Source organism: Erpetoichthys calabaricus, chromosome 3 (assembly GCF_900747795.2).
Source record: "Erpetoichthys calabaricus chromosome 3, fErpCal1.3, whole genome shotgun sequence".
In the NCBI taxonomy this organism is placed as follows: domain Eukaryota; kingdom Metazoa; phylum Chordata; class Cladistia; order Polypteriformes; family Polypteridae; genus Erpetoichthys; species Erpetoichthys calabaricus.
The window spans coordinates 185,704,113-185,833,614 of NC_041396.2; the positions used below are offsets into that span (position 1 = coordinate 185,704,113).

A 129,502-nucleotide genomic window follows, 5' to 3' on the forward strand; every position below is an offset into this window, starting at 1 on the left:
AATCATCACCCATAAAGCGGATAGTAGACGTGACGTACTATATGTGTACCAGATTTCAAGTCAATAGGTGAAACGGTTTGCGAGCTACAGGTGATTTAAAATCCTGGACAGACACACAAATTGCCACGGTAGCAAATTACAGAAGAAGATTTTACTGTTTAATAATTTATATTTATATGAAATGTGCTTCTTATATATTACTTCATATTCTCATATGATAATGATGTTAATGTTTATATTGATTTCTATGTTATTGAAACTGCATGTATGTGTGTATATGTATGTATATATATATATATATATATATATATATATATATATATATATATATATATATACTAGCAAAATACCCGCGCTTCGCAGCAGAGTAGTGTGTTAAAGAGGTTATGAAAAAAAAGGAAACATTTTAAAAATAACGTAACATGATTGTCAATGTAATTGTGTTGTCATTGTTATAAGTGTTGCTGTCTTTTTATATATATATATATATATATATATATATATATATATATATATATATATATATATATATATTATATATATATAATATACACACACACATAAACATTTATATACATATACATATCTACATATACACATATCTACATATATATACACACATACATAAACACACACATAAGACTTATTGACTGAAACGGGCTTTCACGAAAAAAGTTAGGGCTTTGCTACAGGATACACCCTCCACAAGTTAAGCAAGTAAAAATAAAATATATATTTCTGTTTTATTTAAACCTTTTAAGTTCATATGCATAGCCCCATTTGGCTGTTTAATTTTTTTTTTCTTTCTTCAGTAATATTTAATCTCCTTAAAGAAAAAGAACATATCCATTTTACTTTTTTTGTATCTCTTTAGTAATATTTTACTGTAAAAGGATAACCAGTATTTAAACCTTTTATGTTACTTTATACATTTATTTTACACAATGTTGAAAAATTAATAAGAAAGCTACATATTTTGGCAGCTGCTGCTTTCATTTTCAATGAAATGAAAAAAGCTCTCCAAGAGAAAACGTCAATGAAGAAGAAACAGTTTGCACTATCTAAAAATCAGAAACCCTCATTTATAAAAGTTTGCTGCAGATGACTTAACTGAAAATAAATGAATAGTTCCTATGTGTATAATACATATTTATCTATTTTACTTATGCCTTTATTCCACCAACTTACAACATCTGAGGTACAATTTGTTACATTACTTTTGTTTTTTGCAGCACAGGCAGGTGAAGTGACTTCCTCAGGGTCACACAGTGGTGTCAGTACCACGATTTGAACTGACAAGCTCCGGGTTTGCTGAAATATTACTGAAGAAAGAAAAAAAAACGAAAACGGGCAAATGGGGCTATGCATACAAATGTCCATCCGTCCATTATCCAACCTGCCATATCCTAAATACAGGAGCCAATAAGTAGATATGTATATATACAGTATATATATATATATATATATATATATATATATATATATATATATATATATATATATGTGTGTATGTATGTATGTATATATGTATGTCTATATATATATATATATATATGTAGTTATGTAAATTTGTATATGTATATATATGTTTATGTGGATGTGTATATACGTATGTATATGTAGATATGTGTATATGTAGATATGTATATATATCTTTATGTGTGTGTGTGTCTGTATATTATATATATAAAAGACAGCAACACTCATAACAATGACAACACAATTACATTGACAATCATGTTACGTTATTTTTAAAATGTTTCCTTTTTTTTTTTCATAACCTCTTTAACACACTACTTCTCCGCTGTGAAGCGCAGGTATTTTGCTATATATATATATATATATATATCTATATATATATATATCTGTATGTGTATATATATATGTGTGTGTGTATATATATATATACTAGCAAAATACCCGCGCTTCGCAGCGGAGAAGTAGTGTGTTAAAGAGGTTATGAAAAAAAAAGGAAACATTTTAAAAATAACGTAACATGATTGTCAATGAAAGCCCGTTTCACTCAGTAAGTCTTATGTGTGTGTTTATGTATGTGTGTATGTATATGTAGATGTGTATATGTAGATATGTATATATATGTATATGTATATAAATGTTTATGTGTGTGTGTATATTATATATATAATATATATATATATATATATATATATATATATATATATATATATAAAAGACAGCAACAGTTATAACAATGACAACACAATTACATTGACAATCATGTTACGTTATTTTTAAAATGTTTCCTTTTTTTTTCATAACCTCTTTAACACACTACTTCTCCGCTGCGAAGCGCGGGTATTTTGCTAGTATATATATATATACATATACACACATACATGCAGTTTTAATAACACAGAAATCAATATAAACATTAACATCATTATCATATGAGAATATGAAGTAATATATAAGAAGCACATTTCAAATAAATATAAATTATTAAACAGTAAAATCTTCTTCTGTAATTTGCTAACGTGGCAATTTGTGTGTCTGTCCAGGATTTTAAATGACCTGTAGCTCGCAAACCGTTTCACCTATACACTTGAAATGTGGTACACATATAGTACGTCACGTCTACTATCCGCTTTATGGGTGATGATTGTTTTAGTCTTTTTATCTTTATTTTATTTTATTGTAGAATCAACTCCTATCTGCGCACAGCAGGGCAGCCGTGGGCGGATGCGTATGGTGTATTCACTCCATGTTATCGTGCATTGCGCTGTCAGTGGTATTTTGATAAAAGAATTTGAACAACATATAAGAAGCGTATAAATTATTAAACAGTAAAACATTAACATTTAAGAAGTAAAGTTACATTAAGTACTAATGCAGTGCCTTCGGGTATACCTCATTTTTTGTTTGCCCATTACATGCTTAAATGTATACATTTTTTGGTGCACCTACCCGAGAACATGCGACATATAACCGAGTGTGGGAGAAGCATGGATTTTAAACACGCGTTGAGTTGATCTGCTGGTCTCCCTCGTGGAATAACTGGTAATGTTTGACTAAAATCTACAGCGAGTAAAACGACATTACCTCCTTTTTTTTTTTTTACGATCTCTGAGATCTTGCTTTTTTCGGTTCAAGGCTTCATAAGCTCTTTTATGTTGTATGGTGTACTTATCCCAAACCATCATCTTTGAATGTTGCAAGACTTTCGCCTTGTATGTAGATCGGGGGTAATTACATTCATTGCATTCCTAGTCTGAATCACAATGTGATTGTATGGGTGGTTACCTGGCACTGTAGGGTTGCCACCCGTCCTTTAAAATACGGAATCGTGCCGCGTTTGAGAATGAAATTGCGCGTCCCGTTTTGAATCAATACTGGACGGGATTTATCCCGTATTTTTTGTATCATTTTTTTTTAAAGCAGCGTCTCATGCAAATCATCCCACACGCATTTTATGAAGATGCCTCCTTTCCTACTTTTGATTGGGTAATACTTGATGTCATCGTTAGTTTGATTGGTGTTTTTAACTGTCCAGTGAGGAGGGCGTGTCTTTTAAGTACAGTGTGCAAAGTGTTGGCACTGAGATGTGGCGTCAGCGCCATACTTGAAGCCCCTAACGTTGTGGTCAGCAAGTCGGCTAACATCCGCCATGTGCCGTCTTTCAGTTGCGAGAAGCAGATCATAGAATGGTTGAAACTGTTGCCCCTAACGTTGCGCCACGGCGTGTGGTTCGTTTATACCTCGTGTGTTCTCATTAAACTTTTATCTCGCGAATATGTTATTGCAATCCGCATCGGGAGCGTTTCTATAAACTTAATTTAAACTTACGTTTTACACCGTGCTTTCTTTCCCTTATGAACATGGTTGTATGCTTAACTCGCTCCGTTCTCAATTGTTTAATTAATTTTTTGCTCTTAGCTGTTCGCGGCTGTTCCTCCATTTCCCCCTACTTCGTTCTTTTATCTCGCGAATATGTTATTGCAATCCTTAACGGGAGCGTTTCAATAAACTGATTGAAAATAGTTTTGCATTTACCTTTTTAGTAAAAGGCGAGCTTTTAAGCCTGAGAAATGAGCCCGTAAATGCACACGTTTAATTGCACATGTGTTAATATGTATGGTTACACAGTATTAAAAGACAGTGAACAATGTCAGTTACCTTTGTTCCCGCGTTTGATAAAAGGTGAGCTTTTAAGCCTGAGAAATCACCCCGTAAATGCACACGTTTAATTGCACATGTGTTAATATGTATGCTTACACAGTATTAAAAGACAGTCAAAAATTAACGTCATTTACCTTCGTTCCCGCGTGTGACTCGTGCTGTAAATCTCTTCCTTGTTTTTAGTTCACGTGATTACGTAGGAGGCGTGATGACGCGATACGTGACTCCGCCTCCTCCATTACAGTGTATGGACAAAAAATATGTTCCAATTATGACCATTACGCTTTGAATTTCGAAATGAAACCTGCCTAACTTTTGTAAGTAAGCTGTAAGGAATGAGCCTGCCAAATTTCAGCCTTCCACCTACACGGGAAGTTGAAGAATTAGTGATGAGTGAGTCAGTCAGTCAGTCAGTGAGTAAGTCAGTGAGGGCTTTGCCTTTTATTAGTATAGATATATATATATATATATATATATATATATATATATATATATATATATATATATATATATATGTACGTGTGTGTGTGTGTGTGTGTGTGTGTATGTATGTGTATATATATATGTTGATATGTGGATGTGTATATGTATATATATATGTAGATATGTATATATATGTATATGTATATATATGTTTATATGTGTGTGTGTGTATATTATATATATAAAAGACAGCAACACTCATAACAATGACAACACAATTACATTGACAATCATGTTACGTTATTTTTAAAATGTTTCCTTTTCTTTTTCATAACCTCTTTAACACAGTACTTCTCCGCTGCGAAGCGCGGGTATTTTGCTATTTATCTATATATATATAAACGAGAGTTGGGATCCAAGAGACTGTGTTTGTGTGTTTGTGGAGGGATGGAGAGTTAAGGCGGGTGTTGGAGTCACGTGATCATCTCCCCTCCCATTCACCTCATTTCATTCACTTCATTTCGCTCCAAGCTGAGCTCCGCAGCTGGCGCGGTCTTGCTGTTCTTGATTTGCTTTTCACATGGCCAAGTATACGTTCCATGCTCAAGAGTAAGCTCAGCGCACAACTTGGTCATATTACAACCGGAGGGGCGAACTGACAACATGGTATACAAAGAGATCCTTAACAAATAATTATTGGTATAATTTCCCTCAGTTTATTATTTAAAATTTTAAAGCAGTACTTCGCCGCTGCGAAGCGCGGGTATTTTGCTATTATATATATATATATATATATATATATATATATATATATATATATGTGAATGTATGTATGTATATATGTATGTCTATATATATATATATATATATGTAGATATGTAAATTTGTATATGTGTATATATATATATATATATATATATATATATATATATATATATATATATGTATATGTGGATGTGTATATGTATATATATGTATATGTACATATGTGTATATGTAGATATGTATATATATGTATATATGTTTATGTATATATATGGTTACATAACCTCTTTAACACACTACTTCTCCGCTGCAAAGCGCGGGTATTTTGCTATATGTATATATATATGTGTCTGTATGTGTATATATATATATATTTATATATATATATATATATGTGTGTATGTATGTATGTGTGTATATGTATGTGTATATATATATGTTGATATATGTATATATATATGTGGATGTCTATATGTATATATATATATATATATATATATATATGTAGATATGTGTATATGTAGATATGTATATAAGTACAAATGTTTATGTATATATATGTTTACATAACCTCTTTAACACACTACTTCTCCGCTGCGAAGCGCGGGTATTTTGCTAGTATACTAATAAAAGGCAAAGCCCTCACTGACTCACTCACTCACTGACTGACTGACTCACTCATCACTAATTCTCCAACTTCCCGTGTAGGTGGAAGGCTGAAATTTGGCAGGCTCATTCCTTACAGCTTACTTACAAAAGTTAGGCAGGTTTCATTTCAAAATTCTACACGTAATGGTCATAACTGGAACCTCTTTTTTGTCCATATACTGTAATAGACGGCAGCTCGATGGCCGTGGGAGGTGGAGTTGCGTATCGCGTCATCACGCCTCCCACATAATCACGTGAACTGACTATGAATGCAGTACGTAGAAAACAAGGAAGAGCCCCAAAGAGCGCTGAAGAAAACATTCATTACACAATTGAGAAGGCAGCGAAACAATAAGAAGCGAGTGAGTGACGCATACAAGCATATTCATAACTGCACCTACTGCGGAAACAAAGCACGGTGTAAACCGTAAGTTTAAATTAAGTTTATAGAAACGCTCCCGCTGCCGTTTGCAATACCATATTCGCGACATACAAGTTTAATGAGAAGACACAAGGTATAAACGAGACTTTGGATCACTTTGTAACAGAGTTAAAATTGCTGTAGCGAGAAACTTTTAAGTGCCGGGTCTTAGCTAACATTAAATAAAGCCGTGGACATCGCAACATCACACAAGAGAGCGGCTCACGTGAACTGACTGAACACAGCACGAGTGATCACTTCGATGAATCAAACCTGTTCAAAAAACACATTACACAAGTGATAATGTAGGAAAAGAATATGAAGCGACTGACGCATACAGACATATTCATGAGTGCAGGTACTTCGGAAACAAAGTACCGTGTAAACCTAAAGTTTAAATTAAGTTCATAGACCTACAAAAGGTTGCCATTGATTTGAGGCAAGATTGCTTTTCTCCTGTACAACTATACGTTGCATTCTCAACAGTAAGCTTGCACAGCTTGGTCATATTACAACCGGAGTGCTGAACTGACAACGTGGTATACAAGGAGAACTATAACAATCGTAATAAACGAATAATAAAACAGCAGTGAACCCGTAGATTAAATAAAAAGGCTGCTTCCTTGGCAAAGCAAGGAAAAAGGATGGCCTTATATGGCGTTCGTTTATAAAACAGCGGAGAAGCTGTGTAAAGGCTGCTTCACAAAAAAACAGCAGAGCGCCTTATATGAGCAGGCAGTCAGCTAAAGAAGGGAATCAATAAATAACTATAATCGTAATAAACAAACAAAAAAATAGCGGAGAATCCGCGGATTACATAAAGGAAATGGGTACCTGAACAGAAAAGTGAGTCTCAAATAGCTACACAATAACTATAACAATCGTAATAAACGAACAATAAAACAATACAGAACCGCTAAGCAAGGAGAAAGGACAGCCTTATATGGCGTTCGTTTATAAAACAGCGGAGAGGCTGTGTAAAGGCAGCTTCACAAAAAAACAGATCCTTAACAAATTGTTATTGGTATATTTTCCCTCAATTTAAAAAGGTTTTCTTCTTAATAAAAATTTAAAAGCAGTACTTCGCCGCTGCGAAGCGCGGGGATTTGGGTATATATATATATATATGTGAATGTATGTATGAATATATGTATGTCTATATATATATATATATATATATATATATATATATATGTAGATATGTATATATATGTAGATATGTGTATATATATATATATATGTGTGTATGTATGTATGTATGTGTGTGTATATATATATATATATATATATATATGTATATGTATGTATGTGTATATGTATATATGTATATGTGTGTGTATATATGTGTGTATATGTATGTGTATATATACATACAGTATGTATATATATGTGGATGTGTATATGTATATATATATATATATATATGTATATATGTATATATATGTATATGTAGATATGTGTACACTACTTCTCCGCTGCGAAGCGCGGGTGTTTTGCTAGTATACAAATAAAAGGCAAAGCCCTCACTCACTGACTCACTCATCACTAATTCTCCAACTTCCCGTGTAGATAGAAGGCTGAAATTTGGTAGGCTCATTCCTTACAGCTTACTTACAAAAGTTAAGCAGGTTTCGTTTTCAAATTCTACGCGTAACGGTCATAACTGAATATTACTTACGTACATATATACGTCCATAGCCTGCGGCTCGGTCGCCGTGTGAGGCGGGGTTGCGTCCTGCGTTCCCCGGCCTCCCACGTAGTTGGCTGCCTGCCTATATTGCGTCCCCCATCCCCATGCCTCCCATGTAGTTGGCTGCCTGCCTATTTTACACGTTTGGAGAACCGCCAATGCTTCTTAAACATCTTAGATTCACAGGTGACGATTTGAGTAGTGGACACTTTAATGTTTATGAATGTTTCAACTCTCAAAAGCTGGATGCGAAGTTATCGATGAAACCGGTTGTATGCTTACAACGCTTGACAGATGCCAAATGTCACTTCAACACAACAAGTCCTGCAAATACTAACATAATTGAAACAAACCATGAAACTCAAACCGATTATGACAGCAGCAATCCAAGCTGTGAGAAAACAGTAAAAAGGAGGCGTTTCAGACATCGTGGTACATTTTCTGATGCAGCTAGACGGAAACAACTTCATGACGCTGCCGCCAAATACTTGCAGAAAAATCCACAAGTTAATAGAGATGCTATCACTATATACCCACAGGCAAATCCACAAGTTAATAGAGACGCTGCCACTAAATATTCGCACACAAATCCACAAGTTAATAGAGCTTCTGTTTCTAGGTCCGATCCCAATAATAAAAAGTGGCTCATAAGAAAACAACAGGTTTGGCTCAAAAAAGCTGATTGTGGATTTGTGTACAGCCACCAAAACTTTGTAACGACACGAGACTTCAGGTCACGTGTCTGCAAAAGAACCTAATTGAGGCAACTATTTTTACTGGCAGTGGCTCAGGGGAGAGAGTTTTTATTCCTCGCATCCCCGTTATACCCTCTGATCTCCAAATTCAATTCAAACGCCTCTAATTTCCAGTAAGTCTCTGCTTCACAATGACAATTAATAAGTCTCAGGGACAAACCCTACAAAAGGTTGGCATTGATTTGAGGCAAGATTGCTTTTCACATGGCCAACTGTACGTTGCATGCTCAAGAGTAAGCTTAGTGCACAGTTTGGTCATATTACAACCAGAGGGCCAAACTGACAACGTGGTATACAAAGAGATCCTTAACAAATAATTATTTGTATATTTTCCCTCGGTTTAAAAATGTTTACTTTTCTTCTTAATAACAATTTTAAGGCAGTACTTCGCCGCTGCGAAGCGCGGGTATTTTGCTAGTATATATATATATATATATATATATAATAATTCATTCATTACATTTATATAGCGCTTTTCTCAGTACTCAAAGCGCTATCCACACAGGGAGGAACCAGGAAGCGAACCCACAATCTTCCACAATCTCCTTACTGCAAAGCAGCAGCACTACCACTGCGCCACCTGTGAGGACAGGCATAGTGCCAATTTTAAAATACATTTGAATTTCTCTTGTATGCTTTTTTATTATTTTAAATTACATCAAACAGCCTATCCTCGTCAGTGATGGCACACCATGGTCTAAGACCTTTTGTTAATGGAAGTCAGTTATCTACAAGGGTTTGTGTAACACTCTTATGGCAGACCTATATGCTAGGAATATAACACCCTGATAGGTTGTATTGCAAGGTAACCGTTTATATTATTGTGGGTTTCTGGGGGACTTACCAAATCCGATGCTAGGTTGATCTACTCTTGCACCTTAAGATTAACACACATACAGATACACAAATACACACATAGGGATCCTATAGATAAAGTATCAGGTGAAAGTCTAACTGTCGGTCATCCCACAATATTCAATTTAGAATTCCCTTCGCATTCATACATAAATATCCTTAAACAGACAATGGAACCTGAATACATCTTGCAATATTCTATAGGAGTCACTACTTAAGAACTAACTGTCACCAGTATTGACAAACATGCGGGTGTCATTGAGAGACAATTAAAAGTGCAACTCTTTCAGTTATACACCTCTTACCAACCAAACAATGTTGGACTGCAGTTGTCTATCTTTTGAGGAGTGAACTCTAGCCTTGATAACCCTGTGAGCAAGAAAAGCAGCGAACTCCCCACACAAGTGTCTTATTTTTCAATTTATTATTTCAATCACTCTAGATACAAGAACAAAGTATAGAAAATGTAAAAGCAAAGTGGTATTTATTAATGAATACTAATAACAAATAGAACATGATACTGTATAATATATTATACTAGGGGGCTCTGCCCCCTGCTCACTTCGCTCGCCCTCCCCCGTGTTCGGTTTACCAGATATACAATACAATACCATTTATTTTTGTATAGCCCAAAATCACACAAGAAGTGCCGCAATGGGCTTTAACAGGCCCTGCCTCTTGACAGCCCCCCAGCCATGACCCGCTAAGAAGACCAGAAAAAACTCCCAAAAACAACCCTTGCAGGGAAAAAATGGAAGAAGCCTTGGGAAAGGCAGTTCAAAGAGAGACCCCTTTCCAGGTAGGTTGGGCGTGCAGTGGGTGTCAAAAAGAAGGGGGTCAATACAATACAATACACAGAACAGAACAAATCCTCAATACAGTATTAGAAGTACGGAGTAGAATTTCACATTAGATGATATCACATAATATGATTTGGATGTGTTTTAAGTCCTGGAGACCTCATTCATCAAGCTGCCTCCCCCATTTTGCCATTCCACATCTGAAATAGCACTAATCCGATGAAAGGACCACTCATTCCCACGTCCCCAGTCATCAGGGATGACTTTACCTTAGGCAGGCAATCTACAATTTAAAGAGATTGTTATTTTCTTGGGAATTGTTACATATGCATTATTTTCACTTTTACTTTAAAAACTTTTGTAAAAACAATACTTGTCCTTTATTTTCGGCCGCGTGCGTGGTTACATCTCTTTCTTGCCAGACATATAATGCTGCTCATGTTGTGAAGGGAGGGGGCGTCTGAATTCACGCTAAGGATATGTCTTTGGATCATTTGCTGTCTTTCTGCTGCTTGCGAGCTGCCTCTTCTGCCTGTCGCATGTCGTTGTTTTAAGAGCTCGGAACACATGATGCTTGCCTGCCAAAAAGCAATCCAACAACTGCTTGGTTAGAGGTCTGTGGACTCCTTTTAAATGATGACTCACTGCCTGGTCTCACGTGACGTTGTAAAAACAATACTTGTCCTTTATTTCCGGCCCTGGGCGTGGTTAAATTCTTTCTTGCAGGACATATAATGCTGCTTGCGTTGTCGGCTTGGCTGCTGTCGCGCTGCCCTTCAATCTTTTTAAAGCTTGTACAGCCGCTATCATTTTTGCTATGGCCCTGGGACAATCTCTTGGCACCAAGTCTCATGTTTACGGTCCCCGCGAGACACACCGTGGCAAGTTTCATGGGTCTTTTAAATGTCTTCCGAGAAGATCACGTATCGTAGCCTTGCTTTTGCTTCCCAGAAGATTTTCTTTTTATAAATAGAGAGACATATTGTTAGGTTGTCACTGAAATGCATCTCAAATTAACGGAATGACCGGGAATTGAGCCATTAATCAAGAAAGAGATCGTAACCAGAAGACTAATAGAGAGGGTGCCAAAACCAAAACGCAAACCAAAAACTAATCAATATGATAAGGTAAAGTCGGTAACCAAAAAGTCTTTTGAAGAGATTAATGAAAGAAAACATATAAAGTTTGTAGCCACACTACTTAAATTAACTACAAATCCCAGCAGCCCCTAAGGTATTTAGTTATTGTTTAGCTGCAGATATTGTTGGGGGAAATAAGGCATGGTGCAGACTTTAAAGGTGCACCAGAAGAAGTGGGCAAAAAAAAGCTCAGTTGTCTGTCTTTTGTGTCTCGACACTTCCACCCAGTAACAGATTACAACAGTTGCCCGAGGTTACAGTTTTTGGATTTGTGTTCTGTTTCTGATGTCTTATTTAAAATTAGAATTGATTTGACTTCTGGCTTGTCACTGATAGTAGCCACTTGAAATCAGATAAATGGATTTTAAATTTACCAACAAACTGCAATGCATGCAATCCTAAGTGCCGGTTTGTTTTGAATGCATTTCAAATGGGCTGTGAACTTGGATGGAGTTGCAAAGATGACCTGAAGGCTGCCTTATGTTTGCAACACCTGGAAACGTAAGAAGCACTGTGAAAAGGAAAGAAGCATGGTGTATTAAATACTCCAGTAATCGGCTACTTGCACTGCTAATGCGAGCGCCTAACAGCTCAGTTTCACTTTAACGCAGCAGCAATTGTCCATAGATGGAGAGGGCGACATGCAGGCAAAAGAGTAAAAGTAAAGCATAAAGGTTATAGAACTGGTCTACCATCTGTTGTAATGGGAAATATTCGATTGCTGTCAAACAAGATGGATGAACTGTCTACACTTATAGCGGGCCATAGAGCATACAAGTACAGTGGCATTTTGTGCTTTACAGAAAGTTAGCTAAACCTGATCTACCTGACACTGTTTTAATGCTGAACGTACTTCATGTTATTCTAGCAGACAGAGATCCAGTGCAGTGTTATTTGCCCAGGAAGATAAATTATATCATCCTTATTAATGTTTATATTCCTCCATCTGCAAAGGGGTCTCAACAACAGAAATGATTCATTCTGTTATCAACACTTCAATGATGATTCACTCCACTCCAACAGTTATAATATGTGGTGACTTCAACCGTGTGTTTTTCTAAGGAACTATGGCAAATTTCTGTCAGTGTATGTTTTGCTGCACTCAAGGAAATAAGGGGTTCACAAACCTCACACCATTTTCTGCCTTGTGCATTCTAATGACTTTGTTTCTCATATCAGCAGAATGCTCCTTTGTATTCATTTTTGCAGTGATTGCCCAAAAAAGACTATGTCCCTTACAAAATGTGCTTTTTATATCCAGAGAGATGTTAAGGACTCACAAGTAGTGCCTAATTATGTTTAAGTATAGTCAAATGACTGTGTCATTTGTGCTTAATTGGTCATTTGTAAAAGCCTGGAGCTTCCAAGGCCCATAGGTTTAAATACAGTCATATGAAAAAGTTTGGGAACCCCTATGGGATTATTTGAAGCAGGCTGTCCATGTTCAGCAGCCATCAAATTGAACTGAACTGGAGAGATTTTGTATGGAAGAATGGTCAAAAATACCTCCATCCAGAATCCAAACACTCATCAAAGGCTATAGGAAGTGTCTAGAGGCTGTTATATTAGCAAAAGGAGGTTCAACTAACTATTGATGTCATATTTCTGTTGGGGTCTAATTTTGTTATGCTGCATATTGCATATTTTCTGTTAATCCGATAAACTTAATGTCACTGCTGAAATACTACTGTTTCCATAAGGCATGTCATATATTAAAAGGAAGTTGCTACTTTGAAAGCTCAGCCAATGATAAACAAAAATCCAAAGAATTAAGAGGGGTTCCCGAACTTTTTCATATGACTGTACTTATGCAAACACTAACTTTTGAGTTCTTCTTCTTCAGTTAAATATCTGCAGAAAATGGTTTGACTTTGGAAATGTATTGTTACAACATAACAGTTCACATGAAAATTGCTGAATGTATAAATGTTTACAAATCTTTTCTCAAGCAGAAAATTAGGATGGTTTTCAAGGGGATTGAATACTTTTCTACACCACTGTGTAATACCAGGTCATGCTGCTTGCAGACATTCTCAGATGATTCTGCACTTATGGGGTGTATTAATAAAGTGGGTGAGTCAGAGTAGGAGTTAGATGGAAAAGTTTGTTTCTTGGTGAAAAGAGAATTGTCTGCACCTTAACATCAGCAAACCAAGGAGCTGGTTATTGACTTCCGCCACACCAAAGAGTCTCAACGGCCGGTCACTGTTCAGGAAGTGGATGTAGTGGTGGTCCACTCCTACAAGTACTTGGGGGTCCACATCAATGACAGGTTGGAATGGTCTCAGTAAACACAGAAGAACTATATAGGAAAGGGCAGAGCAGGCTCTTTTTCCTTAGGAGACTGTTTTCCTATAATATGGGAATTGACATCCTTCACATCTTCTGTAACTCTGTGATGGACAGTGTGATTTTCTATTCTGTGGTGTGCTGGGCTGGTAACATCACTTCAAGAGAGGCCCACTGAATCAACAAGCTAATTAAAAGGGCAGGCTCAGTTATGGGACACACTCTGGACCCCCTGGAGGTTGTATCAAAGGAGGGAATTAAAAAAAAAAGCGAGTCCCATTATGAACAATGCTGCACATCCTCTCTCTAACACACAAACACTTACTTTCAGTCAATGAATTATTCAGCAGAAGTGTGCTACGGGGGCTCCTTTATACCAACAATATCTATCTATCTATCTATCTATCTATCTATCTATCTATCTATCTATCTATCTATCTATCTATCTATCTATCTATCTATCTATCTAAAGAGCCTCTGTGAAAAACCAAGCTCCCCCTGGGGACAAATAAAGTTCTGCTTATCTGTCCATGTATCTGTGTATGTTCATGTGGTCTGATTAGAATTGGTAGACCTCTTTGTCTGGTGAGCACTCCCAATGTCTGTAATTCTTTACCATCATCCCATCATGGTAGGACAAACCTTTACATAATACACTGAAAGCTGTTCACTTAGGACTTTCGTTCCTTCCTCACCTTTTCCTGCATCTACATCTGGACTGTGTTTGGACTTGTATTGTGATATTTCTCATTAATTTTTTTGTACTTACTGATTTGTTCTGTGTTAATTAATTCATTATTGTCGTTGGTGCTATTGGGAAGGGCTTTTACGTATGCATTTGTTCTTTAATAATTGTCTTGCTTAATATAGTCTTTATTATTTACTCATTTTGAAACGCTTTTTGCATGTCTGTTTGTGAGTGTGATGTGAGTTGGGTCAAAGCTGGGTATCTTCCTGGAGTTCCTGTAATAAAATAAACAAATTGCAGTTATTGGAAAGTGGGAATCTTAGTGTCACATAATCACTGCAAGTTATAATTGGAATCCATAGACTTGGAGATGTACAGTTGCTTCATGTCTTCAATCTTTAAACTGTAGTGATGATGATGTAGTTAGTGAAACCTCTGCCACTGCTGTCTGTGGGAACCACAAATGCAAAACTGCTCCCACAATGGCGATGGCAACACATATAAACAAGAAAACTTGAGGTAGGGAAGGAATCATTACAACATAATTATGTAATCAAATTTTATACTACACACGTTATTGATTAATTTGTTCTAGAGTTTTGTTTCAACAACGTAACACTGTCATTGAGCAATGCTCTTCTTACCTACATCTTGTGTATATCCATAAACTGCAAGAAATTCACTTTGCGCTCAGCACTGTTCTTGCTTCCTTACCTTGGGCAGGTCGACGCTGGGGTTTGGGTAACAGGAGTTTTCAGGAAAGTTATCAGTTTACCACGATTGCTGCCACATTTCTGAACCCAACTTCCTTTTAGTCTAATGCACACACAGTGTAGCGTTAACAGTATTGGATATCTGCTTTATTGGGACCATTGATTTATTTCCTCCAAGGTGAGAAGAAAACAAAAGTACCCTCACATGGCAGAGGTATTCCATGTTACCAGACACAAGTGTGAAGTGTAACAGAGGAGAAGTCACATTGTAAAGAGGCAGTGGCCTACCTGATGATAGTTAAAACTATGTCTTTTGAAGTTTGAACACATTGTGAGGGGTCATGAAGCTAAAACTTCACCAGCTTTATGGTAGATCTGTCTCTGAAATCTGATGTCTCTATTTTAAAAATAGAATTCCAGTACAAAAAGAAAGGTGATGAGGAAAAGAATAAGAGGAAAGAATAGGAGAACTTCACATCTTAAGGACTCCTGTAATCTAGAGGTAAATGAAGAAATAATAGAGAGCCACCGCCTCCGTGATTGGGAGAGTCCGAGCCCCAAGTCATCAGAACAAGTATGACCATGTTATAAAAAAAGACTAGGATAGAAACGAGGTGAAGAGACCACCAATTCAAAGAGTCTCATTGTTAAAGATTGGAGTGTAGGAGGGCCATCCCAGAATAAGAGAACAAGTGTTGCTGAACTTAATGCAGCATCCAAAGGGCATACAGAATAAGATGTCTAAAGTTGGGGACATGTGACTTCCATTTCAGGGAGTTGAGGGGAAGAGGGGTATATTAAATTAAGCCACAATGGCACGTAAGTGGGACAGTCAGATGAAGGTTGTGCACCAAATAATGAAATTGCAAATCAGATATGTACCCAATGCACCTGATCTGTCACTGGCTGTGCCAGAGTACTCAATAAAGAGTCTTTTTGCATTTAAGAAGACCACATTTACAATAGGTGTAATCGTAGTTAGATTAATGGATTCACATACAATTTATCATCTAAAACGTAGCTTAGAGAAATTTATGAGAGAAGCCATCAGAGCCTGGACACCTGCTTGTACTCTAAAGCCTCCTTAGCTTTAGTCATTGAGACAAGTAGGTCTAACAAGAAGGTTTCTTCCACAATAATCCTCAGGAAGTCCAGGTCTTCATGTAGGGGATTAAAACAAGGTGAAATGGTTGGAAAATTCAAGAAATAATTATGAGTACCATTAAAAAAATTGTTCATACCAAGAAATCTATTGAGATTGAGCCCGATTTTCCTTTTGATGTGTAAAATAGAAGCAAAAAAGTCCTGCCTAAAGATGTTTGGGAATGATTTGTTGTCACAGTTGTGCGACGATGAACGATAAAGTCACATGTGGCAGCTTTAACAGCCAGAAAAAAAGTGCCCTTTGAAGTAGTGAGGAATTCAACATTCAATATGCAATAAGAAATTAGAGCAACAGTAAATAAAGCTGTAAAGTGCTCCAGATGAGGCCTCACCAGTGCATTATAAACGCTGAGCATAACCTCCTTGTACTTGTACTCCACACATCGTGCTATATATCCTAACATTCTGTTAGCTTTCTTAATGGCTTCTGAACACTGTCGGGAAGTTGATAGCTTAGAGTCCACTATGACTCCTAAATCCTTCTCATAAGGTGTACTCTCAATTTTCAGACCTCCCATTGTGTATTCAAACCTAACATTTTTACTTCCTATGTGTAATACTTTACATTTACTGACATTAAATTTCATCTGCCACAAATCTGCCCAAGCCAGTATGCTATTCAATTCCTTCTGTAATGATATAACAGATTCCAAATGATCTGCCAATCCACCTATCTTGGTATCATGTGCAATCTTAACCAGCTTGTTACTTATATTCCTATCCAAATCATTAATATATATTAAAAATAGCAGCGGCCCTAGCACTGACCCCTGTGGAACACCACTCTTAACATTGGCTAATTCTGATGAGGTTCATCACACCATGACACTCTGCTTCCTGCCAATTCTGCACACATCTACAAACATTACCTTGAACTCCCCATTTCTTTTAGTTTGATGCTCAACTTCTCATGTGGCACCTTGTCAAATGCTTTCTGAAAGTCCAGATAAATATCGTACACTCTGCCTTGATCACATCATTTCATTGCTTCCTCATAGAATTCCAGCTTGCTGGTAAAATACGACCTCCATGCCGACTGCTTAAACTGATCCATATTTTACATGTTGTAGTTTGCAAAGTTTGTCTTTGTGTTTTATTATGTTTTGACTGGTTACACTGCTCTGATCGCCTGCACTCCTTGAAGGCCACTAAACAAAATGAATTTGAACTGAGTTGAAAAAAGTCCACCCACTGGATGAAAGGTTGCAACTACACTTAGACAACATCTGAAACAAGTGCACTTTCTACAATTAGACAAAACATCGACTTGCCAAAAACAAATGCAAATACAAACAATTGAAACAAGAAGATTAATTTGAAGTGTTAACTCTCTCATTAAAACTGTACACCCGTCCCTGCAACAGACTAGATGTCCCGTTGTGACCCACCTGTCCCGACTGGAGTCCTCCTCTGATGCCACTCTCAAATGCTCGATATCTTTATAAATGACACCCGGGTGAGTTTTTCCAATTCTCTGTAACGATGTACGCTGACTCCCCCCTCCTTAAGGTCGCTGCCCCCAGTAACTCTTCCAGATGAAGGGCTCTTGAAAGGAAGCTTTCAGAAATGTCACCTTATCTAAGACTGGCACAGCAGCCATCTCATTTTTAATTAGTTGGGATGAATACTGTTTAAACATTCAAAAATGTACATATGAATGTAAAAATATGTTTAAAGTAGTTATTTTAAACCTGTTAAGCTGCTCTAAATGTTAATGTCACTGTCAATGTTAATAATAAATCACATGCCTTGTGCGCTGTGCCAGTGCTAGGTTATTTTGCGCCATAGGCCAAGCTTATTAGTACGCCAGCCGACTATTTGGTAGCCAACCCGTGCGGCCGGCTTTTCCCCCCATTATGATCTGCGCCCGAGGGGATTGCCGAATTCGCCTTAATGGTGGTGCCGGCCCTGCTTGTGATCAAACACTGATGCAGACTCATCTACAACTTTACTACAGTGAAGAAACATTCAGACATTTCTAGGCCTTCTTCCACTTCCCTGCTGTAGTCATTTTTTTTTCTTCTCTTTACGTTGAAGTTATGTCTGGAGGAGCGTCGTTGTGGTTCTTTAGATGCTGTGCTAACTGAAATGGCCATAAGAGCCACTTGACTTGCTAACCTTAGGCTTTCACTTTGCTCTTTCTTGGGCTGTTTAGCACAAACGCCGCCATGTGCTCGGCCTTTGATTAAATGTGCTTACTTCTTAGATTTTTTTCTTTGGTTTATGGATTAATGCTTTATCTTTTTTTTTTTTTAAATTAAGAGGTGAACAATTGAATTTCTTAACTTATTGTCCTGCTTTGTTTGTGCACCACTGGCTCCAATAAAGTCAAAATCCCTTCAGTCTTTTGTCATGCCATAAATATTACAAATCCTTCTGAAGGGAAAAAGCTTTACAATTAATGGTGACCAAAACAAAGACTGAGAAATGAAAACTACAAATAGAATTCAAATTAAAAGCACCAGCTCTCCTCATCAGCTAACGGCAGCACCCAATGTGGACACGTGTGACATCACAGGCCCTAAATCGATGTCACAAAACTCCTGTTTTGTCTTTTACTTTGATTAAGGCAGCCAAAGAAGAAGATCTTCCTATGTAGGGCTGATTTGGGATAAATTCAAGTTTTTATTTTAGCCATAAAGACTTTTTTAAAATGCCTTTTTTGTGTTTGTTCTTGTCCTTCCAGCCATCTTCATGCAAATGGCAGCTCCACTGTCCCTGTCCAGCTGGTGGTGTCACAGTCAATGGCAGCTGTTCATCTCCTCTTCTAAGACCGTTTCTGTGCCCATCTGCTCTGCTTCTGTGAAGCCAGCTGTCTCACGTCGAGTGGCAGGCATCTTTAATCAATGCAGCGGGTCCCTTTAAAGTCTAATCTCGCTGTTTTGTTGGCTCTTCAAGAATACGGCAACTGTCCCTGTCCTGCTAGTCAACACCACACAGAAACTGTTGTGCTTTTCCTGCTCTGTCACTGACTTCAGGCCTAATGGTCAGTTTGATTCACTTTCTTCATGTGTGCAGTGGACAGACAGGACGCTGCTCTACAAGTTTTTTCTGCGCTGCCTGCCACTGACCGCCTCTCAAGTCTGCCGTCTAGCTGAAGGTGCCAGTTGTTGTCTACCCTTATTCTTGTCAATCCCAGATTGTAATCCATCTGAAGGCAAACAAAGAGCGACCTGAAGAATTCACTCCAAATATGAGGTAACGTAACATAATTAGCTGTCACCTCAACCTCTTACTAATTGTTCAAATACTACAGAATGATGTACTGCTTCAACTGAGACAGAGAACAAGGCCAGTTCTAAAGGCAGTGGATAGCATACAAGCCTATCAACCAGCAAGCCTGAGATCAACTCCCATACGTGACCTTCAACATTTTCTTTAAAAAAAAAAAATCTCCTTCAGTATATTTGTCCTTACGTCATGCCACTCCGTGTAGTGTTCCATGATGCACACTTAGCTGCAGAAGTCTCTCTTGAATAAGACTCATTTTGCGGTTAAGGCTCAATCAGATCCACAAAGTGTTTCTTGTTAACTCAACACGGCCTTAGGGAATCTACAATTATGCACACACTCAATATTTACATTGAGCAGTCTGCAGAACCGATCATTAATAACATCTATCATAGCTCGAAATGCACAGAGGAGAGTGCAATATGTTCGGAATGACCATTCGCGACTTTAAATGTGAAGCTGACGATTTCCATGTTGTATTACAGCACAGCTTGGAAATGTTTACAGCTTTCTTTAATTGTCGTAAAGTAGGAGAACACGTTTAATAGATAGTGGCAGTTGATCAAGAAATAATAATAGTAACACAAAAATGAAATCGACTCACTATTCGGAAAGTGAGAGAAGCTCCAATGGCAGAACCACATCTTCCATTTTAAGTTTGCCAGGTGCTACCATCAGGTGCAGGACAAGAAATATGGCGGGTCTGCAGCACACACTGTCAACAAGAAGAGTGCAATGTGCACAGTGTGCCTCCCGTCTTCGTCCATACCGCTTGCACCTTACTCCATACACTGCAGTCTGCTGATGCCCTGACAGGCGCTGCTGTTTAAGTGTAATCTCTCAGAGGGGTTAGGGATCTGTGCCGGCGATCGGAAGCTTGCAGGTTCGAATCCAGGCCCCCAAAGCAAGGCCCTTAACCTGCAATTGCTCCATCCTGGGTATGACGTTAATCTGCAGCCACTTCCTCCAACTAGCAGGGAGAACCCGGTGGTTGGTGCCAGGACTGGCACTCCAGCCACTGTTGCATGGCTGCACTCGGATTTCAGCACAGGCTCCCAACCTCAATCAAGAGCAAGCAGCACGCAAAACGATGTTGTGCTTAGTATTGTATAACACCTCCGATATTTTATCATTTTTAAGTACCTTGTATTATAATATTCAATGCACTTTGAACATAGGAAACACACTGTATACTGTACATTCAATGAATTAAGTTCAGACGTCTGTGGCCATCTCAGTGCGGACTTTATTTAATAAAACATGGAGGCATCTTGATGTGCCACAAGGGTTAGAACTCCCTGAAGATGAGGCCATTGTTTTTTTCTTTGTAAAGAAAATAGGTCTGTGTGATTTTATTTTATAGCAACAGCAGCATGTGATTGTCACTGTATGCAGTTTTAGCGTGGATTGTCTTGTTATACTCTTTAATCAGTGTGGTGGGCGACCGGGTCCCATGCCCGGCTGGGACACCCCTTCTACTTATGTTCCATGGGAGCAGCCATGGGCTCCTCAGTACCTCCCCCGGGATGCTTGGTAACAGCCTCCCTGGGTGATGATGGCCCCTCAGTTTCCCACAGGGTTCCATGGAAGATGGAGATCTCCACAACCCTGTGGGGATCTGGGGTGGCCGTCAGGGTGTGCTGCATGGATCCCGGAGCCCGCCTGGACACCTCTACAGCCCCACCCAGAAGTGCAATCAGGAACAGGTGATCAAGCACCTGGAGCACTTCCAGGTGGGCTATAAAAAGGGCCAGCATCCACCACTCAGGAGCCAGAATCGGGAGGAAGAGGACGAAGTTGCCTGGGAGGAGTGGTGATGCCAGAGGAAGGGTTGTGGTTTGTGTTGGGGAAGACGTGCCCTCCAGCTGAAGAAAGAATAAAGTCTGTGTGTTTTTACACGTGCCTCTGAGTGAGTCTGTGCTGGTTCGGGTGCTATACGGCAGTTTCATAGTGACATGAATGTGATGTTTTATTGCAGGGCCGGATTTACACATTTCTACGCCCTAGGCCGAAGTACATAATTCTGTGCCCCCCTCAAAAAGTTGATTTATAATTTTCAATTTAATATGTAATAGTTTATTTTTGAAACATATAAGCACTTAATACAATCTTTATAAGCTTTGAACCACATTATATTTTTAATTCAAAACTACACTACTACACTACTTATGAAATTGCATAACATTAACACCTACAAAAAAACTTTCCATCGAATTTCTTCAAGTCTTAAATACCTACTAGAATTTTTTCCTTTGCACTTTTGTCCATGAAAAGGCTTCAATTGTTTCATAGAAGTCGACAGATCTTGTTAAATCTGCTTCAATGCAAAGAAGTGCAAGGGCATTCAGCTTATTTTGCTGCATCGTTGATCTTAAATGATCCTTGATTCTTTTCAGAGAAGGAGAAGCCAAAAAATTTGTCACTGGCGCGCAGACAAACGTTCTTAATAAAATATCAACGTTTGGATAAACCGACGATTACTTCTTTGGTTAGTTCAAATTATTCACCCATGATGGCGTATTCGATACGAAAAACAGCGAATAAAATTGACATAAAATGCAAACAATTTACATCAATTCTCATCTGACATTATAGAATTTTATTGAAATCTTTTGCATTTTGTGTCAAACTTACATTACACCACATTAAATGATGCTGCATAAACAAGCCATAAGTTGTGTATGTTTCATGTTTTGTAATAAAAATCTCAGCCCCCCTTATAATTTGGTGAACACCCCTGTCAGCTTTTTCTGCTTGCGGCCCTGAGTAAGCTAAACAGTATATAAAAGTAGTAACGATATATTTTACGTACCTACTATCAGTAGATATGTAGAAGTCATGCGATATGAGCGTAATGAATCACTTGGAATCACTATTGTAACGCCAAATCTGGAATTTTCCTTTAACACGTGGTTTACACTGAGTGTGTGAGAAAAAAATAGCAAATGCTCTTTGTCTGTGACTAAGCAAGACAGCGCAAGCTGTAGAGATGGGCAACGTAAATGTACCACACAATTTATTTAATGTATATGGATGTAAATTTTAAAAACAACGTTTTATATGACCTTTCAAAATAATACTGAAAAATTTGTAAATATTGGTTGTTATTTCTTCTGTATACATGCCCCCTGACTGCTGCGCCCTAGGTTTGCCTTATGGAAAAACCGACCCTGTTTTATTGGCAAATTATTATACTGAAAAAACTACAACCAGATAAAATATACTTCATATCACATCTCATTAAGCAGATTCTGCCTGTAATCATCAGCCTTGTCTTAAAGTATGTGAAATATATGAGCTACGTGGGCAGCACTTGTAAAAGAAACTGATGCAGCAGAATTAAATATAAAGTGTATCTGTCAGTGATTATATGGTGGTACTCGATGTTAGCACTTCCCAGGACTATTCAGGTTTATTGATTAATTATCATAAATTAAATAATGAACATCATTCTGTATTATTGTACGGAGGCTTTTGACATATTCCTTTTTTTTAACTGTCACCTATATTTGGTAAATAAATAGTTCCCTATGGTTATCTATTTAAACCACCAGCTAAACGTATATCTTTTGATGATGGTGATATTCTATTCTAAGACATTACCGTAACATACACATGATGTTTAAATTAATAAAATAAATTGTAAACTTAGCATAATGACAACATTCAGTGAAAGTGAGAATATAATGATTATCTTTAAATAGGGATCTTTACCCATAATTCCTATTTACCATATGCTTGTGTATGCAAATAATGCTATTTACCCATTCAAAAAAACACCCAGCTGCTTTAGAGTGCGCGTCCAGAGTGAATCTCACAAATGGTGAGAATGTTGGCTAAGTTTTAACCTGAGTTTTAATGTATGTCCATTTGGGATACGATCACAGTTTGGGTTAAATCAGTTTTTAGCAATGCCCTCAAGAGCTACAGTCCTGTTGCTGTTTTGATCGCTTAATTTAATTTCACCATGTCTGTCTCTTCTATGCTACAGATTGAGGATTATTATTATTATTATTATTATTATTATTGACATCATCATCACCATTGTTGTTGTTCATGTTATTGTTGGACTGTGTAGGTCGTCAGACTTTAAGACAGAACATCGCTAGTATGCGAAAAGAATATAAAACAATATGATCAGACATTCGCTTTGAGTCCGAGTGTTCGTAGATCTGCATTCTTTAAAAAGATGTCGCGTCACCCAGGGCCGTTTGTGCAGAGTGCAGACAGTGCGGGTGTTGCCGAGGCACACAACATAACCATTTCATCCGTTTTTTTCTAAACAAAATTATAAAGATAGAAATCATTACATGGGGATGCGGTATTGTGCCCTGACCACTAGAGGCCTAAACCGCCTATGCCCCGAAACGGCTCTGTCTTAGGTCACCACTTGGTAAAATTTAAAGGCTTATTAAAATTACTATTGAGCAGCTCTGTACGTGTAGTTTTCAAAAATTAAATCAACTTATTTTGACACTTATTTTTTTCAAAAAATGTATACACATGGTTTTAACAAATGGTTTTGATATTATTTAAAGGTTTTGCTTTTTGCTGGACTTGGTCGCCACTTTGTACAAGGTCTACACTTGGTGGATGTGTAAGCACAGCAGAGTCTGCATATAGATAGGTACATGTGATCACACACACACTTAGCATTTTATTATAATAGATTATTGTCTATTTCTAAACAACATGCAGCACATCACTTCTCTGTGCGTGGGAGTGTATTATAAAGCATTGAGAAGGGCAAAGGTGTGGTCTGGTGTCAAGCATCTCTGTTGTTAAACATTGTGTACTCATACAAACGGCGTGACAGTACTGTCCTTTTCAATCATCCTGCTTTTGGGCAATTTTTACTGAGATTTTATAATTCCAAGTGATATCCGGTTTCGCTTGTTATCAGATATCTTTGCTGCACAGAGAGATGACCAAAGCCATCAGAAGCTGCATTGGGTTATGCATAAACTTGGATTGTTTCTCCCTATTATAAAAAAATTCTTGGAAAGGAGACGAGACATGATTGTCTCAGAGACACTTTCATGTCTCGTGAGACGAGTCTTCATGCCAAGTGATGTAACCATGCCTGGGGCCAGAAGCCACGCGAGACAAGAGCTTATGTGAAGAGATTTGGAAAAGTCCTGCGTGGTTATGTCAGACACATTTCTTGTAGAGAGAAAAAAACAATATTCACTCGCAGGCAGTTATACGTTGTGTAATTCCAAACAAGGAATCAAAATTCAATGCGATATTGATGAAAAGGTAAAAGCAAAAAGAGATCGAAGTTATGGACATACAGTAGGTGATATGACAGAAGTGCGCCGCGTGAGATGCAGATTGCAGCAGCAGCAGCAGCAAGTCAGCAGCTGATCAAGCAAAGAGGAGGTAAAAAAAACAAAAATACTGTATTTGTTTCCCATTGTATCACCGTATAAGAGGGAGTTTCAAAGGAATCATCATTAAACATAATGTATAACATCCAAAATGTAATAAACTGATACAAAGTAAGAATTCGTTTCCAATTAAGTGTATGTGCTGCGGCGTCCCGTAGTGGGTAAAGTGCAACTGACTCTAGTCACATCATCTAAACTGAAATTAAATCGCTGGCTCCATCCCTCAATTTGTACAGATTTTCTTTCACCATTGTGAGCTCTTGTGTGCGTGTATGTGTGTGTGTGTGTGTATGTGTGTGTGTGTGTAGAGCTCACTGGTGAGCCTAGCTTGGCCCAGTTTGCTCCATGATGGACTGGTGTCGGTTTAGCGTTTGCTCCCACCATGCACTTAAGTAAAATGTTTGAAAGCCGCAGCTCCCACCCAGCCATTAAAATATCAGGTAATCCAGAAATGCACATGGCATTGGCTTCACTGGATGAAATAAGAAATGAAAGCCTTCATTGTTGACACTGGTCTATTCAGGGCTTTCATTTATTTCTCCTTTAATTTCCCTTTTTCCTCCTGGTTGTGAAGCTAAATGAATATCTTAAAACATCTGCAAGACAGATTTGCGTAAATAAAAATTAGAAAGACAGATTTCCAAAAAATTTTAACATGTAATCGACCATGAAATGAACCGTAAAGCTAGTTCATTTAAAGGCCTGTACTTGAGTGTGCCCAAGGGCAGGCAAGACTGGCTAACTTTAACCTGTTCAAACTTAGCTGATTCATATTTGTTATATATTATTATGACCTAAAAAAAGAAAAAAATAAGCACATAATGTTCCAGTACACCATAGGAGGCAGGTAAGAAGCATACCCCCTCCACACAAAACAAAGATGGCTGCTGAACTATGAACTTTGCACAATTAAACTACTTCATCTTAAAGAAAAATGAAAGGAAGCTGATCTGCGGTGCAGCCTTATGAGTGTAAAATGCCCGTCTACTGCAGGTCCCCAGACTGGCCCTTTCAGCATTTGATTTCAGTTCAGAAGTCAAAGTAACCTGAGGACAATTTTTGTTTTGTGCCTCCAAAAGGGTAAATGGTGCTACGCTTGGTGTTTCAAAGTCCTTTTTTTTCATGATGCCACACTTTAATGATGCAAACGTTGAGTCAGTCACGTCTTCACACACGACAGTCTTGCAGCTCATCGTCCCTGAGTTCAGAGCAGTTGTTCTACCAGTTGTTCCTAGGTAGTCACATCTACATCGTCCCCAAATGCTACTGCTGGTGACTGAGGTCTGCACTCTTAAAACACTCCTTGGTAACATCAAACTGTGTGTGTTGGCATACGAATTGTGTGGCCATCCAGAATCCCCAAATTTATGATTGGCAAACAAGAAAGATTACTTGACCGTTGAGTAACAAACCACAATGAAACCCTACAGTCTTGTTACGCTGCCAGCCACTGAATTAATGGCAAAATCATTGTGTGTGTGGCTTTCCTGAAATTGCTTTTGAAAACCCAACAGCGTGAATGGCTTCTTTAAAAAGGGAAAAGCAGCCAGAATTTCCTTTTGTGCATTCCGGCATACAAAAATGTACATAATGGGATCCAGGAGGCAATTTAGGCTAAGAAGCCCCCTTGCTACTTGCAAGTAAATGTCCAGTTTGGTCTCAAAGTCACACGAGTCCTCTTGAAGAACTACATACACATATCTGACGTAGCTTATTACGTGATAAGGGCCAAAGAAGAGGACGAACAAGGCCAAGACCAGTGACAGCAAGCGGTTGATCCGTTTCTTGTCGTTTAGTGGAACTGAGGTGGCAAAGTGCAGGCTTCTTCTGATGCCTATGTAGAGGAACAGCTGAAGAAGAAATGGCAGTGGGAAACCCATTGTCATGGTGGTCAGTCTAAAGATGGCATGTTCCTTGGTTATAGGGTAGTGTTCAAAACACAAGTCAGATTCGTTTCCCCGGGTGGTATTCACTGCCAAAAAGAGAAGGACAAATGCCACCCAAATGCTTGCACACAGCGCACAGGCATACCTCAGACGGTGGTGGCTGTGAAACCATATAGGATGGACAGTCGCCAAGTACCTTTCCAAAGCGATGCAACAAAGGAAGCCAACACTAACAAACAAGCTGACATAGAAAATGAAGCCGACGATCAGGCACGCTGTCTCTCCAAAGTGCCACTTGCGCTCTTTCCAGTAGTAGTCAATCCAGAAGGGCATTGTGCACATCTGGAAGAGGTCTGACAGGAGAAGGTTCATAACGTAAATTGGGAGGAGATTCTCCGCTTTCACCAGGCGGTACAGGCCATACAAGGCTAGGGAGTTGGAGGGCAAACCAAAACAGAGCAAACTGCTGTACAAAGATGGGAGGAGGATGCGGTTATAGCTGAAGTTTATGTAGCAAGTAGTGTTGTTCATCATGTTGACGTATTCACAGTTGGTGCTTTCACAGACTGCAAAAGAAACAGATTACGTTAACAAAATGCTCTGACAAAGCTGAATTTGAAACCAAGTTAAGCCAAAGCTTGATACCAAAATGTGTCTCTTGTAGTCCATTAACACAAAGATAGTTAGAAATCTTCTATAAAATATTAAATGGTTCATATGATAGTCAGATAGAGATATAATGAATGTCCTACTGTACAGTGTCCATTTTAGGACATCCTCCTCCCTCCGAAAAAACTCCATCCTTCCTACTACCTTCGACAAAATATTCCTCCTCCCTGCGAGGAATCCCCAGTCACCCCTCCTCCCTCCTCCCTCCTCTCTCCTCCCTCCTCTCTCCTCCCTCCTCCCTCCTCCATCCGCTCTCAGTTCTCCGCTGTCCGTTTTCCGCCATCCACCCTCCTATCTCCGTCATCCGCCTTCAGCTCTCCATCAAACCCCACACTCCCCCCGCCCCCTCATCGACATTTTCGTTAATGAAGTGACGTAATACTTCAGCTCCACCTTCTTCACAAGTTCATTAACCATGCCACCCACATACAAACTTAAAAGGTTTAAATAAAACAGAAATATATACCTTTATTTTTAACTTCCTTAACTTGTGGAGGGTGTATCCTGTAGCAAAGCCCCTTTCAGTCAATAAGCCTTAAAAACAGGTGTAAAGATATTGACAACAAGCAACGGAAACCCACCAAGACATGGAATCGTTTAAATCAAGGCGCTGTGCTACCTTATTCCAGATCGGTCCTAAGGCGTTCGTATTTTTCAAAGCAGTTCTGGTTTCCATCTGCATCTGTAGCTGAGTTGAAAAACACCATCCCATACTATTAGTTAACGATTAACACATTTCTATATGTATTGTAAGCATACAATACAACTGATAATATGTTGCGCTTATTTATCTGGTGTACCGACATTTTTGCGTGGTTTGTGCCCTTCAGAATGAAAAAAGTTTGCATTTACCTTTTTAATAAAAGGCGAGCTTTTAAGCCTGAAAAATCACACCGTAAATGCACACGTTTAATTGCACATGTGTTAATATGTATGCTTAAACAATATTAAAAGACACTCAACAATTAACGTCATTTACTTTCGTTCCCACGTTTGAGTCGTGCTGTAAATTCTTACTGTGAAATATAATTGACAAATAATTTGGTTAATGAACTTGTGAAGAAGGTGGAGCTGAAGTATTACGTCACTTCATTAACGAAAATGTCGATGAGGGGGCGGGGGAGTGTGGGGTTTGATGGAGAGCTGAAGGCGGATGACGGAGATAGGAGGGTGGATGGCGGAAAACGGACAGCGGAGAACTGAGAGCGGATGGAGGAGGGAGGAGGGAGGAGAGAGGAGGGAGGAGGGAGGAGGGGTGACTGGGGATTCCTCGCAGGGAGGAGGAATATTTTATCGAAGGTAGTAGGAAGGATGGAGTTTTTTCGGAGGGAGGAGGATGTCCTAAAATGGACACTGTACTACTGGGCTTAGCAGGTGGCGGGGAACAATAACGTCTGTGTTTAAGGAAAAAAGTTACAGTAGTGGTTATCTAAAGCACAGGCCGTTAGATTGTCCAGCAAAACATTCAGGGCTGAAATCAAAGCCGAACACAAAACAATCCACGACACAGCAGAAATCATTTTCTATATATTATTTTTTCTTTTTATTGTTTGCCAATATCTTTCCATTCTTGGGCTAAAGTTTGAACAGCCATCTTCTATTGTACTGTATATATCATGGTGTATTTCATAGCTGGTCAGACTCAAACCTTTTTGATCACCACTGTAATTCTCCATGGCTTTACTTTTAGATTTGACAATGCATACAGACTGCCCTTGGGAAGACGTGATTCTGGATAATAAGTCAATCACACAATCACAAAGACAACTCTGATAATTCTGAGTAATCTGAATACTGCGTGGGAATATTGGACACTGATCAACTGCAACAGTAAGTATGGACAATCTGCACTTTCCTCATTCAAGTCTACAAGTAATTCATTCCCCATAAATTAATTTACTGTTCTCTCAGTTGAAGGATAAATTGAATTTTTCGCTAAAATGAAAATATGTTTCTGATGTATTATTACATTTATTACCATGTGCAATGATAGAATGAATCCTCTGATTATTCCAGAACCGATAGGTCCCCCATCTTTTTTTTGTATTTTAATTATATGATCAGTTAGTGAGGTGGTTAGATGATAAAATGATCACCTCCTCCTGGATCAATCAAGGCATTAGTCCTAAATCTTTTTTATAGGCACCCTAAAAAAATCCATCTATAGGGTAGCTCGTTAGTTTCTTTGGGACACCACCACCACAATAAAAACAAAAACCTTTTTGAGTATTTCACCAACAGTTAAGATTCACAACAGGTTTCCCAAACATTATTGGTGTTTATAGATCTTAGACTATGCTGATATTAAGGGTTTTGGTACCAATGTCTTTCCCGTTCTACATTTCCTTAATCTCTCAACAATTAAATTCTTGTACAGCTCAAAATCACACAAGGAATGCCTCACTGGGCTTTAACAGGCCCTGTTTTTTGACATCCTCACAGCTTCAATTCTCTAACAAAATGAAAAAAACCTCCCAAACTCAGAAAGCAAAAATACAAGAATTGATAATACCATGCGCTAATACAGAACTAGCATATATAAATTCTCAGAAATCTCATCAAATGAATTGTTAGTAATGCGGCTACTAGTTCATCCTCCACATTTTCTATAACAACATTCTTAAACACTCACGCCAGTCTGAGTCAGTGAAGATTGCCTTAAAATGTATTATTTATTCACCTATGGACATGTTACTTTGCTTTAATCTTAGGGTTGCCAGACATCCCTTATATATGGGACATGTCCCATATTTGATAATTTTATCCCCTGTCCCATACTGACCTTTCAGGGACACCCAAATGTCCCGTATTTAGTTCATTTTCAAATTTCATAATAAAAATATATTTTTACTACCTTCTTACGGTACTTAGTTGTAACTTTGTAAGTAATTATACTTTCTTTTCTCAGATTCTCTTGATGAAAATAACCCAAATGTAACGAGGAAACTAGTGTTTGCTGCCTGTTTGCAACTTGTTCAGTTGCTATGATTGGCTGAGGACAGCGACACTGTTACCGCTTTGTTCTCCAGCCGCACTGCTGTGCAGTTCTGTATCAGCATTAGAACATACAGTGTCAACAAAGTGTGTTGCTACTACTTGCCACGGCCCACTTTTTTTCTACCTGCCTGTATTAAATAATAATACTATTTCTCTGTTGTCTGTATTAAATAAATATTTTCAAATGATTTCACTTTTACATAATTATTTTTAGCTTGTATTAAATAATTTTCAAATGATTTTACTTTTGTTTTCCTCATAACCCATTAAAATCCTTGATTTATGTTTTTAACGTATGTCTCTATTTTTATATAATATATTTGTCTGGGTGTGTAGGGGGCATGTATAAATTTATATATATATAGTAATACAGAGAGCGATTTTAAGAGTGTCCCGTATTTCTAATTTTCTAATCTGGCAACCCTATTTAAGCTGAAAAGATGTTGTGTTGCTATGACTTTGCACTCAGAGACATCAAACACAGGAACATTCTCTTACAGTACCTAAATCACCACCGCATTAAATTCCTACTTTCCATAACAGCAGTGGCCCATTCTAAAGGTATACCTACAAGAAGGGACAGATCATATAATTCTTAATTCAATTCAAAGTAACATGGAGCTGGAGCTCATCCCATCATGGCACCAGTGCTTTACAGAGTTATAAGTAAAATAATAAAGGCTATTTCAGAATTACCTAAATATAAGGGACATGGCTGTAAATCAAAAATAAGAATGCACTGATAAGAAACCCCCTGAAACTATTAGGATCTCTTGCATAGCATTCTGAGTAAGCAACGTGTGCTCCGGAGGCAGCAGCACTAATATTCTGCAGTAGTGTTCCTAACTCAACCACTCATTATTGCACTTTGAAGCGCAACCTTTCTCCGATGTAGAACCCTCGTCTTCATCGGAGTAAAGTAAAAGCAACTGAGAGAATAAAACTGAATAAAAAAAATCAAAGCTAACCTTTACAAGTATCATAAATTTACACAGGCTGTTACAGACTCAATTCAAATGTATATTTTTATTCAAAAATAGTAAGAATAAGAGCAGCTCACTTCTCAAAACAGAGTCGTCCAGGATTGAACTCATGACCTTTTGATTACTAGTCAGTAGTTCTTACCATTATGCCACCAAAGCAGTTGTGTTAAAGACATGTCAATGTCGCACCCTAACGTGGGTTCTTTTTCTGCAATTATATTCTTGAATAGAAGCGTACTTATTCTGTTATATTTGTACTTTTTTTGTGAAAGTGTTTACTTGATATTTGGACTTCAGGCTTCACACATTATACACTTCATGCCTACATTTTGTCAATTATTACTAAAACATGAAAAAGTTTCTGTTTTAACAATATGTTAACATAGATTGTTGTAGACACGGAACACACGTGAAATGTATGTGTTCCAAATAACAATATAGTATTTATAAAAGGTGTCATTTTGCTTGACTTCTCACTCTATACAACTCTAAGCAACTGACACGCAGGTAAACAGACTTGAGCTGAGAAAACTGTGCGTTGGGGTGATAACAGGCTGCTTGCTGCTTATCAACACACTTACAAGACAAAAGATGCTGACGGAGAGGTGCGAAGGGATTTAAGGTGGGATGGATTTACGAGTTTTTTCGTAGGCTTTGTTAATTCTAGTGTTAATAAACCTTGATTTGATCTCAGGACTTGTGTCTGCAAGGTTGTGTCCGGTATTTGGGGCACTGCAACGTATGAACTGAGTGATGCTATCAAATCAACATAAACTGAAATCTTTAACAAAATTTTCCAGCACCTTGATAATTCTATGCCTTGAGATTAGTTATTGGTCCTACACTGAACTTGTTTTGTACACCAAATAAAATGGACATCGACTTGACTGACGCTATTTTAATTCTGTACGTTACGTCACCATTAGCTTGAGTGTTTTTCCATTTTCATTCCAGTATAACGTTTCTTTGTATAACCCCTTACTGTGTTGCATAAGCTTAGACTCAAGTAAATATAACAAAAAAATTGCCTTTGTAAATCAAAGTAACAAAGACAGCACCCGATTGTACCCATTACTGAAAAAAAGAACTCTGGACTTGTACTAAAGGGACATGAGCAAAGAAAAAAAAAAATCTTATTTCTCATGTGAAAGTTTTGCATGCTCAGAAGAAAACATCCTGTGCTCACGGTGTGCTTGTGAGATATGTGTTTGATTTATGGCCACATCCTGTCAAATGCAGAAGCTGTGAGTTGTGATATGGATTCCTATTACATAAACGATGGAGAAGCATGGTTTTATAGATCTCTTGAGGTCAAAAAATATTCCAGAGGAAAACAGTAAGCATCTTGATGACTTCATGGGAAAAAAACAGCTTAAAATATGGGGCAATGACTTCCATGTCAGCATTTCAATAGACAGTTATAGGTGCAGAAGCAGAACAGATCTACTGGAAATATATGGAGCCCCTAAATGGCTTCTGTCACACATGTATGCAAAAAGGTCTTGTGAGTACATGAAACTTTCTCATGCACATGAGAAATAAGATTTTTTGTTTTGCTCATGTCCTTTTAGAGCATAGTTGTTGAACTCTGGTCCTGGAGGGCCCCAGTGGCAGCAAGTTTTCATTCTAACCATCTTCTTCATTAGTGACCAGGTTTTGCTGCTAATTAACTTCTTTTGCCTTAGTTTTAATTAACGTGACTCAGGCCCCTTAGCAGCCTAACAATAATGATACACAAAACGAGCCGTCATATGACCAGCTCACCTGTCCCCATCACACATTATCAGTCTCGGTAAGGTTGATCTGTTCCGGTCACCAACACATTTTGACAGTGTTCTTAGAAAAAACAGAAAATCAACAGTTTTGGAAATGTCTGCTGTTACAAAATGAGAGCAGCAACAAGCCATTGAATTAAATAACGGGTTTAATTAACAGCAAGAATCAGCTTCTCATTAAGAAAGTGATTGGAGTGAAATTGGTTGGTGTTTGAAATCCCAGTTTAGCTGGTCATCTGTCAGCTTGTTTCGTGTCTCATTTCCATTTGGCTGCCATTTAATGAAGAAAAGAATCAATTTAAAGGTCTGAATCCTTAAAACAGGGCTATTAAAATGAAGGGAAAAGAAGTTAATTAGCAGTGAAAACCTGTCACTAATTAGGAAAAGGGGTAGAATTTAAACCTGCAACCACCAAGCTCACCAGGCCTGAAGTTCGATACCCCTGCTTTAGAGGCTCCATAATTTCTGGATCAGAATTTGCTATATCCACATGGTAGTGCTGACGTACTTCCGGTGTAATCTTAACCAGCTCAGTCACTTCCATTGTCCATACTGCAGTTGTCAAAGAAAAAGAAGTTAAATTTTCAGTGTACAGATAGCTCTACAGCTGGACATTGTTGTGTACCTTTAAGTCAAGCTTCCAGTAAGTACAACAAGGCACTTAGTTTTCATTCGTTTTGCTCTGATGCAGAAACCCAATCTAAATGGATCATCATTATCCAGAGAGAGAGGTTTACTGTTAGTCCCTATACCCGCATTTTAAACATTGTTTGAGTGGAACAATTTCTCTGTTCCACTTCCAAGACCAGGGGTTTAGGAGAGGAGAAAGCGACCAATGGATGTTGGCACACTGGGTGAGGAGGAGGATGATAAAATCCTCAAGGACCTTGACTGTGCTTCGGCTCCAGATCCAGCAGTTGTCGACCTAACGCTTGATGAAAACATGTCTCTCAGAGAGGAGATCCTCCAACTGAAGAAACAATTTGAGACCCTTACAATGAAGCAGCAGTTTGTCATTCACCGTTTTGCTGGCTCAGACAGAGACATTCACTTTTTTACAAGGTAAGATGTCCAGCAGACTCATGTTATTATGTATTGTAGCATCAGCACTGAGCACTATAAAGGATGGGTTCTCTGCTCTTTACATGGCTCTTTGAGGTATCCCTAAAAGGACTGCTTGCTTTTTGCCACACTAGTTGGAAAAAGCACATGTGACTGTGCAGAGTTGCCATGCTTATAGGTGCTCCTGCTATTGTTGATGTAATGCCAGCTCATCCCTGGCTGATATAACTTGTCCAGAGCTGTTGCAATATTAAATGTACATACATATTAACCTGTCCATGAATTAATGTTTAATGGCTAATTACTGAAATTCTGTTTTTTTCAAAGAAGCCTAAAGTAATCACATATTTGTCCCATGTATGTTAATAGTAGTCACAAGTTTTTAATACATACGGATCTTACCTTTGTAATTGTAGATTCAGCTTGAAATATACAGGTTGAAGCCCTTCTCCTTTGTAGCTCTTGACGTTTGGCACAATGTTTGAATAATGCAAGTTACATTGTTTACTGTAAGTCTGGTCACGTCATGAAGCAATCGTGTGAAAACCCCATAGCTAGTGCACTTAGATATCAGCACCGGAAGTGCAAGTGTCAATCCGGAAGAGAGTGTGCATGTGGCCTATTAGTAAAAACTCTTTTATGTTTCTTTAAGATATTATCCTCTTTCTAAAGCTGGCTATAAAGTAGAAGCCTTTCTGTTGTCCTTCACCAGACTTAAACTAACACTAAGTTATCTGAAGATAAAAAAAAGCAATAAGGTCACAAATCCAGCCCTTCAGAGAATATTATAATATTGCTAGACAGCAGAAATCTGCCTTTGAGACTGGGGCACACTGGGCTGCTTCCAAAGAATGGTGGCACAGAAAGCATTTGAATTGAACTGATTTTCTAAGGGTCATCATTTGGGGAATTCTAGTTTCTCTTCTTGACTGGGAATGGTTAAAGTATCTCAGGCTTATGGTGGAATTTGATGAAAACACAACATTACATTTACATTACTTTTTTTTTTTATTTGACAAACATGCTTAGCATGTTGTATGAAAAGGAAGTGGTAAGTGACTGCAGGAATCAAGTAGCCCTGACCCAACTGAGCTCGAATGGCACTCCCAAAATCTGAAACACAAACTCAGTCTCTTGGAGACACACACTCACAGACACTCACAGTTCTAAGATGCTTTACTTTCTTGTAGTGTACTTGAGTCAATAGGCAGAAAATAATGAGTTATGTGAGAAACAGCTACTTTATAAATCGCTAAACATTTCAAATTGGGGATAACCGCAACAATCTGAGTAGAAAAGCCGGTGTTATAAGAAAAGTAAATGTGTCCACAGACATTACAGTTATCATCACTTCACAGTATTATACAAACCATTAGCAGCTGTGAAAGGTGCTATATAGGCGCCCGACCCGACATGGGCACGCGTAAAAATAAAACACAAATTTATTTTTCTTCACCTGTGGGCACACATCTTCCCCGTGTCCCATAGGCAGTACACAGTCCCAAGCACAGCGCACACAAAAACACCAATAAACTAAAGTCTTCTCCTCCACTCCTCCTAGGCAGCTTCGTCATCTCCCCCCTGACTCCGGCTACTGAGTGGTGGTCTCTGGCTCCTTTTATTAGGCACCCGGAAGTGCTCAAGGTGCTTGATTGCTGACATCCGGCTGCACTTCTGGGTGTGGTGAAACTAGTGCCCAAATGGGCCCAGCAGCTCCTACTGCAGCACCCCCTGGCGGTGCCTGTGGAACCCAACAGGGCTGCACCAAACTCCAATTCCCATGAAGCCCTGTGGAAGTCCAAGGAACCGCTGCAACCCAGGGAGGCTGCCAACTAGCGTCTAGGGGGAGGTATTGGGTCTCCCATGTTTGTTCCCTCAGAACATATGCCACAGGGGCGTCCCGGTCAGGCATGGGCCCCAGCCATCTGCCACACAGCACACAAATATTTATTATACATTTTTTGTGGAATAAATCACAACAATGATCAAACTAAACAAAATTATTTCCATATATAAGAGCAAACAGTAGCCTACACTTTAACAACAACAACAACACTTATTTATATGGCTCGTTTTCATATAAATGAGGTAGTTCAAAGTGCTTTACAAGATGAAGAAAGAAAGAAAAACATAAAAATTTGGCAATGCTAATTAACAAAGAATAAAGTAAAGTCCAATGGCCAAGGAGGACAAAAAAAACAAAATCTGCAGGGGTTCCAAGGCCACGAGACCACACAGCCCCACACCAGACAAAATGGCATTAGGGCTAATGAGGGGAATGAGCCACTGTAGCCACCCTTTTTTTGTGTTCCTCGCTGCCTAGTGGTTTGTAAAATGAATGGACAGAAGGATAAATACACATATGACTTTTTTGGACACCTGACCATCACACCTATATGAGCTTCTTTGACATCCCATTCCAAAACTATGTCTATTTATATAGAGTTGAGCCCCAGACCCTTGCACCTAACCACACGAATCTGGAGTATGTTTGTGGGAATTTGAAAGTTGGCGTTCCAGTTCATCCCAAAGGTGTTCAGTATGACTGCAGTCTGGGCTCCATGCAGGCCACACTCAAGTACCTCCACACCAAACTCATCAAACCATGTCTTTATGGACCTGGCTTTGTGCATTGAGGCACAGTCAAGTTGGAATAGAAAGTTGGAGGCACGCAATTTGTACCAACATGTGGCAATAACAGTACCCTTCACTGGAGCGTAGCCGAAACCCTGAAAAACAGCCACAGACCATTATGTCTCCATGACCAAACGTTAAAGCAGGCACTATGCAGTTCAGAAGGTAGCGTTCACCTGGCCCTCGCCAAGCCCAAACTGCCAGATTGTGAAATATGACCAAACACACCAGAGAACATGTTTCCAATTTTCCAAAGGCCAATGGTGGTGTGATTTTAGACTGGTGTGAAGCTGCTTGGCCATGGAAACCATTTCATGGAGCTCCTAACACACAGTTCTTGTGCTGATGTTGTTTCCAGAGAGCACTTTGGAACTCCCCTGTGAGTGACGTGACAGACAATTGGTGATTTTTATGCACTATGCACTATAGTCTTTAGTGACCCCCACACTACGAGTTTGTGTAGTCTGCCACTTTGTGGCAAAGCTCTTGTTGTTCTTAGATGCTCCCACTTACAGTTGACAGGGGCAGATCTAGCAGAGAAGAAACTTCGCATACTGACTTGTGGCAAAGGTGGCATCTTATGACGGTGCCTCATTTATTGTCACTGAACTCTCACTATGACCCAATGTACTGTCAATGGAGACTGCGTCTTGATATGTCTGAATTTATGTACCTGTGAATAATAAGTGCAACTGAAACACCTCGACTCGGTGATTCGGAAGGACGTCCACATATTTTTGACTACAGAGTGTAAATTAGCAATCTGAAAGGGAACTCAATCGACACATTTTTGAACAGATATTACACAGAGAAGACCCTTGAATATCTCATCGTCTTTGCTGGACACATGTCTTCAGGATGTAGCACAGGAGCTACGTATGCCGTGAATGTTAGGATGCCATATGTCAAAAGTGTGCACATCAGTTTCACTTTCTCCGCCTGTGCTGCTCTGTGTTATCACTTTGGTTCATTCCAATGTGATTAAAGTGTCACCATTTCTGGGGTAAGTGGGTACAATTTAGTGATCTCATTGTTATTCTTTCAACTCATCTGGCCAACATCCTATTAAAACCCTTCCTCGGGCCATATTTTGGGTCACAATTCACAAGATAAGAGTTCCTTGAATACAGAGAATAAAAAAAGAAAACCTTTGACTAAAAGTTTTGCTCAGCAAGATTTGCTTAAGAACCAGTAAAGAAAAGGGGGAAACTGGGAAGAAAAGACCCACCTACCTACCATTATGCTCAAGAACTAAAAACTCACTTTTACAGACACTCTGAGATGAAATGAAGTCATTGCCTGCGTCCTCCATATTGGTCCTGGTCGGAGTCTTCTTTGCTGTTCCTGCAGTAAATTGATCTTTGGTTAGCAGATCGGCTGCCCTTTTGTAGACCCCTGCACAGAGTCAGTGCTGTCATGATAGCCTCTAGCTCTGTGGCTCCCACATTACACCGACGGATGCATAGAAATGCCGTGGAATGAGTTGAATGGAATACTGTTGAATGCAGTGGAGTCCTCTCAATGAGGATGCATTTCTTCTGGGGACCTTCTGGGATGGAGTTTTCAGGTGACTTATGAAAATGTTGTACATGTCTGTACGTGCGTATTCATCAGTTATAAAACCATAAACGTCACAGTTTGTACTTGTAAATACTGGCGACAGCAAATGAGATAATAAAAACCTTGAATAAATTTCATGCCTGACAGCTATTATGCTCATACTGATATTTCATACCTGGATTGCTCAGTCACTTTGTTTTTTCAGGGCTGTGATAGTGAGAACTTTTATGGCTCCAAGCTTCGGAAAGGCGTCTGTTCCTAAAATTTCTCTTGCAGTCTTCTGCTGAGGACATCTTTTACAAAAACGATCAAACAATCCTATCCAGAAGGCTGGGATAGTCAGCACCGTAATCATATAAAGTCTGGTAGATCACCACAGTATGAACTAAACAGCTAACTTACATTTCATGGCATACAAAACAGGGCAGCATAGTGGGAATGTTCAATACAGGGCCCAGTCATTATCTTTGTGGAGCTGATATGTTCTCCCCATGTCTATGTGGGCTTTTCTCTGGATACTTCAGTTTTTCTCCTACATCTCTTGGGAACTCAATCACCACTGACTGGTGAGTCAAACTGGTCTTGTGTGAGTGTGACGGACTCTGCCTTACACCCAGTGGTGTCAGGATAGGCTCCAGTTTCCTGAGACCCTGAATGAAATGAGCAGGTCCGAGAATGTATGGATATCATACTTTTTAAGGAGACACTATCTGTTTAACCCTAACATATTTGCAATTGTATATTATCATCTCATCACTTGATGTTTGTTAATGTGGTTCAGGGCCACAGGAGGCCACCATCTGTCTTACAAGCAGTGGGCACAAGGCAAAAAAACATCTTCAAACAGGATTCCAATCCATTGCCACACATCCACTTACCCTCAGATTGGTAGTAACAAGATATCATGAGCCCTGCATGCCCCCTAAGTGTGGGCAAAAGCTCATGGACCTGAAAAAAGACGAACTCAACTAGACTCAAATAGACTCACTAACTCGCCCAGATTACTCAGTAAGGAGCAAACACTGTCAGGGAATATAACATGATATTCTCAAACCTGCTTAACCAAATTCTAGGTCATGGGGCGCATCCATTGGTGGGCCCCACTCCAACACAAAGGAGATCAATTTAGAGCTGCTATTCAACATTAACACGCATATCTTTGGGAGGAGAGGCGAAAAACAAGCATTTAGACACGAGGACAATACGCAAACTCCACACTCTGTGCTGTCCTCCCAGGGACAGAGACGTCTTAACACATGGGCATGCTGGGCAGTTGCCCGGGGGCCCTACGCTAATCTATGTATGTTGTGACTTGCTGAGTGGTTGTGTAGATAGGGGCCCCAGTGCATTGACTTGCTGGGGGGCTATAATGCTGTTAAGACGGCCCTCCCAGGGAATGTGCTTTTTGAAAGTGGAGCCAAATGTCCAAGAGGTAGACACTGAAATGATGAAAATAAAGCACTATTGAAAAGATATGAACTTCAATATTAAAACAGTTGGAGGAAGACCATGGAGATTCACAATGTTGTACTGGGTCACTGATACTCATTTTTGTTTTCTTCAGGAGACCAGGATACATAACTTTCCAGGCACGGGCAGCAGTGATGTCTTCTTTGTCCTCAGACTCAATATCATTCTGAGACCACCTCAGCAATCAGGTAATAACTTATTAACGAATCGCGTGCTGCTCTGAATAAATATGTTAAGTACTCTCTTAATGATTTATGAGCCGAAAGGAAGATAATCTTGTGTTTCATGTAATCACAGTTCCCTTTCTTCACATATGAGGAAAATTTCCTTCTTCCTTTCTCCCCCCAACTTTTAATTTCATCATAAATTTATCATGCCTGTGTTTCGTTTTGGTGAACTTGCTTGTTAAGATTCCCAAACCTTAATTACTTCTTGTTTTCTTACCCAGCTGCCAATTAACAATGAGCTGCAAGTGATAAAGAAACCAGCAACTCACCGTGCAACTTGGACCCTTTTACTCCTGTGTGAGTTCATCTCATTATCTGTTTTAATAAAATATTTGGAAAGAAATGGAAGAGAAAAGGGACAGAGAATTACTAATCTGCTGTGAGCCATAAATCATTTGAACGAGATCCTCGGAAAGGAAACATCCATAGCTGTGGGGTAGTGAAAGTACTAACAAGCCATAAAATTAGATAACAAGTTCTACTGCCAGCGCTGGCTTTGACTTGTAATTAAGCCTTTGGGAAAGGAACGAAAACCTGCAGCCAGGGTGGCCCTCCAGACTGAGCTTGGGGGTCCCCTGACATGTAGCTTATAGCTTTTGATCATTTTATTTCTATTGTAAGCTACATACAGTTAGGTCCATAAATATTTGGACAGATACAACTTTTTTCTAATTTTGGTTCCGTACATTACCACAATGAATTTTAAATGAAACAACTCAGATGCAGTTGAAGTGCAGACTTTCAGCTTCAATTCAGTGGGGTGAGCAAAACGATTGCATAAAAATGTGAGGCAACTAAATCATTTTTTAACACAATCCCTTCATTTCAGGGGCTCAAAAGTAATTGGACAAATTAAACAACTGGAAATAAAATGTTCATTTCTAATACTTGGTTGAAAACCCTCTGCTGGCAATGATAGCCTGAAGTCTTGATCTCATGGACATCACCAGATGCTGGGTTTCCTCCTTTTTAATGCTCTGCCAGGCCTTTACTACAACAGCTTTCAGTTGCTGTTTGTTTGTGGGCCTTTCTGTCTGAAGTTTAGTCTTCAACAAGTGAAATGCATGCTCAATTGGGTTAAGATCAGGTGACTGACTTGACCATTCAAGAATTTTCCACTTCTTTGCTTTAATAAACTCCTGGGTTGCTTTGGCTGTATGTTTTGGGTCATTGTCCATCTGTATCATGAATCAATTTGACTGCATTTAGCTGGATTTGAGCAGACAGTATGTCTCTGAACACCTCAGAATTCATTCGGCTGCTTCTGTCCTGTGTCACATCATCAATAAACACTAGTGTCCCAATGCCACTGGCAGCCATGCACGCCCAAGCCATCACACTGCCTCCACCGTGTTTTACAGATGATGTGGTATGCTTTGGATAATGAGCTGTTCCACGCCTTCTCCATACTTTTTTCTTGCCATCATTCAGGTAAAGCTTGATCTTGGTTTTATCTGTCCAAAGAATGTTTTTCCAGAACTGTGCTGGATTTTTTAGATGTTCTTTAGCAAAGTCTAATCTAGCCTTTCTATTCTTGAGGCTTATGAGTGGCTTGCATCTGCGATCATCCACCACTGTTGTCTTCTGTGGACGTCCAAGTCTTTTTGCGTTGCTGAGTTCACCAGTGCTTGCTTTCTTTCTCAGGATGTACCAAACTGTAGATTTTGCCACTCGTAATATTGTAGCAATTTCTCGGATGGGTTTTTTCTGTTTTCGCAGCTTAAGGATGGCTTCTTTCACCTGCATGGAGAGCTCCTTTGACCGCATGTTGTCTGTTCACAGCAAAATCTTCCACATGCAAGCACCACACCTCAAATCAACTCCAGGCCTTTTATCTGCTTAATTGATAATGACATAACGGCGGACTTGCCCACACCTGCCCATGAAATAGCCTTTGAGTCAATTGTCCAATTACTTTTGAGCCCCTGAAATGAAGGGATTGTGTTAAAAAAATGCTTTAGTTGCCTCACATTTTTATGCAATCGTTTTGTTCACCCCACTGAATTGAAGCTGAAAGTCTGCACTTCAACTGCATCTGAGTTGTTTCATTTAAAATTCATTGTGGTAATGTACAGAACCAAAATTAGAAAAAAGTTGTCTCTGTCCAAATATTTATGGACCTAACTGTATACCATGAATACACAAGCCAGGAGTGGAGTAACAGATGTCGCAGTCCCACTCAGTTATTTAGGATTTTTTTTCAGTCTGCTCATATCCTTATTATAGAACCATGCTTTTATTGTTGAGGGGATAGTGAAAGGAGAAAGTCCACGGAAGAAAAAGCTCATACACAATCCACAGAAGTGGCTTGTCACAAAGAGAACTTGTTACTGTAAAAAAACATTTCAAATAATTATGAAATGATTACATTTTTCTTGCACTGCTTTATGAAGTAATATATCAAGATTACAGACACTAACCTGAAGTACATCATGTTTAAGAACTTGAACTGTGAGACTCTCTTGGTTATGATGGAGAAGTCCTTGCAACCACGAGCCCCCTTGTTTCCAAAACAAGTAAGGACTGACTCTGCTTAATGTACGCCTTCAGTTGTTCAAACCAGTATAGACTACAAAAAGTCCCAGGAGTATTAACCAGATTGGGCCGTGTTTAAGTCACAGGCTATCGAAAGGGGTTTCATTGAACAGGGTGTTCTATTTGACTGATACCAATTTTGAAATTACACTTTGTATTATTTTTTTTCTTTTTCACTATAGATTTACTTTTCATGTTACAAATTGTTAAATTACAATGTTTTTAAGTTGTGAGGAGGTTTTATTTTTTCCTGTGCCCTGATTCGTAAACCACAAAAAGAAAACTTTCATCTCAATCCAAGATCACTTCACCAGTTACCTCCTGTCACTGCTTATCCACCGGACATTCACCAGTCCCATGTGGCTTCCCAGGTTGCACCCACACTCTCAACCCTATTCATTTATAAATGGCAGGAACTTGACCACTCCCAACCCCACCCCTATCCCTGTTCAAAGTCCCTGGTGACATCCTAGTCCTCAGAAATGGTCAAACCTTAAATCGAGTGCAACACCCACTTCAGCTTCAAAGACCCTTTTAACAAAGTCAGGCTGCACATCTCTTCAAGTATGTGTTCTTACATTGTAAACAAGTATTATGAGATTAAAAAACAAACAAACAAGTGCACCACAACATTGGGGACTAATCAATACGAATCAATTACATAATTTCTAATATGTAAAATTTCTAGATGTTTTAAAAATGACATTACATATTAGTCTCTCTCACATGCTGTGTGACACTTTGTGTTATTTTTCTATTGCTTTCTCAGGGCAATGTTTTCGGCACCAGAAGTAATCCTGGGTGTAGCGTGAACAGATTCTCCACCATTGCATTAAAGCCTTCCTGGAGTGGAGGTGGATAAGGAAGAACTGTTTGCATCTGAAAAGCCTTTGTGAAGGTATTTTGTTTACAATAGACTAGGTGGCTTTTCCCCCTGCTCCCTTTGCTCGCTAACCCCCAGGCCGGCGCTAGGCGCAAGCCGCTTTGCAGTTCTGCCGCTCACGTATGAGGATGCTGATGTACAATTTAAACAGATTGTTATTTTCATGGGAATTGTTACATATGCATAATAGAACTAACTATTTTACATTACAGCAAGTAGTTAACTATATTCAAAAATAGTAAAATGTAATCATTTGAAAGTAAATTATGTCTCGTGTTGCGTTCAAGTTTTTCGTTGCTTTATATGATTTCGTTCTGTTTGGCTTTGAAATCAACATGCAAATATTCTTTAAACGTACACTTTTACTGTAAAACTTCAGTAAAAATAATTTTTTGAATTAAATTTTCGTCAAAATTGATATTTGATTCTATTTTTGGACTTACATCGTGACAACACAACGTATAACTGCCCGTGAGAGAATTTCGTTTTTTTCTCTCTATTAAAGTTTTTCGAATGTTTGTCTCTGTGATTTGTTAGTTGTCTTTGTAAAATCTACTCTAACGGGAAACAGTTAACGTTTTAATACGAATGACATATCAAGATCTCCTTTGTTGTCTAATGTTATCCGGAGAAGATGTACTACATTACCTTTCTTGGATACATCCTCCTTTTAACAGTAATTCACGCGGAGGAAGACAGGACAGTGTTAACGGTTGTAGATATTCTTCAGGATATTGTAAGCTGATGTTTTCATCTTCCGCACGATCACCAGCAACTGTTCCAGCAAAGTCTATTGATACGCATTTAACCAATTTGCTGTGTAACCGATCAACAATTTTCGCATTAATTAGTTTGACTTCATTGTTTCTCGGTGCTAGGATTGCCCGCGTACTCATTTCTTCTGTTGATATCCCTTCGGGATGAAATTCATCAGTAAGATTTGGACAAAATATGTCTTCTTTAATTAGGAACTTAAAATGAGGAAAACGTAAAAAATTGTAAGAGCTGAGAGAGCAGGAACTGTGTCTGACAAAAGCATTGACATGAATTAGATGTGAGTGGACAGTGTGCATGGTTGAATATGGTTGAGAGGACGGTGTGACTTGAAACAATCTTATGTCAAAAGTCTCATCTCGCGGGACTTGAAAAAATCTCTTCAAAAAGGTCTCTCTCGTCGCAAGATTTTTTTATATAATAGAGAGATAAGTATAGTTGAGCCAAGGACTGTGCTTGGTCTACTTGTATCTGGGGTGTGCGACTCTGAAATGCTCCTTAGAGGTCAAAAATAGGCAACAGTGAACATCTCTCCACATTTAAAAGGTTTAGTCCAACTTAGACTGTCTGCCATTAACAGCACATTTCAATAATGACCAATAACGATGAAAGACGGTTTTTACAAACATTGCAAGTTACATTCAAACGTGGATAAATGGAAAATAATAAAATTAAATACAGTGTATCTTTTGGACTGGACATATATGGATGAAGAAGGAATTCCCTGAAAGTTTACTACTAATGCTTAGAGCCGTCTCCTGGTCAGCTGTCACACTCTAGACGAAGATCCCAATTTGACACCCTACTTTGAAGTTAATCTCTACCTCTTATCACCAAAATAAGAATTATGTTTCTAGACTTCTCTAGCGCCTTCAACACCATCCAACCTCTGCTCCTTAGGGACAAGCTGACAGAGATGGGAGTAGATTCATACCTAGTGGCATGGATCGTGGACTATCTTACAAACAGACCTCAGTATGTGCGTCTCGGGAATTGCAGATCTGACATTGTGGTCAGCAACACAGGAGTGCCGCAGGGGACTGTACTTTCTCCAGTCCTGTTCAGCCTATATACATCGGACTTCCAATATAACTCGGAGTCCTGCCATGTGCAAAAGTTCACTGATGACACTGCTATCATGGGCTGCATCAGGAGTGGGCAGGAGGAGGAGTATAGAAACCTCATCAAGGACTTTGTTAAATGGTGCGACTTAAACCACCTACAACTGAACACCAGCAAAACTAAGGAACTGGTGGTGGATTTTAGGAGACCCAGGCCCCACATGGACCCCATGATCATCAGAGGTGACTGTGTACAGACGGTACAGACCTATAAATACCTGGGAGTGCAGCTGGACGATAAATTGGACTGGACTGCCAATACTGATTCTCTGTGCAAGAAAGGACAGAGCCGACTATACTTCCTTAGAAGACTGGCATCCTTCAACATCTGCAGTAAGATGATGCAGATGTTCTATCAGATGGTTGTTGTGAGCGCCCTCTTCTACACAGTGGTGTGCTGGGGAGGCAGCATTAAGAAGAAGGACGCCTCACGCCTGGACAAACTGGTGAGGAAGGCAGGCTCTATTGTTGGCATAGAGCTGGACGGTTTGACATCCGTAGCAGAGCAACGGGCACTCAGCAGGCTCCTATCAATTATGGAGAATCCACTACATCTCCAGACAGAGGAGCAGCTTCAGCAACAGACTGCTGTCACTGTCCTGCTCCACTGACAGACTGAGAAGATCGTTTCTCCCCCAAACTATGCGCCTCTTCAATTCCACCAGGGGGGGTAAACGTTGAACATTATTCAAGTTATTGTCTGTTTTTTTTTTTTTTTTTTACCTGCATTTTTATTACTCTTTAATTTATATTTTTTTGCTGCTGGAGTATGTGAATTTCCCCTTGGGATTAATAAAGTATCTATCTATCTATCTATCTATCTATCTATCTATCTATCTATCTATCTATCTATCTATCTATCTATCTATCTATCTATCTATCTATCTATCTATCTATCTATCTATCTATCTATCTATCTATCTATCTATCTATCTATCTACATGGAGAATACTGCAGTATTCTCTCCACATTTAAAAGGTTTAACCTAATTTATACCGTTCGACATTAACAGCACATTAGAGGAACAATTAGAGGAACTGTACAAACCGTGTAATAGTATAGCTCTCTCAGACTTAGTGGTGAGTCGGGGCATTTGATTATCTTGATGTAATGTGGATTTGGACAAGCAGGTCTTTCTGTAGGCTCCAAACATTCCAATATTATTTAACAAAGAGCTGGATTTATATATTCTTAGGTATTTGAAACCATCCTGGTTAGAGGCAGCCTGGACTTAAGCTGGTTATGACAGAGAGAAGGCAGCATCAAATGATAAAATGATGCCAGGAGGGAGCCGAGTTCACTCTGACAAAAGCCTTTCTGAGAAGGAGCACTTGGCTTCACTGATGATGGATTCTGATTCTTGTTGTGTTATTATGGTGTGCTGGTGCATTTCACTGTACTGAGCATGTTCACTTACAGTATAATGTAAAGTTGATGTTAATAGCTACCTAATGGGGTTCAGTAGTCATCCTCAAATAAAGGTGAAAATAACAGTGTCCTGGGATTTTTTCTAGCTTGGCACACGCGATATGCACAATGTAATACACTCCCAGTAGTGAATCTCAGCCATTTATATGGAATTCCCTGCAACAACTCCCAGATAAGTTTTGTAGCCAGTTCTTAGATGTCATTACATGGAGATCATACTACTTGAGCAAAGTGCATTTTGTTTTCTTTTTTAAACTTTGATGTCAGCCAGTGTACCCAGGGGCTTCCATTTTTAGTCCCGTCAGGAATATCTAACTAGAACACTGCATGATTTGTGAAAGTGTTTATATAGAACAAGCCCCATTTTTTAAGTTAACTGAAGGTTAACATTGTGAGAGGTTCAAACTCAGTCAAGTGTAAGAAAGGAATTAATGAGCCAATGTCCCAGACACATGCTGTTAGTTTAAACAGGCTTGCTATGAAGGCCATGAGTGCACCCTCGGCGCTCCAGCCCTGTGCCCATTTCCACCAAGGTAAGCCCTGACTCTCTGGCCATGTAATCTTTAATTTCAGTTTTAATAATTACATGTTATATGTAAACTATTTCCACTGACTTCACTGTCTATGTATGGTGTGCCTGTTAAGAGTGCCCTGTGATGGGCTGGCACCTCATTCAGTGCTGAATCCTGCTTTGCACAGGGTGTTGTGGAGGAACTGGAAAGAAAAAAATCAGACCAGATATGGAGTCCAATTACAGTCAAGAACTGGCCTATTATTAAGATGCTGGCTGCAAAAGCATCATCTATGGACAGAGGTGAATATGACGTTATTTAGAAAAAAAATAAAATGGCAAATTGTTAAAGAAAGGGAAAAAAACTATTAAAGCGGCCGCAACATGAAATTTGCCAGAATTAACTTCTGTAGGCCTATTTAAACGTTTAGTTTGGGGAGCCTGATGACTTCTAAATTGCCCTCCATTGCCTGGTCATTCTGGCAACCTAATCATCCCGTCTCGCCTCTTCACCACCTAACAGCTAATGTGTGGTAAGCGTAACTGCACAAGATGGCTGCCGTCACATCATCCAGATGGATGCTGCACATTAGTGGTGGTTGAAGTGGCTTCTCACTCACTATGTAAAAGTGCTTTGAGTAGTGAGAAAGGTGCTATGTAAATGTAATGAGTTATTATTATTATTATGATTAAGTGTTAATTGACAGTCACCACCATAACACACTGTGCCAAAGCAGAATAGCTGTATAATTTCAGGAGGTGCCCATGACAGCCCACTTCCCAAACCTATGGAGGATTTCCTCTTCTTCTTGACAGCCAGGCACTTGGACCCCATCACTCCCCTCTGCCATACTTGCATTCTGCTAAAACTTCAGCTCCCTCCATCTTCTATTGATTCTTCACAGTAAGTCCATCCCTGACTGTGTGTTTCACTTCATAGTGGGTGGCTCAGATACAAGGTGATTGCATTGCATGTATCTGACCCACAGTGGGGTGGTGAGTTCCCCATCAGATGAAATACACTGGAACATTTCTACATGAAAATGGGAGTAAGATTGGGCTTTAAAAGGACAGAAAGTGGAGTGTCCTGTGTATCACTTAGTACTGCCTGGTTCATAAACCCATAAAAGCACCTTGTCAGCTGTGCAACCAAAAAGAACAAAACCTCTGATGAAACCAGTTAAAAAAACAACAGAATTTTAATTCAGCCATTTTTTTTTTGTTTAAACCTTCTTTATCAAATTCAGGAGCTGAACCCTAAACTAGCAACAGAACAATCCAAGTCTGGCTAGGGTGCCAGTCCATCTCAAGGTGCTCACACAGGGCTAACTTGGAATCACCAAATCAACTTAACGACACGTCACTGAAGCAAACTGGAGACGGCAAGAAAGCTGGCGATCTGAATCTGAGTTCAAGCAATGAGAGGCTGGAATTACTAGGTGCTATGCTGCCATGGTATGGCATGACACCCCATGGACATAATCATAAAAGTATAAAGATGTTGAATAAATATTATTACCTGAAAACGCAGTGCTTTATAAAGCTGCCCTGCTGCTCTGCCATGGAAGAGGTGCGTTTCCACTTCTCTGATTCTTAATGTTTCATTTTGAGATTAGAGTCTACTGGGATTACGCTGTCAGATGTGACTCAATCACCCTTACACACATTTTAGTTGGGGAAATACATATTTATATATGTATTTCTAACTTTCTCTTTCACTCTTTAAGTATAGCGTTATAACATAAAATGTTGTATAAAAATACAGTCAGATATCAATATACATATACTGTATATATATATATACACACACACACAATAATTGAACCCACCTCAGTCAGGAGACACGTGCCGTGATCTTGTTCATCCAAGAGCTTGTTCTCTGCTGCTCTCAACAAATGATAACTCTTACTTTTTCTGCAGAAAATATTGCATATCTACCAGGCAGCATGTAAATATTATGAGCTGTAAAAAGAGATACGAGCATCATAAATAACAGAGCCAAAGGACCACTCCCTCGGTCAGGTCCGCATTTCTCTCCTGAACATAATATTCTTTACTGTGGCCAATGTTTGCATATACTGGCTATGGTAAGCAGAGCTGCTGCAGGGAGCGGATGTACAAACCTACTGCAAGAGAGTATCTCAAACTGTGAATTATGACCTGTAATTTCATTCACGATAACATGGTATCACTTTCTCCATTGTTCTTTGGCAGAATAATGAGTCTAGAAGCGTTGTGTTTCAAAGTGAGTTTTTAGAATTTAAGTATGATGATAAATATTTTGATGCCCAGGAGGCAGAAAAGTCCCCTAAGAAATAATACTGTTCCTTTAAAAAAGAAAAAGAAAAAACAAAATTAATGAAATATTAATATCTATAGGGACATAGGAAAATAGGTTGTGATAACCATACCACTTTAGATATTACTTTAAATTTAAATGATTTGTTTTACTGGGGTAATAATACTGTTCCAATTGATAGCACTTAATACACGTGCAATTTGAATATCACCTTTGTCCTGGCATTAGTGTCGTCCACCCACCATTTTGCTCAGCTCACTGATAACACTACAGTGCCACATTGAGTCTGTCCTTGAAGTATCATCTGAGAGGACTGCATTATCTCTGGATGGGGTGCCCACTCAACCACACAATCACTCACTCATATTAGGCAATACAATCTATCACACATGTTTTGAGGATACAGAAGGAAAGACACCGACACGGAAGAACGAGTAAACTCCACACACACACTGTCACCACACCCAGAGTGGAACTCGTTTTCCTGGATCTGTGGGACAGCAGCACTAAGCCCATTGCCACTTCATTAATAATAGGATTGTAATTTATGGCTTTCCTAGTCAGCTGATGCATGTTGCAGTCTTTGTAAAATGAACGTCATGGAGCTTGCATGAAAGTCAAATATCTGACTCGAGGATGATGATGTCCTCCCGATTACATTCTTGACTTGTGTCCCTCCAGCTCCCTGAAAACTTGAAACAGATTAATGCATTTAGGAAATGGATGGAAGGAGAACTAGATGGCAGTATTTAAAGAAATGGAGTGGTCACTCACAGGGTCACAAGTTCATGTCTTTGGTGGTGGCACTGCCACTGTGTCCTACCCAGCAGAATACTTCTAAGATCATAAATGAAAAGGTATTAAGCTACTGAAAAAACAATTTATTTCACTTTCAACAGTTGCCTCAACAAACTGAAAGATAAATGTTGTTTATTTTTAAATCTCAGCCACAGAGTGTGTTTTTACAAAGCTTTTTATTACATTATGGTTATGAGAATGGAAAGCTGGAGAAGGTAGTACAATCTCTCTTTTCTACCTCATTACACATTAACGTTTTTTTTAAAACGTACAACTCTAAACAATTCACTAAATTTCTGTTTTTCCCATTACAAAGCTCAGTCCATTCTATCTTATCCCTGTGCCTCCCAAAGACGTGCCACATTCACAACCCATAGAACTACAGCTTTGCACATCGGTCAGGTTGGCATTTCCCTGGTTAAATGGACGCTGGCCTAGAGCTCTCTATGCTCCACACTGAGCCTTTTAAAGGAGCAACATGTTCCAGCTCTTCTAAGTCAGAGACTATGTGCTGCCCCATAAAACTTGGCTGATAAAATGCTGGTGTACAGTTAGTCCTATTTGGCTTTACCCTTAACTGGGCAGCCTGGTCCCTGCTAGTGACCATGGGTTGCTTCTGTTGGCCAGAAGTCTCTTGACAGCCCTCCATGACTGTCACTCTAACGCCCACTTGTATTCTGGTGCCTAAGCCCACTTAACATTCAACACACCCTGCATGGCAGAAATGACCACCCTGTACGTGACTTTTCATTTCCCACACTGACATCTGCAGGCCCACACCTTTGTCAGTGTGACATGTCCTTACTTTAAGGTGTGGTGTGGTGTGATGACTTCCCACTGTCCATTGTCAACTTGGCTAACAGAGGCAAAACCATCACTTCTTCCTAGCCAGGCAACCCTTCATACAAATGGTACTTTACGTTATATAAATGTTTATACAAATATAAATATAAACATTGCATCTTATGTTTAAAATATAATGAGCATAATGGTGCAAAAATGGCTACTGTCACAAAATGCAGGTGGATGCCACACACTGCTGGTAGTTGAAGTGGTTCACCATTGCCTACGTAAAGCAAAACGAGTAGATTTTAAAAGGAGCTATATAAATGTTATTAATTAAAGAATCATACAGCAGAGTAGTTTAAATCTTGACTGTTTCATTTTGTCGAATCCTTTGACACTTTCTTTTTCATTTCCTATGATTTTCCTCCCACTCCATCAGTTCTTCCATAACAGCCCAGATTTAGAAACCAAGTCAAGGCAGCTAAGCGCATCCAACCAATAACCAGAACCTACTGAATTAATCACCTAAAACTGAAAAAGTGATTTAAAAAAAACTCCAGACTGATATTCCCACAGTGCTAAAGGGCCAGTTGGCGAGAATTACCAAGAGGTAAAATGACTACTTTTTTCCCCGGAGTGTTATAGTTTCGATGTTGGGTTTCTCCAGTTAATGCTCTCTTTCACTAGCTGAGTTGCTTCTAACGCTGTCCCCCAGTGTATGCTGATGCCACCCCCTCCGTGGCCGTAATTGTGAATGATAGGCACTTGTCTATTCCCATGTACAAAAAATTCTCTCTCCAGCCTTAAACTATTTCTGGTGGGCCGCAGACCGACCAGTTTTGAACAGACCTGAGATTTTTTAAGGGATGGCTCCAATTCACAACAACGTTCAAATATACCACTACTGTCTGCTTCGTCAACAGACATTTCCCAGTTATGTTTCTGTCTTGTTCCTCCAAGGGTGACACTGTGGATTCCAGGAAAGATGTAAGTGTGGCCATTTCCATCTCTGATGAAGTGCTTCAGCCATGGAGCGTGGACTCGAAGGATTTGGCCTCTCACTGGGTAGAGGCTCTGATCATCTGCTAGATCCCTTGACCCCAGGCCAGAACAATTGACAATTATGTCATAGCTGGAAGTAAGCTGCTCAAACCCAGTGATCTTTTCAGTATGCAGCTGTCCTCCTGCATTTTTCAACCTGGAAACAGCATAAAATAAATAAACAAAATAAAATACACGGGTATGAAAACATGAGAGCTACAACAATTCTATTAAAAGATAGAAAGATTCACTTCTACATTCTTCTCATAAATATTACTGTGATACCTGGACATGCCTGCATTTTATATACATTTAATTTCAGGAGTGATAAACTCAGGACTTATGACTATTATCCATCCATCCATTATCCAACCCATCCATCCATCCATCCATTTTCCAACCCGCTGAATCCGAACACAGGGTCACGGGGGTCTGCTGGAGCCAATCCCAGCCAACACAGGGCGCAAAGGCAGGAAACAAACCCTGGGCAGGACGCCAACCCACCGCAGTTTATGACTATTATTTTATGCTAAATTGAAAAATGATACAATAACAGGCTTAAACTGTGATAGAAAACAGAATTTGAACACAGGGCAACTACTGTCATGCAAATATTTCTTTTGTTTAAATTTGCAAAGGAAGGAAAAACAGAGTTATCACATGAAGATTAGCAAATTAGCAGTTTGCATGTCGGCCACATGTCAACGTGGCTTCTCCTCCAGATACTCCAACATCACTCCTACATCCCCAAAGACATGAACGTAATGGCGTGTGTGAGCAGACCCAGCGATGGACTGGTGTCCTACCTTGGGCACAGTGATTGCACAACCCTGAGTAAAATGAAGCAGGTTTCAGAATGTTATGTATTCATGTTCTTTTAAGGCATAGTTTATAAAAATCATAAAGAATCTTAATCCTTTTTTAATCATTTAATGGTGGGATTCAAGCAACAGAAAACAGTGGTTTCTTAATTGAAATGGAAAAATGGTGGAATTCCAAAAAGTGCAGTGCATTTCATAGTTTGATCATTTGTCTGCAATAGGTGGTTCAAAAGGCATTTCTGAAACTTGCATGACATTTAATATTATCTTGGTAGGGCAGCTGATGGAAGTTTATTTTGTGTTCTTAAGGAGGTGCTCCCTGAGAGAGGTGCTATATCAAATGAGGAATGAATGATTGATGTGCTGCATTATCATCGATTCAAAAAGTGTGTGACTGGAGCCCTCTAGTGTTTCACCTACAAAGAAGCCAATCTGGCAATATGAGTGTTAACACGCTTGCGAAAAGCCAACCTACAAAGGCAGTCATCAGTCTTGTGTCTGAATGTAGCCAGCTGTGCCCACGGGAGAATAAAAAAAGAGGTTTGAATGCTCTGAGTTACATTATGGTATGTCAACACAACAGCCATGACATAAGAATGGCTCTTTGAAGGTTTATGAATTAGTAATACCAGATGAAGAATCATCATCTATAGCTCAACCTGGCAAAAACCAGACTTCTTGTGATACCGGCCAGCCAGTCTGTTCAACTCCCCATCTCTGTACGGTTTGACTCACTGTCGCTAACACCTGCCAAGTCCGTATACAACCTTGGGGTGGTGAATAATGAGCAGCTATCTTTTTCTGACCAAATTCCTACTGTTTCGCATTCATGCAGGTTCTCACATTGTACAACATCCGCAAGATCTGACCTTATCTGACAAGAGTATGCAGCACAAGTTCTGGTCCACGCTCTGGTCTTGTCACGTCTGGACTACTGCAACTCACTTCTGGCAGGAATACCTGCATGTTCTATCAAGCCACAGCAGATGGTCCAGAATGCAGCCGCCCATCTTGTATTTAACCAGCTGAGATGGGCACAAGTCACTCCTCCCATCAAGTCCCTGTAGTAGTACACATTAAGTTCAAATCCCTTATGCTTGCCTACAGAGTAGTCAGTGGGTCAGCACCTGCGTAAATGGAGACACTGGTGAGGTGCTATGCTCCTTCTCGCCCACTCAGGTCTGCCAGTGAACAGCGTCTGGTGATGCCACCTCTGCGTGGTATAAAATTCTCAATCCAGACTCTTTTCCTGTGTAGTTCCCAGTTGGTGGAACAGGCTACCCGCCTCCATCCATACTGCTGACTCCCTTAATGTATTTAAGAAGCAACTAAAGACCCATCTGCTCTGTGAATATCTGATTGAAAAAAAAAATTGCTCTGTGATCTTTCATGTTGTTAATTGATTTGTTATTACATTGATTTAATTGCTTTATCGATTATAATCCATGATTTTAAATTTCACTTGTGACAATCCACTTTTGTTGCCTGTCCTACTACACTTGCTGCACAAAAAGGCCCTAACTTAATGTTACTCGATTATGTTTACCTCTGTTGTAAGTCGCTTTGGATAAAAGCGTCTGCCAAGGAAATAAATGTAAATGTAAGTATAATACATATATAATATATTAGCTAAGTAACATAAGTCTTGAATCCATCCATCCGTTATCCAACCCGCTATATCCTAACTAAAGGGTCACAGGAGCCAATCCCAGGGCACAAGGCAGGAAACAAAGCCCGTGCAGGGCGCCAGCCCACCACAGGGCACACACACCCACACACACTAGGGACAATTTAGAATCGCCAATACACCTAACCTGCATGTCTTTGGACTGTGGGAGGAAACTGGAGCACCCGGGAAGGACCACGCAGGGAAGACCCGGGAAGCGAACCCAGGTCTCCTAAATGCGAGGCAGCAGCACTACCCACTACACCACCGTGCCGCCATGTCTTGAATTATCTTTAGATAATTAAAAGAAGAATTATATTCCCATCCAAGGTATTCTTTTGTATTTTATTCCCCTTTCCTGTAGTAAAACATGGTAAAATATGGCCATGGCTTTTGTAAAATGGCACCTGACATTGTTTGCTATGTGAATGATTAGACACAGAGCATGTGAAATGGCATGTTACACGAGCAGGGCACAAAGCCTCAAGGCCTACCTACTCATATTCAGGAGATGAAGTTTCGGTTTTCAAGGAAAGCTCTAATAACACCTCTGACAAGATTTCGACATCGTTTTCAGCATGTTTTTGTTCTTATTTAGCAGAACACATGTAGACACAGCTATTATTCATGTCTTAACAGCACCACGTCTCTTTTTTAACTAACTGATGGCTTTTCCAATCACCCCCCCTTCTACAGTTATTATTTATCTTTGTATATACAGTACATGTATCAAGAGCTGGTTTTTCTCATATACATTTTTTGAGTGCATGTCTCTACTTTCTGTTTCAGGATTATATGAAGTTCCTTGCCTAAATGCCATTCATTTCTGATGCAGAAATAAACAAAATGAAAGAAAAAAGTACTTTTTTTTTAAGAAAAGCTTCAGTAAATTGACCACTTAGTGTCTAGAAAGTTCCAAATAAGTAGTTATGAAATGAAATGAGTGAAGCTAAAGGCAGTTTATCCTTTCCAATTATTCTCCTGTTTCTTTAATATTGTAAGGCCCTGTTCTATGGGCATGTAATACAACTTACATCTCTACTGATATTTCTTCTCACTAACCCAAATAACCTGAATTCAATAATAATTCACTTTCAAGTAAGGTAATCCATGATGTTAGCTTTAGACGTTTCTGTGCTATTTGGCAGCTTGTGCTCAACTACAGCAGTATATACACTTGAATCGTGCACATTAAAGCACTCTTGCTCGTGAATCTCTTTGTTCTGAAATTTCTGAAGCTTGATATCTGTAATAAGCATTACTAAGGGAAGATTATCTTCAGTAATCAGTAAAATACTTAATGTTCCAAAACAGCAGGAGAGTGGGGAAAAACAATGCATTGATTTGGATAATTCCAAGTTAGGAATAAAGCAAGTGGGTTATTTGCAATGAAATCAAGTATATCTACAAAAAGGCAATGTACATAGAATAAACACTAATCCATAAGATGTCTCATTTCAATAATAAACTAATCAAACTATTTTCTGCACAGAAAACATATTTGACAAATAAAGGATATTCAGTTGACTTCAGTTGACAGTTTCAGACATATGCAATGTTGAATTGCACAGGTTGCATATGCAGTACTGAGTTCTTCTAGACTGTATTTTCATGCAAAGTACAAAGAACATTTGCCAAGAGCGGAATTTTGTTCCTCTGCCAAAGCACAGGTGCAGCCTTCCTTCCGTTGAACACTGATTTTTATGTTCTAATAAAATATTAATGTTACAACAACCACTAATGTGCCTACGGCTGGTAAAGCACACATAGTCCTGACCACAAGTCAATCACAAAGTACTCTACGTTCTGGTGCTGTCATGGATATTTAGTTCCTGAATTAACTTAGTTGATAGCAATCTATGCACTGTATATCAGGGAGATCTGAATACAAAAGGCACTCTTCTTCTTCTTCTTCTTTCGGCTGCTCCCGTTACGGGTTGCCACAGCGGATCATCTTCTTCCATATCTTTCTGTCCTCTGCATGTTGCTCTGTTATACCCACCACCTGCATGTCCTCTCTCACCACATCCATAAACCTTCTCTTAGGTCTTCCTCTTTACCTCGTACTTGACAGCTCTATCCTTAACATCCTTCTCCCATCCTTTTTGAATACAAAAGGTAATACACTCCCAAAAATAAACATCATGTTGCAACCAACACACTTTATCTTACAGCTTTGAGGAACACTATACACTTTTATGTTGATTACCCTATATAACAACTATTTATTAAATTTGACAGATTAAGATAACATCACAACTATTTGCATATGTTGTAATAACAATGTAGTGTTGATAAATGTTACTTTAAATCTTTCTTGTAATTTGTCCAGTGTGACTTTGGGACTGAAAAAGAAACATAAGAAGCAAATGAATGTGTTTGTTAGTTGATTTCAGATTTCACATATATTACATCATTGATAACTAGACATATATAAATTACTTTTGAATCATAATTAAGACAGAGAAATGAGACTTAGGTGCAAAAAATAATTGGATGAGAGAATTCTTCTTCCTCTTTTGGCTGCTCCCGTTAGGGGTCGCCACAGCGGATCATCTTCTTCCATATCTTTCTGTCCTCTGCATCTTGGTCTGTTACACCCATCACCTGCATGTCCTCTCTCACCACATCCATAAACCTTCTCTTTGGCCTTCCTCTTTTCCTCTTTTCCTGGCAGCTCTATCCTTAGCGTCCTTCTCCCAATATACCCAGCATCTCTCCTCTGCACATGTCCAAACCAACGCAATCTCGCCTCTCTGACTTTGTCTTCCAATACATCCAACTTGAGCTGACCCTCTAATGTACTAATTTCTAATCCTATTCATCCTCGTCACACCCAATGCAAATCTTAGCATCTTTAACTCTGCCACCTCCAGCTCTGTCTCCTGCTTTCTGGTCAGTGCCACCATCTCCAATCCATATAACATAGCTGGTCTCACTACCATCTTGTAGATCTTCCCTTTCACTCTTGCTAATACCCGTCTGTCACAGATTACTCCTGACACTCTTCTCCACCCATTCCACCCTGCCTGCTCTCTCTTTTTCACCTCTCTTCCACAATCCCCATTACTCTGTACTGTTGATCCCAAGTATTTAAACTCATCCACCTTCACCAGCTCTACTCCCTGCATCCTCACCATTCCACTGACCTCCCTCTCATTTACAGACATGTATTCTGTCTTGTTCCTTCATTCCTCTCCTCTCTAGAGCATATCTCCACCTCTCCAGGGTCTCCTCAACCTGCTCCCTACTATCGCTATCACAATGTCATCAGCAAACATCATAGTCCACGGGGACTCCTGTCTAATCTCGTCTGTCAACCTGTCCATCACCATTGCAAATAAGAAAGGGCTCAGAGCCGATCCCTGATGTAATCCCACCTCCATGCTGAATGCATCCGTCACTCCTACTGCAGACCTCACCACTGTCACACTTCCCTTGTACATATCTATTTCAGAAATTACTACTTCACTAGTCTAGGAAGGCAGTGTGTTCTGGAAAGCTGTTAAAAAAACTAAAGTGTTTAGTTTATGTAACCCTTAATACTCAAGCATCATTCAGCAAGGACACTGCCATGCACTGAAATGCAAGCCTCGGTTATGTAAAAAAGCACATTACAACTGTTTGGGGTCATGAAAAGAACATTTCAAGAAAAACAAATCTATACACACTAACTAAAAGAAAAATGGCTGCACTCCGTTCTCTTATTTGTCCGAAAAAGTCTTTTTTAACGTAGAGTTTGAAGTACTAACGAGAAAGTGGTAATCATTCCATAATTGTGGTTGTTACTGCGTTGTTGTGAATTGGACTGCTGTTTCTTTTTTATTTTTACATACTGCATGGTACTGTGCCTTGGGATGAAGTATGTAAAACAAACACTAACTGACATCATTTTGACAGAAAGCACATCCATTTCAGTTGTGATATTACAGTTGTACTAATGTAATATAGTTATTACGATGAATAAAGGACACCGTTTCTTATTCCTGTTGCCCAAACAACTGCATGATTCTTTTACAGAATTCAAAGGAAAAGAGGCCTTTTATTAATAAGAACTGTTTGCAAAACTTTGTTCTGTTCAGCAGAATGGAATTAAACTGCATGTTTACTTAGTGGAGGCAATCCAAATTTTAAAAGGTATTAGATTTATGGCCAAATAAAGGAGCAGTTCATTTTTTCTATCAACTAAGAACAAATAGCATATAAAATAAGCATAACTAGCATTTATGCCAGAGAAAAAAAAAACAAATGCTTATAAGCAAAGTAAACAACTGATAACTTGCAGATCTGATGTTAACATTTAACAAGAAGTGAAGAAGATAAACTTGATTTACAGCATGAACCATGAAATTCAGTCCTATATGGCTAAATGCTTGCCTCGGCTTGCTTGATTAGATTTTACAATTTGCCTTGTTTGCACTTATCCTAAGGACTAAACAAAAGTATATTACAGGAGATTAATTGTTTTTTTATGAAGAGTTAGTGTGCCTGCGCACTGTTCATGAACTGCATCCCAAACGGGCAACAGGCACTGTTAAAGTTCTTAAAGGGATGCCACTTCTTGATAAACAAGCACAATCTAAGAATATTTGTGATTTAAACATGCATGCTACTCAAGTTGTTACAATTTATGGTTTTGAATTCATGGTCTTTTAACAAAAATGGTCGACGGTATCAATTCTGGGGGCTAAAATGCTTACAAATCTTTGGTTAAGAAAGAACTTCAAAGAATATGCAAGGATACCCAGGATCTAAGATTAGAACAGTGCTGACAAGGGCAGGCCACTCAGGCTCATCAATCTCGAAACTTCTAACTCTTCTAAAGTAACATCATATTGAGTTTTAATGATCCCCAAAGTCCTAATATGGTATTTAGTTAACTTATTCCATCTGGCTATGATTCCCAGTATGATGAAAAACATGCAAATACTGTATTTGTTCCTATTGAAAAAACACTTTTCAAAGTAACAGCTGGAGTCTATCATACAAACTCCCTTCATAATTTTACTTCTATCATATCCCCTTATAATCTTTGCTTATTTTAATATACAGTATATATAAAATCCAACGTCTGTCTGTATGTCTGTCTGCTTTTCACAAGAAAACTACTTAACGGATTTAGATTGGGTTTTTTTCTATAATTTGCTTGAACGTTACATTTAATTTTGCGACTTCTCTCATTGCACTAAGAATCATAGTTCGCTTGCAGTACCGATTTATTTGTGCGAATTCAAGAGACATGCAGCGGACCGTGGGGAGGGGGGCAGTGCCTTGGGGCGTACCATACCTCCACTTAGCTAGTGAACAAGAGAACAACTTAATGGATATAGATCGGGGTTTTTTCTATAATTTGCTTGAACATTCTGGTTGATTTTGCGACTTCTCTCATCGTGCTAAGAATCATAGTTTGCTTGGAGGAGCGATATATTAGTGCTAATCCGAGACAGAGGCTGCAGGCCAAGGGGAGAGGGGAGAAGGAAGTGTGACGACAGCAATAGGGAGCCAGGCAGGGCTCTCCTCACTGTCCTGTTTCACTATTACGTAGGCAGAGCCGCGGGGGACAGCTAGTACTGTATAAACTGAAAAGGATCAACTCATTCAATCGTTCCTTACAGCTTATGCCTCACATTCTTTAAATTTTCCTAGTTACACTTCTCTGGGTCTCCTCTAGTGCTGCTGTGTCTTTTCATAATATGGAGATCAAAGCTTTACACACTGCAGTAGGTTGGCACTCTGCCTGGGATTGGTTCCTGCCTTGTGCCCTGTGTTGGCTGGGATTGGCTCCAGCAGACCCCCGTGACTCTGTGTTCGGATTCAGCGGGTTGGAAAATGGATGGATGGATGGAAGCTTTACACAGTACTTCAGATGAGGTATCACCAGTGCGTTATACTGTATATACAAGATATATATCTTAAGCGTATCCTCTTTTGACTTGCACCCCACACCATTGTGCTATACAACCTAACATTCAGTTTGCCTGCTTAACTGATTCTGTGCACTGTCTGGATGTGAGCAGTGATGAGTCCATTATGGCTCCAAGGTCTTCCTCATAAGATTACTTTCAAGTTTCTGATCCTCCTCTGAGTGTTCAGATCAAACATTTTCTATTCCTATATTTATTTATTTAAATTTATTTACTTTAACCTTCATCTGCCAAGAGTCTACCCAAGTCTCAGTTCAATCCTTGTCCATGTGTAATGATTTGCTTGGCTCTAAGTCTTACCCAATATTCACAAAGAGTACTAAAACAGCTACACAAAGCAAATCTTAAACGCAGAGCATTATATTTTATCTACAGTATATTGCATATGGCTTTCTTATACTGTAGCTCAAGTTGATTGCCCAATTTGTGTTGTGCAGTAAACATTTGTCTAATTCCAGTAGGTATCAAAATGGCTATAATGAATGAATTCTGCACTAATAACCTATAGAAGAGTTCTGTCAAAATGGATATCACTTACCTCTTCTCAAGCCACAGCAGATATTTAGAACATTCACACTTAATCGTTGTGAATGACTGACCAAACTTGTACTTTGGGAACCTTTGAAGTTCAGCATCTGTCATCATGTGAAACCCAAGAACAACTGTTGACCAGTAAGGATCCTTGGTGGAAGGAGTTTCTTGAAAAACTTGCCACCTTACAGAAAGAAACAACTTGTTATTATTTTGTTTTGTAAGAAACAAGTGTAATACGAGAAGGTAATGCAAACAGATAGAAGTAAGCATCAATAGGTTTAATAAGGGAATGAATGGCTTTTTAATCCTGTACAGTATTTAGTGCATTTATACTGTTAACATGACACAAAATTATTTTCATTAAACATATTTCCATTTGTTTTTGGAACATATGCGGTTTTATCCTTACATAGGCAGGTACCCACTCAGAAGAGGGCAATGTATACTCAACAAATGACCTAACAACACGTCACTGGACAGTGGGTGGACATTCTTTAGAGGAAAAATGTCACTGGGTGATCTTTTCCAAGAGGGCTTTTTATTTCTTCATCTATCAGTTTCCTGAAGCATTGCTTTGTATATAACAAGGATAACATCATCATCTCTATCAATACTGTCCAATTATACCAAAAACATGCCAGGGGAATAGTCAAGGAACAGGAGGCTGGGAGAGAGACAGTCTGAAGCCAAACACAAGGAAGCACTTCACTTTCATCTGAGAAGCTGTCTCATGTCTTGAATGGGGATGGGATGGGATGTGGGGGCTCTTTTTATTGTCCTGGGTGATGACAGAGCTTCTATGTAACCAGAAGGCCACTACTTTGTGACTGTTGGAGGGCAGTATAGCTGTGACACCACAGAGTGAATTCCTGGGCTGACATTTCTGACAGTTCTATAATGTTCTCCAAAATGTGAACTGTATTGTGCATGGCTTTATGTAATGCTATTTCATAAATATTCTTAATCACTGTCAGTGACTAAGACGTTTGCTAATGTGTAGCACGAATTTACAAGTGAGACATGATGATTGTTTGTTCAACTCAGTACCAGCTGAAGGGCTCTCTCCTCACTGCCCTGTTTCACTACTACGTGGGTGGTGCAACGGGGGATGGCTAGTATAATTAACTAAATGTATAACTAAATATATAACTTAACTAAATGTAGGACATAATTTCATACCAAAAACTTAAGGGTTGCTCCTCATTCAGCAGTTAGGAGATCCAAGGTTAAAGATGAATGTCAGTGAAACTTTATTTAGTAAGAGATAGATAAGAAAGCAAATAGAATCACTTGGAAAAGCAAAATGGACAATACACCTTATGACTGTACTGTGACATACAGCTCTGACAGCATCATCAAGTTTGCTGATGACATGGTGGTAGGTGGTCTCATCAGCAATGATGATGAGACAAAGTACAAAATGGAAATAGAGTCACTGGTAGACTGGTGCATGTGCAACAACCTATTTTTCAATGTTGGTAAAACTAAAGATATTCAGTTGATTTCAGTTAAGATTGACAGTTTCAGACATATGCAATGTTGAATTGCACAGGTAAGTCTACTGGATTGCATATGCAGTACTGAGTTCTGCTAGACTGTATTTTCATGCAAAGTATTAAAGGATTACAAAGAACATTTGCCGAGAGCGGAATTTTGTTCCTCTGCCAATCCACAAGTGCAGACTTGCTTCCATTGAGCACTGATTTGAATGTACTATCCATCCATCCATCCATCCATCCATCCATCCATCCATCCATCCATCCATTTTCCAACCCGCTGAATCCGAACACAGGGTCACGGGGGTCTGCTGGAGCCAATCCCAGCCAACACAGGGCACAAGGCAGGAACCAATCCCAGGCAGGGTGCCAACCCACCGCAGTGAATGTACTAATAAAAACTAATGTTACAACAACCACTAATGTGCTTTTGGCTGGTGAGCACACACAGGCCTGACCATATATCAATCACAAAGTACTCCACGTTCTGGTGCTGTCATGGATATTTAGTTCCTGAATTAACTTAGTTGATAGTAATCTATGCACTGTATATCAGGAGATCTGAATACAAAAGGCAATTTTCTTCTTCTTCAACTTCTTTCAGCTGCTCCCATTAGGGGGCTGCCACAGCGGATCATCTTCTTCCATATCTTTCTGTCCTCTGCATGTTGCTCTGTTATACCCACCACCTGCATGTCCTCTCTCACCACATCCATAAACCTTCTCTTAGGTCTTCCTCTTTACCTCATACTTGACAGCTCTATCCTTAACATCCTTCTCCCATCCTTTTTGAATACAAAAGGTAATACACTCCCAAAAATAAACATCATGTTGCAACCAACACACTTTATCTTACAGCTTTGAGGAACACTATACACTTTTATGTTGATTTCCCAAACCAAAAAGATATGAGACATCCAGTTAACTACTGCAGAAGGAACATAATTATAAAGCCTGCAGACCTCTACAGATGTGTCTAGTAGTTGCATCAAAATTAATTAAACAAAAAAGAAAATAATATGAGTAAGAGCCAAAAACCTTAAGAGTAACTGGATATCACTTGAAGGAATTATCTTTATTTGATATTGCAAATCAATTCAAGATTCTCAGGATTACTGTTAGCAATGTGGTTAGCATCACAACGACATAGCACTTGGCAGTTGTTAAAATACTGATTGACCAGAGCTGTTGCATTGTGGGAGGGCTGGTTGTTTCACCTCAACCACAGCACCCAGAATAAACTTAGTGTAACAGTTGGAATAGCTCCCTACAGTCTGCAAGTAATATGAAGACATGTCAAGACATAGTTGGAGCAGCACTGTATGAATTGTCATGAAAGACACAAAAAACAATAACAAAACTGGTTTAATGGAGCTTTGCCCTCTGTGGTTATGATTCACCCTCCCTGTTTTTTCCGTGTGATGTATGCACCTGACAATGCTTGTAACCCAGGGCTTTGTTCAAAAAGACTGATTCATACTGTACATATTAAATAGTTTTTTCTTTATTTCATCCCCTTCTTTAAGCTTTATTTATATTATTTAAGTTTGCAGTTATGCTAGTTTGTTTTCATGGGTGCACTCTCAGTACAGCTAATAATAGTTACAAACTAATTTAACTTAAAATAATCCACTTATACAAGATATTTCTTAGATATATAACTAGACATAACAAACTAATATATTCTATTGTGTTTTGCTTATCTGTTTATAAATGTGTCTGTCTTTTTAATGTGGCTTCACATTGGCAAAGTACACTTCTTGCATCCTCCTCCATCTTTGGATAAGGTCTTCAGTCAAACCCACACTCAGTGCACATCCTAGCCTTGAAGTTCTAGTTCTGGTGTTCTCTACAAGGAACTGTTGTGTTACTGTCAGCATTTATGTGCATTTTCTGTTTTATTGCTTTTATCAATTTTAAATGATTATTTTCTAAGTTGTTAATTCTGTTTGTGTCCTGCGGTGGGTTGGCACCCTGCCCGGGATTGGTTCCTGCCTTGTGCCCTGTGTTGGCTGGGATTGGCTCCAGCAGACCCCCGTGACCCTGTGTTAAGATTCAGCGGGTTGGATAATGGATGGATGGATGGATTCTGTTTGTTTTATTTATGACCCTTTAAATGGGCAGCCGTTTCATGAACCTTGTGGGTGAAGCTCCAGGAGCAAAACGTCACTGCTGGCATTATAAGCAGTTCAGCTGCAGATGACTGAAGTGTGAACAACTTGAATGTAAGTATTTTTTTGTGTGGATTTACTGTTTGTTCTGATAGTTTCTACTCTGTATTTGAATTTTTTGATATCAGATTGTTTAATGGGACTTAGTCACTTTGGATTGCCTTTTTTGCAACTATTTTTTGCCCTTTTGATTTTTTTTTTATATTTTCTATCTTTGAATAAATATGGTTCATTTATAAAAATACTTTGTTTGAGTTGTTTCTACAAGTCAGTGTTACACAGCTCTCTACCTTGTAAGATATTTTAATATATTTTTGGGACATTTCTTCTCTTGTGTGTTTTTCATGCCAGCTCCATTTTATTGTTAGGCTTGTGTAGGCCAAAGCCAGCTGGTAGTACTTGGGGGCTTTCTGATTTATGGTGAGCTTCTTTTTGGCAGGTCAGCAAAGGTCCTGGCCTGCTTTCTGGCAATTTTGGAGATCTCACATAAACGTCTGCTGTGTTTCTGACTGTGTGAGACAACAGGAATATACCTTATTTGTATTTTGTTTAATTAGTTTTTTGTTATAATGTTTTCATATGACTACAACAATGGTATGCTCTATCAGGCAGAGCTAATACAGTATTATGTAACCATTAGTCCACAAGAAAAGACTGAGGCAATATTCATAACAGAAACATCCTTAGCCAAAGTTTTCAGTTCCTGTTTATTTTGAGCAAATAGCAAGAACTCCAACCAACTATTAAAATAATTACATACTGTATATTGTTTACGTTTCAATGTGAAATGCTACCCATTTTCATCTCTAGCAGATTTAAACTTTATATTAAAGCCACATGGTTTGCAAGAACGGTGTTCAAATGAAACAAACTATCAATTCTTGGATTTACAAAAAGCCACATTGTCAGTTTTCTTCATCCTTGATATTATTCAGTCAAGCATATTACAAAGGAAGTGCTGCTTTAAAGGAATACTCCACCCAAAAATGACGTCTTTCATATGATACTCACCCATGTAGTTTGTAGTGAAAAATGTTTGACCCCTTTACTTTATGCAGAATATTAGAAAAAGGTTTATGATATACAGTAATGGGATGTAATGGCTACCCATTCTGTCCAATGGCAAACAATGAGAAAACATCTATTCAAGAACAAAACATTCTCACATTATTTGTGTTGCATAATCCACATGTCCATTATCCAGTTGAAGACAGGAATCTTGACCAATGAATGAGGGTTAGAATCAGGACTTTAATTCAAAAGCACAGAATTATATTTACATTCTACTCTACCTTTACGGAATATTTTTTTTAAAAAGTCATGCGTTTTGCATGTTTTGGGCATTTCACATAGACATGTAGATTATGTGTCATGAGTAACATGAGAATTATTTTCATTTTTTTCATGGACATTTTTCACATTGTTTGCTGTTGGACAGAGTGAGTCGCAGTTACTTTACATTACATAATAAGCTATTTTCTGTCATTCGGCATGAAAATATTCATTCATTCATTTTCCACCACTTATCTGAAGCCTGGTCACAGGGGTAAAAACAATGAGGCCCATACATCCTTTACCTCAGCCACACTTGCCAACTCAAACTGTAGGATCCAAAAGCATTCCCAGGCCGTCTGGGAGATACAATTCTACCTGTGAGCCATTGGTCTGTCCTGCATCTTCTCCCAGCTGGCCGTGCCTGTAAAACCTCCACAGGCAGGCATCCAGGAGGCATTCATATCAGATGCCCAAACCACCTAAACTGGCTGCTCTTGATGCGGAGGCTCAGCAGCTCTACTCTGTGCCTCTCCCATATGTCTGTGCTTCTCATCCTGTCTGTAAGGGAGAGAGAGCCCAGCCACCTTGTGGAGAAAGCTTATTTCAGCCACTTGCACCCACTATCTCATTCTTTCAATCATCATCCAAAGCTCATGACCATAGTTGAGGGTAGGGACACAGAACAACTGGTAAATCCAGAGATTCAACTTTTGACTCAGTTCCTTCTTCACCACTACAGATAAGTATAGCAACCACATAACTGCGCAAGTCACCCCAATCCATCTGTCAATCTTAACATCCCTTTTCCCCTCACTCATGATCATGACCCTGAGGTACTTTAATTCCTACACTTGAGGCAGTAACTCACCTTCCACTCAGGAGAGGAGAGTTTGCCTTTTTCCTACCAAGGAAAATGGTCTCAGATTTGGATTTGTTGACTTTCATCTCTGCCTCTTCACATTAGTTGCAAACCGTCTCAATGTGTGTTGCAGTTCCCACCCGATGAAGCCAACAAGACCACATCATCTGCAAAAAGCAGTGACACAATTCTAAGGCCACCAAACTGGACTCCCTCCCCAGCTGTGTGATGATATTCTGTCCATGAAAATCACAAACAAGACAGGAGACAAAGTTCAGCTCTGGTGGTGTCCCACACCCACTGAAAATGGTGCTGATGTTTTTTTGAGTATGGCACAGCTCTCACTGTGATTATATAGGGACCGAATAGTCCTTATTAGGGGCCCCAGAACCCCATACTCTCCCAGAATCCCCCACAGAAACCCTTGAGGAACACGGTCATATGCCATCACTAAGTCCACAAAACACATGAAGAACAAATGGGGATATTCCCATGCCCCATCCAAAATCCTCATGTGGGTAAGGTGCTCGTCCACCGTTACACATCCTGGATGGATTCCACATTGCTCCTCCTGGATCTAAGGTTCCATGACTGGGCGGAGTCTCCTTTCTAGTACACTGGCATAAACTTTTCCAGGGAGGCTGAGGAGTGTAATCTCCTGATAGTTGGAGCACATCCTCCTGTTCCTCTTTTTAAAAATTGAGCCCACCACCCTGGTCTGCCACTCCACAGGCACAGCTCCCGATGACCGTGCAACACTCAAAAGACGTGCCATCCATGACAGCCCAACAATGTCCCAAGCCTTCAGGATTTCTGGGCAGATCTCATCCACTCCAGGGGCCTTGCCACTGTGGAGTTTCTTAACTAACTCGGTGATCTCCATCAGGGAAATAGCCAATGATTCCCCATCACCTACTGGCTCTGCTTCCTCCACAGAGGACGTGTCCATTGGGTTCAGAAGCTCCTCAAAGTGTTCCTTGCACTGCCAGACAACATCCTCAGTCTGGGTCAGCACTTCTCCACCCTTTCATGAAAACATGAGATATAATAAATATAGAATTTTTTGGTGAAGTGGTCTTTTAAAAATGTGTATTTTCCATGAAAGATTATTAAAAAGAAAACACTGAAACAGGCAACTGCAAGCCATAAAGTGTACTGCCAAATGGATTGTCTCTGTAACACGCACTGTGCATTTTATTTGCTGTGCATTCTACGTGATATATTGACTGTTCAGCAAATTGTTCTCAAACGTTGCTTTCTGGAAAATACAAAGTACAATACTGTTGTTTTTCTCTTCTTTCAAACTTGAAAAAATGGAAAAATGTTCTTGCTATTCTCTAGGCAATATGTATGCAATCTTCTGCATTCAACCAAAACTGTAACATTGTGTTTCAGATAAAACAAATGTGCCAGTCAGAGTGCAAGCTGGTAAATAATATGCATGTATTACATGTTTATCATGGCAAAGAGCAACATATGAACAGAAAAACATTTTAACTGTTGACTAGGTATATTATTATTTCAATGTTGGAGATGTCTAGTACAGTATATAACAGTGTGCAGTGCCTACCTAAAAATGTAATGGGGAAAACAATATATGATTAATATACTGAGGATAAGTATCAGGATTTATTTTCCTGCATATTACTGTGGCTTGTATAGACCTGAAGTTACTGTATACAGAAATGCTGACATTCCATCAGTAGGAATGTAAAAGCAATGCGTTTTATGGGCTAAATACAACAACAATACATTCCAACAGATGTCACGGCACAAATGTTGTTATTGCTGTGGAGGTTCCCATTTCAAATGTTCTGTCAATATTTATGTCAAGTGCTTGAATTCATTTTGATGTTCACAGTGTTACTAAAAAATGAAGTTAATATTAAAAAACAACAGTAATGTACTCCTCCATGCTTAAACTAGAACTATCCCACTACTTCTATCTGACTGGTGCACTTGAAGATTCATTTATACTGAATCCAGAATACTCAAAGAAAGTGGAGAAGTGAAAACATACGGTTATATCACTCATTACATGAGGAAGCAGTGTTTGCAAGCTCCTCGGGATGGTGTACTGGCTTTCATCCTAACTGGCCAAAATTACTCTTGTTGTGAGGTGCAAAAGGAACAAAAAGGGTGAAGTCCTTAAAATAAAAAATCTAAGTGAATACAAAGGATGTACCCCTCTCCATGGCTAACTGATACACAATGTTTATTAAATAAAACTGTTATTCAGCAACATGTTTCGTTGGCATATTAACTTATCAAGAAAGCACAATGTTAATAACATATACTTTACTGTAAGTGCCTCTGCCAAAATACATTTATGTAGTCACACAGATTTTAAATGCATATTTAAACAACATTTAAAACGTGAAACACTAATCCTGTTATGTAACAGTCCAACAATAAGCATAACGGGTCAGCTAATAAGGACACAACCAACCCTAAACTTACAGTAATAATGTACCGCAGCGCATTTCATGTGCCATAACTGAGTATTTGTGGTCTATCACTGATGAGTTATTTAAAATCAATTCCTACAGAAACATTAAATATGATTCATTGAGTCACGTTTTTCTCTTAGTAGTTATAATTAATTGATACATTTTTGAAACTGTAACTTCAGTCAAATAAAAAGGAGAAAATAAATTGCAGCATACTACAGAACTAAATCTCACTTCTCAGTATTTTAAAACCTAAAAAAAAACATGTTATCATATAATGACTTGTGTATCGAATTCTATTGTATCGTGGACTCAATGGCTATTGCCAGCCCACTACCTAATGATAAGTCTCAGTGCACATGTTAAATTAAAAGCTACAACTTTATGCTAAAATTCTTCTGTTTTCTTGTATTTCTGTGAATAATTTCAAAACATGGTAACTATTGCCTACTGGGAATATTTTTCTCTTAAATTACTGTAAAGATGTTTATTCTATTATAATGTATCCCAATGAATAGTGTTTTTCGCAGATCATCAATATTTTCAAGGAAAACATTCAAGCAATGCTATAAATATCAAGTTCAAGTTTACTGACAATGAGACTTTAAATTGCATGTCACCTCACACACTGGTGACAGTAATATAGTTTATACAAAAAGACAAGGTATGTAATTCTCGATAGTATATTCTGGGGTGTTTAGAATAGTGGCAAGTACTTTTTGACTTGCTGTGTAAATCGATTCACAATTAAAGAATAATAGTATGATTAAATGTCAGAATGCAGATTCCAAACAGAAAAGCAAAAACTATATTTTGTCTTACCCTGAAAGTAAAAAGACTCCTGCTTCAGCAGCATCAGTAGAATTACAGATTGATAAAAGATGATCAAATGTATCTTTAAACCAGCATCTTTGTTTATGTAATGGTGTCTCTGTTTATGAGAAAAAAGGAAATGACATTTGTCTTACTTTCTCACCTTGGATCTGAATGTAGACTGATTGCTGTTATTTATTAATATACAGTGGTGTGAAAAACTATTTGCCCCCTTCCTGATTTCTTATTCTTTTGCATGTTTGTCACACAAAATGTTTCTGATCATCAAACACATTTAACCATTAGTCAAATATAACACAAGTAAACACAAAATGCAGTTTTTAAATGATGGTTTTTATTATTTAGGGAGAAAAAAAATCCAAACCTACATGGCCCTGTGTGAATAAGTAATTGCCCCCTTGTTAAAAAATAACCTAACTGTGGTTTATCACACCTGAGTTCAATTTCCGTAGCCACCCCCAGGCCTGATTACTGCCACACCTGTTTCAATCAAGAAATCACTTAAATAGGAGCTGCCTGACACAGAGAAGTAGACCAAAAGCACCTCAAAAGCTAGACATCATGCCAAGATCCAAAGAAATTCAGGAACAAATTAGAACAGAAGTAATTGAGATCTATCAGTCTGGTAAAGGTTATAAAGCCATTTCTAAAGCTTTGGGACTCCAGCGAACCACAGTGAGAGCCATTATCCACAAATGGCAAAAACATGGAACAGTGGTGAACCTTCCCAGGAGTGGCCGGCCGACCAAAATTACCCAAGAGAGCAGAGACGACTCATCCGAGAGGTCACAAAAGACCCCAGGACAACGTCTAAAGAACTGCAGGCCTCACTTGCCTCAATTAAGGTCAGTGTTCACGACTCCACCATAAGAAAGAGACTGGGCAAAAATGGCCTGCATGGCAGATTTCCAAGACGCAAACCACTGTTAAGCAAAAAGAACATTAGGGCTCGTCTCAATTTTGCTAAGAAACATCTCAATGATTGCCAAGACTTTTGGGAAAATACCTTGTGGACGGATGAGACAAAAGTTGAACTTTTTGGAAGGCAAATGTCCCGTTACATCTGGCGTAAAAGGAACACAGCATTTCAGAAAAAGAACATCATACCAACAGTAAAATATAGTGGTGGTAGTGTGATGGTCTGGGGTTGTTTTGCTGCTTCAGGACCTGGAAGGCTTGCTGTGATAGATGGAACCATGAATTCTACTGTCTACCAAAAAATCCTGAAGGAGAATGTCCGGCCATCTGTTCGTCAACTCAAGCTGAAGCGATCTTGGGTGCTGCAATAGGACAATGACCCAAAACACACCAGCAAATCCACCTCTGAATGGCTGAAGAAAAACAAAATGAAGACTTTGGAGTGGCCTAGTCAAAGTCCTGACCTGAATCCAATTGAGATGCTATGGCATGAGCTTAAAAAGGCGGTTCATGCTAGAAAACCCTCAAATAAAGCTGAATTACAACAATTTTGCAAAGATGAGTGGGCCAAAATTCCTCCAGAGCGCTGTAACAGGCTCATTGCAAGTTATCGCAAACGCTTGATTGCAGTTATTGCTGCTAAGGGTGGCCCAACCAGTTATTAGGTTCAGGGGGCAATTACTTTTTCACACAGGGCCATTTAGGTTTGGATTTTTTTTTCTCCCTAAATAATAAAAACCACCATTTACAAACTGCATTTTGTGTTTACTTGTGTTATATTTGACTGATGGTTAAATGTGTTTGATGATCAGAAACATTTTGTGTGACAAACATGCAAAAGAATAAGAAATCAGGAAGGGGGCAAATAGTTTTTCACACCACTGTACATCTACGGTTCACAAATTAAAAGAACTGATTCTAATATCTAGAACAGCAAAGAGAAAAGTTTAAAAGAAAATCCTTGTTGTTTTTTTGGGTGAACAGTAGTTTCTTACACTTATGATTTGTTTTGTTAATTTGCTGATACTTTAGAAAAGCCTTACATTACATAGCACAATAGCACACTTTAACCAAGGACTGCATGACGACTTCTCTTTATTTGCCAAGCTTAATGCTTTTTTTAGTTTTCAAATTTTCCATCTTAAAAAAATTTAATTCTTGAATGACTAGGTTGTGTGTGGGCTAATTGGCTGCTGTACTTCAGGACCGTCAATGCATTGAAGACAAGGCCTCTGCCATTTGGGAAACCATTGCATACAATAGTTTGATGTCTAGATAGATAGATAGATAGATAGATAGATAGATAGATAGATAGATAGATAGATAGATACTTTATTAATCCCGATGGGAAATTCACATTCTTCAGCAGCAGCATACTGATACAATAAATAATATTAAATTAAAGAATGATAATAATACAGGTGAAAAAAAAAAAAAAAAAAAAAAAAAAAAACAGACAATAACTATGTATAATGTTAAATATTAACGTTTACCCCCCCTGGTGGAATTAAAGAGTCGCATAGTTTGGGGGAGGAAAGATCTCCTCAATCTGTCTGTGGAGCAGGACAGTGACAGCAGTCTGTCGCTGAAGCTGCTCTTCTGTCTGGAGATGACATTATTTAGTGGATGCAGTGGATTCTCCATAATTGATAGGAGCCTGCTGAGCGCCCTTCGCTCTGCCACAGATGTTAAACTGTCCAGCTCCATGCCAACAATAGAGCCTGCCTTCCTCACCAGTTTGTCCAGGCGTGAGGCGTCTTTCCTCTTAATGCTGCCTCCCCAGCACACCACTGCGTAGAAGAGGGCGCTCGCCACAACTGTTTGATAGAACATCTGCAGCATCTTATTGCAGATGTTGAAGGAAGCCAGCCTTCTAAGGAAGTATAACCGGCTTTGTCCTTTCTTGCACAGCGCATCAGTATTGGCAGTCCAGTCTAATTTATCATCCAGCTGCACTCCCAGATATTTATAGGTCTGTACCCTCTGTCTATATTTTTTCTTTTGTTTTTGTGTTCTTCCTCCTGATGACAATAAAGCCAAACTCAGTAGTACCTTAAAAAATGTGAACCAGATTCTACTTTTTCATCCGACAAGCATAAATGCTGCAAATAAATGTGGAAAATATCATGGTAACTATCTAGCCAAACCACTACATTTTGCTAAAATGTCAGGGACCTTCCATTAAACACTTTTTGCAAAAAAAATATATATATAAATAAATAAATAAAAAAGCTTTCTACATATTATTTAAGGGTTAAAGTGTATCTTGTCCTCACTCATCTACACATCGTTCCGTCTTTTGGCCTATGGCTATGTCACTTCTTCAGAGGTAACTTGCTAAAATGTTGAACAATTCTTTGAATCCCTTTCAAAGATTTTTTTCTTTACCTGACCCAGTCGTGGATGATTTATGAGTAAATATCTTATAATTCACTTATTATAGGCTTAATATGACAATATTAATCATATCTTTAAAAAAATTATCAAGGAGTAGCATTAAAATGTTTTCCAAGTGAAAAGAAAAAGAAGCCTTGAAATCCATTCTGAATTTATTCATTATAGTGTTTTTATTTTAGGTGTATGTAAAAATCAATGTGCATAATAAAATCGTAACTAGCAGTAATATAAGATTAAGACAATAATGTAAACACAACCTGAAAGTTCTTCTATGAATGACATTAAACAGCATTAAAATATATAGCGACCTGAAAAGTAATAAGATGATAACTCACTGTCATACACTGAACACGACTCATTTGAACAGACAGCATAGTATTTGCTTTTAACAACAACAACAACAACATTTATTTATATAGCACATTTTCATACAAAAAGTAGCTCAAAGTGCTTTACATAATGAAGAATAGAAAAATAAAAGACAAAATAAGAAATTAAAATAAGACAACTAAATACCTCATCGATGTAATAAACCGTTACGATTTTGTATGCTTCAATTGTTTTATTTATCCACAAGTGTTGAATTAAGTGACACTTCTTTCAGGTCTATAAAATTGGAATACTTAAAGGCAGTGGGAGTAGCTGACGTATCCGTCACCCTTAGGTGATCTTTTTACAATTGAGCACAGTTTTAATTTGAGCTTTATCTTAGGATAAATAAACTTGTATGGCTTCTTTATGTGAATTTGCTTTTGATAGCCTGCTGGATATGGACCTGCGTTATCTGTAGTTGTTTGCGACACACATCTAATGTTACTGGTACTTGGTGCTGCTAGTCTGTCTTTGCTGCACTGTGGTCATAATAAACCACGTGGCTGGATTTTAGCCGGTTATTTGCTATTGCTCTGCTGCGACAGTTTTCACAAGTGTTGCCAGTTGGGCGGTTTTCACACCAATTTGGGCTTCTTTTAAATACCATTGCGGGAAAATTTAGGCAGTGGCGGGTTGTGGTTTTTGGGCTAGTTTTAATAGACATGGGCAAGTCTTTGGGCGATATTTCAACCTCATCAATCACATCATATCAAATGGTTATTGTATGACGTTGTCGGAAATAAACGTACAGGCATGTAGTCTTTCATAGATATGTTTGATTGATTATATGCTAGTTATTGATTACATCAAACACTGATAAAAATTTCGGAGCGTCTTGTTTAATCATATCGTCATCTTGGGTAAGTAGTCAAAATAGATAGATAGATAGATAGATAGATAGATAGATAGATAGATAGATAGATAGATAGATAGATAGATAGATAGATAGATAGATACTTTATTAATCCCAGGGGGAAATTCACAATATACGAAAATACAAAATACGAACGACAGTATTGTGCAGAGTGGGAAAAAGAAGCAGAATTTAAGAGGTGGATCCAGAGAATTCCAGCATACACTACAAAAGCTTTCTGCAAGTATTGCTGATGTGAAATTCACACTCATCAGGGTGATTTGAAGTTGCATCGTGCAACTGAAAAGCACTGTCGCAAAACAGCTCCTCATTCTAATGCAAAAAGTCTTTTTGACGTCAGATGTCAGCCTGCGAAGCTGGTCATTGTTGACAGCTCAGTCAAGGCTCCTGAACTGTGGTTAGTTGTACACATCTACGCTTCATCTACAGAAGACAACGACAATATTTTTCTCCTAGTTAAAAATATTCTAAAATATTCCTTTTCTACTATGCCGTTAAAGTATTTCTTGTTAGCAGCTAACGTTGTCATACAGCAAGACACAAAAAGGTGTCTTAAACCTTGAATACCATGAACAATTCATTTTATTGTCTTTCTGTTTGTTCTGCATACACTACGTTTATTTGTTTATGTTTTCCTTTTAGCGGGATTCTTATTTTTTGGCATTTGCATTAGCTTCAACACTGTTCCTGCATGTTGCTATCCTGCACTGGATGTCATGTTGTGTCACTGGCTGTGACTGATATTATAGTTAAGGAAACGAATTTATGCAGTTTGCAGGTAAAATATAGAATGTTTTCGCAAGGATCTTCAAATACAAAACACTGCAGTGGTGGAAAAATGATGAGTTTTGATTATATTCCTGTTATATTGTTCAATATGTTAAGTTTTATTGGGCTAGTTTTGGTACTTTTGGGCTACTTTTTGGCCTAAGTTTGGCAAGAAAAATGCAGACACTCTGGCAACCCTAGTTTTCACACCACGCTTTTTTTGATCTGCTGGCGTAGTTGGAGTTGGCAGAAGGGGCAGTCATTTTTTAAAAACTTTAGTACTATAGTTTTTAGTCTTTTTTGACAATTTTGTTTGATAAGGCAAACTAATGTGAGTTATCTGTGTCAAAATTACACCATTTTATTGTTTAAAAACTGTTGCAAATACATTTGTTCCAAAGCTATATTTTACAAATGCCATTCTTGACCAGTTCGCCAACTTACTCTGACCGAAAGAGACGAACTCTTAAATCTCATTATTAATATTTAATTATTCTCTCAGTCTCATGATGAAGTGAACAAAAGATAGCTGTGCTGCTTTTAAAAAAAGAAAAAGGTGAGGGGAGAAGTATCAAAAAAGAATCAAGGGGAATTACTGAAACACCTCAATCATAAAGAAACTATACTGTTACTGCACGTGAAGAAGTCAGTCAGTCAGTCATTATCCAACCGACTATATCCTAACAGAGGGTCACGGGGGTCTGCTGGAGCCAATCCCAGCCAGCACAGGGCGCAAGGCAGGAACAAACCCCGGACAGGGTGCCAGCCCACCGCAGGGCACACACACACCCACACACCAAGCACACACTAGGGATCACCAATGCATCTAACCTGCATGTCTTTGGACTGTGGGAGGAAACCGGAGCACCCAGAGGAAACCCACGCAGACGTGGGGAGAACATGCAAACTCCACACATGGAGGACCTGGGAAGCGCTTCCCAGGTCTCCTAACTGCGAGGCAGCAGCTGTATCACTGCACCGCCGTGCCACCCCACGTGAAGAAGTTTCCAAATTAAAGCCATCTTCAACCTCAATTCTTCATCTTCAAGCTTTGAAATGCATGATGAACAAAAAATTGTGGGTATTCATTTAAAAGATATTGGTCTTTAGCCAAGCATAATTAACGATGACACACAGATCTTACTGGTACATTCGGGTGCGTCTGTGGGTCATCATTTAGTTCCTAATATCGTAATACTTCTGCGAAATTTCCTCACAGTTGCTATTAGTGTTGCTAGCAGTGAGAAACGTTTCTCCAAACTGAAACTTAGAATAAATTATTTAAGATCTTTAATGAGTACTTTGCGTTTCAGAAACCTTGCCATACTTTCCAAAGAGTAGCAACTGACAAACGAAATTGACTTCGACAATGTCACCCACAATTTTGCACACATGAAAGCAAGTAGTATTGTAGATTTATTGTTTGAATAGTTGTAGGTTGTAGATTATAGATTGTAATTAAATTGTAATTGTAATTATTATATAATGTAGCTAAAATTTTTGTCGTTTTCATTTTTTACATGATATGTATGTTTTATTTTGTAAGTTAGTGGAGGGGGTATAAGGGGGTGGAAAACTCAAAGACCATCCCAGGTAACAAAATCTCAAAATAATTCCAAATTACGGACAATCTTCTTCATTTTGTTACTAAAACATATAAAACATTAGGTGGTTTAAGTTTAGTATTACTTTCAATTATTTTGGAGGCTGCTGCAAATGTTAGAAAGAAATGCAGAGTTTTCAAAGATGATGTTAGGGCTAAGACTCCTAAAAAAAGTCTTTTTTTTTTTTCATGGTCACTTGTGAGTGCCTCCAGTCCAACAGTGTACTCATGCTTTGAGAATGTGTCTGTGCTCGATTATGGCATTCATTTGCTTCTTAGATCAGTCTGTAATGGGGAAAGCTTGATCTATGAGAGAACATTAAGTGCTAAATGAAATACTGTAATCGCCCATTTGTGCAGTGAGTGTATCGCTGCAGCCGTAATCACGATTAATATATAAATATTTATAATCTTTAATGTGATTCAATTTGTTTTAAATTAACCTGTTAGTTGTAAATCCCTAACCAGTCATTATCTTTGCAGGGTTTACTTGTGTGTAATTTTCTCTGGTTAGTCTCACCACCATGAGCTTGATCAGATTAGAATAAAGGGTGACTCTTCTTGGATTCCTCCGAAGCTGGGGTTCATGTTTGATTCCTTTGTTAATGTAATATTTGTTGTTCATTTATTCTCTTTGTATCTGTGTACTCTGTTCTATGTACCATGTGTTTTGTGGGTAGTTATCAAAGAGGCGGGGCCACCTGCCCGTCACTGTCAGATGACTGCCTTCAGCCCTATGTAGGCCTGGCAACTCAAAGTCCCCTGTGGTTCATATTGAATGTGTCATGGTGTGGTGAGTTTTCTATTGTGATGTGCTCTTTGATTATTTGTGATTTTCTGGATTTTTGAACCCGTGCTCTGTTTTTGTGACTTCATCTCTTGGATTTTGGATTGGGACTTTCGTGTTTATGGGAATGTCTATTTTGAAGGCATTGCCTTCTGTGCTTTTTGCCTTGTCTTGCTTGCATCATATTTTTCTGTTAGAGTATTTTTGTATTAATAATTCTTTTTATATATAAAGATTCAATGTGGCCCTTTTCAATAATAGCTGCAGATTGACAGTGATTCCCCATCTAGAGGGCATTTGGAGTGTTTTGGGGATTTACATGCTTTGGGACTCTCAAGTTCATAACAGCTCTAAACTGGCCCAACATGAGAGCCTGTGCCGTGAAAGGCACTGGTGCCCCATGAGAAATATTCATTTCTGAAGATGTACAATAAAAACTCAAACATTAATATCATGATCTGTTTTAAAAAATGTGGTATTGCATGTGCTTTAACAGTTTAAATATGTACAATGCAAAGTGTGCTTATTCAACAGCTGGGTCATTTAATACCCACAAATAAGTTAACCAAAATGTAATACATTACCAATGATGGATACCGATATCTGAAATCTAATGCTGGTGTGTTATCCAGATGAAAAATCAGAAAATGCTCACTATTTAATGAAACATTTTTCATTGGAAGAACACAAAACTGTCAAGTATGGGAATTATTTACTTTCTGCAAAAGATTCTGAAATTTTGAGAGGATACCTCATAAACATCACAGCTATGTCAATTTTTGTTCTGAAAAATCTGGGGATATTTTTATGACAGCATTAAAAAAGCTGTGTGATGGTATGATCTGTGAAGGTTTTATGGGTTGCAGACAGGAGTGAATTCCAAGTTCCAATGCTTTCTTAAAATAAAAAAAGCACAAAGCATGTAACAGAAACTGTGATTAACAAAATAAGACTATTTCCATGTATTGTATACCAGAAAACATGACTTCATACTTTTTGTGATGTGTGATGAGAGTACACCATCTCCTCTGCTTCCCTTTCCAGTTCCATGTCTACAGTTCCTATTGGTTTAAAACAGCTACCTGACCTGCTGATTAACAATCTCATCCAAGTTCTATAGAACAGGTAGGGTGGACTGACTCCACCAGCTGACAAAGCAACATCTGGTCACAATGTGGGAGGTCCTTCCAATCATAATAATTAACAGCAGATAAACATTGAAAATATAAAAATGTGGCTATTTGAGCATTCCCCTAAACCTTCTAATTACATTGTAGTGCTGTACAGAATAAACGCCAGGAAAATAGAATACTTCCAAGCATGAAGTCACAAAGGGTGGCACGGTGGCGCAGTGGTAGCGCTGCTGCCTCGCAGTTAGGAGACCTGGGTTTGCTTCCCGGGTCCTCCCTGCGTGGAGTTTGCATGTTCTCCACGTGTCTGCGTGGGTTTCCTCCGGGCACTCCGGTTTCCTCCCATAGTCCAAAGACATGCAGGTTAGGTGGATTGGCGATTCTAAATTGGCCCTAGTGTGTGCTTGGTGTGTGGGTGTGTTTGTGTGTGTCCTGCGGTGGGTTGGCACCCTGCCTGGAATTGGTTCCTGCCTTGTGCCCTGTGTTGGCTGGGATTGGCTCCAGTGACCCCCCCGTGACCCTGTGTTCGGATTCAGCGGGTTGGAAAATGGATGGATGGATGAAGTCACAACATCCTTCAGCTGGGCTCAGGTGTGTATGAGTCAACATCAATATCAGGCAGATGTCTACTGGAGAGTGAACTGGTACATTTTTGATGGCTCCAAAAATGTAATTTATTTATTTATCAATGTATTTGTTTTATGTCCATCTCTAAGTATGACTTGGCTGGAGGTTATTTAAGATTTCTTTCACCATCACGAGTATCGTCAATTACTTTGAAGGTTAATAGACACAGGCTACTTTAGAATTTAAACCACTTCAAAATTCATAATATACCATAGAAAATTACAGCATATATTTTGCTGACACATTTTCAGTTTATGACTTTTACTATTGATCATGACTTTCCTTATCACTAAATAGTAGCTACAGAATGGATGGGCTTTTATTAGTTTAATTAGTTTTCTGTAATCGAGTACTTTTAATGGTACATAAAATATACAGATGCTAATGACTGTACAAACCTGTTAGAGTCAGTATGCTGCTGGTCTTTGCTAATTGGAGCTAAAGACACTAAAATAACAGAAATGCTAAATGACATGAAGTACAAAAATCCACAATATTTAAATACTCAGTTTACTTTTAATGCAACTTTAAGCAAAGTACAGTCATTAAAAAACATTTTAAAAACTTTGTATTTACAAAATAAATGTAAACCAGTTAACGATTGGGATTTCCGTATCTGTGGATTTCACTGCCTCGTGATGCTCCATTTAAACAATTGCTAGTCAAAGACAGAACAGTCCTCATCATCTTATATCATATTATTGTATTTCTTTCTTTTCCACATTATGTTGAAGCCTCATTGTAATGGATTTCACCTAACAAAACAAATAACCAGCTAACTACTGCACACCCCTTCTTGATCACATGGTATAATATTCGAACATTTTACCCCAAACTTGGTGGATGGAAAGTGGTAATGATGGGATGGAAAGATGGCCTCTTTCTACATACTAGGAAATGTCTTGACCTTTAAATAGATGCAAACATTCTAACCCGGAAATGGATGTGGAAGTAAAATCCCGGCTGCAACATCACTGGTGGTGTCAGGAGTGAAGTGCTCAGCCAGCACAGTCACAGCACAACTAGGAATGGATTCTGCAATGCAGACTGCAGTAGACAGTCCAATGACACCAGCACCCACCACAGCCACTCTGCAGAGCCTGCCACCTGTAAAAAAAATGACACATTCTGATTAATATTTATTTTCTTATTTTAATGAGAAAAAGGCACCTGGAAAATCCAGCCTAGCTGCACTTTATTTCCCATCTGATATATCTCAGAACAGAGCAGCACTGTTAAAGAGTCCTGTCACCACCACCACCACCACCACCTCAATCCAGTGGTCAGAAATTGCAGGTCTGTACAACGGATGAGCATTGGTATTCATTTTACCTTGTTAATTAGGATTTTCTGTAATATTAAACATCAATATTTCACCATTTATACCTTAGCTACCTTACAAATTAAAAGACGGTATAGTTAAGAAAGCAAAAGCTTTACAAAGAATGCATAAGCATCTAAAACAGGGTGGCCAACACTAATCCTGGAGAGCCACACTGGCCACAGGTTTTCATTCTAACTATTTTCCTAATTAGTTACTAGTTTTTGATACTAATTAACTTCAATTAATTTATTTGCTATTTAAGATGCAGACCCTTAAAATGAGGACTTAGCAACGTCGGTCCTGGAGGGCTGCAGTGGCTTCAGGTTTTTGTTCCAGCCCAGTTGCTTCGTTAGAAATCATTCATTGCTGATGAAGCACTTATTGCTCAAGTGACATTTTTCTGCTTCATTTTAATTGTCTGGCTTGTTAAAATTTTGACCCCTTAAGTGCTTATTTTAGCCTTAAAGAGCTGTATTCATTGTTTTAACTGATCCTTATTAGCAATAAGATGCAAATGACAAAGGAACCAGTACTTCTACATCTAGCTTGTCTTGATTTCCATCTGTGTGTGTTCGTCATTCACTATTTGGTTTAATTAAGTACTCAGAAGGAAACTGAAGAGAAAGTGAAGTGAACTGAAAATGACTCCTCTGTTTTAGGCTTCAAATCGCTTGCATGATACATGTCATCATTAGAAAGGCAAGGAAAAACTAAGACTTAAGACTAAACTGACATGGTAGAGTTAAATCATTAACAACCTATGAAATTAAATAAGATCTGTTATTGGTGAGGATTGGCTTCTAATTAAGCAACTGGGTTGGGACAAAAACCTGCAGCTACTGCGGCTCTCCAGGATCAGAGTTGGACACCCCGATCTAAAATATGGGAGAACAAGATATTTGCAAGGAAGGCTAGACATTTATGGAAATATGAGAATATATATATATATATATTGAGACTTCACTCCAGTTCAGAAGTTCCAAATGTAAGCCTTTGATGTTTGACTTGTAAAGGTTGAGCAGCACTGCTGCACTCTGCAGTGTTAAAGATCTTTGGAGCAGACTGCCAGATACAGTAACTCGGAGCACTGCCACAGTGAATGCACTGTTATTTTGGAAGTGTGGACAGTTTCAAATAATTGAGACTATAAATACACAATTGTTTTAGGATGACCCGTTCAAAAGAATTCCACCTTAAGAGAAGGGATCTCCTGTAATGAGGACGGAAGTTTGGACTTTGAACAATTGTTTGGTATATTGGCTTTTATACTGTAAAACGCCATTTTACTGACATTGTTGTAGTGATAAAGCATGAACTATAAAAATGCTGTTACGTATTTAGAATCAAATAAATTTAGTACACATTTTATGTAAATCTGAACTTGCAAATGTTAAATTACAACAATTCCAAATAGGCTGATTTAAGGTCCATCTTATTTTTGGCAAATTCTTTTAAACACTGGAAGGTTATGTGTGCTTCTAGAATGTCTGCTTGCAAGACACAGAGGCTCCACAATTTATTCCATGTTTTATACTTATGTACGGTAGGTGGCTCAAGCTTAAACATAGGGAGCTAGGGGTTTAAGACGTGCAGCTTCCTTTCTCCTTTTTAGTATTACATTCTCTTTTTTCTGGTTTGCCCACTCATTCTGGGTATGCACTCTTTCTTGCTTGCTTGCTCGCTCCATGCTGGGCAGATACAAAGTGGCCAAAAAAGGAATCAATTCCGACTGCTTCTGTTTGCTTTTAGCTCTTTCTTTTCAATGTGTAAAAATCAGAAAAAAGTAAAAAGGAATTTGTATGGTAGAGAAGGTAAACTTTATTCAGCTAGATATGACCTATTAACAGAACACAGAGCAAAACAGTTCTGAGTTTACATGCGTGGCACATACTTCCCTTAAAGCCAATGCCAAGAAGTAACTGACCATCTTACAAATTTTGATCACTTCTTTGCTGTGGGATTCTACATTCTCTGAAATGGAGGTATCAAAACAATGCAATAATCATGTCAATGTCACTGTGGAATATAAGAGGAAAAAAACTATTAAAGCACAAGTCCTTCGGTTTTAAACATAATTGGCGAAGGTGGATGAGTTTAAATACTTGGGATCAACAGTACAGAATAATGGGGATTGTGGGAGAGAGGTGAAAAAGAGAGTTCAGGCAGGGTGGAGAAGAGTGTCAGGAGTAATTTGTGACAGACGGATATCAGCAAGAGTGAAAGGGAAGGTCTACAGGGTGGTAGTGAGACCAGCTATGTTATATGGGTTGGAAACGGTGGCACTGACCAGAAAGCAGGAGACAGAGCAGGAGGTAGCAGAGTTAAAGATGCTAAGATTTGTAAAGGATGTGACGAGGACGGATAAAATTGGAAATGAGTACATTAGAGGGTCAGCTCAAGTTGGACGGTTGGGAGACAAAGTCAGAGAGGCGAGATTGCATTGGTTTGGACATGTGCAGAGGAGAGATGCTGAGTATATTGGGAGAAGGATGCTAAGGATAGAGCTGCCAGGCAAGAGAAAAAGAGGAAGGCCTAAGAGAAGGTTTATGGATGTGGTGAGAGAGGACATGCAGGTGATGGGTGTAACAGAGCAAGATGCAGAGGACAGAAAGATATGGAAGAAGATGATCCGATGTGGCAACACCTAATGGGAGCAGCCGAAAGAAGAAGACGTTTTAAACACTCACATGCTTTTCTTTTATGAAGTTTAACAATATACCACTCTGTTCACCACCAACCTACTGATGTGTGTGGAAGCAGAATAAGCAACCTAGCTGCAAGTAACTTCATCAATGCAGCACAAACTCATTATTATAAATGGTGAATATATCCACTTTGAAGCAGCGAAGGTTCAAATTTAAGACAACGTGTTTACCACATTTCTGAGGCATACTTATAACAACAAAAGTAAACAGGAAATAATGCAGTTTATCACAGATTCTTGGTACTTTTTCTTGCAGTAAGGATACATTACTTTCTCACTTGTTTGCTTTAAGCAGACATCATGGGTGGAGGTTTGACTCCTTTCCCTCATATTCAGAAGCTTCAAGCTGCATATCAAGCTGGTTTGCCCCTGGAATTCTGTTTGTTTATGGGTTATGTTCTATCATGGCTTGTAACCACAGATAAAGGTGTGTCTAAATTGTATGATTATTTTTTCCTTAACAGTGCCTACTTTTCACCTATTATATTCTGTGTTGTTATTGAACATAGCCTCTGGAATGACAGTCATGCCAAATGGAAACAAGATGGTGAAGAGTGCAGTGCAGTGATATTTACATAACGAAAACGAGAACTAGAACTACAAATATTGTTTTTCGTTTTACAAGAACGAGAACTGAAATTAAAGCAAACAGAGAAACTAAAACTAAATAAAAAATATTGATATATGAAAGAACTAAAACGAGAACGATAATTGAGTAAAAACGAAATAAACAGCAATAGCATTTTCGTTCAGTCCAGTTCAGTCATGCAGAGGGGTTGTTTTGGGTTTACTATAGTCACATGGCACAACTTCAGTAAAGGACCGTTGTTTGTTTATTGCGCACATTTGGCTCGTCGGATTGAAGCAGTAAGCACGTGTGGTTGACTATGGCGAGTTTTCCACAGATATTTGCGGCTAGAAAGCGAGGAAGTAACGTGTGGAAATACTTTAATTACAGCGCAGATGATAATAAAAGCAAATGTAGCGTGCAAGAAGAAGAAAAGAGTCTCTGAGTTTCAGTGCAGGGCCAGCTGGATTAGTGCTTAGTCCAGCACTTCTCTAGTACCAGGACTGCACTTCATACAGGGACATGCGGTCTCAACTTTCATCATGAAAAGTAAAAAAACTAATAATGATAACATAAAATAAACTTGTCCACTGGTCTGTGCTATAGATTTGTTTTCTCTATGAGTCTAACAATTTTCATCATTTTTATAGTCAAAATCGCTGAATTTGCGCATTTCCAGACCAAATACAGGGGAGAAACATGAGGTGCTGCAGCAACGATCCTCACCTCACCTCGTACTGTGCTGTCTCTCACACACTGGGTTGATGTATGTAATTGGCGCGTGTCTTTTGCTGTCGCTCTGTATGCTGTCAATATAATGTTTGCAGACACGTTTATTATACACCCTGACTTTCCACAGTCTGGGTAATATCTTTAATGAATGTGTGTGACATATTTAGTGTTGATGATCGGTCAGGTGCTCGTTGCTGCTGTTGTTCTACGCAGAGGCTCTCGGCGCCAATAAGTTAGCGATATCAGAAAGTCAAGTGCACTGCAGCGGTCTGTTTATTTTTATTTTTTATTTTGACTGACTGCCAAAATGGAAGATTAAGACTTTTAAAACTAATGGAAAATAAGGAGGACTTTTAGAAGAAAGTGACAGAGATTTTTGTGGAGAAGGATAGGCGCATGTACTTCATTTACAAATAAAGGTAAGACCATAAACGGTTTTCAATTTCATAAAAAATGGGATCAGACTAAGAAAAAAAAAAATCCAATATGTAAAAACTAAATTTTGACCTTAAATAAAATATTCTTTTGTTTTTCTTGTTATCCTTTTGTTGAACAGCCTGTATTAAACTTGATTAAAGTATCAGAATTAAAAACTTTTAAAAACAACTAAATATTTCAATTAAGGCCAAAATTGAAATCCGTTTTTTTGTACACCACTCTATACTTTCATTTGAATTGTATGAGTTTGAATTGTGAAATTGCAACGGCAAATTTAGAACACATGGAGGGTGAGGAGCAAATGCGTTCTCTCTCTCCGCTATAAATGTAACGTTCTTTCTTAGCCAAATATGTACCTTACCTATGTGTATGTAAAGACTGCTGATGAGATATGAAATATATCCAGTAGTCAATGTCCATGCTTCCAAATGAATAGTGAATAATCTACTCTTTGGGGTTCATATATTTGTAACTGACTCTGAAGGAGTCAGTGCCTCACCAGCTCCTCACCGCAAGTCACCAGCTTCAGCACTGGCAGCAGAAATCGTCAACATACAGTCTGCTGGTGCCAGTGGCCGAGGACCTTGTCTGTGTATCTGCATTACAGGCGCTTGTCCAGCGAATATTTTCACTGTGTGGCTATCTGCGCAATGGATGTCATTGCAACATGAAAAAATCTCTGGAAATGCACTTGTTTAAAGTTTAACAGAAGCGTGATTGCATAGACTGGTTTCTTGGGTTTAAACATTTGATCTTGCTGACTCATTAGGCCACTTAAACTGTTTAATCATTGAAAGTCAAACTGTGTTTAAAGACATTATGAACTGTGAGTGTATTTTGTTGACTGAAACACAACTTGCATTGAAATATGTGTAGGCCAGCATTTGTAGTCTTGCAACAGAAAAAAAAAAACTAAAATTGTACTAATATTATGTAAAAAAGCCAGAACTAAATATAATAAAAACTAAAACTACAATTAATATCAGAACTGAAATATCACTGGAGTGCACATGAGTTTCATTATAGTTTGTACACATGACAATAAATCTGAACTGAACTGTTAACACTGCACTACATTTTTTATAAAAGCCTTAGATTTTTGAAAGAGCCAAGCCATCTGCATGAAGGTGTCATCTCATGGTAAGCTCACAGGGCCAGCAGTTAAGAGTCAGCATTACTTCCCATGACGTGCATTGTGCTTGTATAACATATTATTGACTTTGTAGTGTATACCAAGATGTTCCTCCTTCTGTGATTGTAAGGAAACAACTTTGACTGCAAAATACCAAACTTCTCCTTTAAGACTGGATGCTTCAAGCATCTGTTGTAAAAATGTAAGTGGCAGGCATGTTCCCAAATTTCACTTGTCCTATAATATGCAAAACAGAAAATCAACTTCAGAAGGGCTTTTCGACCCAGTTATGACAAAAATACTCAGCAGTTACCAATAAAATACAGCTGCTGACCAGAGGTATCAAAAATGATGTGGTGGCTTAAAGCCTGCTGAACTTGAACATTGCGATTTTTTTTGCCTTGATACAGCGATGGAAAAGGGTACAGTGAGCACTGCTTCCTTGTTGGCATCTCCCAACATGACACTCCACATTATACCTCACAGTTCATGAGCAACATTGGGCAGGCGAGTGTGCAAGCCCATGACAGAGCTCCTGCAAATCGTATAAAACAGTAAGGAGGTTGTTTTGTGAATGTAAAATTGAAGCCACTTACGCACACTGTGCCTACATTGAAATTGTCAGTTAACCTAGCCTGCACGTCTCTGAGGATATGAGATGAAAACTGGAGTACCTGGAGGAAACTATCCCCTGCTGACATGGGAAACACAATGCAAACTCCATGTGGACTTCAATCCAACATGGGATTCAAACTTAGGACACTGCATTCATGAGGCAGGGTGGTAACCACTATGCTACTGGGCTATACCTTCAAAATACACAAAATTAAGTAATAAATGAACTGGGTAATGACTAGGCTCACTTCTACCAAAACCGAAGGAAAACACTACACCACTCACAACATTTTCGTAAATTAAAATAAATAAAGTTTGGTCATTTTTAGGTAAAATGTGTCTGTGTTTCTGTGGCTTTAATGTCAGGTACATTTAGGTTGTTAGACAATTCTTAAACCTATAGTTAATATGTAGAGGTGAACTACAAATGTTCCTATGTTTTTAGAATGCAACCAGGTAAGATCCCTCACAGTTAGGTAAATATTTTACAGAGTGATCAGCTTTAATTTTTGTATGGCACCCAAAACAAATACCAAACAAACAGCAATGCCAGTTTTGACAAGCGTCAATAACAACAACCAAAATGCTATTGAAAGGAGTGTTTGGGTTTTAAATGCCTCTTGAATAAACAAACATAAAAGGTTATGCTTTTACAAGGAAATTTGTGGCTACATGGTTTAAAACGATTTTGCACTACTAGGGGCTACTTCACATTCACAATATAGAACAAAGCCCATCCATATGAATAATAAATAACGTCACCATATTATTTATTAAAAATCTTATTTCAGCTAAGCAAACTTGAAAGCTCATCTTTCTCACTGCTTAGGCTAGAAAATGTTACGCTATATTGCGTGAATAAATGTTTGAACGTGCTCCTCTACTAGACTTGATCTCTTTCTACTAAACCTCGTGGTCTCTAGAGATAAGAAAAGGGAAGAAGTATATTAAACTTAGACTCAGTCATCTCTGGTCCATTCTGATGATAACCACAATAGGTTGCAGAATATGGCTGTATCTCTACAACAGGCTGGAAAGTATGACTTGCAAGAAACAAAGGTTTGAGATACTCAAGTCTACATAGAAAGTCCTAAGGTAAAGATAGGGTCACCACTGGACCCTTCCATAACAAAACAACTCCATGTTAGTTAGTGGAAGTTTTAATTTATTTTAGCCCATTCATCTATTTTTGAACTGGCTTAATGCAATAACTTAAATGTGTCAAGTTATATCAACATAGAAAATGTGCATCAGCACTGGATAATAAAATATGAATTATAATAATTAAATCAAAAATAGGACAGCCGAATCTATAAAGGATAAAATGTGTCAAGTTAAATAAAAATAGGATACAAAAAAACCTGCAAATATAGACTCAAAGATTAAGGGAGACAATCTGCCATGCAGAAAAATCAAATATGTGGGCATCTCCGGTCATCTTCTTTTTTTATTGTCATCTTTTTCCACTTCTGTGTGGGCTCAATGTGTTTCTTTGACCTTCTCCACACACCTCAGTCCTGCACCTCCCCAGTCAGCCCCTTTTCCTTCATGTCTTCCTTTACTCTACCATTCACCTCCCCTGTACTTCCATTACCATCACTCTTTTACTTTTCCTTCATTACATGTCCATGCCACTTCAATCTGCTTTCCTGTACTTTCATAGATATCTCTTCTGCTTTTGTTACACCTCCGGTTGTCTCACGTCCTATTTTGTCCTTCTTTGTAACTCCACACATCCATATCAATATTCTCATTTCTGCCACATCCTACTTCTTCCTGTTTTGTTTACAGAACAACCATCTAGTTTCTAACCCACATATCCCACTCAAGGTTATGGGAAGCCAGTTCCCATTTTGGCATCAAAAATTCACCAATTAAACTAATGTACACTCCTTTGGAATGCAGGAGGAAAGCTTGCAACATTTACAAAGATAAAGCCCAGACTGGGGCCTTGAACCTATGAATATGAAGCAGCAGGGTGAACCACTGTATCCCCATGTTGCTTTAAATTGACATTTTAAAGAAAATTTACTGATAAAGTACATTTCTCTAAACTTCTTAAAATTTCAATCATTCAACCAAAATAATTCACTTCTGTTACAAATACTTGCACAGATTTTTAAATCACTGAAAAACAAGTATAAAACGACTGTTTATGAAAGTCTTTAAAGCTACCACAAACCCGAAATGCACGTATTTCCTGCAAATAGCATGTTGTATAATTTGCAGTGCAAATATATATATATATATATATATATATATATATATATATATATATATATATATATATACATATATATATATATATATATATATATATATATATATATATATATATATATACATATATATATATATATATATATATATATATATATATATATATATATATATACTGTACATATGTTCCTGAAATGAGCCCTTCAAATTGTTTATTTCTCTTAAACTTGTTAGGTAAACTTTTCAACTGGCAATACAGTATACAGTATCAACACAGTGAGTAATGCTGCAGCTTCAGGATTCCAGCATCTCGGGCTGTCAGTACGGATTTTGTATCGTCGATTTCCTCCCACACTTTCCAAAGACATACCGGTTAAGGTAACTGGTGATTCCAAATAGGTCTGTGTGTGGATGGACAATATTATGACTAGCGCTCAGTCCATGGCTGATTCTTGCCTGTTAACTGGGATTGCCTCTGCTCTAACCCCAAAGTGGTCCTGAGCTGGAAAAAGTGGGGTTTGAAAGATATTGTTTAACAGATGCAAAATCCCAGCGTATTAAATTTAATTTCTGAACCCTAATAACCTATAGAGTCATCAGTCCATCACTAGGTCGCTATACCTGGTCGATATTTCGCCTAATATGCTCATTACTTCGATATAAATTGGAATCGCGGATTAAGCATACACGAAGATGGTAAGAATATATAACAATTCCCTGATAAATGAACCCTGATTTCTGGTGCGCTAACGACATATTTGCATGATTTTCTTTTCTGTTTTATTCGGCAAGGACTAATTTCGGACGGTTACGTGCCTACATGAAAGACATGCCTCGCCCGAATCGTGAGCTCAAGTTCAAGTTTCATGTTACGTGCCACTGGAAACAACATCCAAGTTCAATCTTTTAACCAGACTAAAAGTAAGCGTTATGATAACCAAACATACCGAACGATCTACAGAAACGAGCAGCAACCAAATACATTCTCAATACTCGATGCTTAAAAACGAGCTAGTTAAACAATCGATTTGACGTCCGAACAATTGAAGACACCTTCCTGCCCGACACGTACGTGGGACTTAAGGATGATTAAACTATTTTTTAATCATTAGTATAAAGTATTAAATTATTACTATAATATATTAAATTATTTGTATAACGTATTAATTTGCAAAGGTACTGTGCATCGGTACCTGTATCTATACGCTCTAAATGCTGACAAATTTCTAAGAGACCCTGGGTTTCGGGATGTAGGGGGAACTCTACTGGACACGACCTAGCTGTGTCTACATTATATCTTCTTACACATGTGTAACTAACCTTCATGACAATATTAAATCCAAAATCGTTTTAAAATGAATTCGCAAATTACTAAACTTCATTTAAAAAATCGGTAATATAACTTGCATCTTGGGCTTTCTTACCGTATATACCTTCTGCTGCAGCTGGGCACCTCATTGAGATCAATAAAGACAGGACCTTTGACTGAGTAGACAGAAGCTTCAACCGAAGAGAAGCCAACTTCAACGACCCAATTTTGTTTCTGGATCTAAATATGAGAATTACCATAACGCACCCTTATTTGTAATTCTAGCCGGGCATGTCTGCGCGCGCAGCTTGGCACGTCATCAATACCGGCCAGCAACCTACATGAACTGTCAGAGCCCAGGTTGCTTCGTGACAGTCTAGTTTTTTTTACCGTTTTACCAGACATTGACCAAGCTGTATAGATTGTGGGGGCACAACGGACAACGGCTACACACGCTAAAAAGCCTGTGAGTAAAGACATCTGATTGGTCTGTGCGTCATGAAGTACGCAAACAGTGCGCATAGAGAATAACTTCAGCAGCCCCGTGGTATTCCCTGCAGTGAAAAATAAATTGACCTACTTTCCACCTGGAGTAATACAACAAAACAATACAGACAAAAAACGAAGTATCTCTGCTAAGCAAGATGAAAATATACATGTCCGCGAGTCATAACTGCAACATTTACAACTTTGCTTGCCTCAAAACAGCAACCCTGATAGCAAGGTGAAATTCCAAACCCAAACTAATCCAATTCGTGTAGCGCAGCCACACACACAGAGGGGATCATGTTATCTTTGCACTGTCAAATGTCGTCGTAAGGGGACATCTTCCGTGCACCAGTTTATCATCCGCTATGTAAGGAAGATGCAATATCTCAAACGGTCCTTTATAACTACAGGTCATACTTTGCCACAAAATGAATTTCACAAAGGCACCACGATCTTCTGTATTATCCGAAAATGCGTACATGGCACCTGCTACAGTCGAATGAGACTCAATTCCGGTGTTTGGATCATATTCGATTTTAATTTGATTGTTCAAATGAATTTCGCACGCGATCCAAACCATCCAAAAAACACATGCTTATTATGTTAGTCACCTCGCTTTTATTATTATAATTAGGCCTATTTACCTTGCACGCTGAATCGGTGTTTTCATTCGTCTTTGTAACACATAATACGATTAAGATTGCAGGCTGAACACAGCGCAAATGGGATGTGCGTGCTTTCTCGCAGTACGAACCTTTTTTTTCACGATGAAACAGTCATTTGTATAACTGCACTTGCAGATGTTTAAAGTGGACGGTGATGGGAAAACAGCCAAACACTGCGGGACAAGGTCGTGAAATGTAAGAGAATTCCATATGGAGTAAGATCGCTGTCAAAAATAACGCGTAATAATTTAAATCAAATTTACATTTCACACGGTCAATTGCGCTTGCGCTTCTGAAAAGTACGCTTGCACTTGAAAATTACGAGTACAATTCTGAAGCGTTAACTGTCAAAAATACGTCATTGGACGCACGAGGCATTCTATATCGAAGAAGAAGCAAACGATTTTTGTTACTACGTATGTGCCATAACGGTGGAAGGATGAAGTTATTTTTGACAGTGATCCTACTCCATATATACGGGCTAAGGCTTTGGTTGTCGGTTCAATTGCCGCCCCAGTGTTGTGTGTTTGTGATCTGACTGGAGTTTTTCCTAGCAACATTTAGTGGACATCCGTGGGCAATCAACTGTGGCTGTGACGCTAATCCATCTCGGGGATGCGCCATTGAACCCTCTATTTGCGTTTGGAGTACTGAGAAAAGCGCTATATAAATGTAATGAATTATTATTATTATTATTATTTATTTCACCTGCGAGTCACCGGGAGGTCTGGCGTAAACCCCATGGAATATGGTGAGAACGTGACCGTTTCACATGAGCCTTAAGTCATTCGCTTCCAGCCACTTTGTTATTTACACAACCTGTGCAAAACAGTTACTTATTCAACGTTAGCAGCCGGTCAAAATATTCTTTAGCATAAAAAGATATTAACTTGCGTCACTAAAATGGGCCCTTTAATTTGATAAAAAAAGAAATCAGTTTTCCACATTTTATACCCGATCGGATACAAAGGAGTTACTTCAAATTGGACCATCATAATTTTTAAAGTTTTTGCGACAAGACAGGTGCCTTTGTTAAATGGCAGTTCAGTTTTTCCCAGCTCAATGATAAACTTGGCACACTGTCATATCTAATGAGATGGATGCCGTTTTAAAATTTCAGTTGAGTTTTTCTTGTCCCAACATGGTTACATGGGTCATATTGACTGGTAAAGTTGGCACACTGTAATCTAATTAACGAGATTTATGTGATATTTAATTGGCACAGACAAAAGAAAAGAAAAGAGCTTTATGCTTCTGGGACATTCTCCAGCTTTCATGTGACTCTGCACCTGCACAGGATAAAGTGGGTTTAGAAATTGGACTGATGCATGGATAAATACGTAAATAAATAAATAAATAAAATGAACATAAATAAAAGTTTTATGAAATTTGGCAAAAAATAAATAAAATGAAATACAAGTATAAATAATTAAATGGGTCACGAAGTATGCTTTTTGTTCCTTATTCCTTTATGTCAATCATTCATTTTCAAACCCCATTACTCCTGTACAGGGTCCCTTATGCTTTGCAGTAAAGAGATTGTGGGTTCGCTTCCCGGGTCCTCCCTGTGTGGAGAGCTCTTTGAGTAGTGAGAAAAGCGCTATATAAATGTAAAGAATTATTATTTATAAGGGTGTAACATTCTCCGCTTTTGGTTGTTAATCTAACTCAGTGCTATAGCAAAATCGCAAGTGTTAATAATAATAATAACATTTATTTGTATAGCACATTTTCATAAAAAAAAAGTAGCTCAAAGTGCTTTACATAATGAAGAACAGTAAATAAAAAAAAATATATAACAACATAAGAAATTAAAATAAGACAATATTAGTTAATATAGAATAAGAGTAAGGTCCGATGGCCAGGGAGGACAGAAAAAACAAAAAAAACACTCCAGACAGCTGGAGAAAAAAATAAAATCTGCAGGGGTTCCAGGCCACGAGACCGCCCAGTCCCCTCTGGGCATTCTACCTAACATAAATGAAATAGTCCTCTTGTGTCTAGGATTCTCACGGAAGGACTTGATGATGATGGACATGCAGACTTCTGGCTTTTAATTCTTCACTGTTGGAACATCATGGTACTTTGAGTAGATGGTGGTGGCAAAACTCACTTAAAAGCAGCCTTCACAAGGAGGTTGCTTCAGATGTTTACATTATGCAAAGCTCCGGATCTTTGCGTATGTTTTGTATACATTCATATCCTCCAAGGGGGGCTTGTGGTGGTGGTGTAAAAATTCCGTGCCTCCCACCCCTACCCTAAATCTATGACCAAGAGTGCCGAAATCCAAAGGTTGGGAGCCTTTCCACAACATCTCACTTTCCTATACATGTATAACAAACATCTGGGGCCTCATGTATAAATGGTGCGTACACACAAAAATGTTGCGCAAGCCCATTTCCACCCTCAAATCGCGATGTATAAAACCTAAACTTGGCATAAAGCCACACACATTTTCACGCTAGCTAAATGCTTGGCGTACGCAAGTTCTCCGCTCGGTTTTGCAAACTGGCGGCACTCAGTGTCAAAGCAGTGCTTTTGTTCCAGTGTGGTTACCCTTTCTTTTTTAGATCCACATTCCTGACGCAGCTTTATAAATACACTGAATTAACCGCATATTGTTTATTAGTTTAAGGCATCTGATTGTAATTAACCTGTAACAATATAATGGTCCACGGAATGGCCAGACTATTCAAAATACCATAACTGCTTTAGCGTTGTTACTCTCACTGCACCTTCTTCTTCTTCTTTCAGCTGCTCCCGTTAGGGGTTGCCACAGCGGATCATCTTTTTCCATGTTAGTCTCACTGCACCCCTCGGAGTATTTATATCACTGTATCTGAGTGTAAATCACAGCTCTACACCAGCTGATTGGAAAGAGAATTATCGGTATACAACATCAAGCACACGCTGCCTCAGCCATGCTGTCTATTGAACTGCTCTCATACGGCAATTGCTTCAGAGCCTTTCCTGTAGGGACATTGCGGTTCAGAAAGAGTTTCATCCCAGCCTCACTGGGTCACATGTTTTGGGCCTGCACCAAATTAACATCATTTTGGACCAAAATTTTTAAATGCCTCTTAGACAGCCTTGGTGTCACAATCCCTCCTAACCCATTACCAGCTGTGTTTGGTGTCCTTCCAGATGGGCTTAAAGTGGAGAAGGACAAACAAACTGTAATTGCCTTTACTTCACTACTAGCATATAGACTTATCTTGCTCAACTGGAAGAATCCTAACTCTCCCCTTTTAAGTCAGTGGGTAACTGATGTTCTCTTTGAGTACTGAGAAAAGCGCTATATAAATGTAATGAATTATTATTACTATTATATTATTTGAAATTGGAAAAAATAAAATTCTCACTTAGAGGATCTGTGCAGAAATTTTTCAAAACCTGGCAGGATCTAATCAATAACATTTTAGAATAAGCTTTTAAAGCACTGAGGAGGCAGATTCCTTTTCTTCACCATTTATCTGTATTCACTTATTAATTTATCTATTTACTTATTTTTACTAGGTTTAAGTTTTATTCTGCTGCCCATGCTCTCTTTCTAAGAGGTGGGGGTTGATTTGTTTTCAATCCTATTCTTGTAAAATTGATCTATTTGTATGGAATGTTGTGTGATTTCAATAAAATCAATAAAAGAAAAAAAAAGAAAAAAAAAAGAAACAGTTTCATCCCAAGAACTATAAACGCACTCAATCAGTCCATCAAGTGCTCCTTGAAGAACGCTTTGTACTTATCAGTACAGTTACCTCACTGTAAAGTTGCGATATAATATATTATATTATATATAATATATTGCACAACCTGAACCAGTTTATAAAGCACGTATTTACATATGATGACGATATCATTTTTAAGATGAAATGCAGCACAATATGTTTATTACATTATACAGATAAAATGTTAACATCATTTAAATAATCCATCCATCCATTATCCAACCCGCTATATCCTAACTACAGGGTCACGGGGGTCTGCTGGAGCCAATCCCAGCCAACACAGGGCGCAAGGCAGGGAACAAACCCCGGGCAGGGCACCAACTCACCGCAGGGCACGCACACACACACCCACACACCAAGCACACACTAGGGCCAATTTAGAATCGCCAATCCACCTAACCAGCATGTCTTTGGACTGTGGGAGGAAACCGGAGCACCCGGAGGAAACCCACGCAGACACGGGGAGAACATGCAAACTCCACGCAGGGAGGACCCGGGAAGCGAACCCAGGTCTCCTAACTGCGAGGCAGCAGCGCCACTGTGCTGCCACTTTAAATCTATATGAATAAAAGGCAAAGCCCTCACTCACTCACTCACTCACTCACTCACTCACTCACTCACTCACTCACTCACTCACTCATCACTAATTCTCCAACTTCCCGTGTAAGTGGAAGGCTGAAACTTGACAGGCTCATTCCTTACAGCTTACTTACAAAAGTTAGGCAGGTTTCATTTCGAAATTGTACACGTAATGGTCATAACTGGAACCTCTTTTTTGTCCATATACTGTAATGGAGTGCAGCTCGATGACCGTGGGAGGCGGAGTTGCATATCGCGTCATCACGCCTCCTACGTGAACTGAAAACAAGGAACAGCCACAAAGAGCGCTGAAGAAAACATTCATTACACAATTGAGAAGGCAGCGAAACAATAAGAAGCGAGCGAGTGACGCATATGTAAACCGTAAGTTTAAATTAAGTTTATAGAAACGCTCCCCCTGCCGTTTGCAATACCATATTTGCGAGATACAAGTTTAATGAGAAGACACGAGGTATAAACGAGACTTTGGATCACTTTGAAACAGAGTTAAAATTGCTGTAGCGAGAAACTTTTAAGTGCCGGGTCTTAGCTAACATTAAATAAAGCCGTGGACATCGCAACATCACACAAGAGAGCGGCTCACGTGAACTGACTGAACACAGCACGAGTGATCACTTCGATGAATCAAACCTGTTCAAAAAACACATTACACAATTGATAAGATACAAAAAGAATATGAAGCGACTGATGCATACAGGCATAAATTAAGTTCATAGACCTACAAAAGATTGCATTTTTCTCCTGTACAACTATATGTTGCATTCTCAACAGTAAGCTTCTACGGCTTGGTCATATTCCAACCGGAGTGCTCAACTGACAACGTGGTATACAAAGACAACTATAACAATCGTAATAAACGAACAATGAAACAACGGAGAACCTGTGCATTAAATAAAAAGGCTGCTTCATTGGCAAAGCAAGGAAAAAGGATGGCCTTATATGGCGTTTGTTTATAAAAGCAATCGTAATAGACGAATAATAAACCACTACAGAACCGCGAAGCAAGCAGAAAGGACGGACTTATATGGCGTTCGTTTATAAAACAGCGGAGAAGCTGTGTAAAGACAGCTTCACAAAAAAACAGATCCTTAACAAATTGTTATTGGTATATTTTCCCTCAGTTTAAAAAGGTTTTCTTTTCTTCTTAATAAAAATTTAAAAGCAGTACTTCGCCGCTGCAAAGCGCGGGGATTTTGAAAAAAAAAAAATATATATATATATATATATATATATACTGTATATATATATATATATATATATATATATATATATATATATATATATATATATATATATATATATATATATATATATGTGTGAATGTATGTATGTATATATGTATGTCTATATATATATATATATATATATATGTAGATATGTATATATATGTGTAGATTTGTAAATATATATACAGTATGTATATATATGTGTCTGTGTGTGTGTATATATATATATGTATATATATGTGTATGTGTATCTGTATATATATATATGTGTATATGTAGATATGTGTATATGTAGATATGTATATATGTATATATATGTTTATGTGTGTCTGTGTATGTGTATATATACTGTATACTGTATATATATATGACAGCAAAACTCATAACAATGACAACACAATTACATTGACAATCATGTTATGTTATTTTTAAAATGTTTCCTTTTCTTTTTCATAACCTCTTTAACACTCTACTTCTCCGCTGCGAAGCGCGGGTATTTTGCTAGTAATCTATATTGCTAATAATTAAACATGTGATGACACAGTGGCGCAGCACTAGCTAGTTCAGGGATTGTTCCTGCCTCGCATTGTATTCTTGCTGGTGCTGGCGCGACACTGGAAGGATAGATGGATAGAATAATTAAACATGTACTACGAAGATATTGCAATGTTCCTTAAACGTTTTGAAGAATCTGCATTCTAAGCTTACAGATGGCTTAAAATCTATTACAGAGCTGATTGTGTGGTGATTGGTTACTTAAGGAAAGAAAAGGAAGGACAGGAATTGGAGATTAGTATATGTTTGAAAGAGACAGTACTGCTGCAATAAATTATTTCATCAAAGGTCATGCACAGTGCAGCAAGCATCTTGTGGGAGGCAGGAACAATCTGTGGATGAGGCGCCTGCTCGTCACTATCACTGCGCCACCGTGTTCCCATGTTTAATAATATGCTTTAACTCCTTTCATCATGAAAATGATATCAAGTATACATCTCTGTATTTTAATTATTCAGAGAGCTGTAATATCATGAATGTAATGGATTTTGTGTCCAGTTGGAGGAAGAGAAAGCCCATTTAAAAAGCACGTAGTGATGCACACACATAGAGCACATAGAAGAACACATGCAAAACAAAGCATTTAACGTGCTACTTTAGTTACGATGGTATTTGAGAAACTAGTAAATTAAATGATTTTAAGATGAAGTTTACGATGATCTACTTTAATGACAAAATAAACTACATGATTAAAGTGGAAATTTCGAGATTAAAGTTGACATTTCAAACTTTTTTCTCACTGTGTCCCTATTTTTTTCTTTTCTCTGTACCCTAATAAGCTTTCATATGACACTCAGACGGTGGGCTACGACTTGCCTTTTTATGGTGACTGTGATATGTGACAAGTTCTTTTTTATTTCGGGCACTGTGCGACTTTGTGAACTTGAGCTTTCGAGTTTCTCTGACACGCTATGTCACTCGATCAACTTCCTTTTGTTGTTTATATGCTATGTTTAAATCAACAAATAGTACTTTTTCCTTGCCTCTACTTGGTATTCACTGAAATTCTTCTGTCCCCCACCCACCGTGCTTTTTCCATTGCCTTTTCACAGAACGCTGAGCTTAAGGGCTATTTATATTGATTTGCATATTCAAAGAGGCGTAATTCTGGGAGGAGTTGGGGCGGGACAGAAGGGGCGTGCACATGTGTTACTTTTCACGCTGACCGGGATTTATGAAGCGGAAGAACTTGGAAGTTGGTGAACGCACAGCTTTATGCATCTGGATTTTTTTGTGCGTACGCACATTTCCGCTTTTGTCCTTACGCCATGTGTTAGTGTGAATTCTACGCATGGCGTTATGCATGAGGCCCCTGGACACTCGGCTAACACATTATGTAAAGAGTAAAATGCGCCACATTAATTTGTTAATTTCATGCTCTCACTTTTTATTATTAATTGCATGTTGTCATTTTTTTGATTATTTTCTTTGTGTCGTTTTTTTTTTGTTTTTTTTTTTTTGTTTCTTTTGCATTTTGCCCTTTGGAGCCACTGTAAAAGGGCTAAGTATAAAGTACTATTAATGTCAAAAATAACTCCATCATTCTATCTTTGTGGTACATGCGTAGTAATAAAAATAGTTTCTTCTTCCTTGATAGCGAATGTCTTGTGCGTCCAATGATGTATTTTTGACAGTTTGTTCACTGCTGAGAATTGTACTTGTAATTTTCAGAAGCACAAGCGCATTGGACACATACTTTCAAAATCCTCACAGTCCACATTCGGCACCTGCACCTGCTGCAACATCAGTATTGACAGCATTCATTAACATATGCAAAACAAACTGATGTACGCAAGAACTTATAGTAAAAAATAAATTGTAGTTCAAAAATAGTGTTAAAAGAAATGTGATTATGATTAAAAAAAACTGGGGACAAAAACACAGAAACATAGACAAGAAGAGTCACACATACATCTATGTGGAAGAATATAGGAGTGTCATCATTGACTGCCATCACACAGTTGGGCTTCCACTCCGTCTTATCAGCACTGCCTGACTGATGAGCAGACGAGGATGTACGGGTGAGTAAGTCAGTTGGTTTTGAACATTTTGACACATCAACCAGCACATTTCACCAAATTTCTTGATTTGTTGTTTTCTGCAGCATCCTTTCTTTTTTCTAACCCATGTTTGTCAGTCATCAATGGTATGTCGTGATGTAATATTCCTAAGAGGCTGCAAGCTTGTTATCAACTTTTATATTTGCAGTAAATTACAAAATAAATTTGCAGTGTTTTTTTTTTTTTGCACCAGCAGTTCCCTCTTTTCACATGATACTAAGACAACGGCCCTCGTTTTGTGCTGTGCACACCTTCTGTACATCTCGAAGATGCGTTTCAGTAGCGGCACTAAACTTGAGTGGATGGATACACTGGTGTGCTTGTGATGGAGTGGCACCTTGATGGAGGTGGTGTGGGGGTTATGTCCTCAAACCGATGGGTATGTCGGGTCCGAACAGCAAGTGCGCTAATTCAGCGTTTCTCAACCTTTAAGTATTTGCGAGCCGAGTTTTCATAACAGTTTGAATCGCGCCCCCCTAACGTTTTTTTGAAATGAGCCCATTAATACCAGCTTGTTCTTTTTAAATTAATATCATAGATGCAGATTTTATTATACCTACTTAACTTTTATCGACATTTATCTAACTCTATATTTATAATTTGTTTTGGTTTCAATAGATGTCTTTTTCATATTTTCGATTCATGTTTTCTTTTTTTCACATCCTCGCGCCCCCCTTTTTGTTACTTCGCGCCCCCCAGGTTGAGAACCACTGCACTAATTAAAGCTCCGGGAGGTCAGCAGGCAAACAAATCTATTCATTAAACATACACTCGCTCTTTTTATGTCGCATTCAATGTACAGAAAATTCAAGTCTCGTATTTTTTCATTACTTTTGCCCTAAATTACTTTCATAATCCTCACAGTTCACATTTGGCCCCTGCACCTGATACCAAGACAACAGCAGGGCCGTCTTAATGCATGGGCATGCTGGGCAGTTGCCCCACAAGCATAGGGGCCCCATGGTAATCTATGTATATTGTGACTTGCTGAGTCGTTGTGTAGGCAGGGGCCCCAGTGCACTGCTTTGCCCTGGAGCCTATAATGCTGTCAAGACGGCCCTGAACAATGGCCCTCATGTAGTGCAGTGAAGACGAAACCAGAGTCTGTACCAGTGTTCAAGCAGAGTATTTTAAAGAAAGCAGTTATTCTCGATTGAGTACAGTTCGTTGATTTTAACATAGGTTAAAGATATGGCTTAGGGGCAATATATAGAAATGACACATAACGGAACCTTAACATTCTCAAACGTGCCTGATCTAATTTCAGGTTCTCGTAGGTTAATGAACACAAGGTAAAATCATCCCAGGATATACCTTTAAAACAAGATATTAATATTGTATTACCCACAACAAGGCAGGGAGGAAAAATACATTTAAACGTTTGAGGAGTTTAAATCACCGATGAACCTTTATTATTACAACTGCGCCCCCACTGTTCTGGCCGTGGGATACGCCAGGATTTTTTAATCGCTCTCCGACCCGCTTAATTTCTCTACACTGCTCGTCTTTCGCTTCGGTGTTAAAGTCCCTGAAGCACTTCACTCTTTTGCTCTCGTTCCTCTTCAATCGTTTTCTCCGTACCGTTCTCGCACACCGCGCTGCTCTTCCTCGCTCGTACTCTCTTGCTGTCCGCCACCAACTTCAACCAAGTTCGCGGAAATGTGTTATTTGCATAATTCACTGCACCATCAGAAAGCACCGGGCTCAGTAGCTGTCCAACCACATGGTCCTCAGAATCCCCAGCCCGAGCATTACAATAAGTTTATTTTCCGATTCTGACATGTGTCAAAATGATTCTGCCTTGTTTTATTTTTAACATTCGTCTTTGTTCTTTATAGCATTTTCTTCTGCATTAGTCTAACCATTGCTGCAGCTATTATAAAAATAACAGTACTGTACACTAAAGGTGTTTAACGGTGTTTACCAAAGCTAAAAATATTGTCATGCTGGTGTCGGATTGGACCTGAGAGAACTAGAGAGTGAGGGAGAGGGAGAGACTCGCGCGAGCGCACACAGAGTGCAAAGTTTTCAATGTAAAGTGGAGGGGTGAGCACTTTCCTGATAAGATGCTCCTTATTGCAAGAATCCCAGTTTTGATTCCTTGCTCTCCGAGCAGTATTGATTCTAGTATACATCAACTCAAAGATTGTTTGTTTGGGCAACGAGCGTGGGGTTACGTCGGAGAGGGGAACGAGGTGGGGTAAGCGAGACGGGAGTGAGCTTTCGCAGCAGGAGTACTCTGAGGCGGAGTCATGGAATTGAAACGATCCCGGAGACGCAGGTTCAACTGTCATGTTTGTAAGCAGGGCCGGATTTTCCTATAGGCTAACTAGGCTTCAGCCTAGGGCCTCAAGATCAAGAGAGGCCTACATTCAAATTGTTAGCAAAATTTTATTATCTCTCATGTAATTTACAAACTTAAAAATGGAAGGTGAAAGGGCCTCATAAGTGGAATAGCCTAGGGCCTCTTTTCATATAAATCCGGCTCTGTTTGTAAGGGCCGCCTTTTCCTTGTATTATTATTATTATTATTATTATTATTATTATTATTATTATTATTATTATATGTGTGTGTTTATGTTTCCTCGCATATCTAATCGTAGCTGCTCGCATATCTAATGGCTTGCGAATGCGCAGTTCTAGTCAGTAGATACATTGCAATAGAACTACGTTAAAAGAAACATTCGAAAAACTCGCGGAGACATAATTATTTAAATGCTATCTCTAACCAATCTTTAAAGTTTGGCTTAATTTTTGAAAGAACATTAAACTGACAGAACATGGAGACCCTTGGTTCGAAAACCCCTGTGTTAGTGAACAGTGAAAGGGGGCATTTTCCTCCCACATGTCAGCAATGCCTAGTTTATATTATGTGAGCCCTACACTGGAATGGTTGGGATATGCGCTGTCTAAAATTGGGTTAGGAAACAGATGAAGAAATACAGCTTTAAATATTTTGATTATTTTGACACTACAGTGAGCTTTTTGAGGTCTTCTTTATAAAGTATTCCATCCTCTGGGATGTGTTTTCACATTTTAATGTGTTAAAGTCTGGCGCCTTCATGTATAAAATGAGGATTTTTTTTTAATTTACCATTGCATTGGTACAAAATTCCAACAGTGAGAATAGCAGAGTGGGGGCCAAAACATACCCCAGTAGCATCTGGTACAAGAACCAATCTAGAGTGGGACACTGGTTTATTGCTCATATCCAGTTCACAGCTGTTCTGTTAGAATCGTCAGTTAAATTAACTTTGGTATATGGGAGGAAAATGAGGGGACCCTGAGAAAATCACACACTGACACAGTGGGCAGACGCAATCTGGATTAAAAGAGTGACTAGACTAGGATTCAACCATACTGCCCAATTCTACATACATGTACAGTATGTTTCTAAACTGATGGTAAGTTAAAACTAATAAACCATCATTTCCATAGTATTTAACCACTTTTTGATGTAGGCACTTTTGACAGAATGTGCTGTATGGCAAGCCGAATTAACATTTAGAGATATCTCAAAATGAATTTCAGATATCTTATGCATTTCCAGATATCTTAAAATTCATTTTGAGATATCTCTAAATGTTAATTTGGCTTGCCATAGTGCTGTAACATTTAACCAATGTGAATTTACAAAAATCTGATCCTCATTTCAGTGTTGTCACTAGATTAAGGTAACCACATCTAATGTGTTACAACAATCAGAATTGTGCTTCACAATCATGCATTTGTTAAAAATGAAATGAAATGGAATTTTGGCAGACAGAAAAGCAAGCACATCTTGCCATAAATATCCGGTGTCTCCCTTTTGGCAGAAATCATTTCAATTAGGCGTATCAATTAACACTAAACTGCGGTGGGCTGGCGCCCTGCCCGGGGTTTGTTTCCTGCCTTGTGCCCTGTGTTGGCTGGGATTGGTTCCAGCAGACCCCCGTGACCCTGTAGTTAGAATATAGCGGGTTGGATAATGGATGGATGGATGAATTAACACTAAATTAAATTAAATAGAAAGAGACTTTGCTGTCTTCATCCTGAACTGCGTCATCTGGGTGACTTGTGAGAGTGTGTATTTTAAGAGAACTGAGATCCAGAATTGAGATCCAGAGTCTCATTTATACAACTTTGCATGGATTCATGTGAAAATATGTGAACACCAAAAAACAAGAAAATATGTATATCAAAAAGAATTCTGATTTATAAAACCTGCTATACGTTCAGTTCTACACAATCTACCTTTATAAGTCAAAGACATCTTGTAAATGTGCATGTGTGAACACCCCTTGGACTCTGCCAGGTGGCCACCCTGAAACAACCATATGTGGACTATGTTGATCAACTTCATACATTTGCAATCATGATGCTGCAGAATGCCACTGGCTGGCAGACCAGCCTCCGTAGTGATGCATCGAGACAGAACCAGCTGTATTCAAGACTATCTGGCTATGCAAGTCCATGTATGACATTATAACACCTCTCCTCTGTGTTTTGGGAAATGAGGAAAGGTGTAAGGTGCCGGCGTCTAAGTGGGTAGCTGCTATTACCTAGCACAAGTAATGACATGACAGCTGTTACAAGTATAGGTCAAATGAAAAGCAAAGGGTTCACCCAGTTACCTTACCAACAAGCCAAGCATCATGTACAGTACCATCACATCTTCCAAAGCTTCTTTGCCTCAAAATAAATAAATCACGGATTATTCTAGGTGACTGAGCCACAGTGTTTGTCAGATTCATATTGGCATCACAGATACTTTGTACGTTAATGTAATGTCACTGCTTACAACAACATTTATTTATATAGCACATTTTCATACAAATAATGTAGCTCAAATTGCTTTACATGATGAAGAAAAAAAAAAAAGACAAAATAAGAATTAAAATAAGAGAACACTAATTAACATAGAATAAAAGTAACGTCCGATGGCCAGGTAGGACAGAAAAAATTAAAAAAACTCCAGACAGCTGGAGAAAAAATAAAATCTGCAGGGGTTCCAGGTCATGAGACCACCCAGCCCCATCTAGGTATTCTACCTAACATAAATGACATCAAACAGTCCTCATTGTATTCAGGGTTCTCATGGAATGACTTGATGATGATGGCCATGTGAACTTCTGGTCTATAATCCATCAATGTAGGGACATCACGGTGCTTTGATTAGGTGGTGGTGGCGCAGATCGCCACCACAGAAATCCGGAAAAAGAACAGAAGAGAGAGTAGGGGGTAGTACGGATTTTGGAGCCACCATGAATAATAATGATAATTAAATGAATATACTGAGCATCAGGAATTAACTAAGATGAAGCTATGAGAAAGCCATGTTAAAGTAATGTGTTTTCAGCAGTTTTTTAAAGTGCTCCACCGTATCAGCCTGGCAAATTCCTATTGGCAAGCTATTCCAGATTTTAGGTGCATGACAGCAGAAGGCCACTGTAGCTGCGTTTTCCCAAAGTTTCCAAAATTCAGCAGCTCCAACTTAAAAAATGGGATTCAACAAAAGCCTGACGCGCAGAAATGATTCCACAGACAAAATATCTTCGTTTTTAAAAGTTTAGTTAAGTTTGAAAGTAAAACAGTTCACACAAAAAAGAAAATTAAAAATAGCAAAAAAGGAAAAATTATAATAAGAAAAAATTTAGTTCTAAGCTTAATCTTGTTACATCTTAAATCGTTACTAGTCACTTATAATTTCTGAACCATTTCAAAACGTTTCTGAACCATTTCAAAGCGGTCAGAAAACTGTATGCTTATCCCATCTCTGAGTAGAAAATGGGTCTTTCAAGTCCCTGTTTACTGGGACCTGTTCTAAACACAACTAGAGCTTATTAACTCACAGTTTCTCAGTTATAGTAAGAAGACTCTATATCTTGCTAACTTATAGGGGGAAAAGACTATACCATTGTCTATGACTATAGAAGATATTATATTCTATTCAAATAAAGCAAACATTAATATGAGTTTAACTCAAAACTTTAACTTTCTAAGATTGGCTCTTACATTTCCGGCCCCTAATTGGCTATGCAGGAGCGGAGTCAATTACTATACTTTACTTCAATATGAGCCAGTTAGCTTTATTTTAACTATTGTTTTCAAATCACTAGCAATAACACTGCAAACAAACATTTTAAAAATTTCTCATTTTAAACATTGGCTGTTTCTTGAAGCAGGCACAGTTTATTCACGGGTCTGTCCAGTGTGCTGGTTTTGGTCTGCACACAAACTCTTCTGACTGCACCTTTAGCATCTGGCATTGTCTTGATGACTCGACCCATTACCCAGGGATTGCAGGATGTTTAGCTTCTTTTGGCATTGCAGCTTTGTAGAGTCTTCTTCCAACTCTCAGTATTCCGTCTTGTATGATCGGGTCAAGTTTGTAGATTTGACTGTTCTTTTTTACACAAGTCTTTTTCTTTAAAGTCAGTTTGTTTTTAAAGTCAGTTTATACTTTTTCATGTGCCTTGCGATGAGTGATTTTTGTTCTTCTGGATTACTTTTAGTCTGACTGACTTCTAGTTGAAATGTTTTTCTTTCATTTCTTAAGTTCAGCATTAAGTCTTTAAACTTGAGAAACCAAGCCACTGCTTTCTTCAAGCGATGCCAATCTGAAAAATAGGTGATTAGTTTGTTGATGGGCTCAGTTGCTTCCTCTATTTTTGTCACGTTAACTGCACAAGTTTTAACTTCTGGATCATCTTCAATGAGTGAATCATTCAGTTGATCTGGTCTTTTTGGCCACTCCCGTTTGGGCTTCAATAAGAAACTTGGACCTTGTGACCATGTAGTGCTTTTGAGAAAGTTTTCTATGCTTAGCCCCCTGGATGCTTGATCAGCCGGGTTAAGGGCAGATGTGACATACCTCCACTGTGAAGGCTGTGAATGATCTCTGATCACGGAGATTCTGTTGGCAACAAAGGTCTTGAACTGAGTGCTTTCATTTGAAATGGATTTTAGCACCGTGGTGCTGTCAGTCCAAAATGTAGATTCTTCTAAGGGCATTTGAAGCTCACCTTTAAGCATTTTGTCCATTTTAACTGCCACAACGGCTGCAGTCAGCTCCAATCTTGGAATCGTGACCTGTTTCAATGGTGCAACTCTTGACTTGCCCATCAGGAATGAACAATGCTTTTTGCCCTCTTCATTGATTAAGACAAGGTAAGTGACAGTGCCATATCCATCTTCACTAGCATCTGCAAAATGGTGCATTTGTGCTGTCTTTATGGTTCCAAACCCGGTAGGTTTGAAGCATCTGTTCACTTTATAGTCTGTAAGTAACTGCAAATCATCCACCCATTTTTTCCATTTCTGAATGTGTTTGACTTCTACTTCTTCGTCCCACCCAAATTTCTCTTTACATAAGTCTCTTAGAATAAGTTTTGCTGGCAGTAGGGCGGGTGCTAGAAAACCAAGTGGATCATAAACTGAGCTAACAACAGACAGAATACCACGCCTTGTAGCGGGCTTGTTTTGTAACTTAATCTGAAATTTGAAACTGTCCGTTTCTGTGCACCACTGGACACCCAGGGCACGCTCTGTGGGAAGGAGACTGTGGCTCAAGTCTAAGTCCTTTTGTTCATGAGCTCTGTCTTCTTCTGGTATAGACAATAAAACTTCTCTGTTGTTACTCACCCACTTAGTCAAGTGAAAACCCCCTTTGAGGCATAGAGCTTGGAGGTCCTTTGCCAGCTTTATTGCTTGTTCCTCTGTTGTCACTAACCTTAAGCAGTCATCCACATAGAAGTTATTGAGAACGGTGTTAACAGCTTCCTCAGGAAATGTATCTCTGGAGTCTTCAGCTGTTCTATGCAAAGCATAAGAAGCACAACTGGGTGAAGAAGTAGCACCAAAAAGATGTACTGTCATTTTGTATTCTTCAAGGTCTTTACTTAAATTACCTTCAGGCCACCATAAAAAACGTAAAAGGTCAGTGTCTTTATCTGGTACTTTAACTTGGTAGAACATTGACTTAATGTCTGCCATTAGTGCTACTGGCTCCTTTCTGAATCTTGTAAGGACACCAGTGAGTGTGTTAGTTAGGTCGGGGCCTTTTAATAATTGCTCATTAAGTGAGATTCCCTGGTAGGTGGCTGTGCAGTCAAAGACCACTCGAATTTTACTTTTCTTTGGGTGATACACACCATGATGTGGGATGTACCACACTCTGCCTTCATTGCAATTTAGGTTTTGTTTGGGTACCTTGACAGCATAACCCTTGTCTATAATGTCTTTCATGAAGGCTTTATAGTCTCCGTGGAAACCTGAATTTTTGCTCAGTTTTCTTTTGAGTCCTATAGTACGCTGTTCAGCAATACAGCGATTGTTTGGCATTTTCAGTGTTTCATCCTTCAAAGGCAAATTTAAACAATAATGGCCACCTACCAGACTCGCAGATTCTGAGGCTATGTGCATGAACTTGATGTCCTCCTGTGACATCTCCTCCTTTTCTTCACAGCTGTGTTCTGGAAAATCTGTGTTATACTGTTGCAGCAACATATCCTCAATCTCTGTTATTGACACACGATTGGTTGAATGTTTGGGCATCTTACCACTTTGTTTTGTGAGGTCATCTATCTCCTTGTATGGTCCGCCGACCACCCATCCAAGTGCAATCTTCGTAGCATAGGGTCCACCTCCCTGACTAGGTATGAATCATGACTGCTCGAGGATTTCTGGATAGTTAATTCCTATTAAAAGATCAACTTCAGAGTCAATACGAGTTAGACGTACCTCTTTAAGATATGCCCACTTATCGATATCTTCTTGTAGTGGAATATTTTCTCTGTCCAATGGAATGGAGACCTGTGTAAAGACCTTTGGCAAATCAATATATTCATCATCATTGAGACCACAGACTTGTAAATCTGATAAGACAGAACTTTGTGTTAGCACTTTTGAATCATCATCATAGTTATTCATAGTTTTGAGAAATACTTGTGTTCTTCTCCCTTGAAGGTTTAATTGTTTCTGGAGCCTTTCAGTGCAAATTGTTACTGTACTGCCTTGGTCTATAAAGGCATATGTTTCTACATACCTTTCGCCTTTCTTAGATTTTACCTTAACAGGAACTACTTGTAGTTCACACTCTTCTCCGGCCCCAGTAAAGGCACAAGTTCCAGTCTCTGTTTCCTTTTCAGTAGGTGTTACCACATTGGCTGCAGCTTTAGATGTTGCTCCACTATCTTTTTTGATGTGCAGGATGTCTGGGTGCTGAAAAGAACATGTCTGACATTTCATTCTTTCTTTACAGTTCTTACCAAGGTGCCCCTGTTTGAGACAGCGAAAACATAAACCTTTAGATTTCAAAAAGTCAATTCTTTCTTTATGTGGCAGTTCTTTGATTTTACTACATTCAGCAAGGATATGCTGGCCATTGCAGAATACACAAGGCTTTTTAAATGCATATATATCATTAGCAGACTTTTTGACAGAGATTTCTTGAGTTCCCTTTTCGGCAGTATCAGTTATACTTGTAGTGTAAGTACTTCCTGATTTCTGACCATACTTATGAGGAGACGACCTAACATTGTCAGTCTTTTCCTTTTTCTCTTTGCTGCCATAAATATGATGCATAAATATCTTAGCCTGTTTATGTAAAAAGATAGTTAAGTCGCGAATTTCTATCTCTCTTTTTTCTTCTTCTTCAATTTCATAAGCTATATCCCCCACTTATTTTGTAGAGAATATGGGAGCTTTGAAAGTATAGTACGGATATTTTCATTGCTATTAAATGCTGCTCGATTTTTAGCTTTAGTCATGGAGTCCATACAGTTATCGAGAAAGGTTGCATAGTCTCTCAAGGCCTCCCCATCTTTTTGTTTTATTTGAGGCCACTTCAATGCTTTACTTATGTATGCGTCTACTATGAACGCTATGAACTTTCAAGTTGCTCTCTAGCCTTTTTATAACCTTCATCTGGTGGCAATAGTGTACAACCATTAATCATTTCTTGAGCTGATCCTCTTGTATATTGAATCAAATAATCTAATTTATCTTGTGGGTCTGTTAGTACATTACCTATAGCGTGATTGAAGGCTCTGATAAATTTCGCGTAAGTCATTGGGTCACCTGAAAATAAAGGGACCTGTCTGTGTGGTACTTCAACACGCTGAACTGGAGGTGGTGGAGTAGTAGCTGTGTTTTGTTGAGTTAGCGATTTAGCCATTTCAATGACTGCTTTCTGATATTCAGCTTGATTCTGTCGTTCCTGCCTTTCCGACTCGAGTTCATCCAACCTTCGTAGGATTCTGTCGAGTGTCGATTGTTCAACCAAAACTGCCGTAGAAGGTGATGACGCTGCTGCAGCGCTTTTCTGGGCTAAAGAGTCACATTTAATATCCAAAGTGCGCTTTAACTGTGGAGAAGCCTTTCGCCCCTTTGACTTTGAGCGATCCCGTTCTTGCAATTGCATCCCTTCGAATTGGTTAACTAGCTGCTCGTCGGATTTATGTGATAACAGTCTATTTGCATCTTTCAGCCATAGCTTTGTAACATTAATAAATTCTTCCAATTCTTAGAGCTTTCAGCGAATGTCGTTTTCTGTTTCTTAGTCGCGCCTTCTTTACTCAGCATTGATATTAGCCTTTGATGTAACTCTTCTATTTCATTGTGCGTATCGCAAAAGTTTTCAAGTCTTTCAGCTACTTCTGAATGATTTTGTGGAGTATCTTTAAGACTTTCTATTTCAGCTATAAGCACAGAAAGTTTATCTTTCCTCTGACTTATGTGACCTTTAAGATCTCCGATTACATTTTCTGGCTTCGAGTCTGTACTCAATTCACTACTAATTTCACTGGAATTATGCTTAGACATTGCCATGACAACAGCTCAAATGAATGACAGCTGGTTCTCTTCTCAGCAACAAACGTCACAATCGGTACGTTCCAACAAAGCAGTTACTTCCTTATAGAGAGGCTTCAAAACTCAGGCAAAAGCGATCATCCACAAAGTCTTTTACAATATCACAGTCTCTTAAAATCTTCTCAAGTTCAGGTGCGGCAACCTTGCTTTCATTACGATAGTGCAGAGATAGAAGGTAAAAAAGCACAGTACCTCGAGATGACTCAGTTCTTTTTCTTTCGTTGACAAGTTCAGGAGAAGAAGCGTCCTCTGTCCTCAGATGGTAGATTCCAGTTCAAGTTCGAGGCTTTCAAGATGGCAAGTTTTCTGACGAAAATGTAGCTGCGTTTTCCCAAAGTTTCCAAAATTCAGCAGCTCCAACTTAAAAAATGGGATTCAACAAAAGCCTGACGCGCAGAAATGATTCCACAGACAAAATATCTTCGTTTTTAAAAATTTAGTTAAGTTTAAAGTAAAACAGTTCACACAAAAAAGAAAATTAAAAATAGCAAAAAAGGAAAAATTATAATAAGAAAAAATTTAGTTCTAAGCTTAATCTTGTTACATCTTAAATCGTTACTAGTCACTTATAATTTCTGAACCATTTCAAAACGTTTCTGAACCATTTCAAAGCGGTCAGAAAACTGTATGCTTATCCCATCTCTGAGTAGAAAATGGGTCTTTCAATTCCCTGTTTACTGGGACCTGTTCTAAACACAACTAGAGCTTATTAACTCACAGTTTCTCAGTTATAGTAAGAAGACTCTATATCTTGCTAACTTATAGGGGGAAAAGACTATACCATTGTCTATGACTATAGAAGATATTATATTCTATTCAAATAAAGCAAACATTAATATGAGTTTAACTCAAAACTTTAACTTTCTAAGACTGGCTCTTACAGCCACCTCACCACTTCTTTTAAGTTTAGCTCTTGGAATTTTAAGTAGACACTCATTTCAAGATCTAAGGTTACGATTTGGAGTTTAAGGTGTAAGACATTCCGAAATATAAGATGGAGCGAGATTATTTAAGGCTTTGTAAACCATAAGCAGTATTTAAAAGTCAATTCTAAATGACACAAGTAACCAATGTAGTCACATCAAAACTGGAGAGATGTGCTCTGATTTTCTTTTCCTAGTTAAGATTCTAGCAGCTGCATTTTGCACTAGTTGCAATCGATTGATGTCTTTTTTTGGTAGTCCTGAGAGGAGTGCGTTACAGTAATCTAGCCGACTGAAAACAAAAGGATGAACTAATTTTTCATCATCTTTCAATGATATAAGATATTTCTTAAGTGAAAAAATGCTGTCCTAGTGATCTGATTAATATGTGATTTAAAATTCAGATCACAGTCAACAGTTACCCCTAAATTCTTTACGTCCTTCTTGACTTTTAATCCTAATGCATCAAGTTTATTTCTAATAACCTCATTATATCCATTATTGCCAATCACTAAAAGTTCAGTTTTCTGCTTATTTATTTTGAGAAAATTACTACTCATCCATTCAGAAACACAATTAAGACATTGTGTCAGTGAATCAACAGAGTCGGGGTCATCAGGTGCTATTGATAAGTACAGCTGTGTGTCATCGGCATAGCTGTGGTAGCTCACGTTGTGCCACGAGATAATCTGACCTAACAGAAGCATGTAAATCGAAAAGAGCAGCGGACCCAGGATAGATCCTTGTGGAACACCATATAGAATATCATGTGTCATAGAAGTTGTCACTCACGCGCTCATAGGGAGCCGCGTAAAGACCCGACAAGCAACGTAACATATCGTGCCAGGGGACCAAGGCGGGGTACTAACCTTTCTTTCTTTTATTCCTACAGAAAGACAGAAACAACGCCGCCGTAACTTTGGCCGGATTCCCTAAAACCACGCACTACCACTTCCACATTCCATTCCTTCCTCTGGTCCCATCTTGATGACGTCATGGCTCCCATACATCACCTCGGTTCCTTCCCAGCATTCCTTTCATCAGTTTCCGGTCCCACCTCATAAATGGTCCCTCCATCACATGCAAAATGTTGGTTGTAATGATAGAAAGTCATATCACTGACCGTGTTTGTTTTGTTTCAAATCTGTATAGTATACGGGGCCGGAAACCCCAAAACTTTATGAGTTTCTGTGTCCTTATTACAAAGTACTGTATAATTACCACAACTAACAAGGAATTTTCTACTTGCCAGGTAAGATTCAAATCAATTTAAGACACTGCCAGAGAGGCCCACCCATTGACTAAGGCGATTTCTAAGAATATTGTGATCAATGGTATCAAATGCAGCACTCAGATCTAAGAGGATAAGAACAGATAAACGACCTCTGTCTGCATTTACCTGAAAGTCATTTACTGCTTTAACGAGTACAGTTTCTGTACTGTGATTTGTTCTGTAACACGATTGAAACTTATCAAGAATAACATGTTTATGAGGTGGTCATTAAGCTGCATAATGACTGTCTTCTCTAGAATTTTACTTAAGAAAGGCAAGTTAGAAATAGGTCTAAAATTTTCAAAAGCAGAGGAATCAAGATTATTTTTCTTGAGTAGGGGTTTAACTACGCAGTCTTAAGACAGTCTGGGAAGACCTTCGTATCTAATGACAAATTTACTATGTCAAGAATACTGTCAATTAGCACGCTGGATACTTCTTTGAAAAAACTTGTTGGTATTGGGTCAAGGACGCAGGTTGAGAAATTATTTTATTTAAATCTAGTAAATCTATCCTGGTGAAAGAATTTAATTTGTTTATAATGGAGTACTGGGGCTTAAGAGGATCAGTGTTGGGGAGATGTACTATATTGTTTCTAATATCATTAATTTTTTTATTAAAAAATACAGCAAAAGCCTCACAAGTTTCACTGGAAGTATTTTGGAGGCATTCCATTGAGTGACCTGGGTTTAGCAGATGATCAATCATAGAGAATAAGACTCTTGGATTACCAACATTGTTATTTATAATTCTAGAGAAATAACACCGCCTCTCAAGACGGACTGTGTTGTTGTATTCTGTTATTTTAACCGTCAATATCTCATAGTGGATAGTTAGTTTAGTTTTCCTCCATTTACACTCAGCTCTACGGCATGTTCTCTTTAAATCAGACCCTCTTTGGGTCTTCCATGGTATAACAATGCTAGAAGATTTTTTAACTGTCTTTTCAGATGCAACTATGTCAGCAGCAACTCTCACCTTAGTATTAAAATTTTCCACCTTACTATTTACATTACCCTGTGACCCTGTAGTTAGGATATAGTGGGTTGGATAATGGATGGATGGATGGATGGACTATTTACATTATCCTCGCTTTTGTAGTTAACACTACCAACGGACTGGTCACTTAGAATGTTTGTAAATTTTGAAGCCGCCGATGAATCAAAGAAGCGTTTTTTAACAATATGCTTCTCATGAATATTTTCTATCATTATTTCTATATTAAATAGTAAAAGAAAATGGTCAGGTAGACCAATATCAATGATCTGCTTTACATCAACTTTTAGTCCTTTAGTAATTATTAAGTCTAACGTATGACCTGCTTTATGTGTAGGCTGATTAACGAGCTGTCTCAAATCAAAAGAGTCCCGGAGGTTCATGAATTCTTTTACTTTCGGGTCACACTGATTATCGATATGAAAGTTAAAGTCACCAACTATTAGGAACGTGTCATAGTTTGTAATTATAATTAGTACCAAGTCTGAAATTTCCTCAAATAAAGATGCATTGTATTTAGGAGGTCTATACACGGATAATACTAGAAACTGAGAAACTTCATGAATAACAACAGCAAGATACTCAAAGGACTTGAATTTACCAAAACTGACATCTTTACACTTTAACCGGCTAGAGTAAATGTTTGCTAAACTGCCAATCCGCCATGCTTACAATTAACGAAAGCAGCATCATTATCACTAGATGCCATTATTGCAGAATGAGTGCAGTAAAGTGATCTGATTAAGTTAAAAGAACTGACATTGCTGGAAATTGCCTTATTATGTTGGTAAAAACATGTTATGTTTTATTCATGTACACCCACAACATATTAAAACTGAATGTAGTGCCTCGCTGGTCAGATAATGGATTCCATCATAGCGGGCATGAAGGAGTGAAGCTTGGCTGAGATATTCCTGACCTGTTGGCCAGTTCCCTGAGAAGTGACAATGGCTAGCTGATATAAACTGAAGAAAAAACAAAAAGGTTCTTCAGTGTAAATACACGGTATTGGCCCTCTTAAATGGGAAGTGAAATACAGTCTGTACATCATAATGATCACATTTCATGTTTGATATGTTTGTTACATCAATACATTCTTATAGTGTCCCAGTGGTATGAAGTATTAAGCTTGTGAGTTGTCATTTAGTTGGTTTGGCTGCATTTCCCTACTTGATCAAGGGTGTTGTCATCTCTGAAATGCTGGATATGCATGGGTCAGAGGTTCTGTAAATATACGCATGTTCTCTCAACTTCTCTTTTATAAATCCTGACTTTTTTGTGGAAAGCAGCATATGCACGTTTCAAGTCTTTTTTGTGTGTACCCAAGTTTTATAAATCTAACTCCTGGACCTTCATTCCATTTTTTCAGTCATTTGGCTTTGGATTTGTTTAAACATTTTTGATTACTGGCTTGCATTAAGTTCAACTTTTAAGTCAGCTTTACCTTTTTGACAGATACTCATATACTCTCTGGATATTTCTGAGTCAATCAGGGAAGCTGCCCAGGTACTGAAGTAGCAGTGCAAACCATAACGTTCCACTGCCATGGCTTACAGTTGGCACACAGTCCTTCTGTTCAAAGACATGTTTTTGTTTGGCGCAAGACCTGACATCTAACATTGTGTCACAACATACTCCATCTTTCACTTATGTCTCCAGAGTGGAAGCCTTCCAGAGATCTTTTTCAGTACTTGAGTGACCTTGAACAATCTTCAGTTGTATATCTGCAGGATGCTTGTGTCTGAGTGGACAGGCTTCTTCTTTCTTTGCCTGTTGACCAGGTCAAGTTTGAATAAGAGTCTTTCTGACAATTCACTTACTGCCCCTAGGAATGACTGTATTGATGTTAACCTGGGGCTCTTCTTTAATCATCCTTCAGTCAACATAATAGTTTGATGTGATTGTATTATAATGTCCTTCATATATTACATATGAATTATATTACATATAAACTTCTACACGTGGAAGTGTGTGTGTCTGTCTGTCTGGCCCGGAAGTGCGAAGCTACAACATGAAGCTCAAAGAAAGTGACTCTGTTGCCAAAGTGAAACCACAGAGAAAAGAGAAACTCGCTTAGCTGCTGACAGACAATGGAGGCAAGCACATCGGCAAAATGAAACCTTGCTTAGCCACTAATGCACAACCGATACGATTGATTCGTTCATTGAAGTGCCAGAATCCATGGTTTCTAGGAGCCCGGACTTTTTACAGCAAGGGCTTACACAGCTAGTTAATCTATAAAATGATTGATTTTCATCTGTAGAAATGTTTCCTTTTTACAATTGCTACCCTTTTTTGTTTTTAGAATTTCTGGCAATCTATCTCAAAAAAAAGAGATAGCTCAAAACAGTATCACTGTCTTTAATGTAGTCAAGTCAGTCAGTCATCATTCAACTCGCTATATCCTAAATACAGGGTCACGGGGGTCTGCTGGAGCCAATCCCAGCCAACACAAGGCGCAAGGCAGGAAACAAACCCCAGGCAGGGCGCCAGCCCACCACAGGGCACACACACACACCAAGCACACACTAGGGACAATTTAGAATTGCCAATGCACCTAACCTGCATGTCTTTGGACTGTGAGAGGAAACCAGAGCACCCGGAGGAAACCCACGCAGACACGGGAAGCAAACCCTGGTCTCCTTAATGCGAGCAGCGCTACCACTGTGCCACCGTGCCACCCCCTCTCTTACTATTGGTTTCATAATAAATGCAACTATTTAGCTGCATGTTTGTCAAAGCAGAGCTCTCACAGCCACCTCTGACGCACTTTGCAAATACGATGCAGCCACCAAATTTAATTGTGTGACTTAAATGCTCCTTTGAATTTTGGTGTCTCTTATACATCCTAACAAACTTCAGAACGCTGCCACCACATCCCTGTTTCATCAGCTGGCATGTCAGTACTCACAGGTTGTCACTGTGTTAGCACCACTGAGCCAGTCAGTCCTACTTTATGAACGACCTTCTCTTGTTATTCAGTTAAGTTCACAGCATTGGTCAACTTTACCATTTCACTTTCTGCCCTTCTCTCTGTCCTAAACTGACAAAATATAATTTTTCCAAATTCCTGTCCACAATATGTTTGCTTTTCCCACCCAGACATTGCCCACTACAGCCACTCACAAGATGCCCAACTAAACTGCTATAACTGACAAAACAGGATCATTTAGAAATGACAAAATTTACATTTTTATAAATTACAAATAGCAGCAACACCTTACCTGAGCAATTATAAAAACTGTGTTCTGTAAAATAAATTCCGTTAAACCTCTGGGGGCTCAAACTGCAAAAAGGAAAAGGGTTCAGTGAATGAGCAATAAGAAAGCCTGATCAGCTATATAAGAAACTTTAGAAACAGCAAAACAAAGTTTTTGTTGTACAGGAGTTTTAAAATAAAAGAATGTAAATTGACAAGTTTTGATTCCAAACAGGAAGCTTTAAATTTGGGACAAATGTAAAAAAGGAGGTACGCATTTGGACAATTACTGCACTAGGTGTTTGTGACATGTGATATTTGAATTAATTTGACTCATCTGTTACTCTTTAGCAATATTTTTTTAACAGGCAAATGATGCAAACCAGAAATCTTACAAAGGCGAATATTGCAAAACTAAGAGTGATACTCTGATCAATCACAGTTCAAAAGCATGTTGTTGCAACTAAAGCTTTAAAACATTTGTTTAAACGGAAATGTTCGGAATTATCTTGGAATTAACTAATTCAGTACAGTACAGATATAATAAAATTTGAATCTTTATTTTTAGTATGGATTTTAAACAGTGTTTTCAGTTAATGGAGAGAAAATATCTTTTCCAAACTTAAGAACCATGTTTCTATCTCTCTTAATTTTCTTTTAGTTCCAGTTTAAAGAGTTTTAAAATTGCTTGTACAAATGCTAACACTGCTATGCTATCAGTTGTTACTGTTCATGGACAACCACATTTATTTCTTTTACTGTTTTATATTCTGACTTCATTCCTGCTACAATCCCTAAATTTACAGTACTGTCTAACTTTATTTAATTACCATTAGCACACCCCAAGTTATTGTGATTTACTGTGTATTATAACATTTTTTCACTTTGTAAAGCTAATTGTTTTTTTGTTTTTTTTGTTCTTTATTTCGCCTTATACAATTTCTTGTATTAGGAATTTGTTAGTTTTCGCATACCCCTTGGTGTCAGAGTGCAGGGTCAGCCATTGTACAGCACCCCTGGAGCAATTACAGGTTAAGGGCCTCGCTCAAGGGCCCAGCAGAGTAATATCTCTTTTTTTGGCAGTGACGGGGATTCGAACTGGCAACCTTCTGGATACCAGCACAGATCTTTAGCCTCAGAGCCACCACTCCGCCCCAAATTGTGACAATACATTAAATTAAAGCTGCACTATGATGTATAAATTGATGTACTTTAACCTATGGTACTCTATATCATTGATCTGGCATCTAGACATACTGACTGTGTCTTGCATCATATGTGTTCAAAAGCATCAAACAAACATTTTTATAACAGGTGCATTATCATAAACTCATACATGTGACTATCAGAAGAATGAACTGATTGCTGTACAGAAATAATGTGCAGGGATAGTTTGTTGTGAAAGTGCCAAAATGCAACTTGACAGTTTGAACAAGTGCAGGGAGCAAATCTGGCCTTTTGTTATAATGCTAATAATAGAATAAAAAGCATTTTAAAATAAATTGTACATTTTCTGTTAGAAACAGTGCACACTTCACTGTGTGTTTGCTAAAGACTATACTTGTTTTTTCAAAATATGAATTTCTTATGACTTGAACAGAAAAAAAAAATGCATTTAGAAAGCACATTGGGTATGTTAGGGGCGGCATGTGGCACAGTGCTAGCGCTGCTGCCTCGCAGTTAGGAGACCTGGGTTTCGCGTGGAGTTTGCATGTTCTCCCTGCGTCTGCGTGGGTTTTCCTCCGGGTAGTCCGTTTCCTCCCACAGTCCAATGACATGAGGTTTAGGGTGCATTGGCGATTCTAAATTTGTCCCTAGTGTGTGCTTGATGTGTGGGTGTGTGTGTGTTGTCTGCCCTGCGGTGGGCTGGCACCCTGCCGGGGTTTGTTTCCTGCCTTGCGCCCTGTGTTGGCTGGGATTGGCTCCAGCAGACCCCGTGACCCTGTGGTTAGGATATAGTGGGTTGGATAATGGAAGGATGGATTGGGTACGTTAAATAAACAACAGAACCCCTCATCAGAAATGATCAGTGAAGAGTGAATGACAGCTTCTTCCCATCATGTACCATTTATCATGTGATATTATCATGTAACTAATCAGGAAAAAGTGGGTAAAGGAGATGGATGAAGATCTTTTGGAAGATGCTAAAAAGTCATTTTAATTATTTGTTCTGTCCTATAATAACATTGCTGATATGGTCTTCCTTAGTTTCTACTCCTTCTCTCTTTTGCTATTTCTTTGTTTTTCTCTCTTAACTTTTTCATTTACTGGCAGTGTCTCTGACTGCTGGTAAGCAGAAATCATACTAGTCTCACAAATCAATTTTAAGTAATCATATACTGATATCAAGCAAGATGTTTTTATGTGTTCATATTCTCTTAGGGTTTTACCTTATTATCGTCTTTGTTATTGATCTCCTTGACTTCTAGACTGCAGTCATTCACTCCATCTTTTGTCTTTGTCATTTGTTCCTGTTTTTACTTGCCTTGTCTGTTAACCTTCACTTGTTTTATTCACTGCTTTATTTGCAGACCCACTTTAAGTAGACCACTGGTGTCTCCAGATTCCCCTGTTGTATTTTAAGTCCTGACTTTTACAGGGATGTCTTTTTATCCAGATCTGGATCTCAGGGTGCTGGAGTTTATCCTGCTGTAATTGGAAATAAGAGGAGAAGAACAGGCCACCAGTCCCTCACTATGCCCTGGCTCACGAATATTCAGTTTAGCAACACTAAGCAAACTCTATGATTTGAGATACAGGAGGAGTACAGGAGGACTTGAGGAAATCTCACATGTAGACGCAGTGACAGTGAAGGGGCATAGGATTCAGTCTCAGTCTGCAGGAGCTTGGAGACAGCAGTGCCAACTACCATACCACCCTAGCACACTATCATCAGTTTCAAAGATGCAGATATTGTTCAGAATTCTTTTCCCATATTGTCAGGATGCAGTTGAGGTTATTGTAGGAATATGTCTCTTTTTTATTTTGACATTTTCAGGTTATGTCTGCTTTCCTGCTAAGTACAATTTAAGTTCTTTATATTAAATATAGGAATTTTTCTGAAAAAGGTAAATGGTTGTCAAAATGTATAATGTGCAGTACCAGAAGTTTAACTTATTTAGGTTGCCATTTGTAGGGTGTTTTTTAATCAGGTGAGCAATTGTATAACACAAGATGGAAAGACTGACTCCTACTTTGGAGAACATTTAAATAAACCACTGAATCTTCTGATTTTTTTGTGTTCTTATTCACTGCAGATATTTAACTGACAGGGTCCCTTTTCTGAAACCCATCCTTTGGAAAATTGAATTTTCTTATCTATGGAACCAGTCTGTATTGACATTTCGTATCATACTTTTGAGAATAACAGGCTGACTCACTTTACTGATACAATGGCATCCTACTGTGCAGTTTTCAAAAGACATGTAAACTGAAGAATTCATGCAGAAAGCACTACATAAATCAATGGACATCTCTGTTTGCAATGAACAATTAACAATCATCATCAGTGTTCGTCATCAATTGTTTTGTGTTTGATATTTGTAATTAATTTTGATCACTTTGCAGAGATCCGTTTTCACTCTGACATTAATAAGTCCTTTTTCTGTTGGTCACGTACCAAAGAAGTGAAAATTAAGTCCACTGTGAATTCAATGTTTTATAACAATGTAATGTGACAATGTCCAAAGGGTGAATACTTTTTATAGGCACTCTAATCTAGTTCATGTTTCAGGAATAGGATGGAGGGGAGATAAGGGCCAGGGCAGGGCCTATCCCAGTAGCAAAACAGGATCCCACTTTGGCATACGATAACACTCACATGGAGCAAATTTAGCATTAGCATCTTATGGGTTGTGTGAGGATGACCAAAGTACACAAAGATAAACCCACACTGACAAGGGGAAAACATACAAGCTCCACACAGATTATAGCTTGACACTGGACTCAAACCTAGGAGACTAGATCTATGGAAGCAACAGAGGTAACAACTGTACCATCATGTTGCAAGAAACAAACTTCTGTGTTATCATATATAGAAAAACCCCGATTATCTGAGGAAATGTGAATTGAAGCTACCTCAAATAGCTGATAACTTGCAAAAAATAGATTGCCCCTGTCGTAGTGATGCTGCACAGAGAAGGTAGGTCCCGAAAAAAAGAGAGTTCAACTGATGTCACCAGGGAAACAGGCCACTCACAGTGGTCAGAGACAGGCTTTATACAGCTGGCAGATGGGGGTCTCCATTTAGCTCATGCTATCAAGCACTTGCCTCTGAGCTTGCATTTCCCACCACCTGTTCACCACTAGCTTTGAGTGTATAAACATATAAATCCTAAATGAATGAAATAATACAACATGTGTACACAATCGCCTCCACATTTCTACAGTCACCAGCTCTTTGACTGCTCACTTAGTACAGTCGAGGTTAAAAGTATTGTATGTATGCGTTCGGTACTGTATTCACGGCAAAGCTTTTATGAATTACTAGTCATTTAGCCCGTTACAATAACGGGCGCTAGAACAGTAGTGCATAAACGTTAGTAGGAACAGTCAATATTAAAAGGCAAGGGACCTTGACCTCATTCTGTTTGTTGGTCGTATTTTTCTTTGTCTTTCAGCCTTTCTTTTGTTGATGTTTAGTTGCTGAGCTGACCGTTCTTCGTGGGCTGCCGCCGTGTATTGTGTGTCTTTAATTTTCTGTGACAGTAATACTGTCTTGTACGTCCACTGGCTTGTACATCCGTAATATACCTTTAATTTTCTCTGGCGGTAATACTGGCTTGTATGTGGCTGTAATATGCGTCACTGTATTGTGTACCTTTAATTTCCTCTCGCAGTAATACTGGTTTGTATTTCCGTAAAACGCCTGTAATTTTCTCTGACAGTAATATTGTGCATCGCACCGTGCCCCGCGCACACGCACTTCACCAGAAGACACACACACACACACAGACACCTGGACGCAAACATGGATTTTATTAAAGAGGATAATTCTTCCACTCCATAAATCCCAGTCAGCGTGAAAAGTAACACTCGTACATGCGCCTACAGCCCCACCCCGACTCCCAGAATTACGCCTATTTGAATATGCAAATCAATATAAATAGCCCCTTATGTTTTGCATTCTGTGAAAAGTCAATGGTAAAAGCACAGGGAAAAAGATGAATTTCAGCGAATACCAAGTAGAGGCAAGGAAAAAGTACTATTTGTTGGTTTAAGCAGTGATATAAACAACAAAAGGAAGTTGATCGAGTGACAGAGTGGCAGAGAAACTCGAAAGTTCAAGTTCAGAAAGTCACACAGTGCCCGAAATAAATAAGAAGTGGTCAGATATCAAAGTCGCTGTGAAAGCCGAGTCGTAGCCCACCGTCTGAGTGTCATATGGAAACGAATTAAGGTACAGAGAAAAGAAAAAAAAAACTGGGACACAGTGTGAAAAAAGGTAGAAATTTCCACTTTAATCATGTAGTTTATTTTGTCATTAAAGCAGAATGTCATAAACTTTATATTAAAATCATTTAATTTAATAGTTTCTCAGATCTCATCGTAACTAAAGTGGCACATTAAATGCTTCGTATTCTATGTGTTATTCTATGTACTCTTATGTGTGTTAATCACTACATGCTTTTTAAACGGGCTTTCACATTCATTCATCATTCATGATTTTACATCTCTCTGAACAATTTAAATACTAAGATGTATACTTAATATAATGTTCATGATGACAGAAATTAAAGCATGCATAAAACATTGAGGCACGTTGGCGCAGTGGTAGCCATGAGCTGGCGCCCCTTCCAGTGATTGTTTCTGCCTCCCACAAGATGCTTGCTGTGCCGTGTAGGACCCTCAATAAAATAATTTATTGCAGCAGTACTGTCTCTTTCAAACGTACTAGCCCCCAATTCCTGTCCTTCCTTTTCTTTCTCCAAATAACCACACGCCACACAATCAGTTCTGTAATAAATGTCAAGCCATCTGTAAGCTTAGAATGCAGAGTCTTCAAAACTTTTAAGGGACATTGAAATATCTTCATAGTACATGTTTAATTATTCCATCCATCTATCCATCCAAGGTCCCACCAGTCCCAGCAAGCATACAGCGCAAGGCAGGAAAATCCCTGAACGGGCTGCCAGCTCATTGGTACAGCTGCCAACCAAGTCCTTGCATGTTTAATCATTAACAATATACATTATTTAAATGAAATTAAAAATGTATCTGTATAATGTAATATATATACTTTACTGCATTTTATCTTAAAAATGATAACGAGCAGCAAGAAGATAGCGCCTGGAAATCTAAATTGACTTAGAAGCCAGTCATCATCATTTGTTAATACACACTCTCAATTGAATTGAATTCCTTTACTGTTATTGTATGATACAATTAGATTCAATATACAAATCCTCCATAAACTTATTTTCCTATAAAATGGTAAAATAACAACAACAACAACAAAAAATAATAATAATAGGACAAAAACAGTGAAAAATATACAATATGAAACCATAAGTTGCTCAGGTTGTGGAATATTACAGCTGTAATGCAAGTTTACAGTGAGGTAATTGTACTAATAAGTACAAACAGTTCTACCAGGAGCACTTGATGTGGTTTAGAGCTCTTGGGATGAAACTATTCCTGTACCACGAGGTCCATACAGGAATGGCTCTGAAGCGTTTGCCAAATGGGAGAAGTTCAAATAGACTGTGCACATGGCTGTGCTAGAAACTGTATCTCGATATTTCTCCTGCTCTTGACACAATCTGCCGTAGAGCTTTCCAATCACCTGCTGCAGATCTGTGATTCCACACTCAGATACATTGGGTTAAAATACTCTGAGTGGTGCACTGATAGTAACAATGTTAAAGTGGCTATGGTATTTGGAATAGTTTGGCCATTTGGTGCACAATTATATGGTTACAGGTTGATTACAATCAGATGCCTTGAACTCAAAAACAATATGCAGTTAACTTAAAGGTATTTGATAAAGCCGCATCAGGGATGTGAATCTAAAAAAATAAAGGGAAACCACACAGGAACAGTAGCAGTGCTTTGACGCTGGGTGCCGCCAGTTTGCAAAACCAAGTGTAGAACTTGCGTATGCAAGGGATTGAGCTGGAGTGAAAATGTGCATGGTTTTATGCCAAGTTTAGTTTTATACATCGCGATGTGAGCGTGGAAATGGCCGTACGCAACATTTTTGTGTTGAACACCTTGCCACAATATCTCTGAAAAGGATGGATGTTTAATGATTACATCCATCAATCCAGGGACGTGCCCATTCTAGCTAGCATTGGGCATGAGGCAGAAACAATCCCTGGATGGGGCATCAGCTCATCACAAAGTGAATACAAGCATCTCACATACACTAGCATCAACAAATCCCCAAACCTGTAAGTCCTTGGAAGGAACCCGGAGCACACTGTGGAAACCCACAAGGAAAACATGCAAACTCCAGTCAAGGAACATCAGGGGCATGACTCCCTACTGCGAGGCAGCAGTGCTACTGCTCTGTCACCTTGCCACCCTCAATTATGTAATTATTAACAGTGTCAATTATTTAAATGAAGTTAACGATTTATCTGTAAAATGTAACATACATGCTTTAACACATTTCATCATGATAGTGGTATCAAGTATAAATCTAAGGATTCTAAATGTTTAGTCAGCTGGAATATCATACATTTAATGTGTTCTGTGTGGCAACCACTGCCTGCTACTGCTGCCAGTGCAGGAGGAAACCCCAGAGGCATATAGCAATTAACAACTGGGTCACTTTTAAGATGACATTTATGACGTTCTACTCTAATGACAAAATAAGCTGCAAGATTAAAGTTGAATTTTCCATATTAATCACGAAATAGGCATTTTTTGTCCTTCAATGTGTCCCTATTTTTTTTTCCACTGTGGCTCAAATACATTTTGTTACTGTTGCAAAGGTGCAACAGACGATACAAGAGGATGGTATGTGAGACCTTTAAAATGTATTACATCATTACAATGGGGAATATGTAACACTTGTATTGCCTATGCGAGAAATAGATGAAGAAAAGCACCACAAATACATTTATTTGTATGTCAGCATTTAATTTTGATGATTTGCATCATCACATCAAACCATTCATCAAACATCGAAGTAGGTGTGGTGTTATGGGTCCACAGCTCTTCCAGCAAAGGCTGTTTGGTTTTAAATAAATAATCGCCGCACTCGCGGCTTTTCGAGGGGGTGTGGTAACTGTAGCAAGCCGCAGGGCTATCTGCGGTGTGGGCGTTTCTCACCTAAGTGCACAGGTGAGAGACTGCCCACATCCGTGATTGTTCCTGTGGCTAATGGGCTGCAGCTGCTATGTCCTCTCCGCATATAAAGAGAAGCGCGAGCCGGTTAGGAAGAGAGAAGTAAAAAGGAAAGAAATGGAGGTTGCAGGAGACGGCAGGAAGTAGCAGGAGGAGAAAGTCGGTGCGAGAGAGCGAGCAAGTGTAGGCTCGTGGGCAGCTGTACAGGTAGCTTGGGTGTATGGCCGACACCCGAGGAGTAGCAGCAGTGGTCGCTCTCGCAGAATATTCTGAAGGGCAAGAGTGACCAGAAGGTGGATGACTCTCCGCGGAAGGCATTGGGAGTTGGGGCTTGGGGTGTGTATTCCCCAGCGTGTGCGCTCTGGTCGCTGTGGAACCCAAGTCACTGTCTGGAGGAGCCTACCGGAGCCAGAGGTCGGTGAGGTGAGCCAAACAGCTGAAGCAGGACAGTGTAGAGAAGGTCAGCTGCATTAAGAGCGTCTTGCCTGTTGCAGAGCCCGCATGGGAGAAGCAGGTGAGAAGCTGACACTAACAGAGAAGAAGCACCGGGGATTGTCATCTGTTTTTTTTAAAGACTGCTTCCTGTTGACGTTTTAACCTCGTGTTAAAGGATTGTTGTTTTTGTGTATTTTAAACCTCCACTTCACAGCTGTTTTAAGGATTATTTATTTAAAGATTTATTGAGTGCACTACTGCACTTTATTAGAACACGGATTGTTTTGATTTGTCTGTTAATAAAAGCACTTTGCACATTTAATACATCATCCCCTTGCTCATTGTTATTGCCTCACTGTCTAGCTCATCGGTGACATTACCGACGATGTTGAGTTCAAGGGCTCCCTAATAGCCGATGGGAGCGTGGAGCCGAACCTGCATCGTCACAGTAGGCACATTGATCCTGTAGGATCTGCAAAGTAGCTTGCTGTCACATGTTGATAGTAAACAGAGACTCTGACATCATGTTCAGACTTGAACACAATCTAACCCCAGATTTTTTCCTGGTACTGCAACTCACTCACATTAATTTTTGAGGACATGCTCAGAGGACACATTACAGTAAATGAATGCTGGGAACACATGGCAGCCATGAAGCGTGCCTGCACATGTTCTGAGAGTGAAGTATAAATCGGCCCCCTATTCCACCAGGATGTTTTTCTTTCCCTCAGTACACCACTGGTTTCAGTGTTGTTGACAGTAACTCTTCTGGTAACATTGTGCTTTTTTCTCCAGTTCAGTCTTCATTTCCCATCCATGAGTCAACTACAGCAGGTTCTGCTTTGCTTAAGCCACAGCAACCGGCCATTGACCCTCTTTTATAAAAGTGATGGTGCTCAGAAGTGACTTTATTTTGGCTGGATATTTTTTTCTCCTTTCCTGTTTCAAGGTGTCTGCAAGCATTGCCAGCACCTTGTCAGGATGCCACCTACTGTTCAGCCAAGTCCTTAAGTATTTGGGCAGTGACACAATTTTCATAATTTTGGCTCTATATGCCACCACAAAGGATCTGAAATTAAGCAATCATTATGTGATTGAAGTGTAGACTTCAGCTTTAATTTAAAGTGTTACCAAAAATATTGTATGAGCCGTTTAGGAATGACAGCCATTTTTATACATGGTCCCCCTATTTTCAGTGACTCAAAAGTATTTGGACATTTGACTTATAAGCTGTTTCATAGCCAGGCGTGAGCAGTTCCCTCATTATTTCATTAACTATTAAGCAGATACAATTTCTGGAATTGATTCCATGTGTGGAATTTGTATTGGGAATTTGCCACTGTGAACTCTGAATATGAGATCCAAATAGCTGTCCATGCAAGTAAAAACAGTCCATCATTAGGATGAGCAAACAAAACAAACCCTTTAGAAAGATAGCAGAAACATGAGGAGTGGTCAAATCAACCATTTGGTACATTCTTAAAAAGAAGGAACACACTGGTGAACTCAGCAACACCAGACAGTCTTGAAAACAAACTATATTGTTAAATCCAACACTTTAACTTTCCGGGCAGGTTGAATTTGATGATCTTCTTCAGCCATTCTAAAACATGTTACTCTGTGCTGGATACGACTGCTTTTTTGCAAATTGTAAGTGCAGTCTATGAGTACTTTAAACTGTAGTTAATAATTTCTTGCAATTTCTGCATTAGGCAGACTTTGTAGATCTAAATTTTCCATTCTTAGTGACATACTTTACTTAGATAATTTGCACTCATGAAGAATTGATATTGTGCCTTGCATGATGGTCTGATTTTTTTCATATTGCTTTGGGAAAAAAATAATTATAAGTAGTGTCAGGTTTGTGAGTAGCAATAAGTACTCTCTGTGTATAGGGTGTTCCAGAAACTCATGGATGCATGAACTTGTCAAAAGCAATAGGAACTCCTTCAGATCATGCAGGTGGTAGCAGATCCATGTCTCATGGAGCACGTAGGACTCTGCTGGAAGATGTCTTTTGGAATTAGACGTTTATGGGCAGAGCCGGGCATAGCTTAGGGGTGCATTTGCATAAAAGGGCCAACATAAGGCACTGTAGGCTAAATGCCCTAAGAGCTTGATTTATAATTTAGTGGATCAAAAGGCTTATTGACAGAGATAAAGAAAGGAACTGAAATGGGAGACAAGAGAAGATGTGTTTTTCAGGGTACTTGCAAGCTGTAAAAATGTAGAACCATCTCAGCCAATCAGTTAGGTTGCTGCAAAACATTTGGAGATGGCACATTCAATACAAATGTAAAAGGTGGTTTTTGGAGATGGAGATATGTGTGATTGCTTTTCATGGACTGATCAAAATATTAGTCAGTGATATAAGTACAGGTCATGCACATCAGTCGATCAATTTGTGGTCACCAAAATGAACATGTAGTCTAAAATTCTTAGGCAACATTCTAAGACAATTAAAATCTTTATTTCTTTTGCCTTTGGAGTCTTTTTACCAAAACCAAGACATTAAACTAAGACCATTGTCAAACTTGTTAAAAAATCTAGAACATGGTAGCAACAATGGAAAAACAATCTGCTAAAGAGCAGCTCCTCTTGAAAAACAGCAAAGAAAATGCACTGTAATGATGTAATTAAAATAATAAATAAAAGAATAAAAGTTAGTAATATTTAACAAAACATTAATAAGTAATAATTAACAGAACTAGTCACTGCCAAGTAAGGTACAGTAAATGAGATAGAACTTCTGGTGTTGTGTTTTTTCCATTTACTTTTCTCTCTTATGTATTTATCCACCCTGTTGTATACATTTTGGATTTCAGTGTCTCTCCCAAACAGAACAAATGCTAACTAATGAATGAAGAGTACAAACATGAGCTGGATATGCCCAGTGTGCAGTACGTTTGTGTTATCTGGGACAGATGCAGATCTTATGATACATAAGATACATTGTTCTCTGTGTCAAATTGAGCTTTTATACATGAAAATCATATGTTCTGTGGTATTTCTGAGAGTCAAAAGCAATGTCTTTGCCTACTAGATTTATCAAGTAAGCTGTTCAGGGGTATATCAGTATGAATGTGTGAGGGGATCTAGACATTTAATCATGGAGGCC

General features: G+C 38.7%; 2 protein-coding genes and 1 long non-coding RNA gene across 6 annotated transcripts; 1 reads left to right on the forward strand and 2 right to left on the reverse strand.

Annotated features, from left to right (window-relative positions):
• Positions 1-25,633: 25,633 nt before the first annotated feature.
• LOC114649394 (G-protein coupled receptor 4-like) lies at positions 25,634-50,732 on the reverse strand. 2 transcript variants are annotated; one of them, XM_051925250.1, is made up of 4 exons: positions 50,697-50,732; positions 49,453-49,585; positions 26,097-27,560; positions 25,634-26,058 (listed from the first exon to the last, which is right to left on the reverse strand). In XM_051925250.1, exon 3 carries the CDS (start codon positions 27,526-27,528, stop codon positions 26,533-26,535), a length of 996 nt encoding a protein of 331 aa, XP_051781210.1. In that variant the 5' UTR covers positions 27,529-27,560; positions 49,453-49,585; positions 50,697-50,732; the 3' UTR covers positions 25,634-26,058; positions 26,097-26,532. The 2 variants fall into 2 exon arrangements, with proteins under 2 accessions (XP_051781210.1, XP_051781211.1); XM_051925251.1 differs by lacking the exons at positions 49,453-49,585; positions 50,697-50,732 and adding an exon at positions 34,883-35,672.
• LOC127527223 (uncharacterized) lies at positions 40,070-43,834 on the forward strand. Its single transcript, XR_007934532.1, has 3 exons — positions 40,070-40,332; positions 40,593-40,668; positions 43,676-43,834. It is a non-coding gene; the product is annotated as an uncharacterized LOC127527223 (long non-coding RNA).
• A 103-nt stretch (positions 50,733-50,835) lies between the features above and the next one.
• Positions 50,836-91,377, reverse strand: ddo (D-aspartate oxidase). 3 transcript variants are annotated; one of them, XM_028797597.2, is made up of 5 exons: positions 91,211-91,377; positions 80,987-81,160; positions 70,566-70,674; positions 61,497-61,673; positions 50,836-52,704 (listed from the first exon to the last, which is right to left on the reverse strand). In XM_028797597.2, exons 1-5 carry the CDS (start codon positions 91,353-91,355, stop codon positions 52,146-52,148), a joined length of 1,164 nt encoding a protein of 387 aa, XP_028653430.1. In that variant the 5' UTR covers positions 91,356-91,377; the 3' UTR covers positions 50,836-52,145. The 3 variants fall into 3 exon arrangements, with proteins under 3 accessions (XP_028653430.1, XP_028653431.1, XP_051781207.1); XM_028797598.2 differs by having other exon boundaries at positions 91,220-91,370; XM_051925247.1 differs by lacking the exon at positions 91,211-91,377 and having other exon boundaries at positions 80,961-81,129.
• Between the last annotated feature and the right edge of the window lie 38,125 nt (positions 91,378-129,502).

Bases quoted from the DNA above. Each gene is read 5' to 3' on its own strand.
- LOC114649394 (XM_051925250.1), bottom strand. From the start codon at position 27,528: ATGATGAACAACACTACTTGCTACATAAACTTCAGCTATAACCGCATC.
- ddo (XM_028797597.2), bottom strand. From the start codon at position 91,355: ATGGTAATTCTCATATTTAGATCCAGAAACAAAATTGGGTCGTTGAAG. The intron at 81,161-91,210 runs GTAAGAAAGCCC...TTTTTTTTACAG, and splicing joins TGCAGCAGAAGGTATATACG to GTGGCAGGCTCTGCAGAGTG. The intron at 61,674-70,565 runs GTAAGACAAAAT...TCTTTCTGTAAG, and splicing joins GGAGTCTTTTTACTTTCAGG to GTGGCAAGTTTTTCAAGAAA.